Raw genomic sequence first — 135537 nt, 5'->3', positions numbered from 1 at the left:
AAAAAAAAGAATTACTTATTTCCACAAGTAAAGTCTCTCAAATGCCCAGGCAAGAATGGTTTCAGCAGCTAATACTTCATTGTCTATGTGTTCCTATCTGACCTTCCTTTCCAAATCTTCATGTCTCCTAGAATTTCTTATTTTACAGTTTTAGTTTTGACAGGTTTCCTCCTCAACATTCTAAACATTAAACCCAAGACTCTAGCACTCTAGCACTAAGCTGTGTGGCCTCCAGTCCTTTTTTTTTTTTTTTTTTTGTTTTTCGAGACAGGGTTTCTCTGTGTAGCCTTGGCTGTCCTGGACTCACTTTGTAGACCAGGCTGGCCTCGAACTCACAGCGATCCGCCTGCCTCTGCCTCCCGAGTGCTGGGATTAAGGCGTGCGCCACCACGCCCGGCTTTTTAAAATTTTTCAATTTATTATTTATGCAGTATTCTGCCTCCATGTGTGCCTGCATGCCAGTAGAGGGGACCAGATCTCATTACAGGTGGTTGTGAGCCACCATATGGTTGGTGGGAATTGAACTCAGGACCTTTGGAAGAATAGACAGTGTTCTTAACCTCTGAGCCATCTCTCCAGCCCCCCCCCCCGCCTCCTTTTTTTTTTTTTTAAGAGAGAGTTTGTAGTACCAGCTGGCCAGGCTGGCCTGGAACTCACAATGATCCACCTGTCTCTGCCTTCCAAGTATTGGAATTAAACGCATGTGTCATCACACCCTGTTTACTGTTTATTTCATTCTACGGCAGGCTCCCACCACATGCCCAAAGCTGGCCTCCAACACAACGCTGCTGCGTCAGCCTCCACGGCACCTGGGACTGCAGACAAGCAGTATCATGTCCAGCTCAACATCTTGTAGGTTTTGTCTGTTTTGTGTTAAACAAAGTCAGCACTTGGGAAATCCATACCTGTACAACAAGATATGGAAAATCACTTGATGGGAGCGGGGTGTGGTACCCATGTCTGTAACCCTAAAACTCAGGAGGCTCAGATAAGAAACACCAATGTGAAGGCAGCCTGAGCTACACAGAGGCCCTATCACAAACAGACAAAACTAACAAAGGAGAGAGGGACTCAAATTCACAGAGTCTCCCACAGTATTATCTTTACTTTGAATTCTGCCAGTGACATAATAATATTGTTGTTTCTAGGTATCCTGTCACATAGAAATCAGAGCCAATCTCCACTTGAGTAACTTTCTCAGAGACAAAGCCACACATGAAACCTCATTCTCACATAGAAAAACTCCCAGGGCCTAGCTGCATAGTGCCGAGCCTCATTTCCGGTCTTCACGACTCCCATCTCCTTACTAAATCTGCACCGAGCTATCCCGAGGACGGAGACTGCTATCTGCGGAGGGAGGCTAAACACAGTTGGCTTTCTTGTTGAGGGGTGACAGGCAGACCTCTAGAACAGGGTCCTCAACTCTGCAAACCTGGTCTTGTCTTTGAAAAGGCATGCTAGGAGAAAGGTCTCAGAAACCTCATTCAGAAAGTTGACGCACACACCTATGAAGGCACAGTAACTCAGGAAAACACCTGTGTTTTTAAGGCAGTGAGCTGATTTCCATTACTCATCCGGCACAAGGCCCTCCCCCTCCTCCAGCGCCCAGTGACACCTGCAGGAAGAGGCGCTCGGCCAGCTTTCCACTAGCCCCGGGTCTCACGGCTTTTTCTGAACTACAGTTTCCATGTTGCTTCCTGTTTGTTGCTGTTCACAAGGCCTTCAGGATGAATGCTTTGCATAGCTCACAGTGTCCTCACGACACAGCCTGTTTCCTCTCCCCGCATCCTCCCTCACATCCTCCGAAAACAGCTGGCAGCTGCAGGTGTGCTCAGCCTCCTGCGGCCCAAACACTGCCCATTCTTTAAAACTATTCCCATTTCCTGGAATACCGCTGCCCAACTGTGCGTCTTCAAGATGCAGCTGGCGTAAAGCACAGTCCCCTCCACTTTCTTGCTGATCTGCAGGCCCTAACAAACGTTATCCCCACCCCACCCCACACACAGGGTCTCTCTGTGTAGACTTGCCTGTCCTGGACTCACTCTGTAGACCAGGCTGGCCTCGAACTCACAGCAATCCGCCTGCCTCTGCCTCCCGAGTGCTGGGATTAAGGCTAGTCTGGTGTGGTGGCACACGCCTTTAGTCCCAGCACTCCGGAGGCAGAGGCAGGCGGATCGCTGTGAGTTCGAGGCCAGCCTGGTCTACAGAGTGAGTCCAGGACAGGCAAGGCTACACACAAAACCCAGGTCTTGGGGTGGGGGAGGGGGAGGGCGGGGCATACATTACTTCTTCACACAACCATTATGTCATTGTATTATTCGTTTGGTTTTCTCTAGCCCATTTGTTCCCAGCCTTCCTAATGTTTGAGCCTTTAATAGCCATGTTGTGGTGACTCCCAGCCATAGAATTATTTTCATTGTTTTTGGAAGGTTAACTGGTGATGGGGATTCTGTTCTTCTTTGTACCTAAAGACCAGAGCAGTGACTCACATATAACTGGTATCAATTATTTATAAAAATACACCCTTAGCCCACCATGGTGGCGCACACCTTTAATCCCAGCACTTGGGAGACAGAAGCCAGTGGATCTCTGTGAGTCCCTGGTCTACAGAGTGAGCTTCAGACTTGCCAGATACATAGCCTGACTCTATGTCAAAAAATCAAACTAAAACAAAACAGAAAGTTCTTTCTTACGAGACCCTATTATCTTCCTCCTCTGGATCAAGGGAACTCCTTTAATTTTGTGCTCAGTTAGGTCTTTATTTATTATTATCATTATATTTGCTCAATTAAGTCTCCATTATTATTGTTGTTGTTACTTTTAATTATGTGTAGATGAGTGTTGCCGCATGTACACATAAATGCAGGTGCCAGGGGAGCCAAACCCCCAGAGCTGTAGTATATAAGGTGCCTGAGTGAGTTCTGGGGACCGAACCAGGGTCCTCTGGACGAGTAGGAAGAGCTCTTAACCTCTGAGCCATTTTTCAGCTCCAATTCTAACCTTTAACCTTCATAAGCCAATGTCCTCCTGCCTGCCAGCACAGGTCACAACATGCCACGGGGGGGGGGGGCGTCAATTTTTGCCTGGCATTCGTTCCAGCAACATACTTAGGGTATGGAATACCAAAGAGAGAGAAAAGAAAAACAGGCATAGGTCTTAGGAATGCCCGCATCGGACCCTGCTTCTTCAGTTTCCCTGGCTGACAAGGCCTGGGTGCGGAATTGGGAACCGTCCCTGACACTGCCCAGGCTCCACCCTCTCCGGGTGCCACCGAGCAAACCCCTCCACCACCACCACCCCGCCCGCCCCGGTGCCCCAAAGTCCAAGGTCACACAGCAAACCGAGTCAGGGGCGGGCCTACACTCGGGGCTCTGGCTCCGCGCCCTCCACCCCGGGGCATGACGAAAGCAGAGAGGCCTCACCGCCGGCGGATGCCGCCCACGCTCGCTCCGCTGGGCCCCGGGGCACCGCGCCGCGGGCGCGCACAGAACCGCAGCTGCTGTCTGGCGTCACGGGCGACCGACGCCGGCCACTTCCGGTGCCGGGCCGGGCTGCGGCCAATCCGCGCGAGCCGCACTCGCGGGAGGAACAGGTGGCCAGCCGGCGCCCACGCCCCCTCGCCCGTCCCGGCTTTCCCTGTTCTGCTTGCGCCCTAGCTCACCCCATCCTCGCCTGGCGGCTGGCGACGGCCGGTCTGCTCGCTGGAATGTCCCCGTTCACTGCGCCCAGGACCACTGAGGCGCGGGGTCCTCCGGGTTTCCTAGAACGGCTCCCGGGGGATGCACTTCCGCCCCCGCGGCAGCCGCTCTGCGCGCCCCTGGCGTTTCCGTGGGCTGGAAAACTTGAAACTCCGCTGCTTCTCTTCCCGCGGGGCTCTGCGTCTGTGTCGCCTCCTCTCCAAGAGTCTGTCAACCTCGGCCCTTAGATTTAGGGTACACTTGTCATCTAGGAGCGGGGGTCGGTGGCGGGAGACCTGCTTTGAGGTCAGGGAAGGCTTCAAAGACTGATGCTTTTAACAAAAATCTCAAGTGTGAATGTGATTTTTTTTTTTCCTCCTAGTTTGTTCAGGCAATGGGAACTGCATGATTTGCTGGCCTCCTCTTGCTTCAGAACCTGTGTGAATATGAATGAGGTGATCCTCCTGCCTCAGTCTTCCAAGTGCAGAGATGAGCAACTACGCCCACTGAAATAGACCTGGGGTGGGGGTGAGGGCGGGTATGTTGAGGCAGCGTCCCGTTCTGTAGCTCAGACTGATCTTGAATTAGCTCTGCGTTAGTAGTTCAGGCTAGCCTAGGTTTTGAGGCAGTCCTCCGTCCTCCTCGGCCCTGGGATTAAAGGCCCAAAACAATACCCGTGGTGGTTTGAATAAACATGGCCCCCCATAGGCAGTGGCGTTATTAGGAGGTGTAGCCTTGTTGGTGTAGGTGTGGCCTTGGCGGAAGTGTGTCGCTGTGCGGACAAGCTACTCCCAGTGTGGCGCACAGTCTCCTCCTGCATCTGGATCAAGATGTAGAACTCTCAGCTCCCTCGCCAGCACCATGTCTGCCTGCGTGCCTCCATGCCCCTACTATGATGACAATGAACTAAGTCTTAAGCCAGCTCCAAATTAAATGTTTTCCTTTATCACAGTTGCTGTGATGAGCCGGACGATGGTGGCACACGCCTTTAATCCCAGTACTCGGGAGGCAGAGGCAGGTGGATCTCTGTGAGTTCGAGGCCAGCCTGGTCTACAGAGTGAGTCCAGGAAAGCCAAGTGCACATAGAAACCCTGTTTCAAAAACAAAACAATCTTTAGACACAGTGTTTAGCCTAGCAGTGGTGGCACACGCCTTTAATCCCAGCGCTCGGGAGGCAGAGGCAGGCAGATCTCTGTGAGTTCGAGGCCAGCCTGGTCTACAAAGTGAGTCGAGGACAGCCAAAGCTACACAGAGAAACCCTGTTTGGAAAAAACCAACCAACCAAACAAACAAAAAACAGTTGCTATCTGGGAAGGGTGGTACAGTTTGGGGCAACAATTGTCAGGAACGGAGAAAAAGGGCAAAGGAAGCTGGGGGCATGGCCCATAGGCCGAGCACTTGCCTCAAATGTGCTAGGTAGACCCTAAGTTGAACCTCCAGCACTGTCAAAAGTAAAAAATAAACTGAAAAGACCAAGACATTTGAAGAAAAGTCAGTGGGAGTAACAAGCTTTGAGTAACTCAGTTCTGAGATGAGGGCTGGGGAGACGGCTCCTAGAGTGAGAACACTTGCCGTGCACTGGGAAGACCTGAGTTCGGACTCCCATGAGCAACTGTCATTCCAAAGCTCCCAACATACAATAGTACAGAATACACATATCCATCCCAAAGGGAGGGATGGGGGCACAGTGAGGAAATAACCAAAGCAAGAAAACCCCACTATTCTCTAGCTCTGTTTCTAGTGTAAAAGGACACAGGCCATTCTGTCCCTCCAGCTTTGCTGCCTGCAAGGTGTACATCTCTCTGCTTGGTTCTGTTGCCTATGGCAGATGTCTCTATGGGTCTGGCCTCGCTAACACCTGGGGGTTCCCAACACTGTCCTTTCCCCCTAGTAACCGTTTCCGTGTTAGTTTACTTTCTGTTGCTGTGATAAAACACCATGACCAAAAAGCAACGTGAGGTGGACAGTTTATTCATCTCAGTCACGGGCCACAGTGAAGGAAGCCAAGGCAGGAAGCTGGAGGCGGGAACTGGAGCGGAGGCTGTGGAGGAGTGCGGCTTCTTAGACACATATTCAGCTCCAGTCACCTACACAACCCAAGACCACCAGCTGCAGGTGGCACCACCCACAGTGGGCTGCGTCCTCCCACATCAGTCACTAGCCAGGAAAATGCCCTCACAGACTGGCTTGTCCCCACAGACTTGCTCAGGGGCCAGTCCATTGGAGGCCTTCTGTGACTGGGAGTTTCCTCTTCCCAGTTGGCCTTGCCTTGTGTCACGTGGATTTAAGAAGTAACCAGGAGCCAGGCGTGGTGGCGCACGCCTTTAATCCCAGCACTCGGGAGGCAGAGGCAGGCGGATCGCTGTGAGTTTGAGGCCAGCCTGGTCTACAAAGCGAGTCCAGGACAGCCAAAGCTACACAGAGAGACCCTGTCTTGAAAAACCAAACAAGAAAGAAAAAAAAAAAAAAAAAAAAAAAAAAAAAAGAAGTAACCAGGTCAGTATCTGAACAATAAAGCCACTAACCTTTGTTTTACACTGGATCATCCGTGGCTTAACCTGAGTACAGGTCCCTAAGGAAGAAAGGGACAGCACAGGTTGCTGTGACACTAACAGACTCAGGACTTCCATCAAACTGAGTTTATAAGTAAGCATGAGTGGTTTTGTTCTTGAAAAGGTAAAAATAGTAAAAATAAGACCTTGGGCACACTTCACTTCTGGATTCTCACAGGGAAGGTACAAGAAATATAAAATAAAATAAAATTAACTGCTCCGCTCAAAGCATGTGGGGTGGGGAGCTTCAAGCCCTGGCTGCCTGTCTTGGTTGTTTTGGACCAGATCTATGCAGCCTAGGCTGGCTCGAGTCCTATTGTGTCAGCAGACAGTGCGGGGATTACGGCTGTGGGCACCACACCTGCCTCCTTCCTTAAGTTCTAAAACTACAACATTTCTTAAATTAGTTACAACTGTTTGGGCTTTGCTCTAGTGCTAGGCATATCTTCAGTCGCCTGGGGCCACGTTAGCTGTTTGCGTCTCCCATCAGTGGCCTCTCTGTGAGTTAGCTGTTTGCGTCTCCCATCAGTGGCCTCTCTGTCTTAAATGGCATTGTGTTAGGATGCTGGAAGAAGTGATCTAAAGGTCTGACTGACTTTGCGACTCTCTGGCTGTTCGCCCCCTCTTCTCCCACAAGCCATAGCCGCAGATAGGGGATGATCTAACAGAGGGCCCGGCTTAGATAGCTCTCCTACTGTTAGCTCTCTCTTGCTCCCGCCACCTGCACACATTTCTTATTTCTCAACATCAGCTGCCTCCATGCTCCGAATTTCTCCTATCAGCTAGGCTGGCCTCACACTATGCTCCACTCCCAATGTTATATGATGTAAAAAAAAAAAAAAAAAAAAAATGCATCTTGTTTGAAGAGACATGACCACCTCCTAAGGACAGATAGCACCCTGAGTGGACAGGCTGCTCTCCTTAAGCACCTGTCACCATGTAATTTTTCTCCCAGAACCCTTTGGGGGCATTGACAGGGTTGGATCCTATCTCACTTTTGCACACTGAAGCAACTGCAGGTGCTGCCTCAGGCTTAACTGGGTCTTTGGTACCCCCACCTCCCACTACGAAGATGCCAAGAATGAAACCAAAGGGCAGTTTCTGATCCAAGCTTACCTCTCACACCAGGGAGACCAGAGAGACAAGTTCTGAGCCTCACCCAGAAAACTTACGGGTTTATTCCCCCCCCCCCCAATCCTTAGAAAAGCAGGTTCTCTGGCTTGAGAGGTGCCCTCAGGGTCTACTTTGAAGGAATGTCCGTTGTCATCCAGAGGCCGGGAGCTGGGACCACCTAGGAACTAGTAGTTCCTTCTTCTCTTTTTCCCAAATACAGTCACCTTGGGGATTAGTTCCGTTCACAATACCTCATTCAACTCAATCAGAGTCAAACCCCTGAGACGGGCGGGGGGTGGGGGGTGGGGGGTGGGGGGTGGAGCGGAGCTTTTCTTTTTCGATAGTACTTAATTTTTTTTAATCTATCTTTATTTTCTATATATGAGTGCTTTGTAAATGTGTCATGTGCGTGGAGAGCCCACAGAGTCCAGATGCGGGCATCGGATCCCCTGGAACTGGAGTTACAGAGTTTTGAGCTAGCTTGTGGGTTCAGAGAACTGACCTTGTGTTGGCAGGGGAGGTGGCGTCTAGGAGAGGAAGAGGACAGGTACAGTTTCTCCTCCTGTAAGGTAATGCGTGTGCTCCACCGCAGACACTACACACCTGCCCCAGGAGACAGATTTCCTGAAGGTAGAAGACAAGTGTTTGAAGAAGAGGCTAGGGGAGATGAGGATGTTGTGTGAGAAAGTGAGAAAGATAACTCCGTTATCTAGTATGGAATTCAGAAAGTAATTCTGAAAAAAAGGACGGGCGCGGCACACATTTGGGTATTTTCGCCTCTTCGCGCCTCAATAAAGAGACAGTTTTTCTCTCTGGACTCCAGGGGGCGCCAGGAGACTGTGAACGAGAATCACTCCCAGTGCGGGGCTGGGCAAGTGGATTGAAGTCTTTGTGGTTGTTTTGTTTGTTTTGTTTTGTTTTCAAGACAGGGTTTCTCTGTGTAGCCTTGGCTGTCCTGGACTCACTTTGTAGACCAGGCTGGCCTCCTACTCACAGCAATCCACCTGCCTCTGCATCCTGAGAAGTTGAGTTTTTTGACAACCTGATGCAGTTGCAGTTCTGTACAGATGAAATGTTTTCACTCAAGGGCTTAAGCACAACAAGGAATGTATAAAAATCAGTGTATAAGCCAAGCACAGTGGTACCTCTGCTTCCTGTTTCTGAGGAGGATAGCTGGAGTCCAGGAGTTCAGGACCAGCCTTAGCGACACCTCAGCTCTAACAATAGTAAACTCAGTACCACGGCCCCACTAGATTGGTTTTTAAGCAATATTAGGAGAATAAACCCAGGGTCCTGCACATGTTGGCAGTCTCTACTATACCCTCAGCCCTCTAGGTGGTTTTTTCAAAGTATTTCTCTACCAGTGGACATGTTAACTCTAAAGTATTCATGTGCTGTGTTACAAAAGTATATGTTATTGCCCGTAATAAATACAGCCCTAACTGACATCCCAAACGTGGTGCTCCGTTGTGCCAGCAAACAGCAGCAGAGCATGGCCCTGTGGACAGCAGGGCCAGGGTCTGGAGATCGCCCACCCATCCTTGACCTAGGCAGAAGAGTAAGAGTACAGATCCAGAGGCTGGAGAGGTGACTCAGGGATTTAGGGTGTGTACTGCTCTGACCAAGGCCCGTGTTCAGTCCCCAGCACACACACAAGGTGGCTCACAACCTCCTGGAACTCCGGCTCCAGGAGATCCAAGCCCTTTTCTGGCCTCCCCAGGCACTGAGTGCACATGGTGCACGTGTATATATCCAGGCAAAAATATAGCATTAGATACATAGATATTCTTTTTGTTTCTTTGTTTTGTTTTGTTTTTCAAGACAGGGTCTCTCTGTGTAGCCTTGACTGTCCTGGACTCGCTTTGAAGACCAGGCTGGCCTCGAACTCACAGCGATCCACCTGCCTCTGCCTCCCGAGTGCTGGGATCAAAGGCGTGCGCCACCATGCCCGGCTAATACATAGATATTCTTAAAAGAGCCGGATTCCCATAGTATCCACAATGAGACAGCGGTACCGCACACACAGCTCCCAACAGTCATGTCCCCAAACCAAAACGCACAGAGCATGAATGAGAACCCAGATGTGAGGCCTCGTTGGTCCCAAGCCTGTTGGCACACTCCTTCACTCCCAAACTCGCCAGGGGGCCAGTCAGGTTGCACAGCTGCTCCCTGGATAGGAATTTGAATTGAGCAAATTTAAACCAGCATTCCCTTCTTTATTAACAGAAAAGTAGCTCATAAAACACTTCTCGATGGAGTTTAAAGTTGTCTTAAGAAGACTCTCGGGGCTGGAGAGATGGCACAGAGGTTAAGAGTACTGGCTGCTTTCCAAAGGTCCTGAGTTCAATTCCCAGCAACCACATGATGGCTTACAACCATCTATAATGAGACCTGGGGTTCTCTTCTGGTGTGCACGTGTACATGCAGGCAGAACACTGTATACATAATAATAAATAAATAAATCTTTTAAAAAAAAAAAAAAAAAAAAAAATAAAGAAGACTCTCAGGCCGGGCGTGGTGGCGCAAAGGCCGGGCGTGGTGGCGCACGCCTTTAATCCCAGCACTCGGGAGGCAGAGGTAGGCGGATCGCTGTGAGTTCAAGGCCAGCCTGGTCTACAAAGTGAGTCCAGGATGGCCGAGGCTACACAGAGAAACCCTGTCTCGAAAAAAACCAAAAAAAAAAAAAAAAAAAAAAAAAAAAAAAAAGAAGACTCTCCCTGTGGATGTGTGGTTGCTGCAGGAGGCCTCAGGGTGGGGCCAGGTATTTGATTCAGTTAAAAGAACACAAAGCCAGGCCTGGTGGCTCATGAGCCTTTAATCCCAGCACTGGGCGGGGGGGGGGGGGGGGGGGGGGGGAGGCAGGGGGGGGTTGCGGGCGGGGGGGGGGGGGTGGTCAGAGGCAGGCGGATCGCTGTGAGTTCCAGGCCAGCCTGGTCTACAAACTGAGTCCAGGACAGCCAAGGTTACACAAAGAGACCCTGTCTCGGAAAAACAAAACAAAAGAATACAATGGATTAAGAAGTTATTAGAGCAAGAAGGTGACAGGCCACACTGCCAGCTGTGCTTGCCCCGAGAGGGAGCAGAGGAAATGTGACCTGAGCAACACACGGTAGAGCACGTCGCCCTCACGAATCTCTACAAAAGAGACCGACTTTCCCATGCCTGTTGTCCTTCCAGCAGCACCTGGCTCGGTGCTCCCCGTGGTGGCACAAGGGTGATTTTGTAGAATCCGTCTATGAGGTTTTGGGTTGTTTTTCTGGTTTTATTTTAAACAACTGAATGTTCCTTGAGCATCTTGTCACATTTTGTGAGTTATTCATACAGTTTTTTTAATTCTTTGTTTGTTTGTTTTTTGAGACAGGGTTTCTCTGTGTAGCCTTGGCTGTCCCCACTTTGTAGACCAGGCTGGCCTCAAACTCAGAGATCTGCCTGCCCCTGCCTCCCTAGTGCTGGGATTACAGGAATGCGCCACCACGCCCGGCTCCAGGTGTGTAATTTTTAAAAAAGATTTCTCTATTATTATGTATACAGTATGCATCAGATCACATCACAGATGGTTGTGAGCCACCATGTGGTTGCTGGGAATTGAACTCAGGACCTCTGGAAGCGCAGTCAGTGCTCTTAACCACTGAGCCGTCTCTCTAGCCCCAGATGTGTAATTTTTAATTCAATGTGGTCTCTCCTGCTACTTCTTCTGAATTTCAAGGATTGCTTTTTATATTTTCAAAGGGGGGGGGCGGAAAGCTGAGCGTGGTAGCCCACACCTTTAATCCCAGCACTCGGGAGGCAGAGGCAGGCGGATCGCTGTGATTTCGAGGCCAGCCTGGTCTACAAAGTGAGTCTGGGACAGCCAAGAATACACAGGAAACCCTGTCTCAGAAAAAAAAAAGAGGGGGGGATGGAAGCATTAGAACTTAGCATAAAACAAAAAGTTCAGTTTCCAGGCCTCTGTGAGCTGAAGGTGGCCCTGTGACTTGTGGCACACACGAATGAGACAACTGCTGCAGAGAATTTCCTGGACAGCCAAAGGACAGTGCCTTTCCTTACTTCCTGCCAGAAGGAGGCTGTGAAACAGGTGCTCCACACTTCACCATGGCGGGGATGCAGCGTGAATCATCATCGACAGGCACATCTGCACAGCGAGGAGTCCAGGAGAGAGAGGCACCTGCTCCCCGTTGTCCCTCAACCAGGAAAATCACACAAACATCACTTATTCCCTGAGCAGCAATGTATGACAACGCAGACGGAAATATCACCAACCAAGAAAACTGGCCCAAGCCTTGGCACTCAATTTGGGTTTTGTTTCGTTTTAGTAGAGGGGTCATGGTTAGCCACATGGGCATGTAAAGTCCCAGAAATGAACCTTTGACTCCTCACGCTCTAGTCTTGTCAAAATCAACTAGTACAGCCTGGCCCCGATCCCTGGTCGTGTTCAAACAGCCATTTATGATATAGCACACTTGTTTTCATAAAATCTTTATCAGGCATACAAAGTCCCTCTTATCGGGCAGAACTTTACCCGGGTTTAGGGGTTATCTCCAAGGAACCAACCAGGGGCTGGTTCTGAAGACCTTTGGAGTGGGACGCCCAGGCTTGCTGGAGTAATCCTCAGCTGTAAACCCCATAAGCTGGGACGCCTCTGAAGACCTCCACTCCCCCATATGGCGTCCAACCGAATCACATTCCTGACGCCCAGTGCATGTCTAACGCTGTGGGCATTCTGTCAAGGAATGACTGCATGGAGACGCGAAGGCACAGCCGTGACTTAAGATGCCCAGCGCTCCCTCTGTGGACTCTGACTGAGCCAGTTCCTGTGACGCTGGCCCTCGGCTAGCCTCCTTCCTCCCAAGCGTTTTGCCTCCTGACCTCCTTCCAGCAATTTCTACCTGCTGCAGCTGTTCCAAAATCCCCAAGCGCCACAGGTCATTCCCAAGTGTCCCTTCCAAGCAGGCAGGTCATCGAGGCTGCAGGGCTTCTGTGTACGACCAGGACCAGAGGAGGCACAACTGCCACAGGGGAACACGGTCAGATGTGGCAGTCCCTCTCAGAGTCACTCTCCGGAAAAGTCACACTTGAGACGCTGTCCTCCCTCACTCCTGCGATGCTTGCATGGATGGGAACTCAGTCTCCCTTTTTTTTTTTTTTTTTTTTGGCCACATTGAGAGAAAATGGGGAGGTAGGAGGCGCTCGCAGGAGGCTTGCTTTGGAATGGCACACGCCTGTAATCCCAGCACTCGGGAGGCAGAGGCAGGCGGATCACTGTGAGTTCGAGGCCAGCCTGGTCTACAAAGCAAGTCCAGGACAGCCAGGGCTACGCAGAGAAACCCTGTTTCAAGGAAACAAAACAAAACACAAAACACCCACCTAGCATAGTTTATCCTAAAGGGGAGGTAGCACAGTCCACTTCCAAGTACCAGGAAGTAATGGAATGGGCCCCAACAGTCAGCATTCATTTCTCGTATTTGACCCAAGACCCCTCTGCCTTTCAGAGGCGCAGGGGTTCTTTTCTACAGCGTCTTAGGATCTGTCTTCCCACATACAAGCCTTGCCTTAGTTGTAGCAAATTCACCAATGCCGTCGGCGCAGCCGGGAAAACGTTCACAGTTACGTTGCACCTCCTTTATAGAGAGAAAAAAGTGGCTTTCAGAGATGCAAGGATCCCAGGTTCTCACAGAACAAACATTTGAAGTGTTTGTGAAGTGTTCTGCTTGCCATGACTGCGGCCATCTTGAGTTGAACCACAGTGATTGCCCAGCGCAATCCCACTCAGTTTTTCCCTGCAATTTCCCAGCAAAGAGCAGTGATGAAGACAGTGAGAGGGGCAAATGGAGACTTACAATGAGTCCCTGGCTCCAGGAGGCAGCTGGCGTTCTGGTAGCACTCTAAATAAACCAGGTGTGTTTTGGCTAGGATGGAACCACTCACTCTTTTTGTTTATGTGACTAAGTGTGCACTGTCCATATGTATGTCTGTGCACCACACTCATGCCTGGTGCCCAGAAGAATACAGAAAAGGGCATTAGATCTTCTGGAACTGGAGGTATAGACGGTTGTGAGCTGCCATGTGGGTGCTGGGGATCAAACCTGGGTCCCCTGGAAGAGCGGCCAGTGCTTATAACTGTTGTGCCACCTCTCCAGTCCTGAAGTCACATTTGGCCTGATCAATAAGTGCCCTTCGTTTGGACCCAAACTGTGAGGATCCAAATGATCTTGCTCCTGTCTCAAAAAAAAAAAATTATCTTGCTGCCACTCAGGACCATGCATCTGTCATTAAATCCCCAGACACAGACAGAGGCCCATAGTCCTGGATCTGCCTGTCTCTTGCTTTAGTGTCACTTTGAGACTGCCAGTCCTCTCACACCAGGGCTGGATTGTTCCAGAACAGAGCTACAAGAAGCCTTCCTAAGAATTTCACTCACTGAGCCGGGTGTGGTGGCGCACGCCTTTAATCCCAGCACTCGGGAAGCAGAGGCAGATGGATCGCTGTGAGTTCGAGGCCAGCCTGGTCTGCCTGCCTCTGCCTCCCGAGTGCTGGGACTAAAGGCGTGAGCCACCAAGCCCGGCCCATGGTTTTGTCTTGATTCCTGGTTTGAGGTTGTCCATCCTGGTTGGGAAGACATGGCTGCAGAAGTGGCCCTCAGCTATGGTGGCAGGACACGTGAGCCCATCTGCTCACATCTGCAACACACGACAACACGGACACCCCAAAAGGAAAGAATGCAGGCATGTCAGGGAAAGGTATGGTTAAACCACGATGAAACCAGGACCACGTGACTGACCTCTTGTCTGGCACAGTTGTGCGCCACCTGCCCAACTGCCGTCTGTGTTTTCTATCACTCTGCCCCTGGAAGCCAGAACAGTATTGCATTAGTAACTTGCTTTGACAAAACACCATGACTAAGGGAATTTATAAAAAGAAGGGTTTGTTCGGCCTGCAGTCCCAGAGGCTTGGAGTACGTCATGGTCGAGCAAAGGGACCGCACAGCTGGTGATACAATCGCCAGGTGAAAAAGTGGGGTAGGTAAGGAGATTTCAACCTGGGTACATATTCACATAACCTGTGTTTCCCTGACTCCTGCCCCACAAGCCAGTGGCCCAGCTCTGGCTGGCAAAGTTCAATGTAGGACAAAGATTTACAGATCCCAGCGAGGTCATTCCCAAGTGTTTTTATGAGTCACCAAAGGATATTGCACACGTATTAATGAACAAGTCTGGCTGGTTGTGTGGGCTCCCTCATACCAGCCATCTTCTGCCCTTGTGTCTCCTCAGGACTCCTGTCATAAGGCTCTAACCTGTCCTGGCTATGAGTAACAGATGAATACCAACTATGGTTCTTTTGTTAAATGCTCCAAATTTTATAAAGTTATAAAGAAGCTCATTATATAATTATAAAACAAGGCAGGCGTGGTGGCGCACGCCTTTAATCCCAGCACTCGGGAGGCAGAGGCAGGCGGATCTTTGTGAGTTCGAGGCCAGCCTGGTCTACAAAGTGAGTCCAGGACAGCCAAGGCTACACAGGGAAACCCTGTGTCAGGGGGAAAAAAAAAAAAGAAAGATTCTACCTCACTAAGTGGAAGGAGAGAACCAACTTTGAAACTTGTTCTTTGGCCACATGTGCACTGTGTCTTGCACAAATAAATATATACACATAATATATATTTAAGTTTTAGTTTATGATTACAGGTACTTTGTCTGCATGTGTATCTGTGTTCCACTTGCTTGCCTGGTCCCCACAGAGGCCAGAAGATTGAATACTGGAGTTAAAGATGACTGTAAGTCACCGTGTGGGTGACAGCAATCAAACTCAGGTCCCCTGGAAGAACAATGGCTCTCTTGACCAGTGAGCCATTTCTTCAGCCCACTAAAGATAGTTTTAAACAGAGAGACAGACAGAGAGAGAGAAGGAGGGAGAGGGGGCAGGCTGGAGAGGTAGATGACTCAGCAGTTGAGAGTACTAACTGTTCTCCCAGAGGACCCGAGCTCGTATCCCAGCACTCACGACCACCTGTAACTCTGGCTCTGACACCCTCTTATGGTCCCTGAAGGCACTCACACACAGACATATAAATATTAATAAAACAAAGTCAGATGGTGCTGTTGCACGCCTTTAATCCCAGCTCTCAGTAGGCAGAAGCAGACTGCTCTCTGTGAGTTCAGGCCAGCCTGAGCTACAGAGCAGGCTTCAGGACAGCCAGGACCACTTTATAGAGAAACCTTGTCCTGAAACAACACAAGAAACCACAAAGCCTTTAGTGAGCGAATGATGCATGGTTCCCCTTGTGGCTCAGTTGAGTGTCCAAACCAAGACCTGACCTACAGCTGGGAAGACACTTCGGCCTCCTCTGTTCTGGTTTGAGCTGCTGTTGCCGTAACAGACGCCCAGAGCCGTGCTGTACTTTGTTCATGTGGCTTACGGTTAACAGCCACGTTATGTTTAACTTTCAAAGCTCATGTTTGAACGCTGGCTTGGGGACACTCCTGCACTGCCTGGAGGAGGGCAGGGCCAGATCACTGGGAAGAACCTTGGCTGTCTTTCTTAAAAGCCGTACTATGGCGATGTCCTGTCACCCAAGGAAGAAAAGAGCCGGTATTGGAACGGCTTTGTCACAGACGTTGTGATTACCGGCCTGGTGCCTTGCTTCGTCCTCTGGAAGCTTCAACCTCTGTCATCACCACATGGAACAGCAGAGTTAGTGACTCCCCGGGCCAACTGAAATACTTGTCAAATACTTTCATGGTATCACGTTAATGTTTAGATTTCTGTTTTAAGTTGTGGTGTGTGTGTGTGTGTGTGTGTGTGTGTGTGTCCATGAAGCACATGTAGGGGTCAGAGGACAACTTGAAGGAGTTTGTTTACTTCTTCCACCATGTGGGTCCTGGGTCCTAAGTGCCCTGACCTGCTGAAGCATCTTCGTGGCTCTGATTTGCCTTTCTTTGGTCATATATCAGGCAGAGCATTTTTGCATGTGTTTATGGAGCCCTTGTGCTACTGTGAACTTTTTTTTTTGTTTTGTTTGTTTTTCGAGACAGGGTTTCTCTGTGTAGCCTTGGCTGTCCTGGACTCACTTTGTAGACCAGGCTGGCCTCGAACTCACAGCGATCCGCCTGTCTCTGCCTCCCGAGTTGTGAACTCTTATTTATTAAATAAACCTTCCCTGAGTGTACACACACACACACACACACACACACACACACACACACACACTGCTTGTTAGCCACGTGTGGTGGTGCACACTTTTAATCCCAGCGCTTGGGAGGCAGAAGCGGGTGGATCGCTGTGATTTGAGGCCAGCCTGGTCTACAAAGCAAGTCCAGGAGAGCCAAGGCTACACAGAGAGACCCTGTCTCGAAAAACAAAAAACAATTTTTATTTCTTTATTTATTATTATGCATTCAATGCTTTCTCTGCATGTATACCTGCATGCCAAAAGAGGGCATCAGATCACATTATAATGGCTGTGAGCCACCATGTGGTTGCTGGGAATTGGACTCGGGACCTCTGGAAGAGCAGTCAGTGCTCTTAACCTCTGTCATCTTTTTACTTTAAAAAAAAAAAAAAAAAAAAAAAAAAGACTTATTTTAATTAGGCGGGGTGGGAGCCAACGGATGCAATAGATCATCCCTTGGGCTGAATGTACAGGCAGCTGTGAGCCCTTAGGAAAAGCATCACAGGGGCTGTAAATGATCAGGAATGGACGTTCTAGATTCCTCTGCGTCCTTGGTCAGGGTCTAAATGCCCCGAGCCAGGCCCACTCTCTCCGTGTGGTCCCGCTTTCTGACGGTATGGCTGAGTTTGTTTCAACTTTTACCATTGACTATTTTCTGTCCTTTTGTTCCTCTCGTGTATTTTAGTTTACTTTTTTATTTTTTTAAAAAAAATTTACTTAACTTATTAGGGGAAATTTCAAACATATTTTCAAAATAGAGAAGAGTGTGGGGATGCCTGCGTGCTCATCCCCCACATTTTTTTTTAACTAGTCAAACCCTCCAGTCTTTTCCCCACGCATCCCTCAGTGGAGAATCTTCCGTTTGACTTCACTTGGAGCTACCTTCCCGTTCTGCTCTCAGAAGGAAGCTTTTGCATTTAAAACAATTCTCATCGTGTGAACTAAAATCCAGTGGTGTTTGAGAATTGCGCAATCGCTACCGTAATCTAATTTCAGAACATTCTTGTCCTTGCCGGGAGAAACTAAAGCTGCAGTCACGGTCCACCCTCTGACCCAGCTCCATCTTCAGTCTGAAGACCAAACACTCTGAGGCTGCCCCCTGAAAACGGGGTGCACAGTTTATTGGAATTGTTTCTTTCTTTGTTAGTCTTATTAGTTTTATTTTACATTTGAGGGTTTTGTTTGCATGTGTGTCTGTGTCCCATGTGCACGCTTGGTGCCCACGGAGGTCAGAAGAGGAGGCTGGATCCCCTGGAAGACGAGTTACAGATACCTGTGAGCCGCCGCGCGAGTGCTGGGAAACCAACCCCGGCCATCTGCAGGAACTCTGAACTGCTGAGTCATTGCTCCAGCTCCCTTTGCCCTGCTCTGACTAGCTCTTGCTAGTCTCTGAATTTGCATTAATTCTCTTACCTTGGTTTCTTTTTCTTTTTTTTTTAAATTTTTTAAGAAGATTTATTTAAGCCGGGCGTGGTGCGCACGCCTTTAATCCCAGCACTCGGGAGGCAGAGGACTCGGGAGGCAGAGGCAGGCGGATCGCTGTGAGTTCGAGGCCAGCCTGGTCTACAAAGTGAGTGCAGGATGGCCAAGGCTACACAGAGAAACCGTGTCTCGAAAACCAAAAAAAAAAAAAAAGAGTTATTTCTTTAGTGTACAGTGCTCTGCCTGCATATACACCTGCGTGCCAGAAGAAGGCACCAGATCACACTATAGATGGTTGTGAGCCACCATGTGGTTGCTGGGAATTGAACTCAGGACCTCTGGGAGAGCAGCCAGGGCTCTTAACCTCTGAGCCATCTCTCCAGCCCGCTTTGGTTTCTTAAATACTGCGACTGAGCACGTGTCACCACACTCAGCTCAGAAACAGTCCCTTGGTGTCTTTTCTGCGACCCAGTGATTTCCAGAGCTAAGCTCTGAGTCCAAGGCTGTTTGCTGCCTTCATCCCATCTCCTCACGGAGTTCGGCATGGCCACTGGTGAGTGCTGCTTTTAGGAGTGAAGCACCATCTCCATCCAGGCTCTGTAGTTACTGTTTGGAACCGGAGTTCATCAGTAGAGCATACTGCATGCACCAAGGATGCAGTGCAATGTTCTTTTAAGCAAGATATGAGATCAGCTCACAGGTGTTTGGGGAACCTTTCTAAGCCTCTTACTCCCCACCCCCACCCCCCGCCCCACTCCTTCCATTCTTGGGAAAAAAACTACAGAAAGTGGGAATATGCCCTGCGCCCCTGTTTAAAGCCACCTAACTGTCCAGTCCTCATCAGAAAAGTATACTTATTTATTTGTCAGAATAGAAACAAAAGAAATGTCCTTAAAAAGAGACCATCACGCCAGGCGTAGTGGCACATACCTTTAATCCTAGCACTCAGGAGGCAGAGGCAGGTGGATTGCTGTGAGTTCGAGGCCAGCCTGGTCTACAAAACGAGTCTGGGACAGCCAAGGCTAACACAGAAACCCTGTCTCGGAAAAAAAACGAAACAACAAAAGCTGGACAATATGGCTTCCTATGAGAGGTAAATGAATTCTTTCTATGTGAGTTGGGGGCTCTCAGGCACACCTGCTGACGAAGAAGGCTTCACTCAGGAAGTGGAACGTGGGAGGGGCCAAGTGGAAGTCAGAGCAAATAGGGGTCACTCAAGGCTCAGGAGACGGGAAAGGGGTCCATTTGTCCAGTGAGTTTTTACTAGAATGAAGACGGTGACAGGACAAGAGTGCAGGCAGGCTGGCATGTTGTCACACATCTATAATTCCAGCACTTGGGAGGCTGAGGCAGGAGGATTGCCACAAGTTTGAGGGCAGCCTGAACTACAGGAAGATCCTGCCTCAAACTAAAAAAATTAAAATAACAACAAAAGACCCAGGTAAAAAATTAACACCCACCTCAATCCCTCCCAACTCAGGCTACTGTCATTTCTCTTGCTTGTCCACCATAACTAGATAGTACTGTATTGCTGAAAGCGCCACACACAATGAAAAATCAATCTGGAACTGGCCTGGACATTTCCTCTCCACACTCCCAGGCTAGCTTTTGTTTGGGGGTGGGGGTGGGGAGGGAGTGTGTTTCTAGACAGAGTTTCTCTGTGTAGCGTTGGCTGTCCTGGATTCGCTTTGTAGACCAGGCTGGCCTCGAACTCACAGCGATCCGCCTGCCTCTGCCTCCCGAGTGCTGGGATTAAAGTCATGCACCACCACCACCCAGGCCCAGGTTAGCTTTTATACTGCCAGAAGCTGTTATGCGGGCTGCTGGTGGAAAAAGTTATCTGTGGTTTTACTTGGCACTGGTGCCTGCATGTGACAATAGGGGCCCACCAGTGCAATAGTGGCTTGACGATCACAGGGTAACCAACTGCTTTCAGACTGGATATGCGCCTGCGTCACAGGAGGGAATTCATGCCTAATACCATGAACCTGGTCAAAATCCCGTAGCTGGGAAATCACAGGTCCTAGTGGGAAGCTCAATGCTACGTTGCTAAATGTTTATGTTGTCCAAAAGCCTTCCAAATATTTTCTTTATATGCATAGATATATCTTTTTATGCTGCTTTTTCTACCTTGGTCAAAAAAGCTTCTTTTTGCAGTGGACAGTGGTTGGTGCAGAGACTCATAACTGGTCCAGCTGCTGAGAGTAAGTGGCTGTGAGTGCTCAGCCCTAAGTGAGAAGTCTATGGCACCCTCCACTGAGGGGTGCTCAGCCCTAAGTGAGAAGTCTATGGCACCCTCCACTGAGGGGTGCTCAGCCCTAAGTGAGAAGTCTATGGCACCCTCCACTGAGGCTCAGGGGACATTAGACTAGGAGAAGAGAAAAAAAGTAAGAGCTGGAAGACGGAAGGAGAGCTAAGCAATGTTCTGGACGGGACATGGCTGCTGCACCCATAGATTCACATTAATTATAGTTACTGGCAAAGGACCTGTGCCAGCCCAAGCCAATCAAAATTCTTGTGTGTGTGTGTGTGTGTGGGTGTTGTGTGGTGTGTGTGTGTGTGTGGTAGGGGGAGGATCATGAGGCCCACTCCTAACTAAGGAGCTATTTGCTTCTAGGCATGTATTTTTTTTTCTAATTTGCCTATTATGGCTTTACTATTTATAATAATAGCATCTGTTGTTGTCATTTTTCTGAGACAGGGTTTCTCTGTGTAGCCTTGGCTGTCGTGGACTCACTCTGTAGACCAGGCTGGCCTCAAACTCACAGCAATCTGCCTGCCTCTGCCTCCCGAGTGCTGGGATTAAAGGCGTGCACCACCACTCTGGGCTAGCCGGGCTATAGCATCTATTTTTTAATCTATTTTACTTTATTGGGGTTTCTTATATCCCTGTCTCCCTTCTCCACCCCTTATCCCTTCCAAAGAAGGTTAGTGGAGAGAAGGGGCCTAGGTCTCTTTAGCTACTTCCGGGTCAGGGTTCAGGGTCGTTGGGTTCCTCGGGGCTAGTGCAGTCTTAGTTTCAGGATCTTCAACTTCTCATCAAACTGTATCCACAGCCACCAGGAACTTTCCTCTTTCTCAGAGCTTCCCCAACTCACACCCCGGGCTGTGGTGTTTATTCTAAGTCCTCAAAACCAAACTCTCTGCAGCGAGCAAAGATCACACCCCTCTCAGAGCCCGCACAAGGCAATTAGCTGCCATGGACAATCTAAAGCAGCCCATGTCCTACACCTGGGATTAAAGCAAAAACCTGTCTACATAACGTAACTGAGTTTTTGTTTGTTTGTTTCTTTTTATTTTTAGTGTTTTTGGTTTTTCAAGACAGGGTTTCTCTGTGTAGCCTTGGCTGTCCTCAACTCACTTTGTAGACTAGGCAGGCCTTGAACTCACAGTGATCCACCTGCCTCTGCCTCCCAAGTGCCGGGATTAAAGGTGTGCACCACCACGCCTGGCTGAGTAATTTATCTTTGGGGATGTGGTTGTTCCTCTGGTAGATAACCCCAGCCCCATTCACACACACAGCACCAACTGGACTCGATTGGTAATTAAAAAAAAAAGAAAGAAAGAAAGAAAAAAGAAAAAAAGGAGGAAGAAGAGAAAAAAGAGGGAACATGAGTTGGGAAGGGGAGGATGTTGGGGTGAGACTGGGGAAAGTTGGAAGCAGCAGGTGGGTTTGGATATCATCAAAATATATTTCATACATATGTATGAAATTGATGACAAATAAATAAAAATATAGTAAAACAATCAGAACCAGACTCAAGTGGAATAAAAAGGGGTAACACAACCTCCCACCACTCAGTGTCAGGCTCCATCCACTAGGAGACAACTGCCCTGTCAACAAGAACATCTGCTGTGGACGGATGTGTGGCACCTTCGGGCATCCCCTAAGGCTTTTGTCACCAGAGCCCTTGGGCCGGCTTGATCTCCAGCTCAGTCCCAAGATACTTCCTTCAGCTGGAGGGAGACAAGCATCCATGTCTGGCCAGCTGCCCGGAAACCAAGAGCAGCTTTCACAGATGCGATGTCCTTTTCTGGCACTTAACTCACCTCTCTCTCTCTCTCTCTCTCTCTCTCTCTCTCTCTCTCTCTCTCTCTCTCTCTCTCTCTCCAAGACAAGGTTTTTCTCTGTGTAGCCTTGGCTGCCCTGGACTCACTTTGTAGACTAGGCTGGCCTCGAATCATGCCCCACAAGAATAAATTTCATGTATGGGTTTATTTTCTAGAACATTCTCCCCTTGAAGGTATCTTTTTGATGAGCTGGAAAGCTAAAATTAAAGCTGTAGGATTTTCACTCTAGAGGAACCAGGTGTGGTGGTGCACACCTTTAATCCCAGCACTCGGGAGTCAGAGGCAGGTATATCGCCGTGAGTTCGAGGCCAGCCTGGTCTACAAGGCAAGTGCAGGACAGCCAAGGCTACACAGAGAAACCCTGTCTTGAAAAACCAAACCAAACCAACAAAACAAAAAGAAAAGAAAAAGAAAGAAAGAAAAAGAAAAAAACAGAGCTAGACATAGAAAAGTTAAGAGCAGAGGCCCCTTCCAACCACCCTCTGGGAGAGAATCAGCGCCCAGGAGGAGCCGGGGGAAGCCGGAAGCCAGAGATAAGGATTCAGGCTGCTGCCTCAGCACCTTCTCCACACCAGGTGTTCAGAGCGCAGAGCAGGTGGAGGGCAGTTGCCAGAGCGGGAGGCAAAAGTTGAGACCGCAAAACCCACCTGGGTTTACCTCACAACCACCAGATAGACAAGGGCGGGTCCCTGAAGTCAGGGAGAAGAAGTCATCTCGCCCGACAGTTCATAAATGAAGGGCCTCTTGCCAGCCTCGCCCCCCCCCCCCCAGCTCAGGGTTAACCTGGAACCCTGGCCAGCGGTCATCAAACTTCCTAATGCTGCAATCTTTCTTTTTTTCTTTTCTTTTCTTTTTTTTTCTTTTTTCCAGTTTCTTGAGACAGGGTTTCTCTGTGTAGCCTTGGCTGTCCTGGACTCGATTTATAGACCAGGCTGGCCTCGAACTCATGGCGATCCACCTGCCTCTGCCTCCTGAATGCTGGGATTAAAGGCGTGGGCCACCACACCCGGCTTGCAATCCTTTAATACAGCTTCTCATGTTCTGGTGACCCCGAACTCTAAAATTATTTTGGTATAGGCTGGGCAATGTGGGAACACGCCTTTAACCCCCAGCACTTGGGAGGCAGAGGCAGGCAGATCTCTGAGTTTGAGGCCAGCCTGGTCTACAGAATGAGTTCCAGGACAGCCAGGACAGAGAAGCCCTGTCTCAGAAAAGCCAAAAACAACAACAAAAATTTCATTACTGCTTCTTATAACTGTGAGTTTTCCTACTGTTCTGAACCATCCTAATGTGAATATGATACGCAGGACAGCTGATATGTAGCTGCGGTGGGGGTTGTGGCCCACAGTTTGACAACACCTGGTCTAGGCTAACAGGCGAACAGTCAGAGGCAGCAAGCAGTCGGGAGTGGGGAACTTGGGGAAAATCCTCTCCGTTGTCACCACTCCCCAACACTACGAGGGAGCCAATGTACTGCAGACTTTTTGGGTGCTGAGTGAGGACAATCTTGGGGCCCTAAACCCTCTTACACCTTCTCTAGAGAGCGCTGTGCTCCTGGGGGACACATGACCTTCTGGAATCTGGGTGGGCTCAGTTGCAAGCAATGACTTTAGGTGTCTTTCGTTTCTGTGGAGGGTCTGCCCACCAGGAAGCACAGGGACCCTCCAGGTAAGAAGGGGTCCGCACCTCCACAAGTCAGGTGGCCTCTCTGCCTCCCTCACCCCATCCCCCGGCCCTGTGAAAAGTCAAGGCGTTAGGCGCTTGGCCACCGAAAGCTACAGTGATGTGACCGTTGCTTCTCAGCCTTCGATCTCACGCCTATGAACAACACGACCGGCCTCAGGGGTGTTGTCATCACATTAGTTCATTTCATCCTTCAGGTGTCGGTCCTTCAGCGGCCCCACGCACAGCAGGCTCCCACCGTCCAGCAAATCGCAGCCACGCCAGGCGTTCTAATGATAAGCCGTCACAGCTGCTCCTCCTCAGCGCCCTGCTTGAGGGCCTAGGCTCTGACTGCAAATCCAGTTTCCTAACACTCTGTCTCTCTTCAGCCACACAGCTCCATCTTCAACGACACAGGGGGCTTCTGTGTCACACTCACTCAAGAGAAGCACCTGTGCTTTATTTTTTATTTATTTTCATTTTTTGTTTTTGTTTTTTTCCCGAGACAGGGTTTCTCTGTGTGTCCTGGACTCGCTATATAGACCAAGATGGCCTCGAACTCACAGCAATGCGCCTCCCTCTGCCTGTGAGTGGTGAGATTAAAGGCATGTGCCACCACACCTGGCTTTTTTTTTTTTTTAGATTTATTATTTATTATGTGTACAGTGTTCTGCCTGCATGTATATCTGCAGCCCAGAAGAGGGCATCAGAACACATTATAGATGGTTGTGAGCCTGGATCATGCGGGTGCTAGGAATTGAACTCAGGACCTCTGGAGGAGCAGTCAGTGCTTTTAACCTCTTTCCCTCCACTGCAAAACGCAACACATGAGCAACCATGTCTCTGAACTGCTGATTTGGCCTTGCACAGGCAGGGTGACAGTTTCTGGTCAAAGGGGGAACATGCCTCAATTTGAGGACATAGGCTGTGGAGTTAGGCCATTGCCAAAGCTCAGTTCCAGGCTCTGATCACTTCCTGTGCAAACTTGGGTGGGAAACTTCGTCATTGAGTTATACAGGGGCCAGTTAACAGTGGTCCCTCCACTGGATGGTTAGGAATAAGTTTGTCCATAGCATGGCACACAGTGAAAACATGTCAAGAAATAGTATTTTAAAATTCCAGTCGTCTCCCCAGCACTCAGGAGGCAGAGGCAGGCGGATCTCTATGAGTTCAAGGCCAGCCTGATCTACAAGGCGAGTCCAGGACAGCCAAGGCTACACAGAGAAACCCTGTATCGAGAAAAAAAAAAAATCCAGTCGTTTCACAGTGCTAGGGACACCATGAGGTAACATTTCTGTGGGATCCTAAATCTGGCCATGTTTAGGTGTGGCTTATCTTGGTCCTTTTAGCAGTGAGACCAAAACTAGTTACACATCAGAACCACCTAGGAAGTTTGTGGCTTAAAAAAAATAAATAAATAAATAAATAAAAAGTAAGTCATAGCCAGGTGTGGTGGCACAGGCCTTTAATGCCAGCACTCAGGAGGCAGAGGCAGGCGGATCTCTGTGAGGTTGAGGCCAGCCTGGTCTACAGAGTGAGTCTAGGACAATCAGGGCTATATAGAGAAACCGTGTCTCGAGGGGTGGGGGAGATTTATTTATTTGTTGTTATGTGCATGTGCACCATGTATGTGACTGGCACTTTCAGAGGCCAGAAGAGGGCATGGTATCCCCTGCACTGGTGCTGTAGATGGACGCTAGCAGCCATGTGAGTGCTAAGATCCATGCTTGGGTCCTCTCATAAGAGCAGCAAATGTGCATGACGAATGAGGCAGCTCTCCTGTCCCCATGAGAGCGAAGCTAACGGCTGACCAGTGCATACTGATAAGGCATCTTTGAGAAGAAGCAGACATAGAATAAGGGTATGCATTTGAAAAATATATTCCAGATGAATACTTTCATATGCATATTAAGTGGTTTTAAAAAAATTAGTCCTTTCCCAGCACTTGGGAGGCAGAGGCAGGCAGATTGCTGTGAGTTCGAGGCCAGCCTGGTCTACAAACTGAGTCCAGGACAGCCAAGGCTACATAGAGAAACCCTGTCTCAAAACACAAAACAAAACAATTAGTTCTGGGAATTAAATCTAGAGCCTTAAGCATGCTAGGCAAGCTTTCTTTCACTAAACTATTTTCATGCCCAGTTTTCCATGTGTATACATACATACATATATAATATTTTTTTTTTGTTTGTTTTGTTTGTTTTTTTTTGTTTTTTTTTTTTTGAGACAGGGTCTCTCTGTGTAGCCTTGGCTGTCCTGGACTCAGTTTGTAGACCAGGCTGCCTTCGAACTCACAGCGATCCGCCTGCCTCTGGCCTCCCTAGTGCTGGGATTAAAGGTGTGCACCGCCGCCTAGCTAGATACAAAATTACTTATTCATTTATTTATTGTGGGCTTTCTCTTTCTTTTTAAGGCAAAGTCTCATTATGTAACCCAGGCTGGTGTCAAATCTCCTCCTGCCTTCCAAGTGGCTGAGATTACAAGCATACACCACCATGCCAGATTTACAAAGTGCTTGGCATCAACCCCAGGGCTTGGCTCACACTAGGCAAGCTACAGTCCACGCCCTGGTTATTCCTCACAATATACCCCAACGCCAGGGCTAGAGAGATAGTTCAGCGTTTAAGAGCACTGACTCTGTTCTTTCACAGGATCCTGGTTCAACTCCCAGCACCCACAGGGAAGTTCACAACTGACTGTACTCCCAGGCTCAAGGGGTCTGACCTCCTCTTATGGCCTCCTCAGGCACCGCATACATGTGGTGCACACGCATACAGAAGACAAAACACAAATAATTAAAAAGATACTCTAACATACATTCATTGGCAGAGATTCCTAATTCTCCTGTTTTCCTCATCTTCATCCTTTCACCCTGTAGACCCTGACAGCTTCACAGTGCTGGGGATTAGTATAAACTGGAATTCAATAAATACTTGTTTGACAGGCATGGTGTCCCATAATTCCAAACTCAGGAGATGAAGGAAGAAGAATCAGAGTTCAAGGGCGAACCTCAAGTACTCAGTGAGTTCAAGACCATATTACATGAGACCCTGTCTCAAAAAAAACCAACTAATTAAATTAATACTGGGTTATAGGAACATTTTAAGAATCGTTTTCAGGAGACAGCAATCGCTACTGGGCAGGGAGGGGGGACTGCTGCGGTTTCTCCTTCTACTTTTCTCTTATTTAAAATAAATAAATAAATAAATAATAATAAATAAATAAATAAAATAAATAAATAAATAATAAATAAATGCAGGCCGGGCATGTGGCGCACGCCTTAATCCCAGCAACTAAGGACGCAGAGGCAGGTGGATCACTGAGTTCGAGCCAGCCTGGTTTACAAAGGGAGACCAGGACAGCCAAGGCTACACGCAAGAAACCCGGTCTCAAAACAAACAAACAACAACAAAAAAACCCCACCAAAATAAATAAATACATAAATTAATGTGTACTTTAGTGTGTTTACAGATGCCTGTGGAAGCCAGAAGAGGGCGCAAATCCCACTTGGCTGCAGTTGGAGGTGGTTGTGAGTTTCCCGATGGAAATCGGATTCTGTCCTCTTGAAGAACAGCAAGCGCTCTTAAATTGCTCTAGGTCATCTCTCGTGCTCCCTAATACTTTGTAGTGTTCTCTCTCTCTCTCTCTCTCTCCTCTCTCTCCTCTCTCTCTCTCTCCTCTCTCTCTCTTCCCTCTCTCTCCTCTCTCTCTCCTCTCTCTGTCTCCTCTCTCTCTCTCTCTCTCTCTCCTCTCTCTCTCTCTCTCTCTCTCTCTCTCTCTCTCTCTCTCTCTCTCTCTCTCTCTCTCGCTGTTTTGTTTGTTTTTCAAGACAGCGTTTCTCTGTGTAGCCTTGGCTGTCCTCGACTGGCTTTGCAGACCAGGCTGGCCTCGAACTCACAGCGATCAGTCTGGGATTAAAGGCGTGCGCCGCCACCACGCCAGCTATTGGTTAGATTTCAAACAAAGCAAACTCCGGTCCAAGCGTCTTTTAATTGCGAGGCACCTTTTCCCTAAACTGGCTGATTTGTAAACTCCACATAGCAGAAGCTGTCTCTTCTCTTCCACTTCTTGGAAGTCCGTTAAGGACACGGATTGTAACTCCCAAGGGAGTCAGGTTTTCCCCTTCCGGAAAAACAAAGATAAAGACGAGTCCAGGTGGAAGAAATCCCGCAAGCTCCTTCTCCCCTTGTCCGATCTCAGCCCCAGTCCCAGCTACAGCCCGGCAAGAAGCAGTAATGCCAGCCCGACCTTCTGCGCATGCGCCTTCCACCCAGCGAGCGAGGAGGCAGGGGACAGGGACGCGCGCGGCCACCACGCTTTCTCAAAGCACAGGCGTCTTTCCAGGGAACCTGGACAACCTTGTGACACGGGGACCTGGGGGGCGGGGCAGCTGGAGGGAAGGGATGCCTCTGCCTGGGGAGGAAGGCTTTGGCATCCTTTGGGACTCACCTTGTTTTGCAGCCCCTCCGTTCTTTGCCCAGGCTTTATTTCCCTACAGTTCCACTGAGTTGTTAGAGCGTTTGGACTGAGGGGACGCACCTGGCGCACACAGGTAGCTAGTGAGGCTGGAGCCTGGGCCGATGAGCTCGGAAGGTCCTTACTGCACGCGAGTTTCTCATCCACAGGGATGAGACCCCTAAGCTCCAGGGAAGGAGAGCCGCCGTTTCTCTCCAGCTTTGCAAGAACCCAAAGCATTTCCCACGGTCATTAAAAAAGAAAGAGAAAGAAAGACGGAAAGGAAAAAAAAAGCTTCAGTGGGGTTTTAGAGGAGGCTCACTATAGCGACCACCCGGGTCACTCTCTATAACACAGCTCCCAGCCGTGAGAACTTCAGTCCCGGCGGCTCCATGTCTGAGGATAGCAGGGCAGAGACCAACCACAGCCTGCGAGCTAGCAGCGCCCACAGCAAGACTTTCCAGGAGGAAGAGGAGGCCAGATGGGAACCGGAGCTAGGCGGCAGTGCTGAAGGGGCTCCCATGGCACCGCAGGTTAACGTCAGCTCCCACACGTGTGCAATTGCTTAGGGATGAGAGGAGCAGTTTCTCACACACATCTGGTCACCAGACACTTCACAAAACTCTCCGCCAGATGGGTGACAGCACAGCCTCCTCTTGCCCTTCAAGAATGCAGGCCTTTCATCCCAGCACAGAGAAGTAGGCAGATCTTTGTGAGTTCAAGACACAGCTTGTCAACATAGCGAGGTCGAGGCCAGAGAGAGCTACAAGGTGGAACCCTGTCCCGAGAACAAATGAACAAAGAGGTGACAGGAGTGATGCTAAGAGTGAGGCCGTGCATCCTGAATCAGAGACTGCTGGCCTTTTGACGTGAAAGGCAAATATCTCTTAACCAAGTAGGCCAGAAATTGTCTTCTTGTTTCAGTTATGGTGATGATTTTTTTTTTTTTTTTTTTTTGGGAGGGTTTTTGCTTTTTGTTTTTGGAGACAGGGTTTCTCTGTGTAGCCTTGGCTGTCCTAGACTCACTTTGTAGACCAGGCTGGCCTCGAACTCACAGCGATCCGCCTGCCTCTGCCTCCTGAGTGCTGGGATTAAAGGTGTGCGCCGCCTCGCCCGGCTGGTGGTGATGGTTTTGAGGCAGGCTTCTTTGTGCGGCCCTGGTTGTCCAGGAGTTCGTTCTGTAAGACCAGGCTGATTAAAGATGTGGGATTAAAGTTGTGTGCCACCACGCCCGGCTCTTTGTTTTGTTTTGAAACAGTGTCCCGGTGCAGCCCAGGCTGACCCAGCATGGCCTCAGTCTCCCCCAGTTGTCCTGGCCCAGCCTCCTGAGTGTGTACAGTTGTGCAGCCGCTGTGTAAAGCCAAAGGTATTATTGAGGCAGCAGAGTGCCCAGGGTACCAAATCTGTGCGAGTGAGTCATGCTAGGTTAAGTAGGAAACTCGACACCAGCCTGCCTTGGGCAGGGCTCCCTTTGGCTTTATGGGCATATGAAGAAGACTCCGTGGACTCAAGTTTCCAGAGATTCTGTGTGAAGGAAGAAGGTGAGGATACTGATGTGGTCAGGGGGGGCGGTACTTGGGGTGGTAAAAATATACCCATGGTCCTGAAGCAAAACAGTATCAGGTAGCTGGTGACACGAACTCTTTAAAAGGGCACAGCAGGGGTCAGAGAAAGGACTCAGCAGGTAGAAGGACGCACCCCTCAAGTCTAGTGACTTGAGTTCCAGCCCAGGGCACACATGTTGGAAGAAGGCAGAAGCCGCTAACCTCTACCTGCTTGCACACAAGATCAAATTTTGTTGTTCTTTTCAGGGCAGAGTTTCTCTGTGTAGCCTTGGCTGTCCTGGACTCACTTTGTAGACCAGACTGGCCTCAAATTCACAAAGATCTACCTGCCTCTGCCTCCTGAGTGCTGGGATTAAAGGCGTGTGCCACCACTGCCTGGTTCAAAAATTTTTTTTCATTATTTTGGTTTTTCGAGACAAGGTTTCTCTGTGTAGCCCTGACCGTCCTGGACTCACTCTGTATACCAGGCTGGCCTCGAACTCACAGTGATCCACCTGCCTCTGCCTCCCACGTGCTGGGATTAAAGGCATGTGCCACCACCTCCCGGCTCCTCAAAATAAAATTTTAATGAAATAAAAATAAATAAAAGCCATCTGGGCATGGAGGTTCACACCTTTGCTCCCAGAACTTGAGAGACAGATTAAGTTTCATGGCCAGCCTGGTGCACCTACAGAATTCCAGGCCAGGCAGGGATAGTGAGACCCTGTCCCACTTAAAATCACCATCACCATCATCTAAGCATCCTAGGAGTAATGACAATGCCTATAATCTCAGTATTCAGAAAACAGGAAAAATGTAAGACTAGCTTGGTCTACATAGCAAATTCTAGGTCAGCTAGGGTTATACAGAGAGGCTCTGTCTCAAACAACAACAAAACTAATGCTAGACAAGGTAGTATACTCCTGCAATCCCCAAGGGTAGGAGGGCCACAAGGTTAAAGCCAATCTGGACTATATAAATGTCTCTTACCAAAACACACACGCGCACACACGCACACACACACACACACACACACACACACACACAGAGACACAACATACATATTTGTTTTTTTAAGGAAAAGGACAATTTCAAACCAAAGCCAGAAGTTATCAATGCATAAAGGAATGGAAAATATGAGAGGTAAAAAGAAGCTAAAGGTCCTTAAATGTATTCACAATACAAAAGCTCAGGTGGCAGAAGAGCTGGCATGCGCAACTAGCCAGAAGAAACCTCCGAAGAGGAAAGCGAAGAAAAGCCAAGTGAACTGCCAAGGAAACCAAGGGTGACACTGTGGCAGTGCCAAAATTGAGAGCTCAGGCAACATCCCATGATTTCAGAGCAGGCTCCTGAAACAGCGGCTCTCACTTTCTCATAGCAGGAAGCGGGAGAGACCCGAAGCTGGAGGCAGCCTTGTGACAGCCTTGGAAAGACACAGCGGACAGGGCAGTGTGGACCCCGGAGGGAGCGATGCCGTGGAGAGCCGGATGGAGTCCAGCCTTCAGCCCAGCTGGCCTGGGTTAGAACCCTAACTTCAGCGCTGAAGAACCGCACGGCTCATTCCAATCAAAGCGGTCTTCCCATGGAAGATGGAACAGGGTTAAGGACTAAACGGGATGCATACCAGGGACTGGCATATGTATGTGGGACTCACGGGCACTTCTCTGGATAAAATCTTGTCTATGCACACAAGACAGATGTGAAAGACTGGAGTCGATTCCCTTTTAAAAGGCAAGAGCTATTTACATAATGCAGTCCTTAGAGAAAAACCAACCAGCTGCAGCTGCAGCTGGCATTTCCCCGCCATCTTTACTTTCCCGTGCGCTGCGCCAGCCAGCTCACTCTGACCACAGGGGCCTTTGTGGTCCATCGTCCTCTCGCTCACACTTACTCTAACCACACCATAAACCTCCCAAGTAAACACTACCTGCAAAATATCCCTTTCATTCCAGGCCCCAAATCACAGTCAAAGGGTTCCTGGGAACCCAGCAATCAAAAGTGTCAGAACCAGGGTAGCCAGGGGCGAGGGCGGCGGGGACAGAAACAAACAGCAAACCTCAAGCTGCCCCTGCCCAGAGCCCCGGGTCAGTTTGGATGCTCTACAGTCTGGCTGCTTGTACAAGTCCAACTGACCTCAGGAAGCTGCAGAGAGCAGCACCTCAAATTTAAGTTAAAGGATGAAAACACAGGGCTTCGGCCAGTTCACTGCTAAGCCTGCTGCTCAAACCAGAGCATTAAAAGCAAACGCAATGTATTTCCTTAATTTCCAGTATTGATTTTAAAAATCTGGGGTGGACAGACAGCTCAGTGGTTAGGGGTGCATACTGTCCTCAAAGACGAATGCAGGCCAGGATCCAGTTACACAGATCTGCGGCACTGTCCTGTCCTCCACAGAAACGCACTCATACAAAGGCCTACATTCACACTCAATCCAAGGTATGTTCTATAGTTTAACAGTCCTGGGGTTTTTTTTGGCGGGGGCAGTTGTGATATTTAAAACAGGGTCTTGTCTTGTGTAGTCTAGGCTGGCCTTGAACCTGTGGCAATTCTCTTCCGCAGCACCCCAAATTATAGATTCCAGTGGTTTGGTTTTTGTACACAGGATTTCTCTGTGTGGCCCTGGAACTCTGTAGAGCAGGCTGGCCTTGAACTCAGAAATCTGCCTGCTTCTGCACGGATTAAAAGCCTGGCTAAGAAAGTGAGTCTTAAAATGCTTTTCAGGAGGCTGATGTGGCCTGCGAAAGGTAAATCTAAGGAAAACGAAACTACCGAGCAGATGCAGGAATCCTGATCAACACTCACAACCTAGAGAAGAGAGCTGCTTAGGAGACCTTTCAAACAAGTGAGGTGAGGTAGAACCCCAAACCCTCCACCTAGGCACTGATGGGCTGAAAGACCTCCACCATCCCCCCGCCCACCTCTGTCAAGGACACGGAGAGTACAGGACCTGGGCAGAGACCCAGAGTAAACAGAAATGAAAAAACAGGCTATGCACCCTGCAGAGAGGGAACAGGTTTTTAAATTCCAGAAACAGGACGGCAACCTTTTGCCTGCTCAGGGTGGTTGATGGCCTGGACACACACGTGCAGAAATGACGTGAGGACACTCTTTGTAAAATGACGCATTTTACTCACACAACCTGTACCTCTACCAAAACCCAGCCAGCCACAAGCTCCCTGGTTGCTACCCTTTATTGAGATGCCCCACAATCCAGTGGGGCTCCAGCCAAACCAGACAGGTCCCCTAAGTACAGCAGGAGGCCTGGGAAGGGAAGGGAATGACTTAGGATTCACCACACCTCCCTGCAAACAGAAACCCACCACAGACAGACAGACAGACAGACAGACGGACAAGAGCCGGGGAGGAGAACCCACCTCACTCTCGGTTCTCTCCCCTCTGTGCACCCACTCAAAAAGAAAGTCAAACACTGGCTATGCAGACCCTAGCCCACCCACCCACCCATAGCAGCGTTTGTGGGACTCCCCCCTGCAACGGGTGGCCCCAAGGCAACTTCCTGTGGCTCTCCTTGACTTTGGTTTGCTCCAGGCAACTCACGCCCTCTTCCTTCCCTCAGCCTCCAGCTCACTCTCGGCATCTTCTGTCACCTACTCGGACCTTCTGTCTCTTGCTCTCTGGCCTCTCCGCCCCAGGGCTTCTTGGGGAAGCAGCATGTCAGGCACCTTCCTCCTAGCCAGGGCCCCCCAGGCCCTGTGTCTGCCCTGCATGTGGGACTCACACGGCGGCCCCGCTCTCTTTGAGGTCAGGGGCCGAGCGTTGCCGTCTCATGCGTGGAGGGGTGGTGTACGGTGGGTAGCGGGGCCCTGGCCGCTGCGGTGGGTAAGGCTGGGGTTGCTGGGGATAATAGTTGTGCTTTTTCGATTGGAAGTGCTGGGGTTCCGGTTGTGTCGAACCCCCTCCCCGAGACCGGCTCCCTCCATCCAGGGAGTTCCTGCGAGGACGGTGGGGCCTTCGGGGGCTTGGAGGCCTGCGGGCAGGGGGAGCCGGCGGGGCAGTGGCCTCTTCAGGGGGTTGGGGGGCTGGGGGCCTCTCCACCCCCCACCCCGGGCCAGGACTCCCTGTGCTGAGGATTGCTCTTGAAGGGGAAGCGCAGCTTGCAGTCGTGGGGCGGCACGAAGCGGGCTGGAGGCCTGCGCAGCCCCCCGCCCCGGCCCCCAGAGCCCTGCAGCGCCTGCAGCCGCAGCTGCTCCTGCTTGAGCCAGCGAAGGCGGCCGCGGCGGAAGGCAGGGTCTTCTTCCATCAGCCTGGACACCCGCTCCAGCTGGACAGGGTGGCGAGGAGGGCCGGACAGCTGCTGAGTGGTCACTGCGCACGGCCTCCTCCACTGCCTCTGACCCCTCGGGTGGGGCCCAGGTGACCATACCAGATTCTTCGTTATCATCCTCAAGATCCTGGCAGAGGGAATAGGAGAAAAGATTTTGTGGGAGACTGAGTCCTGAGGGCATACGGATTCAAGGAGCACATGTGAAGAACCATGCTGCGAGGGGGTGGGGGTGGAGACGGTTGGGAGATAGAGAAGCTACCACAGTGGCTGAAGCATGGGCCCCCCCACTACATGACATGAGTTCAGTCCTGTCTGCCACTTCTTAGCTCTGTGGCCGCTCTCTGCTTGTTATCCATCTTTCTCAGGAGCCCCACCTGTATACTGACGCAGTAATAGTAGCACCTGCTACCAAATGTAAGCACTGAGTGTGTCCACTTCAGGCTGAGAGCAGAGTAGGGCAGCACAGGCAGCCAGCTAAGGGCGGCTTGAATTCAGAGAAGTCCATACTTCAGTGAAAGCAAGCAGTACAGCTGCTGAACGGAAGACCAGGGAAGCAAATGGACCAGCAGGTGGCTTTGAGCATGGCCAGCAAGCTGAAGAGGCTGGAGTGGAGCAAGTGAGGGGACAGGGCTAGAGGCCACACTGGAGATGAAGCCTTTAGTAACCTCAAGTCGTAACTACAACTGTCTGTGGTGTCCCTAGGTGGCTGGCACAGAGCAGAACATGTTGTAAGGCAACCCCAGTGGCTGGCACATTAGCTACGGGACACATGGTAGATACTCAAATGTGTGTGTTGAAGGAATACATCAAAGTGTCCCTGGAGAGGAACTATCGCCATCCAGTCTCTACCAGAGTGATCAGAAGGAAGGGCAGTCATATGCACACAGGAACAGGCTTTGAGTGACCACTGGTGCTCTCCATGGGTGGCTCAGAAACACCTTGGGAGCTTCTCAGACACAGATCACCAAAGATACAGAGTTGGTATGTGGGGTTGGCGGATATCAGAGTCTACTTCATAGCTCAGGCTGGACTTGAACTGCTGATCCTCCTGTGTCTACCTCCCAAGGGCTGGGACCATAGGCATGTCTAGTCCAGAAGCTGTACTGTGAGTGATTTCGTGCAGGTTTGAGTATGTGTGCGCGTGTGTGTGGGGCAGAAGATAACCTGGGTGTCCTCCTCAGGTACATCTACCTTGTTTTTTCAATGGGGTCCCCTTACTGCACTAGAACTCACAGAGGAGAGTAGGGGGCTGGCCAGCCAACTCCAGGGTTTTGCCTGTCTCTACTCTCTCTTGCCTACAGCACTAGGACTGTAAGTGTGTGCCACTGCACCCCGAGTTTTTATGTGGGTCCTGATGTGGTCAGATCCTGATGTTTAGGAGGCAAGTATTTACCAACTGAAGCCTAGATAATCTTTTTATTTATTTGTTTGGTTGGTTTTTCGAGACAGGGTTTCTCTGTGTAGCCTTGGCTGTCCTGGACTCGCTTTGTAGACCAGGCTGGTCTCGAACTCACAGCAATCCGCCTACCTCTGCCTCCCGAGTGCTGGGATTAAAGGCGTGCACCACCATAACCAGCTATTTATTTTTTATTTGCCTGCATGTATGTTTATGTACCATGTGTGTGCAGTGCCTGCAGAGCAGAAGAGGGCACTGGAGTTCTGGACAACTATATGCTACCGAGTGGATGCTGGGAACCAAACTCTGGTCCTCTGAAAGAGCAGCTTAAGGGCTGAGTCATCTCTCCAGCCATGTGGGCTTTAGTATTATCCTGGACACTGTGAAGCCTGTGACTCATAAACTGCACAAAAAACAAAAACAAACCCACTGAAGTTCAAAAAGCCTTTTCAAAAGACAGAGAAGGAAGCTGGGCTGTGACGGGGGCTGAAGGGCCCTAAAAGACAAGCAAGAAAGGGAGGAAGAAGTGGCCAGCAGGCCTCCCTACCTGGGTCAGGGGGATGACCCTCTCCATGCGGAGCATCCGGTCCCGCAGTGCCTGCAGCTCTCGGTCCTTGCTACTGTTCTGCAGCTTCACTTCCTGAAGAATTCCTGTCAGCTTGTCAATGTGAGCTCGCAGGTCCTCCACCTCTGCCCCTCGGGCTCCTTCCTCACCGCCACCGCCGCCACCACCGCCTCCTTCCTCTTCACCCACAGTATCCCAGACATCCCTGGCCACAGCTCTCCAGGCATCTCCAGGGCCCTCTGGCTTGCCGTAGGTTCGGCACAGCTCCCTCATCTTGAGAGCAGCCAGGGCCTCAATTTCTGCTCGGCCATGACGGAAGTCAGCCAGAGCCACCTCATAACATATCTCCTTGACGGCTTGCATCTTCAGGTCAGCCATGGTGGTCCATCGGGGGTCTTTGCCTTGCAGCCGCCGCCGCTGAGGGATCTGATAAACTCTGCGAGGGGCCCTGCGCTTGCCACTGCTGGGCAGGCCACAGCGCTTGACAATGGTCTGGACTGTGGTAGGGGGCAGCTGCTCTCGCAAGGAGGAAATCAGCCGCCAGCTTTCCTCACAGGAGCGCTTGTCGGAGTCCTCCCCGCTGTCAGAGTCTGCATACTGGGGCCAGAGAGAAGGAAGAAAGAGGACACCTCAGAGGCCATCCTTGTATCAAGACATGGGGAGACACCCTGCTAATACACCTGGACTGGAGACCTGTTAGCGCTCTCAGGAACTGTGCACCTTTCGGGGACTGGTCTGGACAGCTAAGCACTTAGAGCCGCTGCTGGCAGGTCTAGGCAATAACAGCCAACTGAGTCTGGGGTTTTGAGCATGCAGGGTCACATGTCCTAAAGTGAGTTATCACTGTGTGAGTGTTACAGACTGCCACTCCACCTACCCGTCATATGATATGATGTGATCTCAAGGGACCACCCCTGTCATGGACAGCACTGTCATTATGCAGCAAATGAGTATGTATTACTCTCAGGATAAGGTTAAAGACTTGTTTGTTTTTGGAGACAAGATTTCTCTGTGTAGCCTTGGCTGTCGGAGACTCGCTCTGTAGACCAGGCCGGCCTCAAACTCACAGTAATCTGCCTGCCTCCGCCTCCCGAGTGCTGGGATCGAAGGCGTGCGCCATCACCACCACCGGGCTGAAGCTAAAGACTTAAGAGTCCATTGAAGGAACAATCTTATGTGAATGATAGTCCTTGAGGGTGACCTAGGAGGCCCAGAGTCACTGGAGTCTGGGAGCCTCATCAACTGGAAGAGTGCTAGTCTCTGACCGCGGCCAGGTTCCTTCTAATTCACATCTCTTTGCCTGCCTGCCCCCTCCAGGCCCCGCCGACCCAGCTGTGCCCCCTCCAGGCCCCGCCCACCCAGCCGTGCCCCTCCAAGCCCCGCCCACCCCGCTGTGCCCCTCCAGGCCCCGCCCACCCCGCTGTGCCCCTCCAGGCCCCGCCCACCCCGCTGTGCCCCCTCTAGGCCCCAGCCGCCCCTCACCAGCCGCTGCTGCTCCAACAGAAGGTCAGCCTCTTCCTTCTCTTTCCGGTACTGGTTCTCCAAGTCCTGCAGCCTGGGGTCAGACAGAGGGAAGGAGAAGCCGTGAGGCGTGACCAACAGGAGAAAGCTGGGGTCGTGGGGCCTGCAGAGCCCGTGGGGACCTCGCACCTCTTCTCCATCTCCAGCTTGATGTCTATGCCTTGCTGCTCCAGCAGCTCCTTCTGAGCGAAGTTCCAGTCCACCGGCTCCGAGGGAGGCCCTGGGGGTGGGGGCACCCCGCGCTCTCGCTCCTGCCGAGCCTGCTCCGGGTGATTGAAGCGGAACACGTGGTTCTTGCCCATCACGATCCTGTTTCCTGGAAAGGGGACGAGGGAAGAGTAGACCAGCTCACTCTCCCCAGGCCCCTGCTTCCAGGGACCTGACGCCCCATGGCCTGCCGGCCCAAAGCTGAAGCGGTCAGCGTCTGCACACGTCTTGCTTGCTCGCTAAGGTGGACTTCTGGAGGACATGGCATCCATTCCTCATAGCCACAGGGAAGCAAGGGAAACCAAGACTTCACTCCCTAGCCTTTTCTGCCGGTCCCCTCCTGTCCCTGGGCTCTTTCTGAGCTATCCCAAGTTCCTCCCCTATACTCTGCAACACATCGGGGTGTGTGTGTGTGTGTGTGTGTGTGTGTGTGTGTGTGTGTGTGTGTGTGTGTGTGTGTTGCTGGGAACTGAACCCAGGGCCTTGCACTCTGCCTCTGAGCTATGTCCCCAGCCTCTGCGTACCTGACTTCAGCACCAGTGGCTCTGTCACGAGCTTTCCATTGACATAGGTCTCAGCTCCTCCACAAGGCTCCAGTGTGACCACCACTGAGGGGATGGAAAGAAGGAGAGGTCACTACAGTGCATCCCCACCCTGTCTCCCCCCACAGCACACATGCACCAGCAGATCCACCCAGTACCTGCAGGGGCGCCACAGCCCCTCTGGCGGCAGCACAGGAAGAGAAGAGCAGAAGGTTAGAGACCCACCCAGGACTCCCAGAAGCCTCTGCAGCAGCGCCTACTGACCCACCACCATGCCCCCTAACCACAGCTCAGAAATGACCACTCTCAGAAGACTTCTCTGATCACAGGTGATTCGACTGAGCCCTGCCACTTCTGTCTATCCCACTTGTCTTAAGACCTCAGCCAGCCAGGCCCGTGCCTCCAGTGGGCACACTGTTTAATGCATCTTGCAAATGGCTGCCATCTGATTCATCTTCACAAGTCCCAGCCAACACAGGATAAAGTAAAGTCAGCCTGACCCGAGCCAGAGGTGGTACCACACAACTGCATGCCCACCACTTTGTTCAGGAGGCTGAGGGCAGAAGGATTGCCGCAAGTCTGACATTAGCTAGCCTGAACTACATACTGAGCTTGAGCTCAGCCTGGGCTACATGGTAAGACCTTGCTTCAAAACACTAAAACCCAGGCCAAACATCTGTCCATCTCTGAGCCTGTTGCTTGCAGGGGCACAAAGATACAGAAAGCAGCCCCCTTAAGAAGTGGTATTTAGCTGGGCGTGGTGGCACACGCCTTTAATCCCAGCACTCAGGAGGCAGAAGCAGGTGGATCTCTGTGAGTTCGAGACCAGCCTGGTCTACAAGTGAGTCCAGGACAGCCTGGGCTGTTCCACAGAGAAACCATGTGTAGAAAAACCAAGAGAGAGGAGGAGGAAGAGAAAGAGGAAGAGGAGGAGGAGGAAGAGGAAGAAGAACAACAACCCTGTTTCCACTGATAATATGCAAACATGACTTATTTATTTATTATTTTTGAGTCATGGTCTCATTGTGTTGTCCTGGAACTCTTACTCTGTACACCAGGCTGGCCTCAAACTCACAGTGATCTACCTGCCTCTGCCTTCTAAATGCTGTGATTAAAGATGTGCACCACCAAACCTGGCTCTCAGCCCTAATTTTTTGTATTTGCTCATACTAAAAGTAATCAAGAAACATGGAAACTACGATGGATTATAGCATCAGACAGAGAAAGGCTCCATGTCTACTGCTGGTGCAGAGGGAGGATGCTCAGCTAAGGGCAGAGGACAGGCAGGATTCCCGTGAGGCTGGAAATTCCCAGCTGAGGTGTGACGATGACTGAGATGTCTATGGGCAGAGAAGGCTGGGCATTACTGCATGACCCAGGGCAGCAACAGGAGCGGCAAGGGCAGCCTATCGTACTTTTACTTATCTCCCAACAATACATATCCATTAATTTCCCGAACACTATATTCCTACTACGTGCTAAAAACCCCAAAGCCCTGCTCTCACAGACCTTGACCTGACTGGCAAGGAAGGTGACGAACAGGGTAACTTAAGGCCAGCGAACATGGCTCAGCAGATACAGTCACTGGCTGCCATGCCTGATGAGTTAGTTGCACGCATGCACACACACATACACACTCACACAAAATACAATCTTAAACAGGATATTTTAACTAGGTTGTTTGTTTCTCTGTGTAGCCTTGGCTGTCCTTGAACTCCTTCTGTAGACCAGGCTGGCCTCAAAGTCACAGAGACCCACCTGCCTCTGCCTCCCAAGTACTGGGACTAAAGGTATGCGCCACCACCACCTGGCAATTCTAACAATTTAAAATTATTTATTTATTTATTTATTTGGTTTTTCAAGACAGGCTATGTAGCCTTAGCTGTCTTGGACTTGCTTTGTAGACCAGGCTGGCCTCCAACTCACAGCGATCCGCCTGCCTCTGCCTCCCGAGTGCTGGGATTAAAGTTGTGGGCCACCACCCCAGGGCAATTCTAACTATTTTAGATAGTCTAAAGATTTATCTAAAGAATGGGACCAGGAGTGGTGTTACAGAAAGCAATGGGACCAGGTGCCGTGATGCTCAGCTGTGTGCATTCTGAAACTCAGACTCCTAACTTCATATACACTGCGAGGCACCTGCACCCAGCTACAGCCCCAAGCCTCTTTCCCTAGTTCTAGAAGCGTCAGGGATCCAGCAGCCAAGGGCACAGCCCCTGCAACCGTGAATCTGTGCTGGGATCCAGTACCTGGGCATCTCAGCTCTGTTACCTGTGAGTTGAGTGAAAACAATTCAAAGAGAAAAATAAATGGTCAGTATGTAAGTACTGCGTGTCCTCGGTGCCTGCATGGTCTCTGCAGTCTCTGGTCAAGCCTTAAGGCTGCTGTGAGACTTTCCAGCCTACCCTTTGGGGCACAAAAACACTGTTTTGTTTTGGGTTTTTTTTTCTATGATTTACATCAGTCTTTTTTAAAAAATATTTTATTTAATTTTAATTTATGTGCATGTATTGGTGCAGGGGTGTCAGATCTTGGAGTTACAGACAGTTGTGAGCTACCATGTGGGTGCTAGGAATTGAACCAGGGTCCTTTGGAAGAGCAGGCAGTGCTCTTAACCGCTGAGCCACCTCTCCAGCCCTTAGATCACAGTCTTGGACGTGCAATGTCTGTCACCTTTTCCAACACAACAGGCACTCCTAGATATGGGCTTGCCCCACAAGGCCTCACACACTTGAACATCTTCCTTCCCAAGCCTATGGCCTGAGACAACCACAGAACAGGGACTTGGCACTAGCTCACTGATCTGGACTGATTCAACAGCTCTCAGCCCCAGTTGCAGGAAGCACTTGCTCAGCACTGGGGACCTGAACCAGACCAGAATGACGGTGTCAATCGGCTGACCCTGAACCAAACCAACACCAAATGTCTTAAACCTGAGCTGTCAGTCACACGACAGTTTTTTCTTCTTTTTCCTTTTTTTAAAAAAATGGTCTCTACACACTGCCTAGGCTGGCACCCAACTCCTGGGCCTCCCAAGCAGCTGTGACTACAGGCCAGTGCACATACCTGGCTAATTCTAAGTGCCTGCTGCACAAGCATGCGGACCTGAGTTCTGTATTCCCAGCGCCTCTGAGAGCTGGCTGTGGTGATGCACAGTGCAACCAGAGGGCTGGGAGAAGCAGAGAAGGGGAGCTCGCTGGCCACCCAGTGCAGCTGTGTCATCAAGCTTTCAGGCTCACTGAGCCACCATATGCCAAAAAAGAAGGTGGGAAAGTGATGAAGAAGGACAACTGACGTCAATCTCTGGCCTCGACAGTCTGAACACGCACATAAACATCCCCATGTAAACACACACACCAGTCATACTCATACACAGAAGGTGCTGGAAGCCAGGTATGGAGCCTCTGAGCCCAGTTTTTAGAAAGCCAAGGCAATAGAATTAACACATTAAGGTCAATCGGTACACAGAGAACCTAAAGCAAACAGAAAATGGCAGAGTGGGGGGTGCAGGGACGGCCACAGACTCAGTGGTCCTGCCCAGGGTTCAGCTTTACAGCATGGGGGGTGCAGGGACGGCCATGGACTCAGCAGTTGTGCCCAGGGCTCAGCTTTAGAGCGTGGGGGGGGGGTGCAGGGATGGCCACGGACTCAGTGGTCCTGCCCACGGCTCAGCTTTACAGCGTGGGGGGGTGTGTGTGCAGGGACGGCCACGGACTCAGTGGTCCTGCCCACGGCTCAGCTTTACAGCGTGGGGGTGTGTGTGCAGGGACGGCCACGGACTCAGTGGTCCTGCCCACGGCTCAGCTTTACAGCGTGGGGGGGGTGCAGGGACGGCCACGGACTCAGTGGTCCTGCCCACGGCTCAGCTTTAGAGCGTGGGGGGGGGGTGCAGGGACGGCCACGGACTCAGTGGTCCTGCCCACGGCTCAGCTTTACAGCGTGGGGGAGGGGGGGTGCAGGGACGGCCATGGACTCACCGTTCATCCCAGGGCTCAGCTTTACAGCGTGAGGGGTGCAGGGACAGCCACGGACTCAGCAGTTGTGCCCAGGGCTCAGCTTTACAGCACTAGCCCAGTAGCCATGTAGCTGAAGCCTGCTTCAATCCCTGACAGCACAAAACACTCTAAACTGTACAGTGTTTTGTTGACAGGTCAAATAAGCTGTCACTCTCAGTACCTGGGGTCTTTTTGTTTGGTTGATTCTGTTTTTTAGATGAGGTTTCTCTTTGTGGCCCTGGCTACCCTGGAACTTGCTATATAGACCTGGCTAACCTGGCAATCACAGAGATTCTCCTGCCTCTGCCTCCCGAGTACTCAGATTAAAGGCTTGCGCCACTAGAACCTGGGATTCCTAAAAGCTTTGCCGCTCTATTACGGGGTAAAGTTCCCAAAAGCTTTGAAACCACAGAGACACCTAGGTCATTTAGTTCTCAGAAACCTTTGTCACTATAGCTATATCAACCCAGGTTTTCCAAAGAGACAAATTCAGATATCCCATTGAAACAAATACAGAGAGCCAGGCGTGACAGTGCACGCCTTTAATCTCAGCACTCAGGGATGCAGAGGCAGGTGGATTGCTGTGAGTTTGAGGCCAGCCTGATCTACAAAGCAAGTCCAGGACAGTCCAGGCTACCCAGAGAAACCCTGTCTCAAAAAGACCAACCAACCAACCAAGTGAAACAAGCACATTGCTCAAACACAATAACCACAGCGCTAAGGGAGCAGAAAATGGAGAAAGGCACCACGCCTATCTCCTCATCACCGGAGCCCACTCTCCAACGTACAGCAATGTGCTACTGTGGCATCTCAAGACTGTCCACTTGTTCCCCAGCTGAGCACACAATTCACGCGTGAGCTGTGGAGGGGGAGCACGCACCCCTCCTCTGTGTGGCTCACTCCGTGTGTGGAACACAGGGTCCCTCTCCACCTTAGCCACTCCACGCTTCCCTCCCCGCCATTACCTTCTCCATCAGGCTGGGGGATGCTGCGGAAGAGACAGTGTTGTTCCTGGATGAACTGTCCAGTCAACTTGATGTCCACATCCACCTGGCCAACCCTGGGGGAGCAATAGCCAACATTTTCTTTTTTTTCTTTTCTTTTCTTTTTAATTAATTTATTCATATTACATCTCAATGGTTATCCCATCCCTTGTATCCTCCCATTCCTCCCTCCCTCCCATTTTCCCCTTAATCCCCTCCTCTATGACTGTTCCTGAGGGGGACCTCCTCCCCCTGTATATGCTCATAGGGTATCAAGTCTCTTCTTGGTAACCTGCTATCCTTCCTCTGAGTGCCACCAGGTCTCCCTACCCAGGGGATGTGGTCAAATATGAGGCACCAGAGTACGTGTGAAAGTCAGACCCCACTCTCCACTCGGCAACATTTTCTAAGCGTGTTTCTAAGTGTGTTTGTTTCTAAGCGTGTTTTGTTTTTAAGCGTGCCGCCTCCTGAGTAAGCCCATCCAAGTGTGAGTCTAGTGTCGTTCTCACTTTACAGACAAGGAAGCTGGGGCCCAGGGATGATGGGAACTTGTCAAGATGACAAGCTAAGCAATGCTGAAGCCTGATCCTTAAACCGCCTTATGCCTCTAGCTGCAGCCAAGGCCAGCCTGGTGTGGACGGGCACACTCATGCCTCTAGCTGCAGCCAAGGCCAGCCTGGTGCGGACGGGCACGCTCATGCCTCTAGCTGCAGCCAAGGCCAGCCTGGTGCGGACGGGCACGCTCATGCCTCTAGCTGCAGCCAAGGCCAGCCTGGTGTGGATGGGCACGCTCATGCCTCTAGCTGCAGCAAGTCTGAGCCCTGGGGTTTTCTTAGCTGCCTGGCCCGACCCTGGAGCCTTCAATGCAGGCACTGGTCATCGCAGCATGGGGCCAGGCCAGGTCTCCTTTTCCCTTCCCCCAGGGTCTCAGCGAGGCTGCAAAGGAACGGTGCTGGAGGCTAAGAAAGCAGCAGTCTGTTTCCCATCAGTTCTTCTGCCACAGTGAGCATTCTTCCCTGGGAGCCATGCCCACCATGGTGCCAAGGAACACCATCCCTTCGCCAAACTGAAGACTGGTTGCTGATCTGGGGGTCTCGACAGTTTGTCAAGATGGGAAAGGAGTTAGGCACACACACCTGTAATCTCAGTGTCTGGGAGGCTGACACATGAGGGTTTGGGATATGAGGCTAACCTGGGCCACAAAGCAAGACCACGTCTCAAGACAGGGGCAGGGCTGGTGGGAGGGCTCGGTGCATGAGAAAGAGCATGGGACGTGCACCTGTGCTGCTTTTGCTGTTGTTTTGCTTTGTTGTTGTTTTTGGTTTTTGGAGACAGGGTTTCTCTGTGTAGTCTTTGCTGTCCTGGAACTCACTCGGTAGACCAGGCTGGCCCTGAACCCAGAGATCCGCCTGCCTCTGCCTCCCGAGTTCTGGGATTAAAGGTGTGGGCCACCACCCGGCTGCACGTGCTGCTCTTATAGATGACCTAAATTTGGTTCCCAGCACCACACGTCAGGCAGCTCACAACGGCTCACCACTCCAGTGCCAGGGGACCCAACGCCCTCGTGGTCTCTGTGGGCTCCTGTACACATGTGGCGTCCACTGATGCAGACACATGCACATGAATGAAAATAAAATCTTTGAAAAGAGCTGGGCGTGGTGGCGCACCCCTTTAATCCCAGGACTTGGGAGGTAGAGGTAGGCAGATCTCTGAGTTTGAGGCCAGCCTGGTCTACAAAATGAGTCCAGGACAGCCAAGTATACACAGAGAAACCCTGTCTTGAAAACCCAAAAAAGAAAAAAAAAAAAAAAGAAAGAAAGAAAGAAAGAAAGAAAAAACCTATCAGAAGAAAAAAGGCTGAAAGAGCAATCAGGGCGGCAGCTGTCCAAAGATCTGGAGTTGTCCGTGGCTACCGAAACAAGAGAGTCCCAACGGCTGTTCCTTTGCAGCCATACCCAAAGAGGGGAGGGAGGAGTCTACTTACCTGGTGACACCATCTTTGATGTGATAGAGAAGACATTCAGACATTAAGGGGTCCTCATTCAGATTTACCAGGTGTGGAGTCTGCAGGGAAAGAGGGAGAAGTGGTCAGGGCTAAAGGCTCAGGATGACCACCCTGGCTGACCACAGAGAAGAGCCTGGAAGCATGAGTGGACAGCTCTCTGGTTCTGGCACTGCCCCACTGCTCATCCTGCCTTCACTGGTGGGACGCTCTCTACCCTCCACGCCACCCCAAGGTGAGTCTCTAGTTCCCAACTCTTTTTTCTTTTAAAGATTTATTTATTTATTATTATGTATACAGTGTTCTGCCTGCATGTACATCTGCAGGCCAGAAGAAGACATCAGATCACATCAGAGATGGTTGTGAGCCACCATGTGGTTGCTGGGAATTGAACTCAGGACCTCTGGAAGAGCAGGCGGCGCTTTTAACCACTGAGCCATCTCTCCAGCCCCAGTTCCCAACTCTTACACAAGGACCCTCCACTCACAACTAGACCTAAAAAGCCATCCCCATGAGGGGCACGGTGGCGCACACCTGTAACCCCAGCATCAGGGAGGCAGAGGCAGGCGGATCGCTGTGAGTTCAAGGCCAGCCTGGTCTACAAAGGGAGTCCAGGACAGCCAAGGCCACACAGAGAAACCCTGTCTACAAACAAACACCATCCTTACCACCCACCCCTACCCTCCCAGCCAGGAACCTGTCCTAAAGCCTGTCTCTCTGTAGGTGCCTCAACACAGCAGACTCTGGCTGGAAGCCTTGGATTCCACCAGCACCACTGTTATCTTTGTGTCCCTAATCCCATCATGTCTTCCCACAGACTCTACCTTGTAACTTCTGGAGAGAAAGAGAAGGTGTGAAGTCAGAAGACTGGTACACTCTGCCTTTTGCTACACCTTAAATTTCTGTGAGCATGGGTTACTCCCACCCCTCACCCCCCCGAGACAGAGTTTCTCTGTGTAGCCTTGGCTGTCCTGGACTCGCTTTGTACACTAGGCTGGCCTTGAACTCACAGCGATCCGCCTGCCTCTGCCTCTCAAGTGCTGGGATTAAAGGCGTGCTCTACCATGCCCGGCTCTGTGTTACTTTTAATAATTAAAAAACTAAGTGTCACTTTCCATCTTAAAATCAAACAGGAAGGGCTGGAGAGATGGCTCGGTGGTTAAGAGCATTGTCTGTTCTTCCAGAGGTCCTGAGTTCAATTCCCAGCAACCACATGGTGGTTCACAACCATCTATAATGAGATCTGGTGTCCACTTCTGATGTGCAGGTGTATATGGAGGTAGAACACTGTGTATGTAATAAATAAATTTTTAAAAAAGAAAATCAAGCAGAAGTCAAGCATGATGTATATACCTATAACTCCAGCACAGAGGCAAGAGAGCTACAAGTTCCAGGACAGCCTGGAGTACATAGCATGGCCCTGCCTGTAAACAAACAAAACAAAACAAAAGAAGAAAATGTGTTTCTTGCAGCAGACTCCTTACCTACCCCAGCCACTTCCTTCCCTGAGCCTGTTCACCCAGGGCCAAGACCACTTACTCTAGCCCACAGCCTCCCGGACCACAACCACCCCAACTCCTTCTTGGCCTCTGGCTACCTTAGTGCCTGGCTGGCCATCCAGCTGCTTTGCACGGACATGCAGCCTGGGCCCACAACCCCTTGCACCATCCCTCTTCAGACCCGTATGAGTTTAAGGTTCGCAGCCTCCAATCCACACTGCTTGATGGTCAGATCACTGTTTCCCAGAGACCTCTCAGTGGACACTCCCATGTGACGTTAGCTCTGCTCTGCATTCTGGCTTCCCAGGCCTCCTCATCATAGTCCCAGCGCTCACGTCCAAGCCCCCTTTGAGGGTCTTTCCCCCAACGCTGTGCTCCTGCTCAGTGTACTGCTGAGCGATCCAGAGACAGGCCTTCTGCACGCCTGGATGCCGCAGGAGCTGCTGGCCCCGACCGTGTTTCCACACACACACACACACACACACACACACACACACACACCAGGCCTTCTGCACGCCTGGATGCCGCGGGAGCTGCTAGCCCCGACCGTGTTTTCACACACACACACCTACTTGCCATCTCCACCCACACTCCCATCTGCCACAATCACGTAGTTCATGGTCCTCTGGGTCTGTCCCAAATGTCACTTCCATGAAGCCCTCCCAAGCCCTCCAACCAAGGGAGCCTTCGTTATACAAGGGTTTGCTTCAGGCTTCTAACTCTCCTCAGGGACGGTCTGGGTGGGACAGAGATGAGTCAGATCCAGTCACGGCAACCACAGTCAACTCAGGGAGGCAGAAATTGGTGTGGCAACACTACTCATTACAGGTGGGAAAAGTGACCTGGGCCTTTAATCCCAGCACTCAGGAGGAAGAGGCCAGCCCGGTCTACACAGTGAGTTCCAAACCATCTAAAGCTACACAGTGAGGCCGTTTCAAATCAAAGCGGGGAGGGGGAGGGCCCCATGGAAACTGCTGACTTCCTCACACCTGGGCTTGGATTATTTGTTCTTTGATTTGTTCGCAGGGAGTTGAGCAACCCACTGTTCTGCAGCGAGTCACATGCAAAGAGAAACAAAGGTCAACTAGGGGGACTCAGGCTCTGGGGGTCTTCGTGGGAGGGCAGTGTGGGGTGCATCTTGGGGGACAAGGAAGGCTTGGGGACAAGGAAGGCACTGGCATGCAGAAGGAAGAGGTTTCAGAGGGAGAAAGTTTGGCAGAAGCACGGAGGCCAGGAAGCACAGGGCACAGAGGGGACACAGGCAGACACAGAGGCCCAGGATGTCCCTGGGACCCACTCTGCAGCGTGAGCCCAGGATTGCACCCACAATATCTGCCCGCTTCTCCTCAGGCATCTCACAACGGCTGCTGCCAAATCTGCCTCAAGGGGCACTCGTCTCCTTCCTACACTACAGTGTCAGAGCTGTCCCGGGACTGGCAGACACTGATGGGCTGTGGAAGCAGCAAGCGATCCGTCCCTAGGGAGAGGGGACATGATTTGGGGCAGTGCTTTTCAATTTCTGCTCTCAGCCCAGGGACTCTTTGTTCAAATGAAACCGTATCTAGAGGCCTAGGGTACGGAGCAGATAAGCAAGGAGCCAACCCGCCCGGCGAGGCTGGGAGGTCCCGCGCCCCATGCCCAACATTAGCCCTTGAGAAGGACGCTCAGACTTGAGAATCAGTGACTTAGGAAGGCCTGGGGCTTGGTAATGGGGTCCCAGCAAGAGGAGGCGTTCCCTGGCTGTATCCAACCCCCCATCTAACCATTCCCATGTCATGGTAGCTCTACCAAACCCGTTGTGCCAGGAAGTCCAACAGCTGTCCTGTCCTTCTATCATCTGAGACATGTTCATCCCGCAACCTTAGGGAAGCGCAAACAATCCCAAGACTCCTGTTCGCCTACTGCACTGACAAAGTCTGACCAACAAAGAGTACTGAACAGGACGCAGGAGGCCAGGCACGGTGACACATGGCTGTATCTGTCACACCTAGGAGGTGGAGGAAGACGGATGCGGAGCTGACGCTAACGTTAACGACACAGTGAGTTCAACACTAGCAGCCTGGGCTATAGCAAGCTCTCCTCCAGCCTGAGCTACTTTGTGAAACCTCAACAACAACGACAAAACCATAAAAACCAACAACAAAGGCAAGAGTTGGGCCGGAGGGCTGAAGAGCAATGGGCCTCTTACAGGTGGCTCTGAATATAAGCGCCTCAGGACACTTCAGTGACATAACTCAAAAATTTATTCTTTTATTTGGTTTTTCTTTTTTTGGGGGGGGGGTTGAGACAGGGTTTCTCTGTGTAGCCTTGGCCATCCTGGACTCACTTTGTAGACCAGGCTGGCCTCTAACTCACAGCGATCCGCCTGCCTCTGCCTCCCGAGTGCTGGGACTAAAGGCGTGCACCACCATGCCCAACCCCAAAAATTTATTCTTACTTATTCATGTTAATTAATTAATTATGTGAGAATGCACTAGTGCCACAGCGTTTGTGTGAAGGTCAGAGGACAACACTCAGAAGTCAGTTCTCTCTTTCTACCTCTGGGTCACAGGAACTGAGCTCAGATCCTCAGGCCTGGTAGCAAGTGCCCTCACCTGCTGAGCCACCGAGCAGGTCTACTGGTGAAAATATTAGAACCGCAGCTGGGTGTGGCAGGGAATGTCTGTGATCCCAAAATATGGGAGACTATTGTAAATTTGAGCTTGAGGTAGCCTGGACTACACAGTGACTTGGAGTAGCCTGGACTACACAGTGACTTCTAGGCAAGTCTAAGTCTCTGTCTCAAAAATATCTAAAATAGAGCCGGGCGTGGTGGCGCATGCCTTTAATCCCAGCACTCGGGAGGCAGAGGGAGGCGGATCGCTGTGAGTTCGAGGCCAGCCTGGTCTACAAAGTGAGTCCAGGACAGTCAAGGCTACACAGAGAAACCCTGTCTCGAAAAACCAAAAAAAAAAAAAAAAAATCTAAAATAAACACATAAAGAAAAAAATTTTTTTTTAAAGATAAGGCCAACTTGAAAGGCTTAGGGAACAAAATTAAAAGAGATAGGGAGAGCCAGGTATGGTGGCGCATGCCTATAATCTTGGCAGTCAGGGAGGCAAAGGCAGGGGGATCACTGTCTACAAAGCGAGCCCAGGATAGCCAGGGCTACACAGAGAAACCCTGTCTGGGGGCGGGGTTGGGAGATAGGGTGGGAAGGACATGGCTTAGTCAGTGAACTACTTGCCACACAGGCATGAGGAACTGACTGAGTTTGGATCTCCGACAACCATGTAAAACTAGGGGCAGCAGCGTGAGCCTGTAACACCAAAACTGCTGAGGGAGAAACATGCGGATCCTTGGGGTGCCTGGCCAGCCAGTCTAATTAATCAGAGTTCTACATTTACCCAGAGGGCATGCCACAAACAAAGAAACAAAGTAGAGAAGTGACTGAGAAAGTCAGTGACATCTGGCCTCCACCAGGGCACCTGCCTGTACAAATGTGTACACACACACACACACACACACGCGCACACACACACACACACGCTCACACTCACACACAAGCTCACGCTTGCACTAGCACATTAATGTCATGAGTTCAATCCCCAACACTTCAAAAAAACCAAATAAACAAAAATAAAAGAGGACAGTGGCACATATTTTTAATCCCAGAACCCATGAGACAGAGGCAGGTGGATTTCTGTGAATTCAGTTAGCCTGGTCTATATTAAGAAGTTTCAGCCGGGCATGCTGGCTCTTAGCCGGCCATGCGGGCTCTTAGCTGGGTGTGGTGGCACACACTTTTAATCCCAGCACTCGGGAGGCAGGGGCAGGAAGATCTCTGTGAATTCAAGACCAGCCTGGTCTACAAAGTGAGTCCAGGGCAGCCAAGGATACACAGTTTGGTGTTTCAGGCTCACGCTGCTGCCCCTAGTTTTACATGGTTGTCAGAGATCCAAACTCAGTCAGTTCCTCATGCCTGTGTGGCAAGTAGTTCACTGACTAAGCCATGTCCTTCCCACCCTATCTCCCAACCCCGCCCCCAGACAGGGTTTCTGTGTAGCCCTGGCTATCCTGGGCTCGCTTTGTAGACAGTGATCCCCCTGCCTTTGCCTCCCTGACTGCCAAGATTATAGGCATGCGCCACCACACCTGGCTCTCCCTATCTCTTTTAATTTTGTTCCCTAAGCCTTTCAAGTTGGCCTTATCTTTAAAAAAAATTTTTTTTCTTTATGTGTTTATTTTAGATATTTTTGAGACAGAGACTTAGACTTGCCTAGAAGTCACTGTGTAGTCCAGGCTACTCCAAGTCACTGTGTAGTCCAGGCTACCTCAAGCTCAAATTTACAATAGTCTCCCATATTTTGGGATCACAGACATTCCCTGCCACACCCAGCTGCGGTTCTAATATTTTCACCAGTAGACCTGCTCGGTGGCTCAGCAGGTGAGGGCACTTGCTACCAGGCCTGAGGATCTGAGCTCAGTTCCTGTGACCCAGAGGTAGAAAGGGAGAACTGACTTCTGAGTGTTGTCCTCTGACCTTCACACAAACGCTGTGGCACTAGTGCATCCTCACATAATTAATTAATTAACATGAATAAGTAAGAATAAATTCTTGGGGTTGGGCGTGGTGGTGCATACCTTTAATCCCAGCACTTGGGAGGCAGAGGCAGGCGGATCGCTGTGAGTTAGAGGCCAGCCTGGTCTACAAAGTGAGTCCAGGACAGCCAAGGCTACACAGGGGAACCCTGTCTGAAAAAACAAATAAAAAGCCGGGCGTGGTGGCACATGCCTTTAATCCCAGCACTCGGGAGGCAGGGGCAGGAAGATCTCTGTGAGTTCGAGGCCAGCCTGGTCTACAAAGTGAGTCCAGGGCAGCCAAGGATACACAGAGAAACACTGTCTCGAAAAACAAACAAACAAACAAACAAAAAGAATGAAGTTAGGGCCGGCGACGTGGTTCAGTAAAGCTGCTTGTTGTCCAAGGCTGGCAACCTAAGTCAGAGCCCCTGAGGCAGGTCCTGGTTAGATTTAACTGCAAACCTGACAGATGCAGGTGCCAGGAAGTGAACCTGAATGAGGATGATCTGGTCAGGCAGGCCTGCAGTCAAGTCTGTGGGGGAGCCATCTTGAGGGTTAGCTGACACAAGAAGTCCTGGCTCACTGTGGCTCCATTCTCTGACTCTGACGTAAGACAGAAGAGAGGCAGACACTAGCAGAACACAAGCGGGGCCACGGCCTGTGCTCCTCACTGTGGATGATGTGAGCAGGGTGGGCTCCTGCTTGACTCACAGTGGTGGGTAATAACGTGGAATTGCAGGCCACAGAAACCCTTCCCTTGCCTACGTGGCTTTTGGCCAGGATGCTTCTTACAGCAACAGAAATGAAACAAGGACACCATGGAAAGCTGGAAGGAGACGAGAAACTACATGGAGCCGCCGCCTGACCTCCACATGAGCGCAGCAGCACGCATGCTCCCCACACGTATTTTGTGCGTGACCCCACACAATAATAAATTCTAAACTTAAGGGGTAGGGTGGGAACAACAAGATGCCTCCGCAAGGAATGGTGCTTGCTGCCAGGCCTGACAATCTGAATTCAAGGCCCAGCATGCACATGGTGGACGGCGACAGTGGACACCTGCAAGCTACCCTCTGACCTCCACACTCGGCACCCGTGCACGCATGTGTGTGGAGACACAAATAACACACTGAAAAAAGAATGAGGCAATGAGGTCAGGCCGAATAGATGGCTCAAGTGTTAAGAGCACTGACCGCACTCGGGAGGCAGAGGCAGGCGGATAGCTGTGAGTTTGAGGTCAGCCTGGTCGACAAAGCAAGTCCAGGACAGCCAAGGCTACACAGAGAAACTGTCTTGAAACCAAAACAAGAAAGAAAGAAACAAAGAAACAAAGAAAGAGTAATGTTATGTGTGCATACAAATGTGTAATTAAAGGCTCAGTGATTCCTGACTGCTGAATTTTCTAGATGGTCTTAACATCTCAAAATGAAATAAAGCCTCTTTCCAGTCGCCTGCCGAGGCACAGCGGAGTATCTGACTTAGGGCCCCATCCTAGCCTGCTCTGTACCGTGGACAGGCCAGGCTGCCATCCTGGTTGGACTGGAAGTTCCTGCTCCCATCAAACTGGTTTCCACAGCATCCCTCCATCAGCACATACCAGTCAGCCATGCTGGCTTGTTTTTTGTTGTAAGTCCCCCACCCCTACCCCCAAATCTCTGTCTCTTCTTTCCTGCTGAGAATTGAACCCAGGACCTTGAGGGTTCTAGGCAAATATTCTACCACTGAACTAGAACAACTCCTTATCTGAGAGATGTCTCACAATGTGGCTCTGACTAGCTTGAAACTCACTAGGTAGGCGGCGCTGGCTTTGAACTCAGACTGCTGAGATTAAAGGTGTGTGCTACTACTACACCCTGCCAGCCTGTTTTTTGTTTGTTGGTGGTTTTGTTTTGAAACAGGCTCTTACTATAATGCTCACGCTATTTTTTGTTTGTTTGTTTGTTTGCTTTTTGAGACAGGGTTTCTCCGTGTAGCCTTGGCTGTCCCACACTCACTCTGTAGACCAGGCTGGCCTCGAACTCGCAGCGATCTGCCTGCCTCTGCCTCCCGAGTGCTGGGATTGAAGGCGTGCGCCACCACGTGCAGCTTCACATTCAATTTAAAATATGTAGCCCAGGCTGCCCCTGCCCTTGAGCTCCTCCTACCTCTGCCACCCAGCCCTCAGGTGCTGGGATTACAGGCACAGGCCACCACATCCGGCTGCTATGCTGTCTACGACCAGCGTTCCTTCTCACTCATCAGTCTCGTGCCAGGTGGTGAAGTTTTTTAAGCACTGTTTCTGTGCCCACTTGGGCCTGACCGTCACTCTTGCCTTGCTTCTTTCCTCCTCAGCAAAGCTCTACTGAGCACCTGCTACTGTCACCACAGCCCACTGTGCCTAAAACACTTTGTTTAGCCTCACATTATCCCTACCCATCTCTAGCCAAGTCCTGTCTACCTTTCAAGCTCCACTTTGCAAGCCATCTTCCTAAAAAATCTAGCTGATAGACATCTCTAGGCCACAAGGATGCTTCAGCTGAAGACCAACCCTCTCACCCTCTAAATGCCTCACATGGCCCCTCCATCTTTGTTCCAGTCGTCTTCCCTAGTTAGCCTTATCAAAGAAACTTTTCAAGCAGACAGACGGCATATGCACCAATGCTTCCTGGCTCCTCCTCTCTCCTGAAGGAACCTTTCTCCAAGTGAGATCAACTCTACGCATACCCTCCTACACACATGTATGTGAAGAGCTGGGCTTTACGCAGCTTTGCAGTCCCCCAAGGGTGGCAACTGTCACCTTCAATGGACCCTACAGTCACTGGCCACAAGCATTACGTAAGCACGGAACCCTCCAGCTGACTGTCTGATGAGTGGAGAAGGCAGAGGCAGGCAGACAACACTGACAGAAGGTATGGGAAATGAAAAGAGAAATGAAGGGACAAGTCCGAGCCACAGAAGCAAAGGGTTATAGTGTGTCCACCACACCGCCCACATCCAACCGTCCTCTTCAGGCATCCAGAAAGCTCTCCAGGCCTTTTTGTCCAACCCCTTACACACCTTTTTTGGAGAGAAGACACCCACGGTACCGCCATCCTCCCGGACAGCCACGCCCATCTCGGCCAGCAGTGCCTCTCTGTGAGCAAGGGAAAGGCAACGTCAGCCTTCTCGCACCGCCCAGTGCCTTTCCCTGCAGAGCTGCCACGGCCCACCCCGGCCCCGCAGACCTCTCCATTCTCAGGGCTTCTGTCTTCCGGAGCTTCTCCTCCCAGGTCTCATTCAGCTCCGCTATAATCTTCTCTGTCTCCTGAGGGCGGTAGGACAACGGAAGGCCAAAGGTCAGGACCGACACCCGCCACAGACTCCCCGTCGTCCGCTGTGGCCGTGGTTCTGTGGAGCAGCACCTGGAGTGTCAGCCCTTCCTACCTGCAGCCTCTCCATGGCCTCCTCAGGCCCAATCTGGGGCTCAGCACTGGGGGAGAATGAGGGCTCCAGCTCCCCATTATGTGGAGGAGGAGATGAGGGTGAAGCTGGGGCAGACACAGACACAGCAGGCAGAGCCCCTCCAGGACTCCCCTCTTCCACCTTCAGGCCTGGAAGGGAGAAGTAGAGGGGGCTCAGATGAAACTGGCCAGAGACAAGAGAAAGCCGAGAGGGTCAGGGAAAACCACACAAGACATCTGGGCAACCTGCCACCAGGGCGGTGGCCCTCCTAAGTGGCGAGAGCGCAGCTGAGACCCCAGGCACGGGGAGCCTCACTCCTGCATGAGGTGAAGCAGGGGCTGGTTCTCTCCACTTCTACCATCAGAAAGCTCTTAGCTGTGCTGAGCTCAAGACATCCGCACTGTGTGCACCTGGCTCTCAGCTCTGCTCCTGGGATAAGATGCCACACTTTTCCTTTAGCAAGACAACTTGTCTACCTCATCCCCTTCTCGTCCCAGGAAGATTCTCATCCTCTCACGGGTCCCTCAGCCCCTTAGCACTCCAGCCTCAGTGAGATGGACCTCAAGACTGAACATCGTGTGAGCCTGATGCAAGAACATGGATTATGGATCTTCCCACATGGGCAATAATTCCTTATCTCTCTTTTTTTTTCTCTCTCTCTCTCTCTCTCTTTTGGTAGTTTGTTTTGTTTTCCTGTTACAAATATCGAACAAGGAAGCTGGAGAGATGGCTCAGCGGTTAAGAACACCGGCAGCTCTTCCAAAGGACCTGGGTTTGATTCCCAGCATCCACATGACAGCTCACAACTGTCTGCAAAATCCAGTGTGAGGGAATTCAGACGCCTTCATATAGACATACAAGTAGGCAAAAACACCAACGCACAGAAAATAAACACATTTTAAAAACATATGGAACACTTCGTGGAGCTGAGTGTCACCCTTGAGCAGGGGCCGTGCTGATCTCTGTACGGTCCCGATTTTAGTCCACGTGCTACTGAAGTGAGCACGTGGACATTAGCTCTCACCAGTGGGGCCGAGCACCATGTTAGAAGCCACCCTGCGGTTGACTATTAAGTGATAGTTGAGTAAAACTCTGATATTTCCAGGCATAGTGACACAAATGTGCTGAGGCAGGAGGACAGTGAGTGCATGGTGACCTTGACTGCGGAATGGGACCTTGTCTCAAAACAACAGAAGACAGATAGGCAAGGTGGCCCATGGCTTTAACTCCTGCACTACACAGCCTGGGATAGGAGGGGCTACAGCAGCGGTGGTTCTCAACCTGTGGGTTGAGACCCCTTTGCAGCCCTACATTAGATATTCTGAATATCAGACATTTACATTACAATTTACAACAGTAGGTAAAGTACAGTTATGAAGTAGCAAAGAGATAATTTTGTGGCTGGGGGTCACCACAGCATGAGGGACTGTGGTAAAGGGGTCACCACAGCATGAGGAACTGTGCTAAAGGGTTGCAGCATTAGGAAGGTTGAGAATCACTAAACCACAGAAAAGTCAAGGACATACAGTGATCCAAAACAAAAAAAAAAAAAAGAAAAAAAGACCGTGTCATTTTATATGAACTCCTCTGAGACACACGCCCTGCAGTGACTCCTAAATGTCCACGTGAACCATAAACCCATGGCTTGCTGCTATATGTTCCTTGCACCAGCCACTTTCTTAGTGCTAGAAGCCTGTCTTAAGTCTCCCTGAGAAATTACGTCTGTTCCAGCTCCCTAATTTCAAAAGACATAGGTTCCTTCTCCAGATGCGTGTCCATGTCACTGAACACGCAAAAGGGTTCAATGGTGAATGGACCTTCCCACATGCCAGGACTGGGCACAGGCAAAGGAGGAGAGACAGGGTGAGCTAAGTGGCCTTCTTGGGCTGTCTCTCCCCGGCAGCCCTACCTCCTAGGGCAGAGGCGGAGAGTCCCTGAGCCATCAGCAGCTCCCGCAAGCGGGCCACCTCCTCCTGCAGCTCTCGGATAAGCCGGGCATTGGGGTCCTCGTTGATGATGGCGTTGCATCGGATCTGCTTGGTGCGGTCTGCATACCTAGGCAAGGGAAGGTGGAAGTGGGGAAGGCAGGCCTGGGAGGACTCTGCTGTCTGTTTCCTGCTCCCTCCCAGATCTCAAGACACTGTGACAGGGCTGGAGGCTCTCCCTCCCCTTCTGACTACCCAGCCTTAGCTCCTGGCCAAAGCTGAAACCCCACCTGAGCGTGCTGAGCGTCTCCTCATAATTTATGTCAGCAGGGCTCAAGGCTGCAATCATGGCTGTGCGTGAGTTTCCACCTGTGAACGGAGAGGACAGGAAAGCTATGGGTGAGCTGGAGTCACCAATGGGACTCAGTGACTTAGTACCTGACCGTAACCCTAGGGCTCGGGATGTGGAAAGAAGATGAGAGCGTCCAAGGCCAGCCTGAGACACATGAGACCCTGCCTCAAATTAATAAACTATGTCAAACTAATAAATAAATAAGTCAGACTAGGTTATGAAACAAGAGCGCCCCAGCACAAAGGTCTGAGAGGCCAATGTCTGAGGCAGGGCAAGGCTGAGCACTGTGCGGCCAATCATGAAATCCAGGCATGTAGGAAAGGTGAGGTTGGGGGACGTCAGGCACTGTGAGCAGTCCGTCACAGGCCTGTGGGAGGGAGATGGACGCAGCAGTATTTGGGGGCAGGGATAAAGAGGTCAGGGAGGTTTCTGGTATGGCCGGGTGTAGCCATGATGTCAGCATAGGAAACTTCCTTAGTCAGGGCAAGAAACAGTGGGACACCACTGAATACATTAGAGGCTCTGAGAGGGGCAAGAAACTCTGTCAGGTGGGACGAAGGCAGGGTTAGCGAAGAGAGGGGAAGGTGCCCCTCACCCAAGTTCTCCTTGAGCAGCCAGGTGAGCACAGAGTCTCTGTAAGGGATGAAGTCCGACTTCCGCTTCTTCGATTGCTGAGGGAAAAAGGGGAAGACAGCCAGGCGAGTCATTCCCCGCTCCGTCTTTTCCTGAGACTTTCCTCTTCCCGACCCTCAGGGCTTACCAAATCTGCCAGGGCCGAGATCACCTTCCCCAGAGTAGTCAGGGACTTATTGATGTTGGCGCCTTCCTGGGAAAGGATGAAGGATGTGGGACCGAATCGGCTCCCTACCCATCAGACCCATGTGTGTGTACACACGCACGCACGCACACGCACGCACGCACACGCACGCACGCACGCACGCACGCACGCCCCCCAGGCTTCCATCCATCCCTCCAAAGCACGCTCACCTTTAGCCGCATCCCCCGGGCCCCTGATGAGTCAGCCCGCTCACTCCCAGCAAGGTCCACCAAGCTGATCTTGCTGACCTGGGGTTGGAGGAAAGAGGCAGGATGTGGCTGGGGTGGTCAGGGGAAGGGTTAAAGGAGCAGCCAGCAGAAACCTGGGTGCTCGGCAGAGGCTGGAGAAACCCAGGGGGAGACAAAGGAGAGAGCAGTGAGGAGCCGGCTACTCATTCACTCATAGGTTTAATGTGTTCCACTACAAGGGACACAGCGCGACTTGAGCTCCGCCCTGAGAACCTTTCAGGACAAGCGAGCGAGCAGGAGGGTGGAGCGGGCTATGGAAGCCCCAAAGAGGAACCATGGAGCACAGGTGGGCGTGGAGTGCGTAAGCCCCTTCCATCACCTTCCGGTCCCCATCTGAGAGAGGTCACTACCTTTTCTGAATCCAGGCCAGTTAGCTGGTCGTGGCAGCGCTGGGTAAAGACGATAGTAAAGACGGCATGGGAACGGCTGCTGGTCTCGTTCATGTTGGTGGCAGCCACAGTTCTGGAGTCGAAAGGAAAGTCACAGGCTCCTGCCCCTCACCCTCGCAATTCTGCCTCCCTCCCTCCCTCTTCCCAGGTAAGGCCGCCTCACCGCGCCTTATTGCCACAGTCCATGAGGTCGGCAATGTCTGCATAGGAAGTCACGGCCAATTTAGACAAATCCTGCACGTAGGGGCCCAGTATGGGGTGCTCCCGGACCCGCAGAGAGCCCCGACTCTTGGGATTCAAGAGGTCTCGTACTCGCTCACAATAGATCTCCATATAGCTCACCTGAGTGGGAGAAGCAGACAGGAAGTGAGGGGGCCCATAGTGATGCTGCTGGAAACACTAACCTGAAACTCCACTGGACAGGACAAGGCTAACTGCAGCTCAGGCACTGCAGGCATGGCGCTAAGACTGAATACGCTGGCTCACCAACCCAAGGAGGTGGGTCTAGTCATTGGCGTCCCATAGAGAAATGCACTCACAGGCTACAAGCTGAAATCACTGCCCAGAGTCACAAGTTAGTCACCAACAGAACCAGAATTAGGTCCCAAGCTGAGTCTAGAGACCAGGACTGTCTTTTGATTTTTTTTTTTTTTTTTTTTAAGATTTATTTATTTATTAATGTATACAGTTTTCTGCCTGCATGTATGCCACAACCCAGAAGAGGACATCGGATTCTAGTATAGATGGTTGTGAGCTGCCACGTGGGTGCTGGGAATTGAACTCAGGACCTCTGGAAGAACAGCCAGTGCTCTTAACCGCTGAGCATCTCTGCAGCCCCAGCACTCAGTCTTAATCACTGTTTTCCTACATTCTTGTTCCAGGGGCACCAGGCCTCCTGCCTGCACCAAAACTGGGACTTACCTCCACAGAATAGGAAAGCTGAGCGCTCTGGTTTGCATTAACACGAGAGAAGAGGTCCTCGCAGAGCTGGGGGGGAGGGGGGTAGACACAGAGAGGCTCCTGTTCAGGACACACCCGCAGCTTCCAGCCCCAGGCCAGACCTTGTCCCAAATGACCCTTTCCACAGCCTCAAGGGAGGGGCCAGTTCCATCTTATGGACAGGAAAACAATCTCTCAAATTTCACATTTGCCTACAGTCATAACCTGGTACCCATGAGGCTAGGATGCAAACCCACGTCGCCTGTACCCTAGTCTGTGCACAAGGCCGCTGCGGTGCCCAGCCACAGAGAATTATGGAGGCCTTTGCAAGTCCCAGCTGCGGTTAACACTGCCTGCCATGCACAAGTCCACAGGGGAAAGGCACTAAGGAAACAGTTATAAAGCAAGAGTCAAACAGCAGCGAGCAGTGAAACCACAGCTCCTCCAACGTGAACGGCTGGGATGCAGCCTTGTTGCCCTGGTGGGTGGGTGTTAGGCTGCAGCCACGCCACACATCCCACCTCATTTCCAGTCCGGGCAGCCCTGGATGGCGGCTCTTGGCTTACAATCCTCTTCCCCTCCCCTGGCTGCCCACTTAGGTCCCAGGACACACCTGAGGCACAATGCCCTGCTGGCCCGGTTCCTGCCGCCCCATCATAGTGTAGGACTTCCCGGCTCCCGTCTGCCCGTAGGCAAAGATGCACACGTTGTAGCCTTCGAACGCGTGCAGCAGCATCTCTTCCCCAATGTCTCGATACACCTGCTGTTGAGATGCAAACTGAGGATCCTCCGCCTAAGAGAGATGGAGGCAGAAAACGTCAGCCCGGGTCAGTGTGTGCTTGGCGTCTGTGGCCTAAAGCGTTCTGACCACTCTGACTGCCCAGAGGTCCTGTGTGTGCCCCTCACCCTGACTACACCATTCTTATCACCCCCAAGGCGCCGAACAGGTCCCCCGCTGCCAGTCCTAATTGTCTGGACAGACTCACTTTCCCCATCTTGGTCCTAAACACAACCCAACAGTACTCACTGCACCCAGAGTTTCCTGTCCTCCCAATCCAGTCTCCTGGATATGCTTACTTCCCCAAAATACCCCCGCTTCTCAGGATGCAACCCCCGTCTCCTCTGGCTAAGCTCCCTCCTCTTGCCCCAACTGCCTCACCGAAGTGTGTGACCAGTAAGAAAAGTCGAAGGTGAAGCTTTTGGGGGTACCCTCGCTCTGTTTGGGATTGATGATGGCTGGGAAAACAAGGAAAGGAAGGCAAGTCAGGTACTGTCCACCTTTGCCCACTTTCCTATAAGCCCCAGGGTCCCACTCCCCACCTCTGTCCTAACCAGTTTCTTCCCTTTAATAATCCCCCCCCCCTCCCTCCAGCCACCAAAGCTAATTTTGGCTCCACAGGACCCGCCCCCCCACTGAGCTGCCTCCCTGGATTGGGCAATGGAGGGCCGTGGCCAACATTCCCCCTCCCAGGGACAGGAACACGGAAAGGCCAGTCTGTCCGTGTCGTCCCCCCTCCCACCCCCCCCACCTCCAGCTAACACATGCTCTATGCCCAGCATGGCTTTCTTCCCAGGACAGGCCACCAGGCCTGGTCTTCCCCTCTGATGCTCTGGCTAGGCCTCTGAACTCACTCACAGGTGGTGTTGCCCTGCATGCTGACCACACACTTGGCATCCTGGCTGGTCTCACGGGCATTGAAGGGCCGAACCCTCACTGCCACCTTCACCGAGGCACCAGCCATAGCTTCAGAAACTCCTGCTGTCCTCAGCTGGAGAACAGAAATAAAAAAGGGGAGAAGGGCAGTCAGAGCCACCGAGAGAGCTCATGACACCACCTCCTTGCTTCTCGCGTCCCATGCAGCCACACTCCATCCCCGCAAGGGCTCAGCTCCTGCTCTTCTGGACTTCCTCCCAAATGTCACTCCCGAAAAGATTCCTGCCTCTCCTTCCCCAACCAGATCCCGGCTTGCTGGGGCTTGGGCCATCACCCCAGAGTTACCTGGTGTCCTGGCCCCAGATCAGGGGGGCCGTATCAGGTCTGGCTGCCACCGGCCCTCGTATGGGAAGCCCCATCCTACACTTGGGGCCTGGCCACACCTGCAGGGCTGTAAGGGAAACCCTGATTGTGGGGGGGGAAGAGTGGTCAGGAGGTACCTGGAGCTTCAAAGGCCCATCTGGGGCTGTGTTTGGAGGGCATGGGGAAGGGATGTGTGTGTCAGGCAAGTGAGGATGGCTGGCTCTCTGGAGTGGCTGGATGCAATGTGAGTCCAAGGGCAGAGACAGTGATATTTTTATTCCTGGTCACTCGCATGTGTACTGAGCGTTCAGTAGAGGACAGGGAGAGAGAGAGAGAGAGAGAGAGAGAGAGAGAGAGAGAGAGAGAGAGAGAGAGAGAGAGAGAAGAGACCGAAACAGAGATTGGACAGAGGGTGATTCAGAGCACAGAACACATGGGTAGAGATGCTGAGGGTGGCGGGAAGGCGAGAGGAGGGACAGAAAGTTACAGACACAAAGAAAATAAGAGGAATCAGATAAGAGACAAGATTGAGGTCAGGCCATAAAGGAAAGGCAGGCAGAAGAAAAGGAAGGAGAGACACGGAGGTGTTAAAAAGACAGGGAGAGAGGGCCCTGGGGCCAAGGCACACACTGGAAGCCCATAGGAGAGGTAAGAGGGCATGAGAAAAGCCAAACATAAGACCCTCATCCATAATTCCTCTCCAGGGTCAGCAAGGGAGAGGTAGGGACCAGTTCCACACAGAGCTGACAACCTCCACAACATGAGGCAGGGGCTATGCTACCTAGCAAAGGGCAAAATCCAAGGGCTAGAGGAACAGCCTGGTACAAGGATCCACACAGGCCTGCTTAGGATCCCCAAACCCCTGGCCCAGGCCCCAGTACTTCCTCCTCAGGATCCAGGACAATGGGCAGGGGAGGGTGGGGTCATCCTGCATGCATATCAACCCCCAGGACTCCAAGGCTGGGAGACCCAGAATACCTGTATCTTGGGGGGAGGGGGCTGTGGGCAAGGGGGGCGGGGCTTCCTGAAAGGGAAGCGAAGGGAAAAGGTAACAGGTTGGTCCCAAACCCACCCTGTGGGTAGTGCTATGGCGTCCACTAGCCTAGGGAAGGTGCCAGGCTGCAGCCTAGGAATGTGGGTGATCCGGGTGCCCACACCCTGGGAGGAGAGCCTAAGCAGCCCACGCCTACGGATACCAGGGTGAAGACTTATGAAGAGTTCAAAGGATGCCGCATCCCCACCTGTAGCCCCAAAAGACCCCCAACTTGTGTTACGCTGGGTTGGGCCTCACCTCACCAGCCTTCCTAGGCAGAGCAAGGGAGGAGTGAAGGGGCTGGTTTATCCCACCACAGGAAGGGAGTAGCCTAAATCACAAGAGACTGGCTCAGGAAGAATAGCCCTGACCCCCCAAAGCCCCTGACTGACTAGGGGAGGGAAGGACACCAGGGTGGACAAGCAGTGTGACACCTCCGAAGCTAAGAAAACAGGGAATTGGGTGGCAAGAAGAGGGCACAGCGGGGTAAAGAAACAGAAGAGTAGGTGCAGAGTCCGCCGGTACAGCTTTAAGGGCGCACTGGGGAGGCCGCGGCTAGGGTGGGGCCCGACCGACCCGAATGGGGGGGGGTGTCTCGGGTCACCTGCACCTTGCCCACCGGCAGCTCTCCAACAGGCCCCCGCCTGTCCTTTCTGGGCAGCCATGAGTTCCCGGTACCCCTAGTCCAGCCAACCGACGGCTGCCCGGGGCCTGGCACCATCCCTGCGCCTCCGCGGGGATAAATAGCACATGATCCGAGCTCTCTCGCGCCTAGCCCGCCCGGCCGGGTCGTGCAATCGGGACCACGGAACCCCGGCTGCCCCGGTCCGTCCGTCCGTCCCCGTCTTCCCCGCCCCCCCCCCGTCCCGTCCCAGCGCATTCCTCCGCGGGCGGGCGTCCCCTCCCTGCCCCCCACCCGGCTCTCACCTCGCCGCGGCAGGACTCCCGGCGGAGAGCAAACGGACAAACTTTCTGAGGAGATGCCTGGGACCGGAGAGGGAGAGACCCGGGGGCTGCCCCCGCCCCTCGCCGGGTCCCCGGGCGGCGGGCGGCGGATCGCGCCCCGGGGGCGGCAAGCAGTAGCGGCGCCAGCGGCCGGCGCCCGCCCCGGGCAGCGCGAGCTGGGGCGGGAGCGAGGGGCGGGGGGAACGGGACGGACGGGCGGGCGGGGGCGCGCGCGCGCGCTGGGGCGGGGGCGCGCGCGCGGGGGGGGCCGTGGACGGGCAAGGCGGGCGCGCGCCGTCCCCGGGAAGGAGCCACCGGGCACACTGGAGTTAAAGGGGCAATGCGCTCGGACAGGAGGGCCCGCCGGGCCGCCAGGACGTGGGAAAACTCGCGCCCCGGAGGGGCCGGGAGAGGTGGGGGCGGACCCTGAGGGGGACTTAGGTCCGAGGCGCGCACGTCGTCGCCGTCAGAGGCGTGCCTAGAGGGCGGGGCTTGCTATTAGGCCACGCCCCCAGGGGCGGTCCGCTGAGGCCCGGCCTCCTTCTTCAGGAGAAGCCGGGCAAGTGGGGCGACCCCGGGTCACTCCTGCTCCTCCCTGCCGGACCTGAGGTTCCAGAATTGTCTTCGCAGTTGCCCTCAGGTGATGGGGCCAAATGGCCGACGTCGCTGGCGTGGCTTCTCCCGGGTGCTCTCTACCCAGAGTGCCCTCAAGTTTGACTCCCCGGCCGCACCTCAACCCCAGGCAGCGCCCCTCAGGCTGAGGTGTCTTCTTAGGCCGCAGATGGCCTTCTCAGGGGTGCAGACCCCAGCCTGCCCGGCCTGGTCTGTCCATCTCCCTAAGCATGGGCCCCACTTAATGCCCTTCTACCTATGGCCGAAGATTTGGCTGTGGGCCCCGATCTACCTGCGGGGGCGGCGGGCCCAACCCACGGCCTCGGGCCTGCTCTTGCCCTCCCAGCAAGCCGAGCAGCCCACCAGCAGGCGCAGAGGCCGCCTTCCTTCCGGTGCCCTCCGCCCTCTTGGCTGTGCCCTGCTGCCAAGGGCTTGACTAGCCTTTGGTCAACTGTTTGTTCTGTCTGGCTGCCTTAACCGCCTCCAGCCTCTTAGATCTAGGTCGTCCACTCAGGCGCAGCTACCCGAAGACCGTTCGGTTCCCAGGCACTGCCTTAGTTCTAGACCTTCTTCTAACTCAAGACACCCAAGTTTGGGTGTCACATGGCTTTTCAGCCTACTCTATTCCTATCTGCATCTTCAAGATACACCCTCCCCCAAGATACACACACACACACTTTTTTTTTTCTTTTTTCTTTTTCTTTTTTTAATCTTCAACTTTTCTCAGCTCAGTTTAAGTGTCCTTGTTGGCTTGGTTGTGATGGACGGGGAGAGCAAACTGGGATACCATTCTGCTTGTAACACTTTCTCATTGTCTTTTCTGTCCTTTATGGGGCCTCCATGACTTCCTGACTTACCTAGTAGTTTATTGTTTGGGGTTCCCAGAGACTTGGGCATACAGGCAAGCTGCTCTACCACTGAGCTGCAGCTCTAGTGATCCCCTAGCCTTTTTGTTTGTTTTGTTTTGGACAAAGTCTTGCTGTTATAGAATAGCCAGGACGCCAATTAAAAATGTTCCTGCATAAGCCTCCTGGGTCTTTGGACCATCACACTTGGCTTTTATCTAGTATTTGTTCATTTATGTAAATTTACTTTTCTAGTTTATTTATTTATTTATTTTAGAAAACCAAGTATTAGCCAGGGGTGTTGGCTCACACCTTTAATCCCAGCACTCAAGAGGCAAGGCAGGTGGATCTCTGTGAGTCGAGGCCAGCCTGGTCCAGGATAGCCAGGGCTACACAGCTACACACAGAGACCCTGTCTTAAAAAAAGAAAAGAAAAAAAAGGATTTATTGTTTCATAGGCCTGCATACACCTAAGAGTAAAGTCAGATCCAATGATAGAACTCAGCGTATCAGGCTACGGCAACAGCACTTTTAGCTATTGACCTAGCTCCTTGGTCCGTATCTAGTTTCTTTCTTTCTTTCTTTCTTTTTTTTTGAAACCAGAGCATTTATTTTATGACTGCTTGAAATCTTCAAGATGAACTGGATGCTGCAACAGCTGCCCTCTTGGCTTTAGGTGTTGTTTCTTCACGGAATCCATGTCTGAATCTCCGGTAGACAATTTTTAGGTGTCTCATCCGCCCGGTCCCGGTTATATTCCGCCTCTTAGCCTTGGCACTCCAGTTATACTTTCTCTTGCGGTTGGCAGAGCAGCCACATTTGCCACAGGTCGACTTCTGAAGGTGGTAGGCCTTGGAGCCACAGCAGCGGCACACCATCTGCGTCCTATTGCGACACTTCCCAAAGGATGACGTCCCTTTCGTCATCTTGCTTCTGCCGCCGAGGCCCTCTAGTATATTTCTTTAAGATTTTATTTTTAGCTGGGCATGGTGGCGCATGCCTTTAATCCTAGCACTTGAAAGCAGAGGCAGACAGATCTCTGTGAGTTCGAGGCCGGCCTGGTCTACAGAGCAAGTCCAGGACAGCCAAGGCTACACAGAGAAACCCTGTCTCAAAAAACAAAAACAAAAAACACCCTCCCCAGAGGGTTTCTCTGTGCAACCTGGGCTGTCCTGGGCTTGCTCTGTAGATCAAGCTGGCCTGAAATTCACAGAGATCTGCCTGCCTCTGCCTCCAGAGTGCTGGAGATTTTAGTTTCTAAGCAATCACACCGCCTTTAATCCCAGCACTCAGGAGGCAGAGGCAGGTAGATCTCTGAGTTGGAGGCCAATGTGATCTACAGAGTGAGCTCCAGAACAGCCAGTGAGTGCTACAGAAAGAAACTCTGTCTCAAAAAAAATACCCTAGAGGGAGGGGGCAGGGCTAAGCGCTGGCTGAGTGATTAAGAGCTCTTGTTGGTTTTGCAGAAGGCCTCTTCCACCTTCCTCCAGCTCCTGGGTGCACATGGTCCAGAGAATCTCCTACACACTCACAGCACACACATAAGTAAAAAGTAAGTAAAGTCTGGACGGAAGAAGAGAAGAGCTTAGGAAGCAGACCATGATACACCCAAGTATGGGCACAGACTTCTCCAGGAAGCTTCTGTGCAGCTAACTTCTCTGTTCGCTGTTCTGTGTAGCCCAGTGGTTCTCCACCTTCCTAATGCTACGACTGTTTGGTACAGCTCCTCACGTTGTGGCGACTTCCAACCATAAAATTACTTTAGCTGCTTCTTCATAACTGATTTTGCACTGTTATGAACCGTGATGTAAGTGTCTGTGCTTTCCTATGGTGTCAGGTGACCCCTCTCAAAGGGTCATTGGACCCCCAAAAGGTTGCCACCCACAGGTTGAGGACCACTGCTGTAGACAACTCCGCTGCCTCCCCTGTGTTGATACCTTTCCCAGTTTCATTAACCTTTACCCAATTTGTTAGTCACCCTCAATTCCTTCACTTCCCTGTCCCTGATCACCAGTTTTAAACCAACTATTGCCAAAGGCCTCTGCCCATCCAGTCCGCACCTGTCGTAATTTTTGTTTCATCATCTTGTATTGCAGTTAACTTACCTTGCATCTGTGATTCCCACTTACTCTATGCCTTTAGCTCCAGGCAACATCTGCCTTTGCATCATTCACCCTTTCTCCAACTTTAAGTGCTAGTTAAAAGGACAGCACCATTGGCTCTCTTAAAGCTATTAAGCTCTTTTTTCGCCCCCAGTATTTGGTCCCCTTCCACCCTCTTGACTTGCTGATGGTCTGGTCACTACAGCCATTGTATCGTGAGTGATTCATTATCCATTATCCTCCTAGCACCAAGGAGGAGATCCAGCCCTGCTGCCTAGCCAAGTCCAGTCATGCAGGGCCAGGAAGATGGAGACAGCATCCTTCCTTTTGCCAAGTGAGTCCTCCCTGCTGGGTGGGGAGGGCAAGGATCGGATGGAGGGAAGGGTGCATGCTTGGAGTTCTCTCAGGAAGGAGAGAGAAAGAACAGGAACCTCAGTAGCCAGATTTAAGGGATTGGTGGCTTGTTAGCTTATTCAACAAATGGTTTACTATTTTTATTTTATTTTAAATTGTCCCTGGAGGCCAGAAGAAAGCTTGGGATGGCCTAGAGCTAGAGTCAGGAGATGCGAGCCAGTTTACATGGGTGCTGGGAAACACACTCAGGTCCTTTGCAAGAAAGAGCAGTGAGGATGCTCTTAACCGCTAAGCCAGCTCTCTAGCCCCAACAAACAGCTTCTGACCACTGCAACATGCTAGGCAATGTACAGTGGGCACTGAGGAGGAGTCAACAATTAACAAGAAAATGGCCCTCCTCTCACAGAGCTAGTGGTAGAGCAGAATTACAAGCAAGCATCATTACAGCTAGTTATGAGGACTACACAACAAGATACACAGGCATGACGCAGTGGAAATCAGAGGAGACGTGAGGTTAGGGTTGCTGTGGAAAGATGTTCTATTGTGTAGCCATGGATTTGAAATGAGGTCAAGGCCTGTCTAGCCCCTTCAGCAGTCGGGCTACAGGTGCGTGAGGGACACCTAGGTTATGACATGGGTGCAGGTGTGTGAGGGACACCTAGGTTATTACATGGGTGCAGGTGTGTGAGGGACACCTAGGTTATTACATGGGTGCAGGTGCGTGAGGGACACCTAGGTTATTACATGGGTGCAGGTGCGTGAGGGACACCTAGGTTATGACATGGGTGCAGGTGTGTGAGGGACACCTAGGCTATTACATGGGTGCAGGTGTGTGAGGGACACCTAGGTTATTACATGGGTGCAGGTGTGTGAGGGACACCTAGGTTATTACATGGGTGCAGGTGCGTGAGGGACACCTAGGTTATGACATGGGTGCAGGTGCGTGAGGGACACCTAGGTTATGACATGGGTGCAGGTGCGTGAGGGACACCTAGGTTATGACATGGGTGCAGGTGCGTGAGGGACACCTAGGTTATTACATGGGTGCAGGTGCGTGAGGGACACCTAGGTTATGACATGGGTGCAGGTGCGTGAGGGACACCTAGGTTATGACATGGGTGCAGGTGCGTGAGGGACACCTAGGTTATTACATGGGTGCAGGTGCGTGAGGGACACCTAGGTTATGACATGGGTGCAGGTGCGTGAGGGACACCTAGGTTATTACATGGGTGCAGGTGTGTGAGGGACACCTAGGTTATGACATGGGTGCAGGTGCGTGAGGGACACCTAGGTTATTACATGGGTGCAGGTTGCGTGAGGGACACCTAGGTTATGACATGGGTGCAGGTGTGTGAGGGACACCTAGGTTATTACATGGGTGCAGGTGCGTGAGGGACACCTAGGTTATTACATGGGTGCAGGTGTGTGAGGGACACCTAGGTTATGACATGGGTGCAGGTGTGTGAGGGACACCTAGGTTATTACATGGGTGCAGGTGCGTGAGGGACACCTAGGTTATGACATGGGTGCAGGTGTGTGAGGGACACCTAGGTATTACATGGGTGCAGGTGTGTGAGGGACACCTAGGCTATTACATGGTGCAGGTGTGTGAGGGACACCTAGGTTATTACATGGGTGCAGGTGCGTGAGGGACACCTAGGTTATGACATGGGTGCAGTGTGTGAGGGACACCTAGGTTATTACATGGGTGCAGGTGTGTGAGGGACACCTAGGTTAATGACATGGGTGCAGGTGTGTGAGGGACACCTAGGTTATTACATGGGTGCAGGTGTGTGAGGGGACACCTAGGCTATTACATGGGTTGCAGGTGTGTGAGGGACACCTAGGTTATTACATGGGTGCAGGTGCGTGAGGGACACCTAGGTTATGACTGGGTGCAGGTGCGTGAGGGACACCTAGGTATGACATGGGTGCAGGTGTGTGAGGGACACCTAGGCTATTACATGGGTGCAGGTGTGTGAGGGACACCTAGGTTATGACATGGGTGCAGGTGTGTGAGGGACACCTAGGTTATTACATGGGTGCAGGTGGCGTGAGGGACACCTAGGTATTACATGGGTGCAGGTATGTTAGAGACACCTAGGTTATGACATGGGTGCAGGTGTGTGAGGGACACCTAGGTTATTACATGGGTGCAGGTGTGTGAGGGACACCTAGGTTATGACATGGGTGCAGGTGTGTGAGGGACACCTAGGTTATTACATGGGTGCAGGTGTGTGAGGGACACCTAGGTTATTACATGGGTGCAGGTGTGTGAGGGACACCTAGGTTATGACATGGGTGCAGGTGCGTGAGGGACACCTAGGTTATGACATGGGTGCAGGTGCGTGAGGGACACCTAGGTTATGACATGGGTGCAGGTGTGTGAGGGACACCTAGGCTATTACATGGGTGCAGGTGTGTGAGGGACACCTAGGTTATGACATGGGTGCAGGTGTGTGAGGGACACCTAGGTTATGACATGGGTGCAGGTGTGTGAGGGACACCTAGGTTATTACATGGGTGCAGGTGCGTGAGGGACACCTAGGTTATTACATGGGTGCAGGTATGTTAGAGACACCTAGGTTATGACATGGGTGCAGGTGTGTGAGGGACACCTAGGTTATTACATGGGTGCAGGTGCGTGAGGGACACCTAGGTTATGACATGGGTGCTCGGCCATGAACTGCAGTCCTCATGACTGAGCAGTGAGTACTAACTCCTAAGCCATATCCCGCCCCTCTGTTTGCTTGTCTGTTTGTTTCTGGAGTGGGGCCTTATTTAGTTTAGGCTAACCTCGTACTTACTCTGTAGACGAGGATGACTTTGAGGGGCTGGAGACATAGCTCAGAGGTTAAGAGCACTGGTTGCCTGGGGAGGCAGAGGCAGACTGCTGTAAGTTCGAGGCCAGCCTGGTCTACAAAGTGAGTCCAGGACTGACAAGACTACACAGAGAAACCCTGTCTTGGGGGAAAAAATAGCAAGCTCTGGATGCTGTTCCAGAGGTCCTGAGTTCAATTCCCAGCAACCTCATGGTGGCTCACAACCATCTATAATGAGATCTGGTGCCCTCTTCTGGAGAGAAGGCACATGTGCAGGCAGAGCATTACATACATAATAAGTAAATAAATCTTTTTTTTTTTTTTTAAGACAGGGTCTCTCTGTGTAGCCTTGGCTATCCTAGACTCACTTTGTAGACCAGGCTGGCCTCGAACTTACAGCGATCCACCAGCCTCTGCCTCTCGAGTGCTGGGATTAAAGGCGTGTGCCACCACGCCCGGCCCTAATAAATCTTTAAAAAAAAAGGATGACTTTGAACTCCTGATTCTCCTGCCATCACCTCCCAAGAGCTGAGATTGCACACATGCACCAGAAGGTGGAGCTGATAGGAGTTGTGAGCTGCCTGCCTGGTGTGGGTGCTGGCAGCAGAGCCTCAGCTCCCTGAAAGAGCAGGAAGTGCTCTTAACCACTGAGCCAGCATGATGCCACTTGGAATGATTACTCTCACTGGCCTCAGGAGGCAGAAACAGAACAGATCACGGTCTCCTTTCGGGGTAGCAGCATCTGGGAGGAAATAAGAATAGAAGCAGGGGGGCTGAGGAGAAGCTCGGAGCACTTAGTGTTCTTGCAGAGGATCTGGGTTCGGTTCCCAATACCCACATGGCATCTAACACCCACCTGTGCCTCCAGGCCTAGAAGACATGGTGCCATCTTCTAGTATCTGTCGGCATGAATGGGGCACTCAGACATGTATGCAGCCAAAACATCCATATACATAAACATTTTTAAAATACATCCTTAACAATAGAAAGTACGTGGGCTTGTGGAATGTCTCAGTGATTAAGAGCACTGGCTACTTTTCCAGAGACCCAGGTTCAGTGCCCGCACCCACATGACGTCTGTAACTTCAGTTCCAGAGGATCTGATACATTTTTCTGGGCTCTGTGGGCACTGAATGCACACGATACACAGATACACATGCAGGCAAAACCCACAATGTGGAATAGAATCTTTTAAAATCTGTAATTAAAAAGAAAGAAAGAAAAACAACAACAAGCTGGCCATGGTAGCGCATGCCTTTAATCCCAGCACTCAGGAAGCAGAGGCAGGTGGATCGCTGTGAGTTCGAGGCCAGCCTGGTCTACACACTGAGTCTAGGACAGCCAGGGCTACACAGAGAAACCCTGCCTTGAAAAAAAAAACAAAACAAAAACCAATAGGAGCATGGAGAGTAAAAGAGAGCGACCATTGCTCTAGTCCAGGAAGAAAGGATGATAACCATCTGCAGTGTGATGAGAATGAAAGTGGGAACAGTGGGCACATATGCGCATCGGCCAGCTTTACAGCTCATTGAACAGACACGAGAAGTCAGTGTGTGTGTGTGTGTGTGTGTGTGTGTGTGAGAGAGAGAGAGAGAGAGAGAGAGAGAGAGAGAGAGAGAGAGAGAGAAGGAAGGTTTTTGGCTGCTAGGTATATCTTAAGCTGAAGGCTGAGAAGATGGTGGGTGGAGCCTAAGGAGGATCCGGCGCTTGAACAGGCTCGGGAGTAGTTAGCACGCTGGATGAGACCGGCTAAAGACAGACAGAGGTGAAGAATATAAAAGACCCAGGATAGTCACTTCTTAGTGACCAGGAGGTTGGGCCAGGCATGATGGCTCATGCCTGTAATCTCAGCACTCCAGAGGCAAAGGCAGGCGGATCTTTGTTTGTTTTTTTTTTGTTGTTTTTTTTGTTTTTTTTTGGTTTTTTGTTTTTTCGTTTTGTTTTTTGAGACAGGGTTTCCTCTGTGTAGCCTTGGCCATCCTGGACTCACTTTGTAGACCAGTCTGGCCTGGAACTCACAGCAATCCGCCTGCCTCTGCCTCCCGAGTGCTGGGATTAAAGGCGTGCGCCACCACGCCCGGCTGGCAGGCGGATCTTTGTGAGGTCACAGCCACCCTGGTCTATATAGCAAGTTCCAAGACAGCCAGACCTACATAGGGAGACCCTGTCTCAAAAAAGAACATAAAGTCAGTCTGGGGACAAGAAAGTAATGAACACTTCTCAGACAGCTCCACACACTTCCTACATGCAAGGGTATTAGTCCTCCTGAGAGACAGAAGACACAGGGTAAACACAGCCTCTCTCTTGGATCCTTTGCATTGACTTGAGCTACCTTGTCCATGAAATCACCTGAGTAGCCAAAGCCTTCCTCTTAACTCTGCTTGCTAAATATTATGCTCTTTAGCTGTGCAATATAAAAGCTGAGATTTAAGGCAGGCATGGTGCCACTTGCATTGTAATCCCAGCACTCAGGAAGCAGAGGCAGGCAGATCTCAGTGAGTTCAAGGTCAGCCTATCTACATAGTGAGTACCAGAACAGTCAGAGCTACAAATTCTGTCTCACAAAACCAAAAAGGAGGCTGGGCATGGTGGTGCACACCTTTGATCCCAGCACTTGAGAGGCAGAGGCAAGGCAGATCACAAGGTGAGTTTGAGGCCAGCCTGATCTACAAAGAGAGTTCCAGGACAGCCAGAACTATTACAGAGAGAAACCCTGTCTTGACCCTCCTCCCCCCCAAAAAAGCAAAAAACAAACAAAAAAGGGGGGGAAGAGAAAGAGAATTAGAAGCAGCTGAGATCTGGTGAGTCCTAAGGATTCAACCATAGCCCATCTCCACCCTAACCCTAGCTCCTGTCTCAGTCAAATCAGAATTCATTGACTTCTTTGCTGAAGGGCTCTCTGGCTGTAGCTCAGCTAGACACGACTCGGGTGGTGCAGTGCCTTCTTAGCATTCAGGGAGCTCTGGGTTTGATTCCCAGCCCTGCATAAACACTAGGCGTAGTCATGCATGCTTATGATCCCAGAATTCAGAAGATGAAGCCAGGAGAATCTTTTAAAATTGTTTTTATCAATTTGTGTGTCTATCTGTGTGTGTATGTGCACCCCCAGACGCCAGAAGAGCAGGTTGGGCCCTACAGATCTGGAGTTACAGGCAGTTGTGAGCCACCCCGCCTCAGGGGTCTTGGATTTGAACTCAGGTTTTATGCAAAAGTAGCATGTGCTCTTCACCTCTGAGCCACACCCCTGTGAGGCAGGATAGTGAGTTTGAAGCCAGCCTAGGATACATGAGACCCTGTCTTAAAGGGGGGGAGTTAAGAGAAAACATAATGACTCATGATTTTAATCCCAGAACTAAGAAGGCAGAGACAGGCAGATCTCTCTGAGTTTAGGGTCAGCCCAGTCTATATAGCAAGTTCCAGGCCAGCAGAACTACATAGTGAGACCCTGTCTCAAAAGAAAGAGGGAGGGAAGGAGGGAGGGAGGGAGGTGGGAAGGAGGGAGGGAGGGAGGTGGGAAGGAGGGAGGGAGGGAGAGGAGAGGGAGAATGGGAAGGCATAGCTTGCAGGCATGTGGACAGCTGTATGATCCCATGGGAAGGCCCACCCTGAATCCAGTCGGTGAGTGGGTGCTCTGAGGCAGTGAGTGGTGAGTGGGTGCTCTGAGGCAGTGAGTGGTGAGTGGGTGCTCTGAGGCAGTGAGTGGTGAGTGGGTGCTCTGAGGCAGTGAGTGGTGAGTGGGTGCTCTGAGGCAGTGAGTGGTGAGTGGGTGCTCTGAGGCAGTGAGTGGTGAGTGGGTGCTCTGAGGCAGTGAGTGGTGAGTGGGTGCTCTGAGGCAGTGAGTGGTGAGTGGGTGCTCTGAGGCAGTGAGTGGTGAGTGGGTGCTCTGAGGCAGTGAGTGGTGAGTGGGTGCTCTGAGGGTGCTCTCAGCCTTCCTAATGCTTTGACCCTTTAATACAGCTTCTCATGCTGTGGTGGCCCCAACCATAAAATTGTTTTCATTGCTACTTCCTTCCTGTAATTTTGCTACTGTTACGAATCATGATATTTATGTGTATTTTCCAATGGTCTTAGGAGACCCCTGGGAAGAAGTTGACCAGCACCCCCACCCCCCAGGGTCGAGACCCACAGGTTGAGAACCACTGCTGCAAGGGGCACTGCAGCAGGAGTCCACCTTGTTGCCTCAGGTGTTCCAGGGTCGTCAGCAGATCTTCACCCTGTGTCCTGCCTTTCCAGAACAGCAGACTGATGATGCCTCAGCCTTATGGAGATGCCTTCTGGGAGAATCTCAGCCAAAGGTCTAGGTGAGGAGAGGAGAAACAGGAAGTGGCGGTGGGAAGGGGAGACTGCACTGTTTTCGTGGTCACATGCTTACAGCAGTGAGCCCTCGGTTAAGGAGAGTTTGTAAGAGAATGGTATTTATGAGGTGTCTTTTCTGAATCCGGCTCCTGTTCTTGTTCCTCTCAGCTCCAACTGGACGGTAGAACAGCACGTTCCACCAATATTGGTATGACAAACGGCTTCTCAGCCTTCTGTTAAAACTGTGCGCGCTGCCTTTCTCTCCTTACTCCCATTCCCCTCTGCTGTTTCCCAGCCAGCGGACTAAGCACGCCCTGTTTTATTGTAAATCAAGCACCCTGTTTTGCAAAGACCCCCAAGTTCTCCTACTAACTTCTGTCTACCCATTTAGCAACTGTTCTTCCGTCTTGGCACAGAGGGCCCCTGGTTGCGCCCAGCCTGGCCTGCACCCTCTTGAGGGGCTCCCTCCCCCGGAGCAGCTTTGGAGAAGAAAGAGAAAGAGGCTGCATTTGGAAAAAATGCAAAAGGGACCTGGAAGCGTCCCAGCCCGCGTTAGAGCTGTGACTTATCACCTGGAGGACCTGAGGAGGCGCCAGAGAATCAGCAACGAGTAAGGGGGCGCGGCACCCGGCCTGGGGCGGCCAGGGGGGGGGTGCTGAGGGGGGGCACGCAGGGAAGCGTGGCAGCAGAGTTTGAACTAAAGACAGTCAGGAGCTTCAAGAGAATCCACTGGTGCCCCTGATGTGATGATGCAAACATAAGTTCTTTAAGTTTTTGCATTTAGTTATATGTGTACATGTGTAGTGTATGCCACAGCATGTGTGTGGAGGTCAGAAGGACAGTTTATGGGAATGGCCTCCCTCCTTGCACCATCGGGTCCTGACTGATCATCAGGCTGTGGCAAACACCTTCACTTGCTAAGTTACCCTGCTGACCCCAAACATCACTTCAGTGCTACGGGAAGAAGCAACTGAGGCGTGGAAGATAAGTCACCGAGCTTGGAGAAATGAAATGGCCCATGATGACAAAAAAGCGCACCATAGGACTGGGGGACATTAGGGGACACGGCTGGGTTCCTGGGGGAATTAGGGGACACCGCTGGGTCCTGGACTGAAAATTCTGTATGTGAAGGGCAAAAAGTTGGGGTAAATTGACCCGTGAGTGTCAGTCAGCAAGACCTCAGGGTGAAGAAAAGAAGAAACTGAAGCCAGACGTCCACACGACTCTCTCCTCAACTTAATGTCTCCACAGACTGAAGATGGCCCAGTGGGGCCGCTGTGGGGGAGCACCTGAGCTCCCTGTGCTTGAGGAGGACTGTGGACTCTTCCGCACGAAGACATGCCGTGATGTAGAAGGAGAGAGGGCAGCGGGTCCACAGGAAGAGAACTGTTTTGTCACTCCCAGGGATCAGGTCTGACTGGAGAGGAACTCGGTGGGGTTAGGGTGGACAGTGATGGCAACTCATAACCTCAAGTTATCAGAAGCCAAGAGTGAGGTTGCATAGTTGGATTAGGAACAGAGCAGCCGAGAACCGTAGCTTCAGAGGGTGTGCGCCTGAACGGGCAGGCAAGAAATCTGGAGAGGCCTGGTTTTTGCCTTTCTCATCCCCCCTCTCAATCTTTCTCATCTACAGCTGCTCTGGTCTCCCTGGACTCCGGTAGGCCAGGAGGGGACTTACACCTCCGGGCAGCCAAGCTCTCTGGCCCACAGCACTGTTACAGCCGGGAGGAACCCCGTTTATAACCCCCAGAGGGCGGAGCTGGCGTCTGAGGAGTAGTGGAAAGTCATCGCGCCCAGTTCAGACACAAGCCTCTCCCCGCTGCTGGCACCAAGGCTGCCGCTTCCCTCTCCTGAGCCTGACTGTTGCTCCCAGCCCACAGCGCAGGCATTCACAGCCCACCTGAGTTCCTATCCAACCGTCCTGTCCCCTCACAGCAGGCTTTCCCTCTAGGCCAGACCTTGGTCTTGTGTTCTCTCTGTTCTGTTATTAAAGAGCCCGGAGTAGTCTTGCTCCTGCGCGAGGCAAAGATGAAGGGATGGAAAGGAGGCCTCCTCTGGTTGCTTGAGTACCCAGGTTCTTTTTTTTTCCTTTCTTTTTTTTAATGGCCCAAATAATATTTATTGCTGAGATTCAATGACGGCAACATAAGAGTCAATCTATGATAACATGTATAAAATCTAACAAGAAAGAAAAGCCACTTGGTACGAAGTCATGCTAAGTCTCGCTTCGGGCCAGAAGAGTCCTGCATATTCTCGAGCATTCTCGTCGCCTCCAGGGCTCTGGCCCTGGCCCTCTGCCCACGCCCCATCCTCCTGCGCCCACAGGCACGCCGGTCGGCCCAGCTTCCGCCTCCGGATGCCGGTCCCTCCGCTCTATTGCCTCTTCGGGGACGGTCCAGCGGCGTGTCTCGCAGACTGGACAGGGCCCCAAGTGTGCTGACCCTAGGTTCCCTTCTCGACCCCCGTTCCCTTAATTGGGAGGCCCCGCCCCGTGCGCACTGACGTCGAACGCCGCTGTCAGCCGGCGCTGGGGGGGTCGGTTTGGGGTAGAATGGCCGCTGCCGCCGTCACCCGCGGGACCCCGGGAGGTAAGAGCCAGGGCCCTAGCCCGCCTCTCCGCCCCCGCGCCAGGGGGCGCAACTCCACGCGGTCCGGGTGTGGCGCTCCACACGCGGGACCACCGTCCCTCCTCCCGGCTCGCCCCCACCTGGCCGCTTCCGTCCTCCTTTTCCGCGCCAGGGGGCGCCGCTAGGCTCAGGGCCCCTCCAGGGACCAGAGAGAGCGGCGGCGGTCCCCCGACCCCCGGCCCGGGCTCCCGCGCTACCCCCTGCCCGCCAGGGGTTCATGAACTCTACCCAGCCGCTTCTCCTGAACATCCGGGTTTGCGGGCAGGTCCCTCCTACCTCAGAGGCTCTCCCAGGACCCCCGCCCCCTTTTGGGGGAGCACCACACCCCAGCGTCAGGCGTGTCATGGACCTAAACCACTCTGGGGCCTGCGGTCTCATCCGGCTGCGGCTCTGCAGCCTGGCAAGCTGCCTAGCCATGGCTGCGCACCTGCACCCTGGGGTGCACTCCTTATCCCAAGCCTAGCCTCCCCGCACACCTCGGATCCTGAATGGGCGTCCACCCCCTCTCCATCTCTGGCCACCTGGCAGAGCCCGCGCACAGAGCCTCCTCCAGCTCCCATCTGTTCTCCAAGAGGGCGGAGGCTCAGGCTGGAGCCAGAGCAGTAGAGGGGATATGGTAGGCTGGAAGCCAGAGAAGAAGCAGAGGGTGAAGTGAAATGCTAGCTGCAAAGAGGAAGCTGGGATGTCCCACCCGGAAGCCTGGTCCAGCATGTCTATTCCAAATTCTCCCAGCCCATGATCAACCGGGGAGAGAGAGATAGACAGAGAGAGAGATTGATTTTGAGATTAATTATCAGATCTGCCCTTCCCCTTAGAAAAAGTCGAACAGAGAGGAAATCGGGGTGTGTCCTCAAAAGCCCAAGTTGCCACCAGACTTAGATTTGCTTTCCTCCAGCAGCCAGGTTGTCTTGCCAAGCCATCCTCCGAGGAGCAGGGCCCCAGCTCCCGCACCTGGCCCACCCCTAGCCTCAGCCTCCTCGCTCTCCCCTCCCCGATGCGCCCTGAGTTCTTTTTCTGTTTGACTTTTCCACGGAGAAAAAGATCTAATAACTGACCTCACCTACTGTCTCCTTGGGCCCGGGAGAATCTGGGTTAGACAGGCAGGGCCCAGCTTCCCGCCCTGGGGAACGCTCCAGCACTGCCCGCCTCCCCCACTCATGCCTTTCTTCCTGATCACTGTTCTGTCTTGTGTGCCCACTCATGTTGGTTCCTGGCACCGTGTCTGGGTTCTCTTCCCGTCACACTCTAGTTCAGCCTTCTCTTCATCTTTGTCCGACACCGGGACCGAGTTCTAGACTGCCCGCCCCACCTCAAGCTCTGCTTCTTGGGTTAACGTGGGGGCTTCTCCCATGACCTGGTTCTCTCCTTTCCCAGCACAGACTCCCCCTCCCCCCGGCCCCTCAGGCCGGGGGTGACCTTGCCCCCTGGAGTCCTCACCATGAATACCAAGGACACCACTGAGGTTGCTGGTGAGTCCACGGGACAGGCCCACGGTTTGGGCACGTTCTTACGTTTTCCTGCGGTCCGTTACCCTCCTCCCTTGTCCCGGGTGCAGTTTTCCACAGTGCTCTGACTCGCCTCTAACAACGCCCTCCCTGTGGTTCTCTCCAGAGAACAGCCACCACCTGAAGATCTTCCTCCCCAAGAAACTGCTGGAGTGTCTTCCCCGCTGCCCACTGCTGCCTCCAGAGCGGCTCCGGTGGAATACGAACGAGGTGCTGCAGGGAGTGTGGGGGCTTGCGACCCAGCAGGACCCAGTGGGCGATGCCTGTGGACTCTGCTGAGCGCTGTTCTAGGCTTTCGGGGTTACAGCATTGTGGGGGATTGCCACCCAGCAGGACCCAGTGGGCGATGTCTGTAGATACTGCTGAACACTGTTTAGGCTTTTGGGGATACAGAATTGTGGGGGATCGTGACCCAGCAGGACCCTGTGGGCGATGCCTATGGACACTGCTGAGCGCTGTTCTAGGCTTTGGGGTTAGAGCATTGTGGGGGCTTGAGCGACCCAGCAGGACCCCGTGGGTGATGTCTGTGGACACTCACTGCTGAGCGCTGTTCTAGGCTTTCAGGGTTAGAGAATTGTGGGGGATCGAGACCCAGCAGGACCCCGTGGGCGATGTCTGTGCACACTCACTGCTGCATGCTTTTCTAGGCTTTCGGGGTTAGAGAATTACAAAGGCTTGGGTGGGTTTCTCTTTGGTATAATCCATCCACACTAGAACAACAGCTTAGTATTTCTTTATCTCCAGCACCGTGCTGTGCACCTGACGTGTGTGTCATCACTATAGATTTTAACGAACAGAAAAGAGATTTGTCTTGTTTCTGTGTGTTATTTTGCTTGCTTGGGTTTTTTCTTTCTGTTGTTTTGGGTTGGCTTTGTTTTGTTTTTGTTTTGTGTTTTTGAGACAGGGTTTCCCTGTGTAGCCTTGGTTGTCCTGGACTGGCTTTGTAGACCAGGCTGGCCTCGAATTCACAGAGATCCGCCTGCCTCATTTCTGTGTGTTAAATGGTTGTTTTTGGACAGGGAATTGTGTAGTCCAGGCTATGTAGCCACGGGTGTGCCACAAACCCCAGTTAATGTGGTGCTAGGCAAGCCCTCTGCCCACTGAGCTACTCCCCTGCCTCTGGCTCTGGACTCTTCATCGAAGCAGAACTAGGCTGGTGCATGTGTTTGGGGAGGCCAGAGTCTATGTCAAGTGTCTTTCTCAGTCACGCTCTACCTTATTTTTTGCGACTGTCTTTCAATGACCCTGAAGCACACTGGTTTTCTGTACTACTTGGCCAGCCAGCCCCAGGGTCATCTTCTCTTTGTCTCCCCAGCCCCAGAATCAGGCACTAGGCATGCACAGCTGTGCCTAGCTTTTTACGTGGCTGCCAGGGATCTGAACTTATGCCCACACTTACACAGCAAGCACTTTACTGAGTCCTCTCCCCAGACCCAAGTTGGCCTTTTTGAGACAGGGCCTCAAGTGGCCCAGAGCTCTTGATTCTCTGCCTCAGCCTCCTGAGTGCTGGGATCACAGGTGTACACCTGCATGCCTGTCTCTGAGTCCCTGCCTTTTACCACTTTCTAGAAGACACAATTCTTGTGTCACACGGGTTCTATATTCTGCGTACATATTGCCTGATGGGAAGTTGGTGGTTGGTAATTATTGAGTCAGTATTCGAGTTGTCTGTAAAGCTGGCGGGGGCGGGGGTGGGGCGAGGGTTCACACCTGTAATCCTAGCACTCGGGAGGCACAGGCAGGTGAGTCACCACAGAATTGTGGCCAGCCTGGTCTACATATTTGAGTACGAGGCAGGCCAAGGTTATGTAGTAAGACTGTGCACTGACAATAAAAAATGGGTGTGTTTGCATATGGTTATTGTAAGTGCTATAGGGCCTTCAGGAAGTTCAGAGAAGCAACAGGCCTTCATGGAACATCTGGCAAGTGTCTAAGATGCTTGGAATTTCCAGACACAGAGAGGCATTCACATGCACTCTAGGCTTTAGGGCACCAACCTGAAGGGTGTGATTGTTGGAGGGATGTTCAGGAAGGAATCGGTGAGCTCATCTGGCAGGTCCAGTGGGTTGAATTTGAGTAAACAGTAGGAATAATTGTTTGATACTTTGTCTGAAAGCCTTAGAGTCAAGCAGAGAACCTGGAGTTCTTGTCAGTGTCAAACCATTGATGGTTCTTAGGTGGGTCACAGAGAAAGGACCTAACATGAGCAAAGGATAAACTTGAAGCTGGCCCCACGGTACAGGCTCCAGTAGGGAGAGACAGATAAAAGGTTAGGTTGGGCTTTCTTTCTTTTTTTTTTTTTTTTTTTTTTTCCTCCTCCTGGTGCGTGAATCTCGTGCCTTGCTCATGCTATGTAAGCAATGTATTTTTCTATTACTGAACTACCATATTTTTTGGACCGTAAGACACACTTTTCCCCCCCAAAAGTGGGGCAGGGGGCAGAAATTAGGGTATACCTTATGATTCGCTGTTTTTACTGTTTTTCTTGGTTTACTGCGCTAAAAATTGGTGCATCTTATGGTCAGGTGCATCTTATAGTCTGAAAAATATGGTACCTCCCCAGCCCACGGTCTGGTTTTATCTGCGATAGAGCCCGCTATTCCTAAGAGGGCTGTGAGGCCTTGCTGGGTCCGGATACCTGGGAGAGCCTTTCAGCAGGCCCTGAGGCTGACCAAGCGGGGACACCTACCCAGTGCTTCCTCTCCTACAGGAGATCGCGTCCTACCTGATCACCTTTGAGAAACATGACGAGTGGCTGTCTTGTGCCCCAAAGACAAGGTGAGAAAGTTCTCCCATTTGAATAACAGGACTCCTGGGCTGTGTATACAAAACTCAAGCAAGCCCTCCCCTCCCGCCAGGCCTCAGAATGGCTCCATTATCCTCTACAATCGAAAGAAGGTGAAATACCGGAAGGACGGATACCTTTGGAAGAAGCGGAGGGATGGGAAGACCACCCGAGAGGACCACATGAAGCTCAAGGTGCAGGGCATGGAGGTAAGAGCATCAGACGTCCACACACCTGCCCTGCGCCCACACTCCAGCTCTCGGGCAGTCTCAGACAATCCCGGGCAAGCCCGGACAGTCTTGGGCAATCCCAGACAAACCTGGGCAGTCTCGGACAGTTTCGGGCAATCCCGGACAGTCCCGGACAGTCTCGGGCAATCTCGGACAGTCTCGGGCAATCCCAGACAGTACTGGGCAGTCCTGAACAGTCCCGGACAGTGTCGGACAGTCCCGGGCAATCCTGGACAGTCTTGGGCAGTCCCGAACAGTCCCGGACAGTGTCGGACAGTCCCGGGCAATCCTGGACAGTCCCGGGCAGTCTCGGACAGTCTCGGGTAGTCCCGAACAGTTTCAGATGGTCCCGGACAGTCCCGAACAGTCTGAGACAGTCCTGGACAGTCTCGGTCTCTCTGGACCGGCATACTGATGGCTGAGCTCACTCTCAGCTTCCCAACTGCCTCCCGTGAGCCAGCTTTCTGGCCCCAGTGTGCAGCCCCATCCCTTCCCTTGCATTTGCCTCAGGCGTCCAAGTAGTGATGTTCTACATGCAGGTTTCTTCCCCAAGCCTTCGCTCTTCTGCACTTCCTCTCTGCCCTTAGACTTCTTCTTCTCATATCTCGAATTGGGCTTTGTTTGTAAGATACCCCGATCCCCACCAAGCGCCTCCTCTGTTCCCGTCTCTCTGTCCCTAACCATGACCTAAGGCCTGCTGCAGTTTGGAAGGGAGGAGGGTGGGGGTAGGGAGAGGACTGAAGAGGAACTGGTGGAAAGATTGGGATTCCTGCAAAGGGACTGAACAGAGGAAGAGTTGGGGAGCAGACTAGCCCTCCCCCCACCCCAGCCTGTCTCCTGGCAGTGTCTCTATGGCTGCTACGTTCACTCTTCCATCGTCCCCACATTCCATCGGCGCTGCTACTGGCTGCTCCAGGTAAGAGCGGAGAACCCAGGGAGCCATATTTCTGACACTCTGAGGAACACGGGGCCTGAAAGGATGAAGAGGAATAAATAGGTTCTGAGCGGGGAAGGGCGTTAGGGTTAGAATGTGATGGAAATCGGGGGTCATGGGAATTGGGGGTGATGCTCAGAAGAAAGTGAGGAGTAGGACGCTCAGCCCCGCCCTGGACCCCATGGCTCTCTGTGCCCTTGTGCTACCAGAACCCTGACATCGTCCTTGTGCACTACCTGAATGTCCCAGCCCTGGAGGACTGCGGGAAGGGCTGTAGCCCCGTCTTTTGTTCCATCAGCAGCGACCGGCGGGAGTGGCTGAAGTGGTCCCGTGAGGAGCTGCTGGGACAGCTGAGGCCCATGTGTAAGGAGCAAGCCCGGCTCAAGCTCTAAGGGACAGTGACAGGGGAGTTTTTCCCAAAAGCACTGGGGTTCTGTGCCCAAACCGCGGGAGACTAATTCCTCTCTGAGCCACGAGGGCGCTTGCCTGTTTTTTGGGGTCGTAGACACTGAGACCGCACAGTCCAAGATGTGGAACACGGAGAAGGGAGTGAGAGCAGCTGCGAGCTGTATGCCTGAGCAGTTTTACGCTCAGCAGATCAGGAGCCGCCAAGGTGCTTTGGAAGTCTCACGGTGATTCCCCCACAGTTCACGGCATCAAGTGGAGCTGTGGGAATGGGTCGGAGGAGTTCTCTGTGGAACAGCTGGTGCAGCAGATCTTGGACACCCACCCGACCAAGCCAGCACCCCGAACCCATGCTTGTCTCTGCAGTGGGGGCCTCGGTAAGTGGCCCCCGACTCTGGGACTCTTCTCCCACTTAGCCACATTGCCTAGTAACTGTCTTGATGGGATCCATCTGCTAATTTGCAAGTCTCTGCATGTCCAGCAAGATGGGCCAGATGAGCAGAGAACTTCCTGTCTGGTGGCACTGGCCCCGGAAGTCCAGGGCTCTCCTGCTTCCTGTTACTCCTGTCCCACCGGTCCACACCACCAACTACACCTGCCAGGGTCCTTGGTTCTTCTTTTGTTTTGTTTTGTTTTTGTTTTTTTGCTCTGCCTTTAGCTACTGCCTCGAGCCAGGACTCTCCCCTACTCTGTTGCTCTAGCCCTGTTTATTTTGAGGAGAAACTGAAGGGAGGGGCAGACTCACTATGATGCCTCCCAGTGGTCATAGTCAGTATTACACTGTAGCTTTACTTGGGTGGGGTGTGGGCTTCCGGGAAGGGACGGCTGGAAAAGGATGTGTCTTATCCCTTCTCTTCTCCCTACCCCTCCCCACTCCAGGTTCCGGGAGCCTTACCCACAAATGCAGTAGCACGAAACACCGCATCATCTCTCCCAAAGTGGAGCCCCGAGCTTTAACGCTGGCCTCTATATCCCACTCCAAGCCCCCTGAGCCTCCACCACTGATAGCTCCGCTTCCTCCCGAGCTCCCCAAGGCACACACCTCCCCATCTTCCTCTTCCTCCTCTTCCTCCTCCTCAGGATTTGCAGAACCCCTAGAAATCAGACCTAGCCCTCCTACCTCTCGAGGGGGTTCATCAAGAGGAGGCACAGCCATCCTCCTCCTGACGGGACTAGAGCAGCGCGCTGGGGGCCTGACACCCACCAGGCACTTGGCTGCACAGGCTGAACCCAGACCTTCTGTGAGCTTGGCTGTGGTTGTAGGTTCGGAGCCTCCTGCCCCACCAGCCCCTCCCAGCCCTGCCTTTGACCCCGATCGTTTTCTCAACAGCCCCCAGAGGGGCCAGACATACGGAGGGGGCCAAGGAGTAAACCCAGACTTCCCTGAGGCTGAAGGCACTCACCCTCCCTGTCCTGCCCTGGAACCTGCTGCCGCTCTGGAGCCCCAGGCAGCTGCCCGGGGTCTCCCTCCACAGCTGGGAGCAAGCGGGAGAAGAGGAAACCAATTCTTTATCCAAGATGATGATGATGGGGAGGAAGTAAGGGGTCAGGGGACTGTGCCACCCGTACCTTCACCCCCTCCTTCATCCCCATCCTCACCTGCCGCCCTGCAGCCGCCTGGCAGGGCGACAAGAGGAGAAACCCTGTTCGGAGGCTCTGCTGGCACCAGTGAGCTAGAGCCCTTCAGTCTGTCATCATTCCCAGACCTTATGGGAGAGCTCATCAGTGACGACGCTCCAGGCATCCCTGCCCCACCCCCCCAGCTCTCTCCTGCTCTCAGCACCATCACAGACTTCTCCCCAGAGTGGTCCTACCCAGAGGTGAGTCTTGGCTCTTCTCCCATTAGTTTTTGGACTTTTCAAAATGAATTTTATTAATTCTCACCCCATGGCCTATGACCTACTTTCTCTCAGTTTTCACGGCTTTTGTTTCTTTGTTTTTAATGTTATGAATCAAATCCGTCTTATTAGGCATACGCTCTGCCATGAATCGTGTCTACCAAGTCCTTTATCTTCCTGGTTCTCCTTACCTTTCCTTTTATGTAAACTATAACTTTTCTTCTCTTTCTATAGTCCTCACCCACTACCCCGCCCCGGTCTCCCCAGTCATGTGTTATTGTGATTTTGAGAGCTCCTTCAGGGACCTCATTCTCTTGGTGACCATTTTAATGGGAAGATAGAGAGGCCTTTAATCTCACACACACATACATGCATATGCGCGCGCGCGCGCGCGTACACATACACACACACACACACACACGTGACTGCAGACGCTGCGCAGCAGAAAGACTGTGGTCAGCACTCAGCACTGGAGAAGTCCTAATTCGCTTTGAGAGGGAAAGGGGGAACTGCAGTGGAGCAAAGTGGCCGATAGCACAGCTTCCCGACACTCTTGGGGAGGCCCCAAGTTCTGCTTCTCGGTAGACTCAGAATATTCTAGTAAAGGGCTGAGGGTGAGCTCAGTGGTGGAACGTGGCCTAGCATACACTGAGGGTGCAGCTCAGGGGTGGGACTTTGCATACACAAGCCCTTGGGCTGGATGCTCTGCACCAGGGAAAGACTTTCTTTTTCTTCTTTTAAACTAGGCATGGTGGGGCACACTAATCTCAGTCCTCCAGAGACAGAAGCCAAATGATCAGGAATTCCAGGTCATCCTTAGCTAGATAGTAAGTTCAAGGCCAGCCTAAGCTACATGAGATTTTTTTTTTTTTTTTTTTTGGTTTTTTGAGACAGGTTTCCTCTGTGTGTATACCTGGCTATCCTGGAACTTTCTTAGTAGACCAGGCTGGCCTTGAACTCAAAGAGATCCTCCTGCCTCTGCCTCCCAAGTGCTGGGATTAAAGGAGTGTGCCACCACCTTCCAACATGAGATCCTATTTTTAAAAAACAAAAAAGGAAGTTAGTTCTGGTGAGAGAAATAATACTTGGCAGAAAGGTTGGGTCCTGTTCATCATTGAACCCCTAGACTCTAGCATAACTCCAGTCATGTGGCTGTCTGACCTCTGTCTGCAGGGCGGGGTCAAGGTGCTCATCACAGGCCCTTGGACGGAGGCCGCAGAGCATTACTCCTGTGTCTTTGATCACATCGCAGTGCCAGCCTCCCTTGTCCAGCCCGGTGTCTTACGCTGCTACTGTCCTGGTATGGAGAGTGGGAACAACAGGGGACATTGTGGACAGTCGGGATGGGTGAGGCCTTAGTGGCAGCAGATCTAGGATCTGGTCCCAGGAGTCTGCTTGTTGGCTAGCGAGTGGTCTTAGCTAATTCTCTTCCTGCCTTGAGTTTCTTCTTGTGTAAGGTTAAGCATTTGGCCAAAGGGATTGTCTCCAGTGTCCATGCTGTCTCTGGAGCGCAGCTGGAGCCAGGGTCTTCTACCCACCCAGGGAGCCCCATCCGCCATATGGACCGATTTAATTACCGTGTAACGTTCGTCTCCTCAGACACCAGCCGTACTTCAGGGCTTAGTCACCACATGTTCTAGTGTTCCCCATGTCGCGTGTTTTAGATGTAGAGCGTTCACGTCCCTGTAGAAAGTTCTGGACAGCACTGGTCTAGTCTGACTTACTCCCTGTGCTTTAGCCAGCACCCTTCCCTGCAGTGCAGCCCTCAGCTACCTTCCTTCGGGTCTCGAGGCTAGCAGCATTGTCTAGGGGCGAATTCTCTCCGGCTCTCCACAGCCCCAGTCAGAGAGCGGGAGGAGAAGAAAGGGAAGGGAGGCATAAGATGAGGGGAGCAGGAGAGTTGGGGGAAGTCTCAGGCCCTGGTCTTGAGGTTGAGGCCTGGTGACTTTATCCTCAGGGTGGTAGACATTGAGGCTCTGGATGGAGCTCTTACTGCACACCGCTGATAAACAGACAGCTTCCCTTTCCTGCATTTCAGTCAGGGTCATGACCTCTGACCTTTGGTCTAAAGGGTAAAGGAGCTAACCACCGTCATGTCTGCTGAGTAACAGCCTGACTCGAGGCCTGCAGTCAGTGCTTCTCTGCTCCACAGAAGGTATCAAGTCCTTAACTAAATAGTTTCCCCTTGCTGTGAGTGCAAAGGCTCCAGCCACGCAAGGGAACAGGAGAAACGTGGATTGATCATCGTTTGCTCTAGTGCAGCTAATCTGCCAGGCAAGAGCCCTTCTTCCTGACATGTTCTCCCCAGCCCACGAGGTAGGGCTGGTGTCTTTGCAGGTGGCAGGGCGGGAGGGGCCGCTCTCTGCTTCTGTGCTCTTTGAGTATCGAGCCCGACGATTCCTGTCTCTGCCTAGTACACAGCTTGACTGGCTGTCACTGGATGGTAAGTCCCGAGCCCTTTCACCCAAGGTCTTAGGTATGACGTGTTTCCTAGATCTCTCAGGGCCACATTACTACTTAAAGCCCACCATACTACTGTTACCATTGTGTATGTGTGTGTGTGTGTGTGTGTTGTTGTTGTTGTTGTTAGTGTTTTTGAGACAGGGTCTTGCTATGTAGCCCTGGTTGGGACTTCGCTGTAGACCAAGTTGTCCTAAAACTTGCTGACATCATCTTGCCCTTGCCTCCCAGAGTGCTGAGGTTTACATGTTAGCTCCATGCACCACCACGCTAAGCTCCATGCACCGCCCTGCCAAGCTCCATGCACCACCACGCCAAGCTCCATGCACCACCATGCCAAGCTCCATGCACCGTCATGCTAAGCTCCATGCACCACCATGCTAAGCTCCATGTACTATCATGCTAAGCTCCATTGGCTTTTTTTTTTAAATGTAGTTGCAAACCATGTACATTCCTGTGAATTTGGGAGCCAGCTTTATTACTATTTTAAAGTATGTGTGGGTGTTTTGCCTACATAAGTGTCTGTGTATCATTTCCGTGCTTGGTGCCCACAGAGGCCAGAAGAGGGCACCAAATCACCTGGGCTAGAATTACACCCATTGTACGCCTTCTGGAAGAACAGCCAGTGCACTCAGCCTTGGGTCATCGCTCCAGCCCCTTTGGGTTTTGTTTGTTTGTTTTTTGACGGGGTCTCACATAGCCTATGCCAACTTCAAACCATTGTTATACCCTTGAATTCCTGGAATCTTCTGCCTCTGCGTCCCACGTACTGGGATTGTGCTCAAGCATCACAGCTCTCAGTTAAAAAGAACTCATACACTCTCGGGGTCCTAGCTACACTGGAAGTTGGGGTAGGAGGGGCTCAAGTTTGAGGCCTCACAGGCTGGAGAGATGGTTCAGAATTTAAGATCACTAAATGCTCTGGCAGAGGATCCGAGTTTGACTTGTAACCCCTACATGGAGGCTCACAACCTTCTGTAACCCCAGTCCCAGGGGATCAGATGCCCTCTTCTGGCCTCCATAGGGACCAGGTACACAAGTGGTGCACAGACACATACATGCAGGCAGAGCTCCCATGCATATTAAAAACAAAACAACAACAACAAATACTATATAGGTCACTTCTTTTTTCTTTCTTTAAAGATGTATTAACTATACAGTACTCTGCCTGCATGTACACCTGTAGGCCAATAGAGGGCATCAGATCGCATTATAGATGGTTGTGAGCCACCATGTGGTTGCTGGGAATTGAACCTGGTCCTCTGGAGCAGCAGTCAGTGCCCTTAACCTCTGAGCCATCTCTCCAGCCCCTAGGTCACTTCTTTTTATGTTTTTCCTTTGGAATGATAAAGATGGTTTTGTTATAGGACTGTTGGAAATAACAGAAGAATACAAACAAAAAAGTGGAAACGTCTCTGGCCTGGAGAGGCAACGCACACCTATGTGCTTGTGTGCATTTCCTTGGTCCTGTTTCTGCTCCTCCTACTTCTTCTCCTCTCCTGCTGCTTTCTCAGGGTTTGCTCTTCTCTGTCTCTTCCTGTTGCTTCTTGGTTCTTCTCGGTTACACTCTCATCCCTGTTAGTTTTTGTTTGGTTCTTTTTTTGGGGGGGGTTTCGAGACAGGGTTTCTCTGTGTAGCCTTGGCTGTCCTGGATTCACTCTTTGTAGACCAGGCTGGCCTCGAACTCACAGCGATCCGCCTGCCTCTGCCTCCCAAGTGCTGGGATTACAGGTGTGTGCCACCACTGCCGGGCTCCTGTTACTTTCCTTGTCTCCTGCCATGCCTCTTTCTCTCAGAGGCTCTGGCTCCTATTCTTGCCTCCCTCTTGTCGGGGAGGGGAGCCAAACTTGTCGCTCAGCCTGAGTAGGTGTGCTGAGTTGTCCTGGGATTTTAGTCTTTAGTCAGCTGGACCCTGATAGCCTGCTCAGTTTGCTTTGTCCTGCTCTGGCTGCTGTCACTGCCGTTCTCTACCCTGATTTCTGTGCTAGCTCCATGCTGGGGCTCCTCTCCTTCCCAGTTCTCCATGAACCCCGACCTGCCTTCTCCTCTAACCCACGGGCTGGGACTTCCTGGCCCTGTTCTCTCTCTGCATGGTCACCTTCTGTGTTCTGTCCTGAGTTTGTGCTCAGGGTTCCTGTCTCTCCTGGCAGTGTGGACCGTCCCCCGTCGCCACTGTCTCATGTGGTTATTTCCTAGGCTCTGGTCCCCTCCCACTTGTTCTCCTTCATCTCAGAAGGGGGCAGGCAGAGCTTGTGTCTGTGTGTGCATATATGTGCCTGTGCATTTGTGTATGGATTTGGGTGGAGGACGAATGAACGCGACCATGCATCCGTCACCTTCCCTCCCCACCCATCCTCCGCGGACAGCTGCGGGTGGCCTGCTGGAGTAGATGGTCCTTGCCAAATAATAGTGCGTCCTCCAGTTCTTTGGGGCTGTGGTTAACCTAGAAGGGAGACTTGGAGTACTTTAGCCCAGGGTGTCTGGGGCAAGAACTCAGGGGACATTCTGTGTCGGGAAAGACTGGAGGAGGACATGCCAGCCTGTGGCTTGGGTAGCTGAGCACCAGACGGGCGCTGGGGAATTTCTGCCACCTCTGTCTTGGAGGCAGCAGCCTTGGTTCTTGGTCCTGGTTCTGGTCTACGGGGGAGACCAAGAGCCCTGGTTCAAGAGCTGAGCCTTGCTCTTGAGTTCTGTTCAGAGGAGTGGGGGGGGGGGTGCCGTGCTGTCATCCCATTCTGCATCTCCGGATCTTGGGTACAACCACTAGTAGTGTTGCTGGCATCACCCAGACCTTGCCCATCAGCTCCCACGCCCACCCCACAGACAGCCAGTTCCGGATGTCCATTCTGGAGCGGCTGGAGCAGATGGAGAAGAGGATGGCAGAGATGGCAGCAGCTGGGCAGGCGCCTGGCCAGGGTCCAGAGGCTCCTCCAATCCAGGTACTCCAAAATAGTGGCCATGGTCTAAAGTGGGGAACACTGGATCTCCATGAGAGTGGGTCAAGCATGACTCTCCTCACTCATGTATCCCCAGCTGTGTCAGCCAGCACTCTTCCCTCTCCTGTTGTCACTTTGCTGCCCCCCCCCACACACACACACTCTCTGTGTCAAGAGTGGCTACTCTGGGCACCCTCCAGGCATGACAGGCTTCAGACTATTTCTGAAGAAGAGTGGGGGTGAAAGTGAGGGTGGGGGAGGGGTCAGGAATGCTGGGCCAAAGAGCTCTGTGGGGTCACAGCCTCGGAAGGAAAGGGGCTGGGGGAGGGCTTAGAGAAGGCTCCAGCTCCTGAGGGAGAAAAACATGTGGACATGGCACCAGTCAGAGCTAGTATGGAACACAGCATAGGGGACAGCGCATACGGTCAGCTCCGGAAGAGCTACAGGTGGGCTGGGGGTCAGGGATAGTGAGGCCAGAGAAGGACTCAGCCCAGAACCAGTGAGATGTCAGTGGTGGTGGGCCCTGGAACAGGAAGTGTGTGTGTGTGTGTGTGTGTGTGTGTGTGTGTGTGTGTGTGTGTGTGTGTGTACACACTAAAAGCCGAAGCTGGGAAGATAACCTGCAGGACCAAATGCCCAGGTCTCTGCATATTGGTGTGTGTGCAGGATGACGGTCCGGGCCCTGGTTTTGAGGCACGAGTGGTGGTCTTGGTGGAGAATATGATCCCACGATCCTCTTGGAGAGGCCCTGAACGCCTGATCCATGGAAGCCCCTTCCGGGGCATGAGCCTTCTGCACTTGGCTGCTGCCCAGGGCTACGCTCGCCTCATTGAGACTCTGAGCCAGTGGCGGTGAGCAGGACAGTGGGGCTGGAGGGATGCTGGGGTCAAGGGCCACTGGGAAACTACTGAGTGAAGCACCAGAGGATGAGAACTTGGTTCCTTACGTGGAAGGGTCAGGGGTCACTGGAAAGGCATGTGCCTGTGGGAGATTGGCATTTGAGGGACTCCTGACACCCTGACTTAAGACATTGACTTCTTGACCAACTCAGAGGGGCTTAAATTGACAAGGCCACTTCCAGTCCTTCTGATGTTCCTCCTTTGTCGCCCCCACCTCCCCCCAAACTGGGCTTTGTTGTTGCCTCAAATCTCCAGGAGTGTGGAGACTGGAAGCCTGGACTTAGAGCAAGAGGTTGACCCGCTGAATGTGGACCATTTCTCCTGTACCCCTCTGGTGAGGATGTTGGTCCCAACTTCCCTTGGGGGGCAGTCAGCAGTGGAGATGCAGGCAATGGCCAGGGTGGCCGGGGCCTGGAACAGGCTAGGCCTCAGCGGCACCTCCCTCTCCATAGATGTGGGCTTGTGCTCTGGGACACTTGGAAGCCGCTGTGCTCCTTTTCTGTTGGAATCGCCAAGCACTGAGCATCCCCGACTCTCTGGGCCGTCTGCCCCTGTCTGTGGCTCACTCTCGGGGTCATGTGCGCCTTGCCCGCTGCCTGGAAGAGCTGCAGAGACAGGAGCTTTCAGTGGAGTGCCCGCTTGCTCTATCTCCACCCTCCTCCAGCCCAGACACGGGTAAGAGCTGCCTGTGGGTCTTTTTAGGGCATATGGTCAGACTCTTGTCTAGAGCAGAGCTCAAGGGTGGGAGGCCATGAAGGCACTGGAGAGATGATCCAGAGGTTAAGAGACTGGCTGCTCTTCCAGAGGACCCAGGCTTGGTTCTTAGCACCCATGTGGTAGCTCACATGGATACATAAAATAAAAATAAGCCTTAAAACAAAACAAAAAACAGGCAAGGAAACAGAGATGGGCCAGGGTGAGAGGCTTGAGGGCGGCCTGCAGCTCCTGCCGTCCTTATCTAGTCGCCCTCCTCACAGGTCTGAGCAGCGTTTCTTCACCCTCTGAGCTGTCCGATGGCACCTTCTCTGTGACATCAGCCTACTCAAGTGCCCCAGATGGCAGTCCCTCTCCTGCTCCCCTGCTGGCCTCTGAAGTTGCTATGGAGATGGTCCCAAGCCAACTTTCCTCTGGTGCCCCGGAGACACCCTTGCTCCTTATGGACTATGACGTGGCTAACTCCAAAGAGTCTGCTCCCCCCCCTTCTGGCCTCCCAGCAGCCCAGGACCACGAGGCCATTGCAGAGGATGCTGACAGCCCAGCAGCTGTGGATGTAATCCCGGTACTGCCTCTAGTGATGGCGTTGGATTCAGCCGGCTAGGAGTGCAGCACTGTGCAGAGGTGGCACAGGTTTCCATTTTTAGAAGAAAGACCATTTACTACTTGGGTGTAGGCCCAGGACCTCTTTATGATTCAGCAGTCATGAAGTAGGAGAGGCCAGGCGTGGTGCTGTACACCTTTGGTCCCAGCATGCAGGAGGCAGAGGCAGGCAGAGCTCTGTGAGTTCAAGACCACCCTGGTCTACTAAGTGAGTCCAGGACTCACCAGGGCTACACAGAGAAACCCTGTCTCGGGGAAAAAAGGAATTCTATAGTGTATCTTCTTCACTCAGAACTGGATTGTTAGTTACCTATCAACTGATGAAGAGAAAGGTTCTTTTTGTTGTTGTTTTCAAGACATGGTCTCACTATGTAGACCAGGGTGGCCTTAAACTCACATCCACTTGCTTCAGCCTCCCTAGTGCTGGGATTAAAGGTATACGCCACTATGCTCTGCTGAAGGAAGTCTATCTGAGTAGAGATTAGCAAGCTAGAAACACTTAGCGATGATCTGGGGTAGGAAGAAAGTTTGCCTGAGGTAAAAGTTAAGGAAGGTATTATGTAATGAGTGAATGAGACCAAAGCTTCAATATAGCCACGTGCTAGGACCTGTGGACATGCCTGCTTTAGAAAGGGTAAGTATAATTAGGAAGCAGTTTATGTACAAGAAACAGCTCCATCTCAGAAGACAGGGACAGGATGATCTCTGAGTTCCAGGCTAGCCTGGTCTACACAGTTCCAGGACAGCAAGGGCTCCATAGTAAGATGCTGTCTCAAAACAAAACAAAACAGCCCCACCCCCACAGGGGCAGCGCCATGGAGTATGGCAAAGTGCTGCAGGCCTTACAGCCAGCTAGTCAGCAGTGCTACGTGCTCAGTATGCCCTGAGCTGGTTCCTGGAGACCTGAAGCAAGTGGAGTGATAAGCTGGGCTAGGTCTTTTGGAGATATATGTTGGTCGGGTGGCATGGGGCAGGTCCAAGGGGGATAGTGGGCCATTTGAAAGGGTGCTAAGACCTTTCTGCTTCGGATCTGGTGTTCACAACATAACAGGACAGGGGGCTGTATCCCTCGGGGGAGTCAGTAAGAAGTGAATGAGGACTTTTAGCTCAGAATTAGTGAGCCAAAGAGCAGTTCTGGGACCTGGGCCTGGTGGCATCTAGAAAGGAGGTAAGAGGACGGGGCTTAAGGCTGAGCATCGGCTGTGCTGCGACACAGCTGGTTGGGGCTCCAGAGCTCACACGCCTTCCTCCATCCAGGTGGACATGATCTCACTAGCCAAGCAGATCATTGAAGCCACACCAGAGCGGATTAAACGGGAGGACTTCTCAGAGCTGCCTGAAGCTGGAGCCTCACCACGGGAGCAGACAGGCGCTGTGGGGCTCAGTGAGACCATGTCCTGGCTAGCCAGTTACCTGGAGAACGTGGACCATTTCCCCAGCGCAGCCCCTCCTAGGTGACCAGCTCAGAACAAAGCCCCCAGATTCTTTTTCAGGGAGAGATGGGAGGGAGGAAGTGGGCTTCCTTAACAGCCAAAGCACCGTTCTGGCTGAAGCCCTCAGGGTGTGAGAAGGGGCCTGAGCTGGCTGATGAACCCCAGAGCCACTCTGTGCAGACTTTGTCACTGAAGCTCATCCTCAGTAGCCACCTCTAGCCGGGGTAAGAGGGATTTGAGATGCTTCGCCATGCCCTTCTCCTTTTCCCCACAGTGAACTGCCCTTTGAGAGAGGTCGCCTAGCGCTCCCTCCAGCACCTTCCTGGGCAGAGTTCCTCTCTGCGTCTACCAGCGGCAAGATGGAAAGTGACTTTGCCCTGCTGACACTGTCGGACCACGAGCAGCGGGAACTCTATGAGGCAGCACGAGTCATCCAGACAGCTTTCCGAAAGTACAAGGTCAGCGGCTGACAGTCTCTGCATAATTTAGTCTTGAACAGGGACGACTGTGGGTTCCCAGTGTTTCCGCAGAATGGCCACTCATCCAGCCGCCTTAAATAGGAAGAAGAAAGAATGGGGCAGGGTGGGGGCACCTGCCACCAAACCTGACAACCTAACCCTGACCCCTGGAATTCACAGTAGAAGATCAAGTTGTCCTCTAATGTCCACACGCCAGCAGCCCACATAAACACACTAAAAACAATGTAAACACAAAAACATTTAAGGAGGAAGGAGGTCGCATCTACTAGGTGGGCAGGGGGATGCTGAGATGAGGCCTCATTCTTCTCTTCCCGAAGGGCCGGAGGCTGAAGGAGCAGCAGGAGGTAGCCGCAGCGGTGATCCAGCGTTGTTACCGGAAGTACAAGCAGGTGAGAGAGCCTTTTCTCAAAAGCATACTAACACACATCCACCCAGTCCAAGTCCCTGCGCTGTGAGAGCCCTCCCTAACTTGCCCTCTCTCTCCACAAGCTGACCTGGATTGCTCTTAAGGTATTAGGCATGAGTTCTGGGTCTGAGTTGTCTGATTCAGCCTGCCGTGAGTGTGGGTCAGAGAAAGGGATCTGCACCAACTTAAGGGTGATCTTCAGGGGTTGGAGTCTGCCCTTCCGTTTCAGCTTCTGTCCCGCCCGCGTCTCCTTCCCTGCAGTTTGCACTCTATAAGAAAATGACTCAAGCGGCCATCCTGATTCAGAGCAAGTTCCGAAGCTACTACGAACAGAAGCGGTTTCAGCAGAGCCGCAGAGCAGCTGTGCTTATCCAGCAACATTACCGCTCCTACCGCCGCAGGCCGGGACCCCCTCACCGGCCCTCAGGCCCCCTGCCTGCCCGGAACAAGTATGGACAGCCTCCAGCCCCTCCACAGCCCCCGGCCTCCCAGCCTGCCTGCCTTTCCCTACAGTGGTCCTAAGGTGGGGACTGCGGATGCCTGAGTTCTGTGAATCTCTCTTCCACCAGGGGCTCCTTTCTCACCAAGAAGCAGGACCAGGCAGCCCGGAAAATAATGAGGTTCCTGCGGCGCTGCCGACACAGGTTCTAACCCCTTCTTACCTCGCCGGACCTCTGCCCTGCCACCTTTTCTGAGCCACCATCACCTCTGACTCCTCTGTCTCTCCGCAGGATGAGGGAATTGAAACAGAACCAGGAGCTGGAAGGGCTGCCCCAGCCAGGCCTGGCCACCTGACCTCTCCACCGCCTTTCTCCACACCCTGGGGGCTCCCTCTGGCTGTCTTACCAAGGAGAGGGCTTTCGGGACTAGGGGAGCCCCCTGTCGGCAGCTTTCCCTCCTTCACCTTTTTGGGAGCCCTTCGTAGAACCCCCGACCCTTTCCCCAGCCTTCCACCTTCCCTTCCTTCTGGTCGCGCCCCCCTTTTGGTCCCTGGCTCCAGAAGACCCATGTCCCACATTTCTGCATCTTCAGCTGTGACCTACGGAGCCCTGCCTGCACCTTCTCCCCAACCCCGTTCCTGCCTGCACCTGACTCGGCCCTTCCTGACTTGCCTTATTTATTTATTCGACGAGTCTTTGATGAATGTATCCGCCTCGGTCCCTACCGCTGCCTTCGCTGCGCGCGCCCTCGTGTTTCAGGGGTGACTGCCCCACCCCGACTCCGCATGTTTGCGTCTGTTTCCTCCTTTCCTGACCCTGTCTTTCCCCACCACCCTGACTCTGGCCACCCACCTAGGGGCCGAAGAGGAGGGGGTGTACATAGGATCGCGAGGCGGAGTCCCGCTCCCGTGGGGAGGGGTTTGTACATAACTGTAACATACAGAGTATAGTGAAGAAATCTATTTAAGGCGCAGCGCGGCCGGGGCCCCCGGCCGGCTCCACGAGCACTTTCTATTTGTGCATGGGCTTGGTTTATACGAATTGCCATTAAACGTCTCTGCACCAGCTAGCCTCCGGCCTATGTCTGCTGGGGCGGGGCGGGAAGGTCGCCACGCAAGGCGGCCGGCCACGGCTCGCAGCCCTAGGAGGGGCGGGGCAGCGCGGTTTTCTCGCTTCCGACGTGTTTCCGGCCTTAAAGGCATTTCGCCCTTCCCTTTAAGACGCACCGCCCCCTCTCAGTCATTCCCAAGATGGCGGACCTACTGGGCTCCATCCTGAGCTCCATGGAGAAGCCACCCAGCCTCGGCGACCAGGAAAGTCGGCGCAAGGCCCGAGGTGAGGATCCCAAATTCACAACCGCGTGTCTTCGCCCGGTTCTTGGGACCACACTCTTCCCTTTTTAAATAATGCCACCTCCCACCCCTAAGAGACCCCCTCACCGGCCACTTCTGAGACCCCCAGAGTCTCTGAGAGGCCCGTCGGCCCGCCCGCTGTCCTCTGCAAACCGTGATTGGCTGCCTTAGCCAGGCTCCGGCCTCTGCTGCCCAGCCTGGCCTTCTGCGGTCCTTGCCTGCGATTGGCCAGTGGGCCCGCCTGTCTGCTGTTGGTGCGCTCTGATGAGTAGGATGCCTTCCTTCCGATTGGAGGGTGTCTTCGCCGCCGCCTCGGCCCCGCGCGATTGGGTGTAGGGAACGCCCGTCCACGGTCTGCTCCCCCCTATTGGCTAGCTCAGCCTGAAGCTCTACCTCCTAGGTGTGCCTCTCCCGACCCGCCTCACCCTCAGCACCTCCCATTGGCTCCTCCTCCTCCTCCTCCTCCTCGAGTTAACCCGGTCCCTCAGCCCTTCCAGAGCCCGTTCCTAGCCATACCCTTACATTCCTGTGCTGCCCAGCGGGATCGTGGTGCTGATTGGAGAGTCGAGACTGCCCCGCGGGCTCCGATTCGCCAGTGGCCCCCACCCTCCCCCCCGTGCCGCGTAACTAACCAGAAAGCTCGCAGGAGTTTGGCAGCCAGGGTAGGGCGCGGCCCGAAGAAGCCTACTCAGTGTCGCCTAGCTAGCGCTCAGGCCTGTGAAGGACTGTAGAGGAAGGACAGACAGCCTTGGGTGCGCCCAGCACTGACCACGGACAAGTCTTATATCGGGCACCTACACCCCATCTGCTCAAAGGAGGCAGGACAGGCAGGGTGCCTTCAAAATGTTTCAAAGACTGTTAAGTGTCCCTTGTAGTCCCTTGTTTACAAAACTTGTGGAGCCAAAGGTGCCCATCAAGGAGGTTACAGGCCGTGCCTGCGGCATTTATTAATGAAAGAAATACTTATGTAAGAGAGATTAATTGGGGGTCCGAAGCTTGTCTGAAATGAGCTGAGCACCAAAGATAGGTAATTAAGCAAAGGGAATAAAGTCCGTTCGAACGCTGTGGGAAAGCAGAGCTGGAATTACTTAATGTTCAGAGGAGTGACGGAGGAATACTCACGCCAGCTGCCAGAGTAGGAGCTTCAGCCACTTGCCTGGGGTCCCGGTTACAAAGCTGAATTTGGAACCCAGATGTGACCTCTTAGCCTGTGTTCCTATCTTTTATACTATCTCCCAAAATGGAGAAAAGACTGGGAAAACCTATTAGAAAACAATAAAGGGCCAAGATAGTGAAGTCAGAGAGGTAACAGGCCCTAGTCGGCTAGGTCCTGGACCTGAGTATGGCTGGAGGGGGGCAGGGTCCCCCCCTCCAGCAGCTGGAGGAAGGGAGGGATGAGAATAAAACAAAAAACCATGTCCTTAGTAGGGAGTGTGCTTAATGCCTAGAGGAAGGGGTTTTGACTCACGGTGAGGACCAGTTGTCTGCGGGCGGTGGAGAAGCATTCTGGCGGAGCCACGTGTGCAAAGGCGAGACGTGCCTAGGAAGTAGGAAGAGGCTCAGTGCTGTGGAAGAAGTGACATACCAAAAGAAAGAAGGGGCATCCCGGTTGCAGAGCAGGAGGAAGAGATGCATGCTGTAAACACATGGAAAAGTGACAGGCAAGATAAGGGACCAGGTTAGAAGTAGTCTGAGGGGGCTGGAGAGACGGCCCAATGGTTAACAGCCCACACTGCTCTCTGAGGATCTGAGTTAGATTCCCAGGCCCGCTCCCCTCCCCCCACATCAGGTTCTTACACCTGTAACCCCAGCTCCCAGGGGGGACCCGCCACCTCAGACCTCAGTGGGCACTTGCAGTCTTACATACACATATACACATAATTAAAATAATAAAAACAAATCTTCAAAAAGAAAAAAATTGTCTGAGGGCTGGGAATGTTTCTCAGTCAGTGGTGAGGCGCTGTGCCTGTGAAAGGCGCTAGGTTCAGTCCTTTGCACCCAGTATGCTGGGTCCCATCTGTAAGTGTGAGGCCAGCCCTGGAGTTTCAGTGCTGGGCGTGCGGAGGGAAGGCAGCCACCAGGCACTGCTTTCCAGCTGGGGCTGCAGCTCAGTGGCAACGCCCCTGTCAGGTGTGGTCCCTGGGTTCATCCCTTCCCTAAGGGCAGAGGGGATGGTCTGGTACAAAGGCAGGGTCTGAAAAGGGGGAGTAACATTCAGCGAGAGAGGAGAGCTTATTTATGCCTAACTTTGGATACCTCCCCCCAAAAGAGTCATGTCTTAGGGTTCCTAAAGCTGTCATAAAGCACCATAACAGAATGCACTCAGTGGCCTTTCCAGTCCAAAGTTCCAAATTTCTATTATAGTTCCTCCTGACACGCACGAACACCCCAAATGGGAGTGGGGGTGGGGCAGACGATGGCTCTGTTCTAATTAGAATTTCTTTCTTTTTTTGAGACAGGGTTTCTCTGTGTAGCCCTGGCTGTCCTAGAACTCGCTCTGTAGACCAAGCTGGTCTCAACTCACAGAGATCCACCTGCCTCTGCCTCCCAAGGGCTGGGATTAAAGGTGTGCGCCACCACGACCAGCTCCTAATTAGAATTTCTACTGCTGTGATAAAACACAACTTGACCACAATCAACATGGGAAGGAAAGGATTTATTTCAGCTTATAGTTAGTTACACATTACAGTCCACCATCGAAGGAAGTCAGGGCAGGAGGTGAAGCAGTGAGATGCTCCTCCCGCCTCGCTCCTCCCACCTTGCTAGCCTGCTTTCTTACATACCCCAGGAAAACCTGCCCAGGTGTGGCAGCACCCTCAATGGGCTGGGCCCTCCCTCATCAGTCATTAAGACATCTCTACAGGCTAGTCTTACGGAGGCATGCTCTCCACTGTCGGTCCTTCAGATAACTGTCTGTGTCAAGTCGATAAAAACAAAGACAAGACAGGTCTGAAGGATGTCAGGAGAGCCACTGTAGCTTCACTCTGACCTCGGAAGCATGGGGGAGCACTATGAAATACAGCAAGTTTGCCTTTAATCAGAGCACTTAGGAGGCAGAAGCAGGCTGATTTCAGAGTTCACGACCAGCCTGCTCTACATTGAGAGTTCCAGGACAGCCAAGGGCTACCTAGAAACTCTGTCTCAAAAAGCTTACACACGCGCACACGCGCGCACACACACGCACACACACACACGCGCACGCACACACACACACACGCGCACACGCACACACACGCGCACGCGCGCACACACAGTGAATTCCAGGCCAGCCAGGATGACATAGTGAGATGCTGTCTCCAAAATAAGAATTACATACAGAGAGATACAAAGGTAAACCATTTCCCTGTAGACAATGAGTTGACAAAGCCTGAGGCTCTGGCTCATCTCACTTCCTCAGACGCCTTATAGTTCCTTTTATTTTATTTATTTATTCTCGAGACAGAGTTTCTCTGTGTAGCCTCGGCTGTCCTGGACTTACTTTGTAGACCAGTCTGGCTTCGAACTCACAGTGATCCACCTGCCTCTGCTTCCCGAATGCTGCGATTACAAGTGTGCACCACCATGCCTGGCTTTTTTATGCTTCCTTTTATAGTATGGGCATTATGCGAATGCTAATTGACATAGGTTTGATAAGTGAGGCCTGTGTGGTTCTGAACCTTGTGGCTCGAAGGACACCAAGCTCTGGAAGGGAAAAACTGTCCAGCATTTGGTAGTCTGGGCTCAGCACAGTGTCGGGCTGTGTTGCAGAGTAGCATTAGGGAGTGCATGGTGAATCAACAGCAGCCCTCCCGATGGGTGTCAATCATCCTCTGAAGCCTGACCAGCTGCCACCCGTGCTTCAGCCCTGGCCTAATGCTGCCCCTTGTCACCTCCAGAGCAGGCCGCCCGCCTGAAGAAACTCCAAGAGCAAGACAAACAGCAGAAAGTGGAATTTCGTAAAAGGGTGAGAACACCGGGAGCGCTCAGGCAGCTTCTGGAAGGACCTGCAGCAGGGGCTGGAGGGTTGAGGACTTGAGTGTATTAACAGTGCCTTCAGACAGCTGGAGATGAGCCAGTGTGGCAGGGGTTCTGGGACCGAGGTGGGAGGTCAGCCCAGAAGATTAGAGTGGAGCTGTCGTCTCACGTCCTCCTTTCCTTTCTCATAAGATGGAGAAAGAGGTGTCTGATTTCATCCAGGACAGCGGACAGATCAAGAAAAAGTTTCAGCCCATGAACAAGATCGAGAGGAGCATACTGTGAGTGTCTCTAGGCGTGGGGAGGCAAGAAATGACAGCAAAGGGACAGGGACAAGCCAGCAGGGACGCGGGGCCTCGCGGCTCACCATGTTCTCCGGCCTTCCCTTCGCAGCCATGATGTGGTAGAGGTAGCTGGCCTCACGTCCTTCTCCTTTGGAGAAGATGACGACTGTCGCTATGTCATGATCTTCAAAAAGGTAAAAGCCTTGTGCTCCCCCTCCCCCCTAGCCTGTCCTCGCCCCTGAAGGAGGGAGAGGGCTGAAGTGACAGCTGCATTTGGGCCTTGACTCTGCCTGTCCCTTCATCCCCAGGAGTTTGCACCCTCAGATGAAGAGCTAGACTCCTACCGTCATGGAGAGGAGTGGGACCCCCAGAAGGCGGAAGAGAAGCGGAGGCTGAAGGTGAGCTGTGCCTGGCAGGCCCTGGAGCCCTTCATGTCAGCTGGGAGAGCTCAGCTGGGGTCGGGGCCTTGAGCATAGGTGCTCCACCTCTGCCCTTAGGAACTGGCTCAGAAGCAGGAGGCCGAGGCAGCGCAGCAGGGCCCCGCGGTGGTGAGCCCTGCCAGCGACTACAAGGACAAATACAGCCACCTGATTGGCAAAGGAGCAGCCAAAGACGCAGCACATATGCTACAAGCCAACAAGACTTATGGCTGTGGTGAGTGAGCCGCGGCAGGAGTGGGGGGGCGGGCACAGTCGTGCCAGGAGCCAGGGGGCACAGCCGGGGTGGGGGGGCACAGCCATGGCAGGAGCCGGGGGAGGGGAGTGCACACTGAGGTCTTACTTCCCTTTCTGCTGCCAGTGCCCGTGGCCAACAAGCGGGACACACGCTCCATAGAAGAGGCCATGAATGAGATCCGAGCCAAGAAACGTCTGCGGCAGAGTGGGGAAGAGTTGCCAACTACCTCCTAGGCGTCCCACCTGGCTCACGTTGACCTCCAGCAAGGCAGCGGCATGGAGAGACAAGGCTGCTGTGAGGACCCACCCTGGAGCCCCACTTCTCAACTGCGAGGTCCTGCCAGCTGCCGCCCAGGCTGGAGAGAAGCAGGTGTTTATCACTGCTGGAACTTGTGTGTGTGTCTGTGTGTCTGTGTGTGTGCGCACGCGCCTACAAATGTGTGAGTGGGTATTTAATCTGTGTTATTCTCTGTTATCCTTGGAACTTTTCTTCCCCATGGGGCTGGGGTTGCTTTACATTGAATAAACATTGTTTGACCCAATGTTCTGGTTTGTACATAGAAATGTGGATACTACACAGAGAAACCCTGTCTCGAAAAACCCAAAAAAAAAAAAAAAAAAAAAAGATGTGGTGGCACACACATTTAGTCCCAGCACTTGAGAGGCAGAGGCAGGCAGATCTCAGTGAGTTCAAGGCCAGCCTGGTCAACAGAGCAAGTTCCAGGAAAGCCAAGGCTACACAGAGAAACCCTGTCTCCAAAAAAAAAAAACCAAAGAAAGAAAAAGAAATGTGGATCCTGGATCTTTTGGCAGAGAAGAAAATAATTGCAGATTGAACAGGATAAAGTTGCTGTTTATATAAGCTAAAAATAGCCAATGGTTAGCACTGTTATTGTTTGTTTGTTTGTTTTTCGAGACAGGGGTTCTCTGTGTAGCCCTGGCTGTCCTGGACTCACTTTGTAGACCAGGCTGGCCTCGAACTCACAGGAATCTGCCTGCCTCTGCCTCCCGAGTGCTGGGATTAAAGGCGTGCGCCACCACGCCCGGCAGCACTGTTATTTTGACTTTCAAGTTTATTTTACCTTATTTTGTGGTACTAGAGACTGAACTCAATACTGGGCAAGCTGAGATGAAGTTTTTGTTTGTTTGTTTTTTTAACTTATGCATATAAGTGTTTTGCCTGCATGTAGGATATGTACTGTACGCATGCCTCGTGCTGTGTGCGCGCCTGGAGCCTGTGGTGAGAATAGGGCATTGCAGACCTACGACTGGAGTTCCCGGTTGTGAGGCGCCAGGTCAGTGCTGGAACTGAAGCACTCAGAGCCTGAGTTGCGCAGCCACTGAGCTGTCTCCCCAGCCTTCCACACTTGGAATTTCGAGACAGAGTCTTAATAACAAGCTGCTTTGAAGTTTGTTATCCCATCTCTGTCTCCCAAGCCTGAGCTTACAGATTGTAAGCCACCACATCCCACTAAGATATATTAAGGCTGAAGCCAAATGCCCTCGCTTTGTCCTGGCTCTACAGCTGCTCCCTCTGCTGTGTTGACTAGAATATACTGGACTTTGTGTCTTGGCTTCCTCATGTGTAAAAGAGCAGAAGAATCTAAGTATCTGATAAGACCTGTCTAGGTTAGTACTGTCAAGGGTTGTGAACACTCAGTCTGGTGCAGCGTGGTGATCCAGGCCACTCATACTGGGAGGGCAAGGACCCCCCCAGCCCCTCTCCGTCCCCCGCTGCCCTCTCAGTAGCTGTCTCCTTAACGCCCTCCAGCTCCAGGACCCCCAGCCCCTCTCCGTCCCCCGCTGTCCATTCAGTAGCTGTCTCCTTAACGCCCTCAGCTCCAGGACCCCCAGCCCCTCTCTGTCCCCCGCTGCCCACTCAGCAGCTGTCTCCTTAACGCCCTCCAGCTCCTGTTCACACACAGCCCTTGCTTCCTCCAGCTTCATCCCAAAATGTGAGTTTCTCTGTTCTCCATTCACTGAGCTCTCAAGTCCCCACTTCCTTGTCACACACAGCAGGTTTCGTGTCATCGTCTGTCTGCCTCCTGCCCTTCTAATCAAGCTGTTCCCTCCTTCCTTCCAAGGAGTACACCATGGTCCTGTTTGGTAGTGTTTATTTCAGGGAGAAGGGCTTAGAGGCCTGCGTCTGCCCTGTGGAACTCAGGAGTCTCCAGCTTCTCACTTGGCCTTTGGATTACGGAACTTTCGTCCAGCAAAGACAGCTTTGTCCCCAAGAGCCTCCTCAATCCTGTAACACAGAACCAGAGCTGCTGCCTTATAACACAGGAGGACCTTCCTCTCCCCACTGTCCAGGCCTCTGTACCCACTGTACCTCATAAGCTGGTTGTATTTGGCCAGACGCTCCGAACGGCAGGGGGCACCAGTCTTGATCTGAGGTGGGAAAAGGGATTTGGAGGGGTTGGGCTGGGCCCCGAAGGAGCAGGCTGTAGTGGCCTCCATCCAAGGTGACTGAGGAGGCTGGTTAGATACTCAGTAGCGGGGACCCCTGCATGCATGCCTACCTGTCCCGTGCAGAGGCCCACCACGAGGTCGGCAATGAAAGTGTCTTCCGTCTCCCCAGAGCGGTGGCTCACCATCACCCCCCAGCCATTAGACTGTGCCAGTTTGCAGCTGTGTGGAAAGGACATCTGCTAAGGCCTTATGTGATCTCCTCAACAAGAAAGCCAGGGGTGGGCAACGCACAGCTTTGCCTTTGTTTGGGGGCAGTGGACACTGCACGGAAGGCAGTGATGCTAAGTTCTCTGGGGAAGCAGGAGAGATTTCTGATCTCGGATTAGGGTGGTGAGAAGACGGCACAGTACGGAGGGAGGCTAAGGGTCGTGGCAGAGCTCAATGGCAAAGGTCTTGGGGACAAGCCAAGGGTTAGTCATAGGCTTGGGGTTAAGAGGTCAGGTTCCCAAGGAAGGGCAGACTTATGGCAAGAACAGCACACTGGGTTGAGCCGGAGCTGCAGGTGGCCATGGCGAGCCTGAGTTGTCAGGAGCCACTCACGCCTGGATGGATTCCGTCACTGAGCCGATCTGGTTGACCTTCAGTAGCAGGCAGTTGCATGCCTTCTTCTCAACAGCCTGAGCGATCCTCTTGGGGTTAGTGACTGTAAGGTCATCTCCCACAATCTGGATGTCCACCCCAGAGAGGAATGAGGTCCATGTTGCCCAGTCATCCTGGTCAAAGGGGTCCTCAATGGAGACCACTGGGAGAGGGTTGGGAGCACAGCTGGGTTAGGGACGGCGGGATGGAGGGGTGACACGTAACAGGGCTAAATGGCGGCTGTGATGGAGCCAAGGACAGGAAGGACTGCAGCTGTGACAAGGCCAAAGACTGAAATCTGTGTTAGGCAAGTGCAGGACAGCAAGGCAGGGAGCGCACGTGGGACTCTCACCAGGATAGTCCTTGATGAAGCTCTTGTACAGCTCCCCAAGCTTTTCCCCACTGATGTGCCGTGCAGGGTCGTCAGGTGACTTGAAGTCCAGATCATACTTCCCATTCCGATAGAACTCAGATGCTGCCACGTCCATGCCGATTACCACCTTGTCTGGGTAGCCCGCCGCCTGGATGGCTGTCTTCAGCAGCTCCAGGGCTGGGGGAGGAGCGAGGAATGACCTGAGACTCCGGTGTCCCCTGGACCTGAGCCGCTCTCTCCCCTCCTCGTACCGACCCAGTGGTCTCTGCCCAGGATGCTCGGCACTGACCCTCGTTGTTCTCCAGGATGTTGGGTGCAAAGCCGCCCTCGTCCCCCACATTCGTGGCGTCCTTCCCGTACTTGGCCTTGATGACCCCCTTGAGGTGGTGGTAGACCTCGGCGCCAATGCGCATGGCTTCCTTGAAAGAGCTGGCTCCCACCGGCAGGATCATGAACTCCTGCATGGCCAGCTTGTTCCCAGCATGAGAGCCCCCATTGATCACATTGAAGGCCTGAGACAGGAGACAGTGCTCAGAGCTGGCTGGCGTGAGGGGTCAAAGGTGAGAGGGCACTGGAGGAGCAAGCTGGACGCTGCCCACTAGCTGATCGCTCTAGGAGGCTTAACTGGACTCCTCAGAACCTTCCCCGATTTTCTACAAGATGGTGATGAAGCCTGCTCCCCTGCCTGCCCTATTCTTCTGAGAATTAAGAGAGCTCGAATATAAAGCTCCTAACATGCGCCTGACCTATAAGAGGGAACACTATTTCTAAGTAAGCGAGCTTGTTTCATTCTCAAAACACCTCTATTAACTGTAGACGCTTAGCCGGGCGTGGTGGCTCACGCCTTTAGTCCCAGCACTCGGGAGGCAGAGGCAGGTGGATAGCTGTGAGTTCGAGGCCAGCCTGGTCTACAAAGTGAGTCCAGGATGGCCAAGGCTACACAGAGAAACCCTGTCTCGAAAAACCAAAAAAAAAAAAAAAACAAAAAAAAAACAACTGTAGACGCTTATCAATTTCTTCTTTACAGATGAAAAAGTGAGGAATAGAGATTAAACAACCTAAGGTCACACAACTAGAGAACAGGCAAGGCCTGGGTCTGAACTCAGTAGCTGTGTGTCTCCTGAGTTAGTGCGCTTAACCCATTCTTCCTCTGGTAACCACAAATGGCAGCATTATTATTGAGACTAGGTTCCGGTTCCAAGGGTATAAGTGACTGGAGTAACAAGGGATGAAGAAGAAGACAGCTGGTGGACACACGGAAAGCCGGGACGCGGACATACTGGACGCGCTGTGTTCCTTCTACAGAGCTCAGTGTGTTTATTATGTACAGCTGGGCAGAGAAGCGGGTGAGTGTGTGCACGCACACGAGAGGTGCAGTCTGTGCTATACAGCTGGACCAGGGGGTGAGTGTGTGCACGCACACGAGAGGTGCGGTCTGTGCTATACAGCTGGACCAAGGGACAGGGCTACGGGATCCAGGTAAAAGCAGCCTCTGTAGAGGAGCAGGGGAGGAAGGGGATTTGTACTTGGTCATCGAGGAAGGCTTTGCCACACCTCTGAACCTTAGCCTAGGGGACAGACTTGGCCATTCCTCCAAGGGTCTGAAGCTTGGGGTCTTTGAAAAGGCTGGCTCATGTAAATGCACACATTCACACAGGACTTGGAATGCTCAGGGCTTGCTTTGCACTCTACAAAGTTCAAAGGATTACAAATGAGAGGGCAATGGTTTCATATGGACTCAGAGGACACAAAGAAATATGGAGCTCCCTGCCCTGAAAGCACTTTCAAAGCTGACAGGGAGGATGAGGAGATGGCATCTGGACAACTGGCCTGAGCCTGGAATGTGAAGGAACCCAGGGACCTGGCAAGGGAAGGCGAAGTCAAGAGGCTTAGCTTTAGACTGTGGGAAAAGAAAGAGGGAGGGGCCGGGAAGATTGCGTTTCAGGAAATGCTTCTTTGGAGCAGGATCTGAAAAGGTAGATTTTTCTAGGGGGCTGCTCAAACATTCCTAGGTGGGGAGGGGCAGCTGTCCCGGAGAGTAGGAAGGGCTGGCCACACTCACAGGCACAGGAAGGACAAGGTCAGGGTTCCCTGCAAGGTCTGCGATGTGCCGGTAGAGAGGGACCCCCTTCTCAGCTGCTCCAGCCTTGCAAACGGCCAGGGACACACCCAGGATGGCATTGGCTCCAAACTTGGCTAGAGGGAGGCAGGCAGGGGAAAGGATGAGACCTCTTACAGGGTTAGGAGTTAGTTCCTCCTAGAACATTCCCTCTGGTCACCCCAGGAGGAAGCCACTTGACATTAACATTTTGTTAACTCCTCTCTCTTCCCCGGGCCATCAGTTTCCCATTTGTCTACTGCTGGCCAGGCCTGGCGGGAGACAGACATCAGGAAATGCCTCTACCCAGCTACAGCGTGCCCCCGAGATGTGGGATCCGTGGTCTCTCTTGCACCCTTGCCACGGGCCACACCCTCCCCACCTCTGCCACTTCACTCACACTTATTCTCTGTCCCGTCCAGCTCAATCATGAACTTGTCGACTTTCTCTTGATCCACAACACTTAGTTTCTGGAAGAGGCAGAGGTCGGGAACGGGAACGTGTGGGTTGAAGGAGCAGTGAGAACGTGAGGCACAGGGTCACGGGATGGGGGGGGGGGCTGGCTCCTCCACTTGCCTTTTCCAGCAGAGCAGGACCTAGAGTCTTGTTGATGTGCTCCACAGCCTTCAGCACTCCTGAAGGCCAGAGAACAAAGGGGTTCACATTTTAAGTGGCTTGGGGCCTCTTCCCGTGTGGGGTCCTTGCTTTGGGTTCCGCCCTCTGTGCCTGTCCCGCATCCGCCCTGACACAGGCTCCTTCCTTGTCGTGTCGGATTAGCTCACCTTTCCCCAGGTAGCGTGATTTATCTCCGTCTCTTAGTTCCAGGGCTTCATAGATACCCGTGGACGCTCCACTGGGCACAGCTGCTCGGAATCGACCTGGGCAGGAGGAAGTGGCAAGTCAGAGGGAGTCCGCCCGCCAAGGCCTGGGGTCACCTCCCTGTGCCCAGAGAAAGGAGAAAATACAGAGAAACTCCCAGCCTCCCCCAGCGTTGGGCCAGAGGAAGGGAGGAGGGCCTATGAAGGAGTGGGTCTGGGGGAGAAGACCCTCGGACGGAGAGCGGGATGTGGCATCGAACTCTCAGAGGAGCAGCAGGTGAGGTTAGGGGTCTTCAGAGGCAAGACAATCGAACAGGCACGGGTTACCCTTGGCAGTATGCAGGTCCACCTCCACTGTGGGGTTGCCCCTGGAGTCCAGGATTTCTCGGGCAAAGATTTTCTGCATGGCCATGGCTGCACCACAGGAGGCTGTGAGAGGGTGAGCGAGTGTGGGCAGCTGATCCCTTAAGGAACTGGGAATCCCTTGCCCTTTTAAGAGTCTTCTCCACCCGAAGAAGGCAGGTGCTGGAGCTAAAAATACCCCCATAAAAAGGTCACAGACCAAAGAGGCAGGCAGGGAGGCCAGCCCCCTCCCCCACTCAGAGCAGCTCCCATTCCACCCTCCCAGGCTGAGAACCAAGGGCTCCTGACTTTAGAACTTTGCCTTTATGCTTGCTGGGTCTTCCAGCCCTCAACCCTGTCTGGCTCTGGTCCCATGCCCAAATCCTCCTAAGACCCTAAATTCTCTGCTGGCCTCACTTCTGCCTTCTTCATCTGCTTCCCCGCTCCCCAGCACCTCCTTTCCTCTATCTGTCAGTACCCCTCAGTATTTGCCCCAACCCTGCTTGCTCCATCCTGGCCACTTTCTTTTTCAAGCACCCTCAGTCCTAGGAAGAACACAGGCAAAATTTCCCTCACGTTTTCCAAGCTGGCACCAGGCCACACCTGCATACCGCATAACTGAAGTTTTACCGAACCTGTGATGTCTTCCTTGGAACTTTGAATGGAGCTTCTGGGCTAGGCTGCAGCTGGGACAGTGTCAGCTCACCCTGTGAGCTGGGCATTTATCCCCAAGCCACCCTGTGCCCCGGCCAGCCCCGCCTGCCTCTCTCACCCCATCCTCCCCTCCACACCAGGCAGGCAGCCAAGTGCCCACTACTGCCTAGAGCAGATGCTTCTGGCCTGGGGCACGCACCCCTTCTCAAAAGTTAATAACGACTCCCATACACTGTTTTCTGTTCCCCAATAAAGGTCTCTACTTTGAAGTCCACTCTTTGAGCAAACAGGAGAGGGGCTCTGATGGGGAGGGTCGGAGGGTCCTGCCCGTCCTAAAGGTTAAAGAGGAACTAGTGCCCTTTAGGAAAGGCCAGGGGTAACCCGAGCCCGGCAGGCTGAGGAGGGGGCCTAGGAAAGGGGCTGCAAGACTGACATGAGCACGTGCTCCACTCACTAGGAGGCAGGCAGCGCAGGCCACACAGTTGGGGGGAAGAAGCAGTGATGCTGAGCAAGCTCTGTGGTCTAAAGTCGACACCCCTCCACCAAAGAGCCTTCACTTCGCGGGGCCCTCAAAGCTGCCATTTCGGCACCACTCCACCCTGCCCTCCCTTGGCCAGCGAAGAGGTATGAGAGAGGCCAGGAGACGAATATAGACCAGCACTGAGCGCTGGCCTGGCGCCCGACGGATAGTGCTGGGGCAGCACTTAGGGGCCAGCGTGAAGCGTAGTGCTCAGGAGCCCTTTTCCCCAGCGACTGTGTACTCTTCAGCGCCCAGCCCCTTGTCTATCAAAGAATGATGGTGTTATATCACGAATGGGGGAAAAAACAGAAACAAAAAACAACCACGGACGGGAAAGGGGGATGGACCCTTTGTAAGCTCCTGGATGCCTGCGGCCTCTCTGTCCATCCGTTTGCAGCACCGCGGAAAGTGAGTCCCTGCACTCGGTAACTGTCTCCGCCTTTGGCGGGGCTAGGGCTAGTGTGGGGTCGGCCTCGCGCTCTGCCGACGCCCGACCGGCTGGTGTCCCGGGGCGCCTGGGCTTCTCGCCCGCCGGCGCTGGGGCGGGTGACTCACTCCGCGGCCAGCTCTACAGCGCTCCTCCCGGCCGGCCCTCGCCTTAGGGTCGACCTCCTTGGCCTCCACCCTAGGGTCCCCACCTGTCGTCTCATCCCCGGCCCGGCCCCTCCCCTCTTATCTCCTGCCGCTCCCTGCGGGATTTTTCCACCCTGGGGCAGTAGGCGCGCAGGCCAGAGGTCATGGGGATGGCGGGCGCGGAGCGGCGCCACGTGCCCCGGCGCGGCCCCGCCCGTGACTCAGCCACGCGGCTGTCGAAGAACCTGGGCTCGGTGGGCGTGGGGAGCTAGGGTTAGGGATGAACACCAGGGAGCCCAACCCGGCTGCAGAAAGGAAGCCAAGTCCCTCCACCGGGTAGGGGCTGCAGACCCCGGCGCGCGCCCCTCCTCCTCCGGGGCACCGGAAGCGGCCGAGCCCCTCGGACGCAAGGGGTCCCGAGTGACTCCGTCACCCCTGGCTAGCCTCACCGGGCTGCCGAGCGGCGGGTGAGCTGGCCGCACACAAGTACTTAGCAAAAGTTTCACGGGGGAAAAAAAAAAAAAAAAAGAACAAAAACTCAAAGGGCCCAAAGTAGAAGGGACTTTCCCCTTCTTGTAAAAGTCGCCATCCTTCGTACTTCTTAGTATTCTTCCGCCTTTAGAAAGGAGTCCCGTCCGTGTCACCGGCCGGCGCCCCTATTCAATGACCTCTGTAGAGAGAGGGTTCTGGCGTGGGGCGAGGCTCTGAGCTGGAGAGGATCCAGCGAAGGAATAATTCCCCTGGAACACAGGGATGCGCTCGAGTGGACCCTACTGCATGTGCGTTCACGCAGACGGTTGGGACAGGTGCCCTGGTTGGAGACCTTTAACACCGAAAGATGACCAGAGTATTTATTTTTTTAAAAAATCAAATTTACTTATGCTCTCTTATCGTTTAAGCAAATTTAAAAGAGGAGCGGGCAGCAGAGCGCAACCCAGGGCCTCTGCCCGTTCCGCCTGGTAGGGACACGCATCTTCCCTCCTAGGAAGGTCCGAATCGGTCCTTCCAGGCGCGCTCGCGCAGCCGGCCGCTAGCCCCAACCGCCCCACGCGCTGTCTTCTCACTGGCCCGGCGCAGGCGCGGGCGCACGCGCCGCCGCCCGCCGTTCCTTCCCTCCCGCGGAGGTGGGGGGGGAGTAGGGGGACTCGTTGGGTTTAACCCTGAGTTCCCCGAACCCACTTTAATTTGCTCGCTCTTACTGATTTTCTTAATTTTTCTTCTTCCGTCTCTACCTAAGTGGCTTTTTAATTCAGTATGAATTGGAGCGAGTCCCCCCCATCCCTAACCTTAACCTCTCTCTTGCCACCACCATTCCAGCCTTTTGCGTGGCTTTCCATCGAACTCGGCAAATTTTGCAAAAACGTGTTTCGGTGTATGGGGGGGGAAAGGGAGGGGAGGGCTTTTAAAAATTGCATTTGCAAAAAAGTTCGCTATCTGGCCAGGCAGGGAAGGGGCAGATGGAGGGAGGGAGGGAGGGAACGGGGAGCAGGCCCCGCCCCGCCGCCCTTTGCAAATAAAAATCTGAGGGGGGGGGGAGGAGGAGCAGGAAGTGGCGGTGCGAGGGCTGCTGCACAGCTAACACAGCCGCGTTCCGGACGGCAGCGCGTGCCCCGAGCTCTCTGCCTCTCTCCCCCCCGCCCGCCCGCCCGCGCCCAGCCCGCGGCCCCAGCAGCAGCCCGCAGACAGAGCGGCCCAGCAGCAGCAGCAGCAGCAGCAGCAGCAGCAGCGCCATGTCCGGGTGGAACGCCTACGTCGACAGCCTCATGGCGGACGGGACCTGTCAGGACGCGGCCATCGTAGGCTACAAGGACTCGCCCTCCGTGTGGGCCGCCGTCCCCGGGAAGACCTTCGTTAGCATCACGGTACTGCGAAGCTTGCGCGGTCCCGGGCCGTGACGGGGCTCGGACCCTCCTGGGGGGTGGGGGGGAGTGCTGGGTGGGGGCGGGCGCAGTCTGGCGAGGGCAGCGAGGGGCCGCGCTCCGGCCGTCCGCCTGGAAGCGGCGCGGATGGCGGCTGCACGGGGCTCGGCGCCTCCCGAGCCCCCCTCGGCGGCGGCGCCCATCTCGCCCGCCGCCCCGCTTTCTGCGGCGACGGGGCGTTACATCCGGGGCACAGGGCGGGGAGGGGCGCGTTGCCCGGTGCGGCGGCCCACTTCCGCCTGCCCCAGGGCGGGGCGCCTAGGCACGCGCCGCAGTTTCAGCCTGGGATTGCGATCGATAAAGGAACTGGGGGAGCCCGGGCTCCCCCTCGGGCCGCCGGCTCGCGCTGGCTGCCACCATTGTCTCCCCGTCGCGGGGGTGCGGTGGGCGCGCCGGGCGCGTGGCCTCGGCCCCGGCCGGACCTCCGAGAGCCCTCCGCCCCTCCCAGCTCCGTTAGAGAGGGCGAGGCCGGCAGACACACACCCCCAGTTCGGCGCGTTAGCCTCAGCATTCCTCTGAGGCCGCTCCCGGAAGTCCCCTCACCCTCCCTTCCCGCCATCCCGGCCGGTCCCGCGGCAGGCGAACTTTGCGAGAAGTTCTGAGAACAGTAAAAGTGAAGGAATAAGGTTTGCTGCTGTCCCCACCACCTTCCCTGGCCACACAGCCCGGAAGTGGGGAGGGGGAGCGGAAGCTCGAATGGGGGGGAAGGGGATTTCCGGGCGGGAGGGTACCGGATATAGGGGTTTGGGGTTTATGGGGTGTGGGGGGAGAAAGGTTCCCTGAGATGTCTAGACTCAAAGACAGCCTAGTCCCCCACCCTTGAAAACTTTTAGGCAGAAAGCCCCCAGGGGCCGGCCTCTTCATCTTGGGGCGTAGATACCTGGACCTAAACTCTAGGTTACTGGGAGACCCAGGCGTCCTGGCTTCTAACAACGCCTGCAGAACCTTTGACCAAATAAGGGCAAAGTTGCTTCTCCTCCCTCTCTACCCCCTCCCTTCCCCCCTCTGCTTCTGCTTTCCCTGAAGGACTGTTGTGAGCATCCAAAGGTTCCCCTAAGATCATGGATTTTTTTTTTTTTTTTTGGGTGCCCTGCATTTTCTTGATTTGCTTTCCCTATTAAACACGAAGATCTAAGTCTCCAGAGGAATATTACTTACTGGTCCTACTTCCTCGGCTTTAGGATCATAAGTGTGCCGTGCCCTGCCCTGCCCACGGGGCTCTACCCCCTGTAACTTTTGATGGTGGCTATGAAGAGTCTTCACTCACACTCCAGGGTAAATAGCTGGGTATTGGAAGACAAGTTACGCCAGTGAACTAACTTAATGAAGTGATTGTTTCTTCTAGCCAGCTGAGGTTGGTGTCCTGGTAGGCAAAGACCGATCAAGTTTTTTTGTGAATGGGCTGACACTTGGGGGCCAGAAATGTTCTGTGATCCGGGACTCACTGCTGCAGGACGGGGAATTTACAATGGATCTTCGTACCAAGAGCACCGGAGGAGCCCCCACCTTCAATGTCACTGTCACCATGACTGCCAAGAGTGAGTTTCTGAGTTTGACTGGTTTTGTTAATCGTTTGGGGTTAATCTGTGGCTCCTCAATGTGAAGACTGCAAGATACTTTGCTCTCAGCCTGCTGGATGTGGGAACCTCGGATAGTTCCTTGGGTTCTGCTGCTCTGGCTCCCCATCTTGTAAATTACCTAAGTCCCTTCCTGCTTGAGTTTGCTTGGAGTACACTGTTGGGATTAAGTCAGCATTTGGCTCTAATCTTGGGTTCTGTGAAAATTTGAGAGGTAGGAAGCTCATCCCCAGCAGTCTACAGCCTGTTAAGCCTGTGACCTCTAAATTTTGCCTTTTCCCTAGTCTTTAAGCTTGGGACTTTTTTTTCCCTCCTCCATTGAAAAGCTCTATTGTTTTAGGGTGACTGACAGCCTGCCTGTGTGTATGAGGGGGGAGGGCTGGTTAGGAGGGATGAGGTTAGATTACACCCCCAGGGCTGGACAGCTGCTGAACAGCTGGCAGGGTTCAACTGGCACCTGGGTCCTAGCCTCCTCTCTCTTCCCTCCAGCGCTAGTCCTGCTGATGGGCAAAGAAGGTGTCCACGGTGGTTTGATCAACAAGAAATGTTATGAGATGGCCTCTCACCTTCGGCGTTCCCAGTACTGACCTCGTCTGCCCCCTCCCCCACCGCTCTTCAGCTTTTGCACCCCTTCTTTCCACACACGCACCATTATTTTTTTGGGCCATTACCCCATTTCCCTTATTGCTGCCAAAACCACATGGGCTGGGGGCTGGGGCTGGATGGACAGATACCTCCCCCTACCCATACCCCCTCCTGTGTGTGTTTGGGGAAAATTTTTTTTTTTTTTTTTTGTTTTTGTTTTTTTTTCTGAATAAAAAAAGATTCTACTAACAAGGTCCTGCGTGTGTAGTTTGCACTTGGGGCATTAGTTGGAGACAAGTACGGTGCCCTGCTTTGGGCCGTGTCCAATGCGTTTCAATTCTTCTCTCAGCCCCTGGGTGAAGTAGGTACCCTTCCATACACAAGGCAGGTCCCTCTATAACTATGTCTCCACTTTAGGCTCAGTTGATTTTGTATGTAATGGAACTTAGCCATCCAGGCCAGAGAATGGGTCCAGGCCTGCGGGTGAGGCAGGGCTACTTGAGTCATCGTGTGTAGGTGGGGCTCCCCGTCCCTGAGTCATCGCAAATGCAGCTGGGGCTGTCCCCCTGACAAGTTAATTCTTTTATAGAATTTTACCTGTGTGAAAATGATCTTCACTCTTTGTTCATCCACACACACAAAAAAAATTTTATTAACCCAAGAAGTGAATGAAGACCAAGTTCCCATGGCTCCCAGCGCCCTCGAGGAGGAGGCCAGGTCCAAGAACCTGGAGTGCTAATGTCCCCGTCCCTCAGCTTATTAGACTGGAGAGAAGAGTTTGTGCAAAGAGGCCATCAGAGGCACCAGGTTTGGGAGAATCAGGCCAGGGCAGCAGATGAAGGAGAGGGTGAAGGCTCTGTGGAGGGCCCAGGAAAGACTGTGGGAGCTGGGGCCAGGGATCCAAAGGAGGCGGGAAGAGTGGGGCTGGAGCCCAGGAGCGGGGTCCATTCTGAAGCGGGTTGGTCCCTTGGCTCGCCTTCGTCACCTTCCTCTTGCCCTTGCGTTTCTTCCTCCTGCTCCTCATCCCCAGGCCCCCGATGAACAGGCTGCTTGCAGATAGGGCAGGTCTTCCGGGTCTGAGTGAGCCAGGGGTCCACACAGCGACTGTGATAAGCTGTAGAGATGAGTACATTCATGAGGCACCAGGTCCCTGCAGGTACGCAGGAGCGCATAGGGCACAGGTGGCCTTACCATGGGCACAAGGAAGGACTCTGAGCTTGTCCCCATCCTCATACTCATCCAGGCAGATGGCACAGACTTCATATCCATCTCCTGGGAGAAGAAAAGGACTCACTGAGCCACTCAGAACCAAGCCCAAGAGAATCAACTGTGGAAGGCTAAAACTAAAACCTGTAAAAACTACTTTCCCAAGTATTACCAAACCAATGCAAGCTCTTAGAGCAGGACACAGAAAACCTTAGGGCTAGTGGGGACAAACAGATAAGGGAAGTGGGGTGGGGGTTGGAGGGGAAAGCAGAAGTGGGAGGGGCAAGGCCTTTGCTATAGCCTTTTATGGTACTGGAGGCTCCAGGGGTAGCTAACCCAACCCTCACCTGCTCCGAGTCCTCCCAACTCCTTACATCTTTCTACTTTTCACCAAGCGTGCACACAGGCACACTTGCTCACACTCACACATGGTCAAACACTTCACTTGCTCCTGCCCTGCCCTAGCTCCTTTGGTTGTGGGTAAAAGACGAGCAAAGGTGGCATCTTTCTTGCTCTTTGTACCCCTTATCTACAGGGCTCAAGGCTCCTTTAAGATGAGGACAGCTATTACAAAAAAGGGGGGGGGGGCTTCACATGCCCTTACCCTTTTGATAGTCATGTGTAGGGATCTGTTTCAGCTGTTCTTTGGTAAGTCGATTCCGCTGAAGCCGTTTCCGGTGCTGGATACAACGAACTATCTAGGGGTAAGGTAGAGTGAACCAGGTTTTAAAAAAAATCCAAGCTGGGTGTGGTGACACACACCTTTAATCCCAGCACTCAGGGAGGGAGAGGCAGGTGGATCTCTGAGTTGAGGCCAGCCTGGTCTACAAAGCGAGTCCTGGACAGCCAAGACTACATAGAGAGACTCTGTCTTGAAAACCGCCCCCCAAAAAAGAAAATCCAAAAAACTCGACTCCCTCTCCAGATCCAGTATGGCCTTATAAGTTTTCTCAGCTACTTACCAGCACTGCTCCCATGGCCAAGACCAGCAGCCCTACAATCCCAGTGAAAGGAATGAGGTAATAGCCCAAGGGGAAACTGTTGTCTGGAACCAGAAGCACCCGAGCCCTGAGGAAAGAGACAAGGCTCAAGGCAGGCAAGACACAGCATGCATGAGGAGCCTGGTGGGTGAGGCTGGAGGGCCCGGGCTCCAGGCTGGCATGGAGAGGAGGGAAGGGTGAGAGGAAAGCGTTAAAGCCTACCCCTTCTCATAGACAAAAAGGGCTCGTAAGTACTCTGCGCTTCTCTCTCCAATAAACACCGACGGAATCCAGATCTGCTGTTGGATTTCCTCTGCAGGGAGCAGAATATTAGGGAATTAGCCTTCCACTCAATTCTCTGAAACTTGGCTTTTGGCACTTTTTTGCCAGTCCCACCCAAAAAAAAACCTGGCTGGCCTCTTTAGGTCTTTAGTCCTCCCACTGAAATCCCAGTAGTGCAGATTTCTCCAGCCGTACCACTGTTCCACACCATGTTGAGGAGTTCATTGGAATTCACGTTGTGCACCACAGCTGCACCATAGCCAGCTTTCTGAGCATTTAGGACCTAAGGAGACAGCAGGTACGGGGTCATAACCCTTGCATTCTCCACGCATGCATTTACCCTGTTCACCAGCTCCCGTTCCACACGCAGCAACCTTGAGGTCAAAGTTGCAGTCGAATCTTCGGAGCAATGCAATGAAGACCGACCCGTTGGCCGGGGCTGAGGGTGGCGGGGCAATGGGGGTGCAGGCGTTCTCTGGGTGGGCCTCCACAAGGAACCCCTGAAGGGCGAAAGCACACAGTTGGATTTCTCATCTTTAGTTCTGCCTCCCACACAACTACACATACATACAATCTGTATTCTGCAGCTCCATCTTTACTTTTTTCCTTCTTCCTTCAGTTTTTTGAGACAGGGTTTCTCTGTGTAGCCCTGGCTGTTGTGGACTCACTCTGTAGACCAGGCTGGCCTCGAACTCAAACAGATCTACCAGCCTCTGCCTCTGAGTGCTGGGATTAAAGGCGTGCCCCACCGGGCACAGCTGTCATTACTCATTCTTGAGGTCTGAGCATCCCACCCAAATCAGAATCTACATTTTAGGCAGGCATGGTGACAACATGCATTCAATTCCAGCACCTGGAAAACAGAGGCAGGCATGTCTTTTAAATTGCAGGCCAGCCTGGTCTACACAGTTCAGAACTGCCAGGGTTACAGAGTCCAGTCTCAAAAAAAAAAAAAACCAAAAAACAAAAAGCAGACTCTACTTCCCGAAGGCGCAACTACAGTAAACACATCCCTACTACAGACGCCTTTCCTATTCTAGGCTGCTGTAAACTTGCTTTTTAGATTCCCACTGAACATAACTCAGCTTGCGACTCACCCGTCGTTTCCACCCCTAGTTTTTTCACATTGGCCTCTCAAGTATATGCAGCACATTCAATCTGCTTCAGTTCTCAATTACCTCTCTTACAAACAACTCTATAGATCTTGCTACGTGACAGGAACTTTGTAGTGAATTGCTACAGACATGCCTTCTCGCTAGTTAACACAATAGCCCTGAGCCAATTTCTATTACCCATTTCACTATAAGACTGTCCACAGCCATCCATACAAATAGTAGGCAGCTCCAGAGACATAACTGATAAGCACCTGCTTTAATCTTAATTTACTCTCAGTCTCCCTCTTACGCTTGGGAGTCCTAGCGGTGGACACTGCCTTTTCCCTTTGGATTCTGAACTACGCACTCAGGGGGTTGGGGCGGGGGGCAGCGCTGTGTTGCTGACGATTCAACCTAGAGTCTCACTCACGCTAGGTAAGCAGACTATCACTGAACGGTATCCACAGCCCAATGCATTCCGTGGCTAAGTGGAGGATTTCCGACCTCCAGGGCACGGCTACCCTACCCCTGCCCAGGTGACTATAGGGAAATGGACAGTGTCACCTGAAGTCCCTCGTCGCTCAGGGCGGCCCCAAACAGAGCTGGGAGGTCTGCAAAGTCCATGCTGGCATTGTGTTCCGAGGTCTGCAGACGAAATAGTCCATTTTTTTCTTATGCCTGAAATCTCTTAACACCCTTCCCCAATCCGACCCTCAGACTCACCGCTCGAATAAGCCCTCGGACAGGGGCTGCTCCCCACAGCACCGTAGCCACAACAACAGGAAGCGGGAAGGCCGCAGGGTGCATGGCAGCGGGAGGGGTAAGGCTGAGGAGGTCGCGTCCTGACAGCAGGAGCGGAAGCCTAGCTCTGCGCCCTCTCTGCCTCTCCTTCAGGATCCCAGGGGTCCAAGCACCCCCAGGTCCCACTTCTCAGCTACATGGGGACGTCGGGAAAGGAACTCCGACTCGGGGACAGAGATAACAAACCAGTTTAGTGGAGCAGGGGGGCGGGGAGACAATGTATCTTTCCCTGGGATAGAAATAAAACGCAGAGTAGAAACGAAGGCAAACAGGTAACAGAAAAACTTGTGGGTGGGGGAAACCTCAAAGAGGTGGGACTTCCGGCCAGGTAGGCCGCCTTCCTATCCCCCGGAAAAGGGTTTCCGGTAAAGAAAGGCCGCTTCCAGTATTGGATGCTCAAGACGGAGGACTTCCGGTCCCAAGAGGCCGGTTGAAAGAAATGTTCGACGTGAGAGAGTGCCTGCGCAGACGGAGGAGCTGCGGGGCTCAGGGCACGATCTAATTTGTTTTTCTTTCCCCTCAGTGCCCGGGATCTCGGAGCTGCCCTGTTTACAAACCTCTTCTCCGTCTGGCCGCCGCGGTACGTACAAGTATCGCGAGAGTGCTCACCACCCTGCCTGGCCACTGAAATGTATCGCGAGAGGCTCCCAGCCCAAACCAGCGGACTCACTTGCTCTCGCGAGATTTTCATACAAATTATTTTCCCGCGATTCCAATTCGGGGGTGGAGTGTGGCGGGGAGAAGAACCACGGGGCAGCTTCCTAGATCGGCCACGCCTCTTCCTCATGCACCAAGCCCCGCCCCATTCCCGGCCGCCTTTGCGCTGTGCGCTTGCGCGCGTCCCTGCTTCCAGCTGGAGCTAGGTTTGCCTGTCGGAGGGCCGTGCGCGCGCGCGCGCGCGCCCTCGCCCTGTTGCGCGCTGGTGTCACCTTGGGCGCGAGCGGGGCTGTGCGTGCACGGGACCCGAAGCCGAGGGCCATCAAGGGGCGATGGCGGCGACGGCGAGTCCCGGGACTGGCCGGATGGACGGGAAGCCCCGTACCTCCCCTAAGTCGGTCAAGTTCCTGTTTGGGGGCCTGGCTGGGTAAGCTCAGGCCCCAGGGATGGGAAAAAGGAGGAAGGGACGGGAGCAAGCAACTGGGCCCAGTGCATCTCGGGGTATGTTGCAGTGAATTGAGCCGGTGCGGGGGTCTCTGATGGGCTGCCGGGATCTATTCACCCATTGCAGGGGCCTCGGTCCAGGGTCATTGCCCCGTGTTTGTTTGGGTGGTGGGTCTGAGTCATTAAAGGCTTTGCTACAGAACCGCTTGGAGTCCTAAGGTTGTGGATGCCCCTCCACTGTTCTTAATCAGACCGACTATAGTCTTGGTTCTGCTTGAACCCTAAGGAACCAGCTGAAGCACTGTGACTTGCATGGCCGTTACTGGAGAACTGGGCTCTTTGTCCTGGCACATTGCCCCTCAAGCACACCCTTAGACACAGTGCCCACCAGCCTCCTGACTTCCCAGCTGCATATCAGGCCCTGACCTTTGTAACTTCTTGCTGCCAGGTTGCAGGAGACTCGCTAGAGCCGGGCTTCTGTTTTCTTTCCCCCTTACTTCAGGATGGGTGCTACGGTTTTCGTGCAGCCCCTGGACCTGGTGAAGAACCGCATGCAGTTGAGTGGTGAAGGGGCCAAGACTCGAGAGTACAAAACCAGCTTCCATGCCCTCACCAGCATCCTGAAGGCAGAAGGGCTGAAGGGCATTTACACTGGGTACTGGGGCCTCAGGTTGGGAAGGGAGGTGGTTTGTTGACAGGTTCAGACCTTGGCCTGATGTCCTGACATTTCTGCTCCTCAGACTGTCAGCTGGCCTGCTGCGCCAGGCCACCTACACCACCACTCGTCTGGGCATCTACACTGTGCTGTTTGAGCGCCTGACAGGGGCTGATGGGACACCCCCTGGCTTTCTCTTGAAGGCCCTGATTGGCATGACTGCAGGTGCGACTGGTGCCTTCGTAGGAACACCAGCTGAGGTGGCGCTTATCAGGATGACTGCTGACGGCCGGTGAGTTCCAGGCCTAACTACAGCCCCACTGCTGGGATCGAGGCTGAGAGGACCAGGTTTCCCTTTTGTTTGTTTACTTTTTGTTAGCTCAAAGCTATGGCAGGGCACTTACCTGTTCAGGCTTCCTTCTCCTTCTTCCTATGGGCCCTGGGCTGTCCTGATCCTGGCCTTTTCCTGCCCTTCCCTGCAGGCTTCCAGCTGAACAGCGCCGTGGCTACAAAAACGTGTTTAATGCGCTAATTCGAATTGCCAGGGAAGAGGGAGTTCCCACGCTGTGGCGGGTGAGCAGAAGGGTTGGAGTCTCAGGGGATGTGGGGCTGGGTCTCCGGCAGTTTCCGAGTCACCCCCATTGGCTCCTTCCTCCCATCTCCAGGGCTGCATTCCGACTATGGCGCGAGCTGTTGTGGTCAACGCTGCCCAGCTCGCCTCCTACTCCCAATCCAAGCAGTTCTTGCTGGACTCAGGTGAGAGGCCCAGAGCTCAGTGCTCAGCGCCCGGCCTGGCCTGAGCTGCCTGAGAGTTGACTGCCACCTTCTACTCCACCTCCCAGGCTACTTCTCTGACAATATTCTCTGCCACTTCTGTGCCAGCATGATCAGTGGCCTCGTCACCACTGCGGCTTCCATGCCTGTGGACATTGTCAAAACCAGGTGAGTCCGAAGCCGAGGCACGGAGAGCTTTGGGGCAGGGCCTTCTTTTCGTCCCTCACACTCCCGCTTGCCTCTTCCAGGATCCAAAACATGAGGATGATCGACGGGAAGCCAGAGTACAGGAATGGGCTGGTGAGGAGGCGCGGCCGGGGAGCTTGGGTCTCAGGGTGCGAAGGGAGCTGGGCACAGGGCACGGAGTCCTAGAGGCCAGGTCCTAGCCCAGCCTTTGCCTGCCTGTCTGCCTAGGACGTGCTGATGAAAGTCGTCCGCTATGAGGGATTCTTCAGCCTGTGGAAGGGCTTCACGCCGTACTACGCCCGCCTGGGCCCCCATACTGTCCTCACCTTCATCTTCTTGGAACAGATGAACAAGGCCTACAAGCGCCTCTTCCTCAGTGGCTGACGTGGCCAGGTCCAGGGACTAGTGTGCCAGGGTCCCCAAGGATTCCGCCACCCTGGGCTGCTCTATTTATTTCCCCTCCATGGTGTGGTTCCCTCTTTCGTGGTAAAGAACTTTAGTCTGTTCTGCCCCTGCTCCAGCCTGCCAGGCTGATACTTAGGATTCTGTCCCTGGCTGTTCCTGGGGGACCTGAGAAACTCCCCAAGGATTTCCAGTCTCCTCTTGGGTGTTAGTTTCAAGGCACAAAAGACAGCAGATTCCTCTCCCTGGGGAAACCAAAGCAGAGCTGAGGAGACAGGAGAGAGCAGAAGCTATCAAGCTGGCCAAAGGGTCTGTGGTGGAAGCATGCAGCCTTCCTCCTCCTTGAGGACTTGAACAATAAAGTGGATTGCTAACACCAACCCCAAATCTGGATCCTCTTGAGGACTGTAGGGGGAGCTAACTGCACAGAGAAGCTGGTGTCTCAGGAAAACAAACTGGAGCTTTTAACGAAACCATTAAAGAACATCACCTACTGGTTTTATGAAAATCTATGTAAATAAGCCATATCTCAAGAGCTGACTAAAAATAAATAAAAACAGGAAGGCCAGGCACGGTGGTGCACGCCTGTAATCCCAGCACTCAGGAGGCAGAGGCAGGCAGATTGCTGTGAGTTCGAGGCCAGCCTGGTCTACAAAGCCAGTCCAGGACAGCTAAAGGCTACACAGAGAAACCCAGTCTCAACAAAACAAAACAAAACAAAGGAAACTGGTTTGCAAGCCATTTACCCAAAAGTGCAGCTGTGTCATAAAATATTATAGTCCTCAGGAAAACCCTCTAGGACCTGCCTTTTCAGCATGAAGAGGGAAGCAATGATAAGTGTGTGGTGGTGCCTCCTGTCTCAGCACCCGGAAGCAGAGGCAGGCAGACCAGCTTACAAAGGCAATTCCAGGACAGCCAGGGCTACATGACAGAGAAGCCCTGTCTTGGAAAACCAAAAAGAAAGAAAATCTAACTTGAACTTGTGCAGGCTGGAGCCACAGTGGTTGAGAGAGGTCCAGAGCACTTAAGAGTACGTACTGGAGTCAAACTCCAGTTTTTAGATGAGAAAGAATATTTGGTCAGAAACTGGGTTGGCTGGGGAACGTGATTTTTTTTTTCATCCATTGTTAAAGAAGTGATTCCCGGGCCCTCATGAATCCTACAGACTTCTTGGAGCATAAAGAGATATGGGAAGGTCAAACCACGAGGAGTACTAGGCAGCCTAAGGACTGCATGCCAGGCCAGAGAACAGGCAGCAGGTGCGAGCTGCCCCTTGGCAGAGCCTTAAAGCAAAAAGACGTCAGTGCAGCGTCCTGGTGCCCCTGCTGCGGCCTGCCTTATCCTTCCAAGCACAGTGTCCTGGGCCACCCCCGCGGTGGCTATTTAGAGACATTTGAAACATGCACCTTTTCTTAAGGAGTTTAAAGGCCAGCAAGAAGATGGCGGGGACTTTCGGAAATGGCTACAGCAGTGGACTACACCCTGCCTAGTTTAGGAGACACTTGCTCATGGTGGCAGTCAGGTTGAGAGGAGGGCAGGAGCTCAGAGGAGGAACACTGCCCGCACGGGTGATCACAAGACATCTGCAGGGGTTCGAGCACAGTGCCTATGGAGGTGGTGCTGAACTGGTAGGTGGAGTCCAGGAAAAGAAAAGCCCTTGGTGCCTAACCTTTAAGGTTTGTCCTCTGCCTGGGAGAGTTCATGGCAGGAAAGAGACTCAGATTCACCGGAAGACCTAGAGGTGTCTGGAAGGCTCTAGAGCCAGGAAAACGCAGCCTGCCTTTCCTTATCCGGGCCCAAGTGCCCTGGGTTTAAACGACTGAGGTGTGGAAGAAGGCCTCGGTGTGAGACTAACAAAGGGCATAGCCAGCGATCCGAGGGAGGAAAAGGTGCTATTACATCCAGCATTGAAAACAGGAGACCTAAGACTTCAGTCAAACCTAATAGGAAAACACAGCCTTTCCCAACTTCATGTTGTGTTGTGAGGCTGTGAGCGTGAGGACCGTGCTCACCTCCACTGACCAGCTGCCGCTTGCACTGCCTCGGCTCTAGGATAGTTTCTGTTCTGGAGTTGATGCTCGAGGTAGCCTGGCGGGTACCCAAGCCCTGCAGGAGAAGACTCGCCAAGACAGGAAGTACACCTTGTCCTACCCGCCCCCCTTAGCTGCAACTAGAGGTTTGGTGGGTGTTTGGGATCAACGTGGGGCAGGTGGGGTTTTGGGAATTCTTGTAACAGACAACTTCAGCATGTTCCCCTAAAAGCTACATTTTCTTTTTAAAAATATTTTTATTATACAAATAGTAATGCCAGTGGAAAACTAGGTGTTAAACAGGGAAAAGCTATCCATTACACTTGAAGATTGTGCTCCCATCTTAGTGAATGGCTTTCCAAGTTTTCTTCCAAATGTGAACATAAGGGGACCATGCGCCCTACTGCTTTTTGTACCCCCCCCACCCCAGAGTGGCAGCAGTGACAATGCTCTAAGCAACACAGGGAGCTTGGTTCCATCACCTGGTCACATCACCTTACCACCTCCTGATTTATGAGGTCTGGATGTGAGTGCTTAGATGTAAAGGGGGAAAGTAAGTGGGGTGTCCAGTGACGGCCTCGGCCCCCACCCTGGCTACATCCCAGGACAGTCCACTGAAGTCTTTCTCAGAATCTCCAAAGCACTCGCCTTCACAGACTGTGGCCTGAGTACCTAATGCCCACAGTGCCCAGGAGGTCCTGACCATGGCCCTGACTCAGAGCTGAGGGCCGCCGTCCTGCTACCAGAGGCCCCACACGCCTATTAGGCCTTACCCACAGGAAAAGGCTGGAACGAAAAGTGGGGAGTGATCCTTGAAGGAAAAGCAGCCAGGCCCGAGGCACAGTTACCTGCCTTGCTCTCTGCACCTCCAGGCTTGTGGTATGTGGGCTTGTGGCCAACTCAGTACATTGGCCTAAGTCCAGAGTGTGTGGTTTCACACGCCAAATCCAGGTCAGCAACAATATGAGGACTACAGAGGCAAATGCAAGCCAGAGGAGACCCAAAATATAGAAGCCCAGCGGGAGGAGGCAGCAAAAGTCAGCATTGAGAAAACGGTTGCTTTTTGAAGTATCCGTACTTGCTTGAGCCATCACTTGGAAATGTGGGAAGCTGTTGGACTGTGGGATTGCTGTGGTAGGCGCCATCTCAACTGGGGCCAGGACAGTAGTGGACACTGGAGTGGTTGGGGTGATGGTGGGCTCTTGGGTGGTTGTGGTAGTGCTGCTGGGCTCTGGGGTTAGTGGGGTGGAGGTGGTAAGTGCTGGTGGGGTGCTGGGCTCTGGGGTTGGCTGGGTGGAGGTCGGCTCTAAGCTGGCTGGGGTGCTGGGCTCTGGGGATAATGGGGTGGAGGTGGGCTCTAGGCTGGTTGGGGTGCTGGGCTCTAGGGTTAGCGGGGTGGAGGTGGGCTCTAGGCTGGTTGGGGTGCTGGGCTCTGGGGATAATGGGGTGGAGGTGGGCTCTAGGCTGGTTGGGGTGCTGGGCTCTAGGGTTAGCGGGGTGGAGGTGGGCTCTAGGCTGGTTGGGGTGCTGGGCTCTGGGGATAATGGGGTGGAGGTGGGCTCTAGGCTGGTTGGGGTGCTGGGCTCTGGGGATAATGGGGTGGAGGTGGGCTCTAGGCTGGTTGGGGTGCTGGGCTCTGGGGTTAGTGGGGTGGAGGTGGGCTCTAGGCTGGTTGGGGTGCTGGGCTCTGGGGTTAGTGGGGTGGAGGTGGGCTCTAGGCTGGTTGGGGTGCTGGGCTCTAGGCTGGTTGGGGTAGTGGTGGGTGCAGTATTGAGTTTTAGACCATAGAGGGATGTATTGTTTTCTGAGGTCTCTGGGAGTGTGGTGAAACCTGGAATCTGTGTGTGGGTGAGTGAGTATTGTTTCTTAGCGGGTTCCTGGGTTGGAGGCAACGAAGTCATTTGGCTGTCTAGAGAAGTGAGCGGTGCTGAGGAGGCCCAGTGGGTAGTGTGCGCGTCAGAGACTTCTGTCCTTACTGCATCAGGGGCCTCGTCATAGTCGTCATAGTCTGTGTCACCAACATAGGTAGGGCAGTCCTTGCCTAGGTAGGTGTACAAAGGTGCGTGACCCAAATTGAAACATCGTACACTGGCCACATTAGGGGTCATGGCCTTGACGTCCACACCCGCCTTCCATAGGTAGACACTGTTGGAGTTTTCCTGGAGCCAGTTGCGGAAGTAGAGGATTTCACAGTCACAGTTCCAAGTGTTGCCATGGAGAAAAGCGTACGGCAGGAGGAGGGTCCTAAAGAAGCCCTTCGGCACTGTGCTCAGCTTGTTCCCCTGGAGGTAGAGTGTGTTGAGGCTCAGCAGCCCGGCCAGGAGCCCCTGGGGCAGCTCAAGCAGACGGTTGCTGGCCAGGTTGAGTTTTTCCAGCTTGGCTGTGGACTCCAGGAGCCCCGGGGGCAGGGCGCTCAGGTGGTTGTTCTGCAGGTAGAGCTCAGTGAGGTTGCTCAGGCCTTCCAGGGCTCCAGGAGGCAGTGAGCTCAGCTGGTTGAAGGAAACGTCAAGGAAAGTGAGTGCAGGCAGTGCTTCCCCCAGGGAGGGCAGACTTTGCAGCTTATTGTACGACAAGTCCAGGGTCTCCAGCTTCAGCAGTTTCCCGTGGGTCTGCAGGCTCGTCAGCTCACATCGATCCAGGTACAGGTGAGTGAGGTGAGTGAGATTTCCCACAGATGCTGTGGCGAAGGCACCGAGCTGGTTCTTGCCCAGGTAGAGGATGCCTGTGTCTTCTGGCAAGTCTGCAGGCACCACTGTGAGCTGCTTGTTCTCACAGTTGACATCCAGCAGGCTGGTCACACTGGAGACATCACAAGTGGACTGGGCGTGTAAGAGGCTTGGCAGCAGAAACAGCAAGATGAGGAGAGCCATATGAACCTGTGGGCAAAGGGAGTTTAAAGGAGTGCCACCCTTCGCATCATCTGCCTAGGGTGCAGCCCTCCACTGCTGGAACCCTCAGGATCCCTTCCAGAAACAGCTTCCACACCTCGCAGACTTTCCCTTCTCTCCCATCACTATCCTCAGGCCCTGGTTCTCATCCCTCCCCAGATCCCCTCCCTTGTTCCCAGTAGCAGCTCACAGTCAGGAAGAAAGGCTTCTGAAGGCACGGAGCTTCTTCCAGGCTGTGACTTGGTCTTTCTCTCTCCCAGCTCCAAGGAGAGGCAGGCCAAGAGCAGGAAGGAGATAGAGACGGGGTGGAAATGACACCCTGACAACCAACTCCTGTGCCCAGGGCGCAGTGCCCCCTCCCCGCCCTGGCACAGACTCTTATCACCTCTCTCCACAGCTTCCTCAAAGCCCTCCTTGTGGTTCTGCACTCCATTTCCTTCCACCCTGGAGAGATGTAGAGACTCCCCAACCACCCACTCTGTTCCTGCAGGCCCCCATCCTCCTCCATGGCTCTTCTTAGAGACGCCTCGTCTCCCTTTGCTGGTCCCTTCCACTCCACTGCCACTTTGCCTGCCCTAAGCTGGTTCCCTCGCCAGCCTGGGGCTGCTGGCAATGTGTGCTCTGCGCCCACTAGGCACTTGACTGGTACACTCTAAACTGTTTTTGCCGCCTCCCTATTCAGGCCTATTCCTGCCTGGGAGCACGACGAGTGACACTCGTTCTCTTGGTTTTCCTCTCGTCTCAGAATCCTGTGTCTCCCTCTTCCTCTAACCTTCTGGAGTGGTAGACCTGCTTCCAGAGGACTCTTGGGCTTTCTTAGCATATACCCCATGAGTTCCTGGGACATACTTTGGCTATGCCTTTATTTATTACCTCTGCCCCAGACTTGACTCTTTTTTGGGGGTAGGGGAAGGGGTTTCTCTGTGTAGCCTTGGCCATCCTGGACTCACTTTGTAGACCAGGCTGGCCTCAGACTCACAGCGATCCACCTGTTTCTGCCTCCTGAGTGCTGGGATTAAAGGCGTGCACCACCACGCCCGGCCAGACTTGACTCTTTATCTCAAGTCTAGACCCTGTTTCTTGAGGCCCAAGCACTTGCTGTCAGACTGTCTCTTGGGCTTCTTACATGTTCTACAAGGAACAGTGCACATCACTTGAGAGGCTCAGATAGGAAGATCATGACTTTGAAACCAGCTTGGGCTACAAAGGAAAACCCTTCTCATAAAAACAAAACAACTCCAATATATCAAGAATTGAGTACATTACCCAAATAGCTTAATCTGTTGGCCATGGAGATGTAAGACTGTCTATAATCCCAATCTGTGGGAGCAGAGGCAGGCACATCATGAGTTCAGGGCCATCCTTTGGTTACTCAGACCTTATCCCAAGACAAACAAAAAACCCACGAGAAATAGCTTCTTGAGAGTCCAGGACAGCCAGGGCTACACAGAGAAACCCTGTCTGGAAAAACTAAACAATAACATCAACAAAACAAATAAGAAAATAGAAATGGCTTTCTTTCTGCTGTCCACACTACTTGTTTACCTGAAGGTTTTGGTTTGTTTGTTTTCTTTTGTTTTTTTGAGACAGGGTTTCTCTGTGTGGCCTTGGCTGTCCTGGACTAACTTTGTAGACCAGGCTGGCCTTGAACTCGCAGCGATCTGTCTGCCTCTGCCTCCCAAGTGCTGGGATTAAAGGCGTGCGCTACCACCGCCCGGCCTACCTGATGGTTTTAAGCGCTCCCCTGATACCACTTCTACCTTCATACCCCACCAGCTACCAAGTCCTCCTGAGTGTAACTCTGGTTTCTTTCACATCTCCCCAACTGCCACTCCCAAGTCCAAGGTACTATCTTCTGGTTGGTCTCTGAGCTTTGCCTTCCCTGGAAGAACTGCAAGTTTGCTAATCTGACAACTACTTGAACTCAGCAGTGGCTCCTGGCAGTGCTCAGGGGGCAGTCTGAGGCTCCTGACATGGCCTTTGGGGGTACAAGACCCATCTCTCTGCTCGACCCTGCCGTTCACTGCCTTCTCTGGTCATTCCTTCCCAACCCTGACTTCACGCATCCCCTCCTTTCTAACCCTGACATGTCTGGCAAGCTCCAGTTCAAAATCCATTCCTCTGGAAGTTCTATTCTGGTTTTGCAAACCCGAGTTAGTTATCTGCTGCAGAAAGCCAGCCATCATGTGTGAGTCCACTGCCCCATCTAATGATCCTAGCTGCCCAGAAGGGGCATCGTGAACGTGAGCCTGCCCTCTCCACAGTGCTGGTGACTGGACAATGCCCGATGCAGCTCATTCCTAGACTTGCCACTTACATCCTTTGCTACATGGACAACTAAGGCAGACGAGGTGACGAGGCAGAAGGCAGCACACATTGAAGTTACCATGGTGAACCCTTGAGGATGTTGGTTTTTCTGCTGTGTTGCTATCAGTTTCCAGCTGTAAGCCACAGGAAAAGGATGCATTGCCTAGGCCTGGTGCAGTGTGGCATATCTTTAATCCCAGTGTTTTATTTAAAAAAAAAAAAAAAAGTTGAAACAAGAGCCAGAAGTATTACCATATATGCCTGTTAGCTTTGGTCATTTTGTGGCTGAGATGGGAGTTCCACTCCAGCCTGTGCAAAATAGCAATGTCCTGTCTTTAAAACACTGTCTGTGCTGATGTATACCTGTAACCCTAGCAGCAGCGAGGGTGAGGAGATTAAGGCAGGGGGATTGCGAAAATGAAGCCAGTTTGGGCTACATAAGTTTGAGGTCAGCCTGAACTATATAACAAGATTCTGTCTCAACTCCTAAACAAAATCAAAACAGCATGGGCTACCTCAAAAACTTTCAGGGCAAAAAAACCAGATGTGGAGTTATGTAGCCAGGAACAGTGCCCAGAACTGTGCTGTAGAACCAGTCTGGTGAGCAGAACTCTGCCCTTGCTGCAAGACCAAGTTACTGAAGCTTGCGTTGGCCCAACACTGAGCCAGACTTCGCTCCCCAACCTCCAGTTTTGCAGAGACTGCCACACTGTCTCCCTTTGTCTGTGATTATGAAGCCAGGGTGTTAGTTGGGTGGTTCACATGCCTGTGACCCAACTGCCAAAAGAGCCGAGGAAGGCAAGGTTTGGTTATTTTCAACTTCTGAAATAGGAAGCAAGTTCTGTTTCTCCAAGGATTCTGAGTTGAAGAAATTTCCAGACAGAGAAGAGGTTTGCGCTCTTTGTTTTTTTCCCTTGAGGTGTCGGTTTCCTGTACCAAGACCCCTGTTTTGGTTCATGCAGTAACAACAGTAGGGCTCCCTGCCTTAGCGCACAGGAACAGAAAGACTGGGTAGTTGATTGCTGACATCTTAACTTGCTTACTGTATGTGGATGAGAACACACATGCAGAACACCTGTTTGGAGACAAGAGGACATGTGGGAATTGGTTCTCTCCTTCCACCGTGTGGCTGGTGATCTTACTCGGGTCACCAGGCTTGGTGGGAGGCTGCTCTCGCCTCAGGAGCCAGCTGGCCAGCACTGACTTATATTTCTACTAGAATGCTCTATTTCACTTAGACGTTCAAATTTGTGATCACATTTATACTTTTAATGCTATGTATTTGCTATAGTATGTTTGTGTGTGCGCGCACGTGCTCACAGGCCCACAGAACATGTGTAGAGGCAGAGAGCAGCTGTGTGGAGTCAGTTCTCTCTGTCCACCCTTATATGGGTTCCGGGGTCCGACTTGGTTCCTCAGGCTTGCGTGGCTCATGTTAACCCGGAGAGACATTTTGATAGTCCATTTGTGCTTTCGTCCCTTGTCCAGACTTCCACATTTAGCAGCTAGAGATGTTGTTTACTGGTCCCTGCCTCCAGGAACACCGCCATCCCATCAGCTTCTAAGCTGATCAGCTTGCTCGGGTCTGGTACACCGTGTGTGATCAGCAGGGGACACCAAGGATGGGCACCGTGGAGAAGGTGAGCAGTGGCTCCCGGCCTGGGAAGGAACAGTGCTGTCTGCAGATGTCTTTATCTTGCTCACCCCTGCTCCTGGCTGGCCACAAGTTCTGGGTCATGTTTTGGGACTAGAGAGATGGCTTAGGTCATAAGAGTGGTAATGCTCCTGAGAGGTCTGGGGCTTGGTTCCCAGAGTCCATGGCGGGCAGCTCACGAATGTCTGTAACCCCAGCTCTAGATGATAGATACCTTCTCCAGCATTCACAGGCATCGGACTCACATGCACATATCCACACACACACAGGTGCATGCACACATAATTAAAAATAAGGAAATGCAGCCAGGCATGCTGGAGCACACCTGTGATCCCAGGCATGGTGGCACATACCTGTAATCCCAGCACTCAGGAGGCAGAGGCAGGTGGATCTCTGTGAGTTCAAGGCCAGCCTGGTCTACAAAGTGAGTCCAGGACAGCCAAGGAAGGATACACAGAGAAACCCTGTCCAAAAAAAAAAAAAAAAAAAAAAAAAAAAAGTACATATTAGCAACTGTTCTTCTTAAGGAAACACTGAAAAACATAATTGCTACTAATGACCTCAGTGACAGAGCAGGGAGAATGGGGCGTTGGGCCACCACCCCAGCACACACACACACACACACACACACACACACACACACACACACACACACACAAAAGAAAGAAAGAAACAAAGGAAAAGAAAAAGACTGACAGCTTTCCAGAGTTGGTAGGACATTTTACAGTCCTACAGTGTGTGGACACCGCTTCTTCAAAGCCACTCTGATGTGTGTAGTGACACCTCATCATGGTTTTCTTTTTACTATTTATTGATGTATTATTATATATACCGTGCTCTGCCTGCAAGCACTCCTGCAGGCCAGCAGAGGGCGCCAGATCACATTGTAGATGGTTGTGAGCCACCTTGTGGTTGCTGGGAATTGAACTCAGGACCTGCGGAAGAGCCGTCAGTGCTCTTAACCTCTGAGCCATCTCTCCAGCCCCTCATCATGGCTTTCATTTGCCGTTTTCTTCATTTGTTTTTCAAGACAGGGTTTCTCTGTGTAGACCAGGCTGACTTCCGACTCACAGTGATCCACCTGCCTCTGCCTCCCGAGTGCTGGGATTACAGGCCTGTGCTACCATGCCCAGCTCACCCACTGGTTCTTAACCGCTGAGTGAATTCCCAGGTGTTTTCTTGTTTCTGAGGCAGGGTCTTGCTGGCCTGGAATGCTTTGTATCCTCTGTAAAATAGCCATGAGCAGAAAAAGAAGTTTTAACATGAGTATCTTTTTGTTTGTTTGTTTTTGAGACAGGGTTTCTCTGTGTAGCCTTGGCTGTCCTAGACTCGCTTTGTAGACCAGGCTGGCCTCGAACTCACAGAGATCCGCCTGCCTCTGCCTTCCGAGAGCTGGGATTAAAGGCATGCGCCACCATGCCCGGCTCTTTTTGTTTGTTTGTTTCGTTTTGGTTTTGGTTTTTGGAGACAGGATTTCTCTGTAACAGCCCTGGCTGTCCTGTACTCATTTTGTAGACCAGGCTGGCCTTGAACTCACAGTGCCTCAAGAATGCTGGGATTAAAGGCCCGTGCTACCACATGGGCTTGAATATCTTTTACATTTTAAAAGTTTTTTCCTTTTTAAAAATAGGTTTTCATACTGGCTGTGGTGGCTCACACCTGTAATCCCAGCACACAAGAGGCAGAGGCTGGTGGATCACTGTGAGTTCGAGGCCAGCCTGGTCTACATAGTGAGTCCAGGCCAACCAAGGCTACACAGAGAGACCCTGTCTTGAAAAAAAAAACCAAACAAACAAAGAAATAAGCTATACAGTTAGATGTTTGCCTCCATGTGTGTGTGTACCACATGGGTATGCCTGATGCTCACAGTGGCAAGACAGTCTCTGAATTTGAAGCCAGATTGGTCAACACAGTGATTTTCAGGCCAGCTAGGGCTATGGTGAGACTCTCTCAAACACAAAAAACAAAAGCTAAGTGACAGTAATACCCCGCCGGGCGTGGTGTAGCACAAGCAGGCCTGGTTAGTTAGAAATGGTTCTCCTTTATCTGCCTCAAGTCCTCAGTGCTTTTTTTGTTGTTGTTTGTTTGTTTGTTTGTTTTGGTTTTTTTGAGACAGGGTCTCTCTGTGTAGCCTTGGCTGTCCTGGACCCGCTTTGTAGACCAGGCTGGCCTCAAACTCACAGTGATTCCCTTGCTTCTGAGGACTTTTTAAAAAGTGTGTTCTTCCTGTTGTTATTTCTCCTCCTCTTCCCAACAACTGCTTCCCACCTCCACCTTTGAGACAGGCTCTTGCTGAATAGCCTAGAATAGCCTTCCTTTCCTGCTTCCATCCAGGCCCTCACACATTGCTATACCCTAGACCTCATAATTGGATTTCAAAACATTTTTTCAGATAGTTCTAGTGTCTTCATCTTCTGGGGCTTGATATCTGTTAACTTTTCGGTTTAGTGGGTTTTGTTGTTGTTTTTAAAGATTTATTTATTTATCATTATGAATATGGTGCTCTGCCTGCATGTACACCTGCAGTCCAGCAGAGGGCACCAGATCCCAGTATAGATGGTTGTGAGCCACCATGTGGTTGCTGGGAATTGAACTCAGGACCTCTGGAAGAGCAGCCAGTGCTCTTAACCTCTGAGCCATGTCTCCAGCTCGTTTTTGTTTTTGTTATTGTTTTTGTTTGTTTTCGAGACAGGGTTTTTCTGTGTAGCCTTGGCTGTCTTGGACTTGCTTTGTAGACTCACATCTATCCATTTGCCTCCGGAATGCTGGGATCACAGGTGTGCGCCACCATGCCTGGCTTCAGTTTAGTTTAAAATTTTTCTGGCTCTTGGTATAGTGATTTATTTTCAGTGAGAATCTTTTAACATGCTCCTCCGAGATTTGTGTTTTAGGCCTCTCTTTCAGCTGTTTATTTGTTCCTGCTCTCACTGGGAGGGTGTACTACCAGGTGTTGTGGTTTTGAGACAGGGTCTCTCTGTGTAGCCCTGGCTGTCCTAGAACTAACTGTGTAGACCAGGCTGGCCTCGAACTCACAGAGCTCCACTTGCCTTTGCCTCCTTGTGCTGGGTCTAAAGACGCCCAGCACCTGGTTGCTTCTAACATTTGGGAGTCTGGGGCAGAAATATCATTGAGATCAGGAGTTGGAAGCTAGCCTATCTAAAAAAGACAGAGGACCAGGAGACAGGAAGGGAAGGAGGGAGCCAAGACAGGGTTGGGGGTTAGGGGACCAATTCTGGGTCAGAATAAGAGTGTGTCCATGTAAAGTAAAATATTTCCAGCAGATGCTTGCATGGCTGAGTCACTGATTAAGCTATGACCTGAGACCTGCGTGGGGTCTCTTTGGATTGCAAACAGGAGCAGGTTGTCTGTTGGGCCCTGGATCAAGTCCAGAGGGGCCTGCACTTTGCTCACTCTGGGCCAGATTAGTTACTATGTAAATCGCTACAGCCCCTGCCCTGGGACGCTTCCTTTCTCTGTCTATGCAGCTTTTTTTGTTGTTGTTTTGTTTGGTTTGCTTTGGTTTGGTTTGGTTTGGTTTTTTGTTTTTGAGACAGAGTCTTGCTTTGTAGGCCAGGCTGGCCTCAAACTCCAGATCTCCCTACCTCAGTCTCAAATGCTAGATTACAGATATCTGCCACCACACTCAACTTTCTGTCCTCTAACGGCATTTTATTACAATACAGGTTTGGGGGTGGCAGATTGGGATTGTTAGGGTTGAATTTAGGGACTTGTTTTGAAGGTTTATTTATTTTTGCTTTATATGTATGTATGTTTGCTCGCAGGTATGCATGTCTGGTGCCACCTAGAGGCTGGAGGAGGGCATAAACGAGCCCTGCGTAACAGCCAGACCAAGGCTGCTGAAGGAAAATCACTTTTCTCCTGGGATGAGCCCCTGTTTGGTTTATCAGGCCAAGTGGTCAGCCCCAAACATGTGCACAGGGGACCAACACTTGTTCTTGCAAAGGACCTGACTTAGCACCCCACATGGTGACTTAGAACTGTCTGTAACTCCAATTACGGGAACCCAGTGCCCTTTTCTGACTCTTCTGGGCACAGGGCACGCACATGATGCATAGACATACTTTTAGGCAAAACACTCATACACATAAAATGAAATTTAAAAAATCCTCTGTGAGCCGGGCGTGGTGGCGCACGCCTTTAATCCCAGCACTCTGGAGGCAGAGGCAGGCGGATTGCTGTGAGTTCGAGGCCAGCCTGGTCTACAAAGTGAGTCCAGGACACTGAGGGCTACACAGAGAAACCCTATCTCGGGGGGAAAAAAGTGCTGGTGTGATGGTTGTGTGTCACATCTGCCTTTTCTGTGGGTTCTAGAGGTCAGACTGCTCTTGAGCCTTGTACACTGAGCACCCCTGTCTGCTGACCCATCTGTGGCCTTGTTTGTTTTTAAGACAGTCTTACTATTGAGCCTAGGCTGCCCTTGAACACACTAGTCTCAAGGTCACGGGGATCTTCCTGCCCCTGTCTCCTGAGTAGGATGACAGGTGTTATAGTTGGTTTCCATGTCACTTTGCCACAAATTAGAATCAGCTGAGTAAGGAGCCGCACCTGAAGAGCTGTCCTGACTGCTCTGACTGAGGTGGGAAGGGCCGCCCCACTGCAGACAAGACCAGCAGCAGCACGCCAGATAAAAAGGTGTTCAGGGCCAGGCGTGGTGATGCACGCCTTTAATCCCAGGACTAGGGAGGCAGAGGCAGGAGGATCACTGAGTTCCAGGCCAGCCTAGTCTACACAATGAGTCCAGGACAGCTAAGGCTACACAGAGAAACCCTGTCTCTAAAACAACAACAAAAAAGGTGTGTTCAGAAGGGCTTCCCCCATCTCTCTCCCCACCTCTCCCCACCTCTCCCCACTTTCTCCTCCCCCCTCCCCCTCCTCTCTTCTTCTCCCCTCCCCTCTCTCTCCCAACCCCCTCTCCTCTCTGTCTCTCAGGCAACACTCATTCGTTTCTGCTGTTTATTCCTTTGCCAATGGCAGAGGCTCTCCAGGGCTTCCACGCGGGGCAGAGACCCAAGGCTCTCCAGGACCTTCCGGTCCCCAGTGCCAGACTGGGAGCAGAGGTACCCAGCTTGTGGACTGAGTAGCAGTGGACCTGCTCCGACTGTCGAGGCCCAGCCTCAAGGACCCAGGACCTGGTTCTCGGCAGCTCAGGTGTGAGGAGGCAGTCTTTATTTTAAAGTTCACCGTTCTGTTCCTCTCGAGAGCCCACTAAGACCACATTGTCTTTAATGTTAATATTTGAAAAAGAAATATTTTTTTTTTTTTTTTTTTTTTTTTTTTTTTGGGTTTTTCGAGACAGGGTTTCTCTGTGTAGCCTTGGCCATCCTGGACTCATTTTGTAGACCAGGCTGGCCTCGAACT

At 52.6% G+C, this 135537-nt stretch overlaps 10 protein-coding genes, 1 long non-coding RNA gene and 1 other non-coding gene across 17 annotated transcripts; 6 read left to right on the top strand and 6 right to left on the bottom strand.

Annotated features, from left to right (window-relative positions):
- Positions 1-33224: 33224 nt before the first annotated feature.
- Kif1c (kinesin family member 1C) lies at positions 33225-63438 on the bottom strand. The gene is given in 25 exon segments (XM_051168064.1): positions 33225-33692; positions 33694-33936; positions 33938-34068; positions 35885-36499; positions 37385-37457; positions 37553-37739; positions 38155-38238; positions 43133-43227; positions 45135-45214; positions 54251-54326; positions 54418-54497; positions 54617-54783; positions 56544-56689; positions 56850-56928; positions 57507-57582; positions 57672-57737; positions 57899-57976; positions 58327-58438; positions 58529-58707; positions 59287-59352; positions 59918-60097; positions 60464-60540; positions 60941-61073; positions 61304-61409; positions 63282-63438. Coding segments are annotated over 23 exon segments (3297 nt in total). The 5' UTR covers positions 61047-61073; positions 61304-61409; positions 63282-63438; the 3' UTR covers positions 33225-33391.
- Positions 55537-55640, bottom strand: LOC127208906 (U6 spliceosomal RNA). The gene has a single exon (XR_007833163.1). It is a non-coding gene; the product is annotated as a U6 spliceosomal RNA (small nuclear RNA).
- A 1925-nt stretch (positions 63439-65363) lies between the features above and the next one.
- On the bottom strand, positions 65364-65682 carry LOC127208705 (60S ribosomal protein L37-like). Its single transcript, XM_051168233.1, has one exon. It carries the CDS (start codon positions 65680-65682, stop codon positions 65389-65391), a length of 294 nt encoding a protein of 97 aa, XP_051024190.1. The 3' UTR covers positions 65364-65388.
- A 1391-nt stretch (positions 65683-67073) lies between these two features.
- On the top strand, positions 67074-76181 carry Inca1 (inhibitor of CDK, cyclin A1 interacting protein 1). The gene is made up of 6 exons (XM_051167232.1): positions 67074-67192; positions 74219-74335; positions 74499-74538; positions 74747-74940; positions 75582-75741; positions 75964-76181. The coding sequence occupies exons 1-6, from the start codon at positions 67149-67151 to the stop codon at positions 76105-76107; spliced, it is 699 nt and encodes a 232-aa protein (XP_051023189.1). The 5' UTR covers positions 67074-67148; the 3' UTR covers positions 76108-76181.
- LOC127207855 (uncharacterized) lies at positions 68129-69864 on the top strand. 2 transcript variants are annotated; one of them, XR_007833030.1, is made up of 4 exons: positions 68129-68244; positions 68282-68355; positions 69502-69593; positions 69853-69864. It is a non-coding gene; the product is annotated as an uncharacterized LOC127207855 (long non-coding RNA). The 2 variants fall into 2 exon arrangements; XR_007833031.1 differs by lacking the exon at positions 69853-69864 and adding an exon at positions 69742-69753.
- A 497-nt stretch (positions 76182-76678) lies between the features above and the next one.
- Positions 76679-96127, top strand: Camta2 (calmodulin binding transcription activator 2). Of its 3 annotated transcripts, XM_051167230.1 has the most exons (23): positions 76679-76918; positions 78332-78426; positions 78569-78672; positions 81173-81240; positions 81321-81456; positions 82322-82393; positions 82621-82774; positions 83059-83193; positions 83696-84636; positions 85828-85954; positions 86963-87097; positions 89938-90053; positions 90717-90901; positions 91205-91283; positions 91402-91624; positions 91927-92228; positions 93524-93720; positions 93974-94157; positions 94496-94567; positions 94668-94688; positions 94846-95033; positions 95154-95228; positions 95316-96114. In XM_051167230.1, exons 2-23 carry the CDS (start codon positions 78396-78398, stop codon positions 95377-95379), a joined length of 3609 nt encoding a protein of 1202 aa, XP_051023187.1. In that variant the 5' UTR covers positions 76679-76918; positions 78332-78395; the 3' UTR covers positions 95380-96114. The 3 variants fall into 3 exon arrangements, with proteins under 3 accessions (XP_051023187.1, XP_051023185.1, XP_051023186.1); XM_051167228.1 differs by lacking the exons at positions 76679-76918; positions 82322-82393 and adding an exon at positions 77283-77573 and having other exon boundaries at positions 95316-96127; XM_051167229.1 differs by lacking the exon at positions 76679-76918 and having other exon boundaries at positions 78336-78426; positions 95156-95228.
- Positions 96128-96259: 132 nt separating this feature from the next.
- Spag7 (sperm associated antigen 7) lies at positions 96260-101666 on the top strand. The gene is made up of 7 exons (XM_051167231.1): positions 96260-96359; positions 100252-100319; positions 100523-100611; positions 100724-100808; positions 100923-101012; positions 101112-101268; positions 101413-101666. Exons 1-7 carry the CDS (start codon positions 96275-96277, stop codon positions 101520-101522), a joined length of 684 nt encoding a protein of 227 aa, XP_051023188.1. The 5' UTR covers positions 96260-96274; the 3' UTR covers positions 101523-101666.
- A 1622-nt stretch (positions 101667-103288) lies between these two features.
- On the bottom strand, positions 103289-108166 carry Eno3 (enolase 3). The gene is made up of 11 exons (XM_051167528.1): positions 107956-108166; positions 107593-107688; positions 107387-107445; positions 107211-107280; positions 106775-106908; positions 105002-105224; positions 104692-104889; positions 104301-104502; positions 103811-103919; positions 103621-103679; positions 103289-103536 (listed from the first exon to the last, which is right to left on the bottom strand). The coding sequence occupies exons 1-11, from the start codon at positions 108038-108040 to the stop codon at positions 103467-103469; spliced, it is 1305 nt and encodes a 434-aa protein (XP_051023485.1). The 5' UTR covers positions 108041-108166; the 3' UTR covers positions 103289-103466.
- Positions 108167-111382: 3216 nt separating this feature from the next.
- Pfn1 (profilin 1) lies at positions 111383-114008 on the top strand. Its single transcript, XM_051167527.1, has 3 exons — positions 111383-111579; positions 112982-113174; positions 113703-114008. Exons 1-3 carry the CDS (start codon positions 111448-111450, stop codon positions 113798-113800), a joined length of 423 nt encoding a protein of 140 aa, XP_051023484.1. The 5' UTR covers positions 111383-111447; the 3' UTR covers positions 113801-114008.
- Positions 114009-114550: 542 nt separating this feature from the next.
- On the bottom strand, positions 114551-118622 carry Rnf167 (ring finger protein 167). 2 transcript variants are annotated; one of them, XM_051167856.1, is made up of 9 exons: positions 118084-118622; positions 117925-118005; positions 116641-116766; positions 116462-116549; positions 116207-116297; positions 115967-116072; positions 115609-115702; positions 114990-115148; positions 114551-114912 (listed from the first exon to the last, which is right to left on the bottom strand). In XM_051167856.1, exons 1-9 carry the CDS (start codon positions 118165-118167, stop codon positions 114617-114619), a joined length of 1125 nt encoding a protein of 374 aa, XP_051023813.1. In that variant the 5' UTR covers positions 118168-118622; the 3' UTR covers positions 114551-114616. The 2 variants fall into 2 exon arrangements, with proteins under 2 accessions (XP_051023813.1, XP_051023812.1); XM_051167855.1 differs by having other exon boundaries at positions 114990-115070.
- Positions 118623-119048: 426 nt separating this feature from the next.
- On the top strand, positions 119049-121817 carry Slc25a11 (solute carrier family 25 member 11). Its single transcript, XM_051167729.1, has 8 exons — positions 119049-119245; positions 119765-119917; positions 120003-120209; positions 120400-120490; positions 120583-120673; positions 120760-120859; positions 120940-120991; positions 121106-121817. Exons 1-8 carry the CDS (start codon positions 119151-119153, stop codon positions 121259-121261), a joined length of 945 nt encoding a protein of 314 aa, XP_051023686.1. The 5' UTR covers positions 119049-119150; the 3' UTR covers positions 121262-121817.
- A 2058-nt stretch (positions 121818-123875) lies between these two features.
- Gp1ba (glycoprotein Ib platelet subunit alpha) lies at positions 123876-126179 on the bottom strand. 2 transcript variants are annotated; one of them, XM_051167615.1, is made up of 2 exons: positions 124673-126179; positions 123876-124438 (listed from the first exon to the last, which is right to left on the bottom strand). In XM_051167615.1, exons 1-2 carry the CDS (start codon positions 126177-126179, stop codon positions 123960-123962), a joined length of 1986 nt encoding a protein of 661 aa, XP_051023572.1. In that variant the 3' UTR covers positions 123876-123959. The 2 variants fall into 2 exon arrangements, with proteins under 2 accessions (XP_051023572.1, XP_051023571.1); XM_051167614.1 differs by having other exon boundaries at positions 123876-126179.
- Between the last annotated feature and the right edge of the window lie 9358 nt (positions 126180-135537).

Source organism: Acomys russatus, chromosome 25 (assembly GCF_903995435.1).
Source record: "Acomys russatus chromosome 25, mAcoRus1.1, whole genome shotgun sequence".
Lineage (NCBI taxonomy): Eukaryota > Metazoa > Chordata > Mammalia > Rodentia > Muridae > Acomys > Acomys russatus.
This window is presented reverse-complemented; position numbering and strand designations above follow the sequence as displayed.

Bases quoted from the DNA above. Each gene is read 5' to 3' on its own strand.
- LOC127208705 (XM_051168233.1), bottom strand. From the start codon at position 65,682: ATGACGAAAGGGACGTCATCCTTTGGGAAGTGTCGCAATAGGACGCAG.
- Inca1 (XM_051167232.1), top strand. From the start codon at position 67,149: ATGCAGGGCCAGGAAGATGGAGACAGCATCCTTCCTTTTGCCAA. The intron at 67,193-74,218 runs GTGAGTCCTCCC...TTGTTGCCTCAG, and splicing joins AGCATCCTTCCTTTTGCCAA to GTGTTCCAGGGTCGTCAGCA. The intron at 74,941-75,581 runs GTAAGGGGGCGC...ATGTCTCCACAG, and splicing joins CGCCAGAGAATCAGCAACGA to ACTGAAGATGGCCCAGTGGG.
- Camta2 (XM_051167229.1), top strand. From the start codon at position 78,396: ATGAATACCAAGGACACCACTGAGGTTGCTG. The intron at 84,637-85,827 runs GTGAGTCTTGGC...CTCTGTCTGCAG, and splicing joins CAGAGTGGTCCTACCCAGAG to GGCGGGGTCAAGGTGCTCAT. The intron at 87,098-89,937 runs GTAAGTCCCGAG...CCCACCCCACAG, and splicing joins TGACTGGCTGTCACTGGATG to ACAGCCAGTTCCGGATGTCC.
- Spag7 (XM_051167231.1), top strand. From the start codon at position 96,275: ATGGCGGACCTACTGGGCTCCATCCTGAGCTCCATGGAGAAGCCACCC. The intron at 100,612-100,723 runs GTGAGTGTCTCT...TTCCCTTCGCAG, and splicing joins AAGATCGAGAGGAGCATACT to CCATGATGTGGTAGAGGTAG. The intron at 100,809-100,922 runs GTAAAAGCCTTG...CTTCATCCCCAG, and splicing joins ATGTCATGATCTTCAAAAAG to GAGTTTGCACCCTCAGATGA.
- Eno3 (XM_051167528.1), bottom strand. From the start codon at position 108,040: ATGGCCATGCAGAAAATCTTTGCCCGAGAAATCCTGGACTCCAGGGGC. The intron at 105,225-106,774 runs GTGAGTGTGGCC...CTCCTGTCTCAG, and splicing joins ACCTTGTCCTTCCTGTGCCT to GCCTTCAATGTGATCAATGG. The intron at 103,680-103,810 runs GTAGGCATGCAT...TTCCCACCTCAG, and splicing joins TGGGCCTCTGCACGGGACAG to ATCAAGACTGGTGCCCCCTG.
- Pfn1 (XM_051167527.1), top strand. From the start codon at position 111,448: ATGTCCGGGTGGAACGCCTACGTCGACAGCCTCATGGCGGACGGGACC. The intron at 111,580-112,981 runs GTACTGCGAAGC...TGTTTCTTCTAG, and splicing joins AGACCTTCGTTAGCATCACG to CCAGCTGAGGTTGGTGTCCT. The intron at 113,175-113,702 runs GTGAGTTTCTGA...TCTTCCCTCCAG, and splicing joins TGTCACCATGACTGCCAAGA to CGCTAGTCCTGCTGATGGGC.
- Rnf167 (XM_051167856.1), bottom strand. From the start codon at position 118,167: ATGCACCCTGCGGCCTTCCCGCTTCCTGTTGTTGTGGCTACGGTGCTG. The intron at 116,073-116,206 runs GTAGGCTTTAAC...CTCTTTCCTCAG, and splicing joins CTTTTTGTCTATGAGAAGGG to GGCTCGGGTGCTTCTGGTTC. The intron at 114,913-114,989 runs GTAAGGCCACCT...TCATCTCTACAG, and splicing joins AGTCCTTCCTTGTGCCCATG to CTTATCACAGTCGCTGTGTG.
- Slc25a11 (XM_051167729.1), top strand. From the start codon at position 119,151: ATGGCGGCGACGGCGAGTCCCGGGACTGGCCGGATGGACGGGAAGCCC. The intron at 120,210-120,399 runs GTGAGTTCCAGG...CCTTCCCTGCAG, and splicing joins AGGATGACTGCTGACGGCCG to GCTTCCAGCTGAACAGCGCC. The intron at 120,491-120,582 runs GTGAGCAGAAGG...TCCCATCTCCAG, and splicing joins GAGTTCCCACGCTGTGGCGG to GGCTGCATTCCGACTATGGC.
- Gp1ba (XM_051167614.1), bottom strand. From the start codon at position 126,179: ATGGCTCTCCTCATCTTGCTGTTTCTGCTGCCAAGCCTCTTACACGCC.